The sequence below is a fragment of the Lepidochelys kempii genome, chromosome 10 (assembly GCF_965140285.1).
Source record: "Lepidochelys kempii isolate rLepKem1 chromosome 10, rLepKem1.hap1, whole genome shotgun sequence".
Lineage (NCBI taxonomy): Eukaryota > Metazoa > Chordata > Testudines > Cheloniidae > Lepidochelys > Lepidochelys kempii.
This window is the reverse complement of record NC_136389.1, coordinates 4,803,460-4,945,860: the sequence shown is the minus strand read 5'-3', so window position 1 is coordinate 4,945,860 and position 142,401 is coordinate 4,803,460. Positions and strand designations below refer to the sequence as shown.

The following is a 142,401-nucleotide window of genomic DNA, read 5'->3' as shown; positions in this document are numbered from 1 at the left end:
TACAAAGTGCATGCAAGGCTCTGAACTGTGCTGTATAGCACGTAATACAATTTATCATATAACAGTGTCGTCATGCCATAGGATTTGATGCTGCAGTTCTGCTCCCTGAGCCAGGCAAAACTCCCATTAGATTTTAAGCTCTTTGGAGCAGGAACCCTATCTTCACACATGTCTGTAAAGCACCCAGGTACTGCTGGCAGCTCTCTCTCTCTTCAGATGAAAGTCAGTGGGAGTTTTGCTTACCTAGGGACTGCAGTATCCAAGCTCTGAGCCAAAGGCATTGAAATTGGGATTTGTCTTTCCAGTGACCTTAATGGACTTTGATTCAGGTTCCAAGTGCACAGTGTGTGTCCTAAATTTACATCAAAGTTGTTGGCAAGCCAGTAACCGCACTGATTCATTCAGTTTTTCTTGTTTCATACATTGCTCCAAAGCTAAATGCTTCCACCTAGGGCCAAGATGCAGAGCTTTTAATCCGACACATTTATTTCTAGTTTGCAGCCCTGGATGTCCTCACAGCCAGCCAACTAGCACAACTCATGGTCATTCACAACGTGTTCTCCAACAGCTGCATGGCTGCAGGCACCGTCCATGTCCTCAGCACCAGTGATGTCCTCTACCTCGATGGCTACTTGACGGAGTTATCAACTTTAACCCTGACCCCTCCCCTCGATCACAAAGTGATGTATTCAGTGCTGGAGACTATTCTAAAAAAAGTCAACGAGAGCTTCCCAGATCTCTGTTCCTCCTCCTTGAAAGACTTGTTTCAGGTTAAACTGAAGATGCTGCTGCATGTTACTGATGCAAATATACTGAGTCTCTTCCCAACAAAAATAGGTTGTGCTGACTTCCAGGATATGTGAGTATATATGTCATCTATTGGGAGGTTCAAAACCGTCGGATTAATTTTTCATAAGTGAGTTTTTCACGTGCCTTTTCCCTTTCAAGTGTTGGCTGGGAAATAAAGTGGAAGTACCAAGAAAAGCGCTGTTCTTTCTGTGCCTGGTTCTCCTCTTATATGGGTGTAAACCAGGAGTAGCTCCATAGAAGTTAATGGAGTTTCAATGGTGTAAAATCGCCGTGAGTGAGAGCAGAATCTGTCTTTCTGAGCAGGCCAAAGCCAGAGAGCTGCAGACCAGTGAAGTTCAGATTAGCCTCCAGTCAGCAGTTTAGCTTCCTCCATCACTAACAGATCTTTGGGTCTTCCAGCCATCACTGGCAGACCAGAGGAAAATGATGAATAGTTAATTTCCAAGCCAACAGTTCACAAGCTCTCAACAACCTGATAAGTGGGCCATAAAAAGCTGAAACTCTCTTCGGTTTCAAGAATGATATTTCTGGTCCAGAGGGATTAACGGAGTGACTGAGAATGACTTCAACTTGAGACATCAAAAGCATGTTTCGTTTTGTTTACCTTCCAGCTACGAAGGATTGAATTCTGTCCACAGTAAGTTAGATCCCGACATGCAGAAGGCTGTATACCAAGCCCGACTGAACTTTCTCAATGGGCAGGTGGCAAAAGAAGGTAATTTTTTTGTTGTATTTAGCTGTCTTCTACCATGTTCTAAGTGTCTTAGTGCTAAAGTCATACCCTACAATTCTGGGATATCTTCTCCCCATACATTTGTCTGTTCCATAGCTGCCATCTATGGGAATTGGGCAAATGCAGGAGGCCCCTTAGAGTTAATAAGGTCCACCTGGACTGTCCAGTCCAGAGTGTGAAATGACATCCTTTAGCGAGAGAAAAGCTACACCAAACAGGGAAAATGCTCGTCATTCAAGAATCATGAAGCATTTCACAAACACTCGCTGATTAAGCTGCCCTAGCCTTTTGTGAGGTATCACAGGGAAAGTATTTTTTATAGCCAGTTCACAGATGGACCAACTGAAACAGAGGTGAAGACGACTTCTCCAACGGCATACAACCAGCCAGTGCCACAACTTGCAATGGAATGCCAGTTTCCTGACTCCCAGTCATCCGCTCTAACTACTAGTCTTTAATGCCACCCTGAACAGTATTGCAAAGTCCAGTGGACTAGGAGATTTCTAAGATCAATGGAGAGCAGCTGTGACTATGGAGCTGCCTCTAACTTCTGTCCTTTCGGAACAGAGCTACTTTTCCCACTTGGCTTTGGCTACCTGGCTGCCTGGCATAAATTATCACCTGGCTTATTACAAACTTCCCCCTTGTATTTTTCCTGCTGACTGACATTGATGTTACCCTCTGACTGTTCACTTTCCATGTCCCTTGCAGGAGTTGCTTGTACATTCACAGCTGATAACAGCAGAGACTGGTTGCAGGAAAACTTTGGGCTCTCCAGTGTCTACGCTGACTACAGTGATTTAATCCAGCTTGATCCTGGCTTTAATGAAGTAAGTACGACCCCAGGCAAAATTCTCACTGATGTTGGGATTTCATCTGTAAGATGAAATTCACCACGGTGCAAAGAGCCAGAACAAGCCCCACTGATGACCCACTCAGGCATAAGAGGGACTCAAGTAGTGCACAATAGGGTGAGGTAGGAAACCAGTTTCCATCCCATGAAAGTTTTCACAATAACAAAAAAATTTCCTGTTCTAAATAATCAAAATCTCAAAAATGTTCATGAACATAAAATCTGAAAAAATGGGTGCATGCCAATCAAAACATTTTATTTTGATAATTTCCAAAAATTTCATTTCAATTTTGACCATGGTTTCATCCCTCTCCTCCCCCCTAGAATTAGCTTAAATTTTGAAACAAAAAGTTGTCTCAAACCAGAAACCTGGAAATGTTCATGTTGGAAATGTCAAAACAAAATGCTTCAACAATATAGAAACTTTTCCAAAAAATTTTGAGTGGAAAAATTCCACCAAACTGACCCTTTACTGTGAAAAGTTTTGTTTTTGATGAATCAGCATTTTCCAACAAAAACATTGTATTGAAAAATTCTTGACCAGTTCTAGTGTCTAGCTCTTTTGTTGGCTCTCTGCACACTGGCTAATTTCACCCTTTTAAATGTTCATTCACATGTAACAGAGACCACAGCTGGTGAAGTTATTTGTTAGGAGAATAAAATTCATTCCAAATTTGGCCCCTTTCTGGTTCAGAAACCAACCCAGATTTCTTTCTAGCGTGTTCCTCATACATAGTTGGCAAACAACTGGGATGAATAATTTCTGGCTTTGTGTTATTCAGGAATTCTTCACTTCAGTTATTTACTATTTGTAATTTGTTGTGTGTGGATGGTCACTTAAGTCACGGGATTTCCCGTGTTTTTCAAAAATAATTTAAAAACCTTTAAATCTTCATGTTCTTTTTCTTCTTTGGGATATTATTTTGTACTTTGATTTGCTAGACTGATCTGGGAATTTACCTCTGCAGAAGAAGAATCACATAAAACTCTAATTAAATATAATTATATTAGAGGGAACTCACAAAATTATTCTTTTTTTAGTTGAAAAACTTAAATAAGAACGCCATTCCAAGAAGGTATTCATCCCAGGATTACATTATATTAAACAATTGTGGATTCCACATTAAAACACAGTTGTCTTCTTGCATTCTGCACCCCACATAGAAAAATCTCTCTCCTATATTTAAGTCTCATTTATTTTGCTTGAAGCAATCATTAGAGTAATTGCAAAAGCCAGAAGTGCTCCTTATCATATGTTGGCTCTGTTGTAGAAACATCTCATTGTCCTACCCAATCCCTGGATTCGTGACTTAGCCTTCGAAACTATATTCAAGTCGTTCCAATTCAGCACCTTCACAGCGGACCAGTACACCTTCTGGTTTGGCTCACAGCTCCAGCTATTCCTGCCGGCTATAAATGCCCAGTACCTACAGCTCCTCCCCTTGGATATCGACTGTCAGTCTCATCAAAATCTGTGAGTCTCTCTCTTCCCGAGTAATGACTCCTTTGCTCTCTAGAGAATGTGGATATTTCTATATCAGATGCTTGGCATCTGAGCACTTCACAATCTTTAATGTATTTATGCAGGAGATGTTTGTGCAGTGAATTTTGTGATGTAGTTTTCTGGCAGTAAAAGGTGCCTACTTAAACCCACTGAGCCATTCAGCGCCAGCTGTAGAAGAATGAGGGAGGATCATACAGTGGTTAGGATGCTAGCACGGGACTCAGGAAATGGTCGTTCAATGCTCTATTCCTCCACAGCCTTGCTGTGCTACCTGGGGCAAGCCCTTCTGTGCCTTATATACAATGGGGATGACAGCACTTCACGGGGGCGTTGTGAGGATAAATACAATAAAGCTTTTGAGGCATTCTGTTATCCTGGTAATGAGGGACATATAAGTACCTAACATTGATAGATAAGATGTGTGCTTTATAATTAAGAAGGGTTGATACAGAAGTGGGTGTCCCACATCAGACCAATGTATTTAGTGCTTGGAGATCCTGTCAGCCTGTTGGTATACAGGACATTAGGTGGCAGAGTTCACTGGTAAAAAAGGAGCTTCGTCGTTGGCCAATCAGCTTTGGCCGACGCTGCGATCTCACTCCGGAAAGCGTGACTTTTTAGTGCAAAACATCTGACAATGAACTTATGCAAAATGGAACATCCTGCCAAGAATGTCATCTGGAGACCTAAATGCCTGACTTGTCTCGGGGTTTAGAGATAGCTGCATTTTCCCCAAATATTTCAGCTTAAAAGTTCTCTATGCAGTTGTTTTGCTTTTTCTGCAGGGAAAGAATTCTGTGCTAATAATGTGGGGACCATATTCCACTTATGTTCTTCTTTGATGTGTCTGATTCAGGGTGCAAGCACTGGACAAGGTGTATAATCATTACACAGATGAGCAGAGAAAAGCCATCCATGGCAGGATATTCAGATTTCTAGAGTCTTACCGTAATGCCCAAGGTAAACACACAATAAGGTTTTATACCATAGGGTAAAATGCTCTCTCTTTCCCTCTACTGTAGAAATTCAAACTTTGTGCTTGGCACATACCTCTCAGAGTGCGTGATCTCCCCAGATCAAAAACCCTATCTCAAGCAAAGATTTTCCCCTGAGGGAGACATACCAGAGACTCCATGAAGTCCACTAAGAACTTTGCTATTCCAGTCAAGTTTACATGGAAGGTGCTCAGATGCTATGGTGATGGGCAGAAGCATAAACCCCTAAGACAGATAGAAACTGAGGCTCTGAAACTGCAGTCCTTACTCAGGCAAGCCTCCTAGTGCAATGAACTTCTGATGTTTGTCCTGAAAGATTCTGTTTCCAAGCTAACTGCCAGTTTGGTAAATTGCTGTGTGGAATTGCTGGACAAAGAGCTTTATCATGTTTTAGGTGGCACGTGTCCCCCAGATGCAGACAGCAGCCTATGGATAATCAGCAACTATGGACATTTCAGTGCCTATGCCAATATGGAGGAGTTTTCCTCACTCAATCCCAATTTTGATGAGGTAGGTCACATAGTTAATATTGCTGCCTCACAGTCTTGTTTGTCTCGATGGAAATATAACAGAGCTAGAAGCATATGTAAGTTCTTGTCAGAGCTTTAATACTTACTTATTAGGCCAAAACCAAAACTGGATTCAAAAAGAATTAGATAAGGTCATGGAAGATAGGTCCACCAGTGGCTATTTGACAAGATGGTCCGGGACGCAACCCCATGCTCTGGGTGCCCCTAGGCAGATGATGGGACTTGACAACAGGAGGTGGATCACTCTATCATTGCCCTGTTCTGTTCATTGCCTCTGAAGCACCTGGCGTTGGCCAGTGTCAGAAGACAGGACACTGGGCTAGATGGACCATAGGTCTGACCCAGCATAGCTGTTCTTATGTTCTTAAATATACAGGCATTTTCGTGTTTCTTTTTAGCTGTCGGCTGTGTCAGAGTTGTCACCGGAGCAGCTGGCCCAGTTAACAATGGCAACAGGAGCCCTGGCCGATGAGACTATTGTAATCAAGATCATGAACAATCTGAACACTTCGTCAGACCTTGCTAAATTCTTTGATGCATTGAATGCCATTGCTTCGGTAATTGTTCCTCATCGTACTCTGAAGCCCTTTCCACCTGGACATGGCTGCTGCTAGCCCTCACTTCCTCCACCCTTGCAGCATTACTGGAGAAGACCCTTCAGCACTGTTGAGAGTGTCTCTGATGTCAGAACAGGCAGCCCTGACTAGAGATCGGGGGGGCCCACCCTGATGTCCTCACTCAGCTAGCAATAGGAGATTTGTCCGAGTAAGGACAGCAAGGTTGATCCCTTGAGGGCTCTTCCTTCAAGTCTCAGTGTTGCAGCAATCTTTAGGAGTTCCTCCCAGCCAGTAACCTGTTCCTTCTCCTTGTTGGGTCTTGCGTTCAGCTGCACAAGGGTGCCAGTGGGAGAGAGTTCAGTATGGGTCAGGGAGAGCACATGCAAAATGTCTGCAAATAGAGCTTTTCATGGGCAAATATTGTGCACCATTTTCAAGCTCTCCTCCTCCTTCGTGTCCTTTATTTGATCCCAATTCCCATTTGCCCCCACCTTAGGCCTATTGTTTACTGCCCATGCCTGAGATGTGAGATATGAAACAATCCAGATTAATGTTTTAGTCCATGCAAGGATTAAGCTTCTGCCTCTAAACGAGAGCTGTAAGGCGTAAGTAATGAAAGGCATTCTTGTTTTGCAGGCAGAGCTTCAGAGCAGCATCCATGCACATCTCATTTTAAGCACCGCCTTCCAAAAAATTGCAGTTGGCTTTCCAAACTTCAAAGCCAGGAACTTTGCCTACTGATTCCAAGCTGCTTTGCAAAATGTGCTGCATACGGTGAATGAGACAGTCATTGCAGCGCTCCCAGTCTCTGTATCATGTGACTCTTACCAGCAACTGTGAGTCTTCCATCCCGCGTGCTTCTAGTCATAATTGTCCATTTCTATTTACTAATGATGAGCTTCTCCTCACGTGCCATGTAGAGTTTCCTTGGCTGCATTCTATGTGTTACGAGAGTTCCCATTTGTTCAATGTTCCCACTGAAAACAAAAACAACCACGGTGAAACTCCATCCTTTTCGGGTTTTGTTTCAAACTCAGACCAAGTTTGTGGGGAAATTCACTGAGGCCTCATTTAACCAGGGCTGATTTAATAATTCAATGCATCTTGCCTTAACCAAGCACTCCAGAAACAGACAAAAACCATATGCTTAATAGAGGTGGCCTTCTAATGAAGGTGGAGTAGAATGGTGATCTGTAAGGTTTTGAGATATCTTGGGACTATTTCTTAAGTCAAGAGGTTGCCTGATAAGGGTAGTCTCCTGTACAGGTTTCACAATAATAAGCAGAGTTGGTTGGCAATTTTCTGATGGAACAGTTTTCCCATCAGAAAATGCTGAGTCAACAAAATCAGAATTTTTGCATAATATATCCATTTTGTTAACATTTTTCATGGGCTATTACTGAAAACCTTTAGTTCTGATAAGGTCCAAACATTTCCTTTTGAGAAGGTTGAAAAATGTCATTGAGACTTTTATGTTAATTAATCGACTGCAATAAAGTCAAAACTCACTGTTTCAATAAAGACTGTTTCGATGATTCCAGAATTAAATATTTCAGATTTTCATCTCACAATAAATGTTGACGTTTCGTCTCAGTTCAGGAGGAAAGGAAATTTCCAAAGGCCAGAATTTCCCAGAGAATGGAAAATCCGTTTCCTGACCTGCTCTGCTAACAACGTACCAGAGAGAGGCACGAGCCAGTGGGCTAAATACTGAGCGTCCTGAGTTCTGATCTTAGGTTTGGTAATAATTCCTTCTGAGGTGGGATTCCCAGCTCACGTAGATGTACCAGCACTAGCCGTGCTTGAGCTAGAACCTACAAAAAGCAGTGATTCCCCAGGGGCATGGGCTAGCCGCCCCCAAGTACGTTGCAGCCTGACCCCCAGCTACGTGCTCTGGTGGCTAGACCCCCGCCGGGCACTGCTGTTTATAGGCACTAGCTTCAGTACAGCTAGTGCAGGAATGTCTCCGCGAGCTGGGAATCACACCCCACAGCTCAAATGTGGGCGTACCCTAAGAGGGAATATGTCCAGTGTTGAGTGCAGGAGCCTGGGGAGTCAAAACTCCTGGGTTCTATTCTTGATTCCATTGCTGCCTTCTTGTGATCCCTCCGTAACTTACAAAGGGGTCATGAGTCTTTAGAATTTGTGTTTATAAAATGCTTTGAATTCCTTGGATGAAAGGCGCTACAGAAAAGCAAGCACTGGAATTCTTCCAGGTGTCACATGAGAATCCACCTATCCATGGCCTCTGGATATTATTTTACATTTCCAGTGTATTTTTCCTTCTCCTCTCGTGCAGGTTGAAGGGTTTCAATAACATCTATGCCAGCATACCTGCAGGAAACGCCCCAAGTGTTTTTGGATTCTGTAGCACTTTCCTGGCCTCAAAAGTCAAGTCAGGTAATTGGCAATGATGAGAGCCTTAACTAGTGAAATGTGCTTTGAAAGCCGACCAGAACAGGGTGGGCTTGAGACACAGCAAAAGTGCTCATTATCCTTCTGGGTGACACTAAAGGAAACCGAAGCTTGTTTTGTACATTCTGATTATTACACAAATACTGTAACCTTTTTCTTCCACTGATGGACAGTTTGCAGTTTCTCCTGGGATTTACAGGCATGATGGCCCATTGATAGGCTTTAATCTCTGCCAGCAACAAAATGAGGCTGTTGTAGATTGCAACAGACATATGGGGCCAAATCCAGAGTGTAAGTTCTGTCTTTTACTATGTGTTCGTACAGCACCCTGCATGATGGGGCCCTGATCTGACCAAGACCTCTAGCTGCTGCAGCAATACAAATAAATACAACTACTACTTCAAGCGTTGGTTTCTGTGACAGTGTAAATGCAGAACTCTGTTGCCCACATTGGAGTCACTCTGGATTTGCATTAGTGAGAGAAGAATTGGGATCATAGTAATAGGGATTACACTTCTGCAACAATCAGGGTTCCTTTCTCTGTCTCTCCAGGTATTGCATGTGGGAGTCCAACCCAAAGTATTCAGAACTGGCTGGATGTAAATCTTGGAAACTTCAGCAAATATGCCAAGTATTGGGATTTACTCACTTGGAACCAACATTTTAATGGCGTGAGTATTATATTTTTGATATCCTAACAGCAGCTATGGAGTTATTTGTGTTTCAGCCTAAAATGCCTGTTACTTTTTCAGTATGAGCAGTGACCCATGTGCTCCGTGCACCATAGAAGACCAGGGGTCATTTCCTTTGAAGAGGATGGGGCTCTGGCTTCAATGCCTTGCCTACTAACGCCAATGGCAATTGCAGGGATAATCTGGAGAGGATGGAGGAACTTCCACCTAGGTCACATCTCCCCAACTTCTCCACTTTGGTCAAACTTTAAAAAACCCAGCAGGCCCATAGTCAAGCCACCCACAACCATGCATTTCCTTTTTCAAATAGCCAGATCCCAGTTTGGATAATTTCATTCTGCTCAACTAGCTGGTCCTTGAGTTTCATTCCAGTATGTTTTTTCACTTCCTGCTCTAAACAGTTGTATAGAGTTGCTGTGTGCTGTTAAACAGCTACTGCATCTCACCCCAGAAGTGACCCCAGGTCAGTGATGGGTAAAACAATCCCCTGTTTGTTTATAGCTAGATATTCCTTATGGACTTTGCAGGGGGGTTGCAAGGTTTAGTTACTTAAGGTTTGTATAGCATAGACTGGCCATATTTTCCACATCTATAATGATAATCATAGATAATAAAACACCCCATCTCACAACAACAACAGGGTAACCCCCCAGTATCCTAAGACCATAAGAACGGCCATACTGGGTCAGACCAAAGGTCCATCTAGCCCAGTATCCTGTTTTCTCACAATGATCCTCAAGCATAATCTTCCAGGATCAAATATGTATTCAGCAGCCTTCCCTTTATAAAACACAGATCATTCTTTTTCAATCAAGGACAAAATACACCACTATCTGACACAGGAGCTGATGGATGGTGACTCTGATTTTATTGTTCTGATTCCTGGAGGGGTCATTTTCAGTTACAGCTCAACAAAGATCAAGCGGAGTGTCAAGCAGAGTGCCCCAAGGGTCGGTCCTGGGGCCGGTTTTGTTCAATATCTTCATTAATGATCTGGAGGATGGTGTGAATTGCACTCTCAGCAAGTTTGCAGACGACACTAAACTGGGAGGAGTGGTAGATACGCTGGAGGGTAGGGATAGGATAGAAATTGGAGGATTGGGCCAAAAGAAATCTGATGAGGTTCAACAAGGACAAGTGCAGAGTCCTGCACTTAGGACAGAAGAATCCAATGCACCGCTACAGACTAGGGACCGAATGGCTAGGCAGCAGTTCTGCAGAAAAGGACCTAGGGGTGACAGTGGACGAGAAGCTGGCTATGAGTCAACAGTGTGCCCTTGTAGCCAAGAAGGCCAATGGCATTTTGGGCTGTATAAGTAGGGGCACTGCCAGCAGATCGAGGGTCGTGATCGTTCCCCTCTATTCGACATTGGTGAGGCCTCATCTGGAGTACTGTGTCCAGTTTTGGGCCCCATACTACAAGAAGGATGTGGAAAAATTGGAGAGAGTCCAGCGGAGGGCAACAAAAATGATTAGGGGACTGGAACACATGACTTACGAGGAGAGGCTAAGGGAACTGGAATTGTTTAGTCTACAGAAGAGAAGAATGAGGGGAGATTTGGTAGCTGCTTTCAACTACCTGAAAGGTGGTTCCAACAAGGATGGATCTAGACTATTCTCAGTGGTAGCAGATGACAGGACAAAGAGTAATGGTCTCAAGTTGCAGTGGGGGAGATTTAGGTTGGAAAAACTTTTTCACTAGGAGGGTGGTGAAACACTGGAATGTGTTACCTAGGGAGGTGGTGGAATCTCCTTCCTTAGAAGTTTTTAAGGTCAGGCTTGACAAAGCCCTGGCTGGGATGATTTAATTAGAGATTGGACCTGCTTTGAGCAGGGGGTTGGACTAGATGACCTCCTGAGGTCCCTTCCAACCCTGATATTCTATGATTCTATGAAAGATTTTCAAACACTACCGAGGGGAATTTGGATGCCATTATGTTTAATGGGATTGGGTGTCTAAATCCCTTGGGCCTTTTTGATTAACAGCCCATCCACAGATTCTTACAGCAAGCTTAGAAAAGCTACCACCTGATTTGTCTTCTTTTCCCCAGATGGCAGTGTTGGACAAGATGGCCTCACCACAACTTGCATCCTTTACTCTTGAATCAGATGCCATTAATGAGGAGGAGGTGATGTACCAGGTCCTCGCAAGATTACAGAACAAACCAGCTGACGAGATCTACCAGTATTTAGACCAACTCAACAAAGATGCCCGACGGGTATGAATTTGAACATTCATCATAGTGAGACCACAGAAATTAACATGTTCAAAAAGAACACTTCTGTGAATCCCAAGGCTCCATCAAGGTTGTTCTAAGGCCACCTACCCCTGGGGTGGCTGAGAGACTAGCTCAAAATATTAACAAAAAAGGCAGAATTTATGATTTTTCAGCATAGAAACATGGGCAAATATATTAAAATGTTGGTGTCTGAAGGTAGGCGCCTAAATCTATATTCACTTAAATAAACACAGGTATCTGAGCACCCACAAACTCCCACTGAAGTCAGCGAGAGCTGCAAATACTTTAAAAACGGTAAACCCCGGTGAGCGAACATCACCTGTCCGTCTGTCTGCCTAGGTATTTAACACTGTAGCATATGGATTATTAACTTTAAATTCTAACTACTAGAGGCACATTAGGCATCATTAATGGAAAGCAATGCATCCAGGAACGATGCAGTCTGAGGCTCTGCTGTCTTTCCTTTGTCAGTGGCCCCAGCCATACAACATACTTTGCCGTATAGGTCTACAGGGCATTTTTGGCTCCCTGAGACACATTCAGGTTCCTTTCACAGAACGTAGCTATGTGAGGCTTTGCAACCAGGGTGATGATCTTTATCGCCAACTTTTAATTCTACACGTTTGGTAATTTTTCTTTTCAGATGATGATACCCCCCATTAAAAATGAAGCAGTGAGGAAAAATATGCTCGCCCAGTTTGTGAATGAGATCAAGTCAGGCTATTCAGCTTTCAGCCCTGAAGACTGGACTCATTTATTCACAAGACTAGAGCTACTGCTGCCAAGTGCCGGCGAGATGGAGATTAAGCTATTCCTGACTCACATTCCTGGCTGCGATAGTTTCAGAGCTTTGTGAGTATACAGACAGAAGTGTACTCTTTGCCTGTACAAAGTAAGAAGCACTTTAAATGGCAGCACAGACGGAAACTGCAGGGCTATATTTCCCTGAACACAACTTGAACAATATAGTTTTATTTATAGAGTACTTTATCACACAAACATCCACAGACGGATCCTTGATTCTTACAGGTCAAACTTTAAATAAGATTATAATTGAACAACTGAAAACATAATCTGAGAATACAGTACAGATTAATTTATAAAATGCTATTAATCTTAACTGATTTCACCTTTTTATACAAAGGTGCAACTAGGAAAAAAGATAAGAAAAGAAGGATATCACGGGAAAATTTCTTTTTAATAAAATTAATTAGGCTGTGGAATAAACTCCAGAGGGCAAAGGTAGAAGGTCACTATAGAGACAGTTAAAATTAGATCGTCCAAAGCAATGGAGGACATGTTGCAGAGAACAATCCTGCGTTGACCCATAAGGATGGCCGGAAGAGAAACATTAGTGGTGGGGAGGTACAAGACACAAATTTCAGGTCTAGGTCTGAACTCCCCAGTTTTCGTGAGGGTTATAGCTGCAATTTTTGTTTGGGCTTGTCTCTGCTAAAAAATATATATAGCTCCTTCCTGTCTCTACATTCTCTAATTCTGCACTCATATTCAGAAGAAAAGTATGTTTCTGAGACACAGCTGCAGCCCCTGTGAAATTAGTCTTGGCAAAGGACAAAAGCACAAGATGGGGAACCAAGAGATCTGGGTTCTGTTCCTAGCTTTGTGTACTCTCGGGTTAGGGTGGCGTGCTGAAAAGCAGTCAAGCCCCTAACTGCCATTGATTTCAGTGGACATTTAGGAGCCCAGAGAGGAGTTCGGAGTTTGACTCCTTTTGAGCATTCCACCTCTCTGTGCTGAAGTTTCTCCATCTTTAAAGTGAGGATATTTACTTACTTCACTGGCTAGTGTGAGGCTTAATGAATGTTTGCAAAGTGCTTTGAGATCCTCAGATGAAGGAGGCTGTGTAGACACACAAAGTATCATTTTATTTTCAAAGCATGGTGTGGCTACCCTCCCTTTGTACCTCTGTCTATTTTTCCTGGACTTATTCTCCACCTAAGTTATGATCCATATCAGTGATAATACTGGCGCATATTCAAAGATGAAAATGAAATGTTTTCTCATGTAATTCCATTCCTCAGGGTATCCTCACTAAGTCAGGTGTATCCTTCTATGTCATCAGTGAATCAACAGGGTGTCTATAGTACTTTATTTACCTTTCTTGAAAATCAGCACAACACAACAGGTAATTTGCACATCAAACTAATTGCTTTCTAATGTACTAGCTTAATGATGTTGCTAAACAGGAAGTGGTTCATTAACTCTTTCTTGACGGAATGTTAGCATGCACTAGAGACCCCTCTACAAGAACAGTAGCATCTTCTTTAATTCTGCATATCGTGGGCACACTTTGTGACAAAAGGAAAAGAGAGTGTTAACTAGTGTTGTGTTAGCTGTGAGAAAACATCTGTGGAAGCACTGCTTCTTTCAGGATGGAGGAAAGGAATAGCAATGGGCCTGATTCTCCTCTCACAATGGTGTAAATCAGGAGTATCTCCACTGAGATCAGTGGAGGTGCAGTGGTTTTAAATGGTGTAAGTGATGGGAGAATCAGTCCCAGTATCCTGTAATTTTTGGGTCACTTTTTGGACATCATCGTTATCCTTTAAGCATCAGAGCCTGAGCTAAACTAAGCAAAAAAAAAAGAAGAAGAAGAAGAAGAAGGGCAGTGCGGGAATTCTATTTTAATGAATTGGCATCTCATGCATAGCTGGTAAATCCCAGACTAACTCCCAGTAAAGACAGACTCTGACACCCTTGCCATTGCAGGTTCTGCCTGTGCTTTGGGCAACGAGGAAAGCCTGGACTGGCTACAGAATAACTTTGGGGCATTCACAGCCAATGCTCGCTATGAAGATTTCACCAAACTTATAGCAAATTTCAATGGGGTAAGTCCAAACTTCATTCTGCTTGCTAAGGGGTGGATTCTGGCTCATGTTCAGTAGCTTACTCAGTGAGTGGTCCCATTGTAAAATACAGGACTGCTTATGGAGGAAAGTATTACTCAACATGAACGAGGGGAAATCTGTCCCTAAATTATCTTCTTCAGTAACACCCTGGAGCAACATGACTGGCCTGATGTTCACTAGCAATGCCGTTGCCTCGCCTGTAAATCTTTCCCCTTGTCTTTGCAGTTTGACGTGAGTGATAATCTCACTTCAACTCAACTGGCTCATGTCTTCTTTGGCACTGATGCCCTGGATGATATTGGAATGGCTGAGACCCTCCTGGTGTCCCTGCAGAGCAGGCCAGCTGGCGATGTCATTGCCTTTGTGACTGAGTTTGTGGCCATTGCTTCTCAGGTAATGAATTGATATGTCGATGTGAATGTGGTTCCTTATGGATTGATCATTTCCAGATAGCAAAGCACACGCTGCAGGGCAGAGCTCAGTGACAAATCAGCCTTCTCTTCTTTACTGGGATTGCTGGGACTAGCCCCCTAGGAGCTGCTAGTTTTGTGAGTACCTTCAAATAGCCTGGTTCCCTTCCTGGTCAACCCGCCCCCATAGGAGGGGCTGGCTGCCATTCCTAAATAGCAAAACCAGACAAGGAAAAGCAAGAGGGCCTTCCAGGTGGTAGCCAGACACCAGAGCATACCAGCTTTTGTGTGGCTTTTGCCAAGACTCAAACTAGTCCTCCGAGAGTGAATCTTCCCAGGGAGCAAGCAGAGCACCATTATCCGAGCCAGCAGTAGCTGTGTTACTAAACTCCAGTTACTGTCCAGCCTTGCAGGCAGGAGCTAAAAACAAGACCACACTCTGATTCTAGCTGAGCTGTATATTCCATTAGCACACTTTATTTCATGTAAGGTTTTGTCATGCTGCATCCAGGAAATGAGCTTCATTTGCATCTTTAACAGCCTTGTTCGTTCTGAGTAGCGGAAATTACATTTTGCTGCAGAAGACACTGTATTAGTCCCAGGGAGGATTTTAATGTGTATTGGATGCTCCTAATCTTCCATGAACACTTTTAGCTGGCATGCGTTTTATTACCCCCGGACACCCATGTATGTCACAGCAGGAGTCGGTCAGCAGCTCCTCCTGTCTGACTGTACATTGTAACAACCCTGCTTGTGTTTTGTTGGCTTTGTTTTGCAGCAGGGTATCATGTCCCTGGCAAACACACAAGTGTGAGATGCAATGTTCAGCGCCATCTTCTCCAAAGTCCGAGGCCAGTTCACCACTTTCAGCATCTTCCAATATAAGGACTGGTTCCAGAACAAGCTCGGGTTATGGCTTGCCAGCATAAATGCCTCTGCCCTGGCAACCATCCCACAGAAGATACCTTGCGGAGTTTACCAAATCATGTGAGCATTCCGCTGCCTAGATGAATTTTCCCCAGGATGCAGGGCACTGAAAGCTGTTAGGGAGACCTCTGGAATATCAGCTGCAGAAAATGCAGATAAGCCTTTTGCTTCAATGTTTGCCTCAGGAAGAGACCCTCTGCTTGTCTGTTTGCTCCTGCCTGAGCAGGGGAATTGGATCGCATGGCAATGCTGACAGAGGTGTATGGTCCTGGTTTGATCTGGGACAGAGACAAATGAGAAGTTAGTTCCATTTCTCTCTTCTTTCCCATTGTAGCAGCCCTTATTTATTTTTTTATTTCACAGCTGGAGGCTGTGGGAGGGGCTTTGTGACTCATCCGAGTGAACATTCAGCCTAGTGATGCGATGTGCAGCATCTCTCTAGAGCGGTGGTTTTCAAACTGGGGTATGTTACTCCTAGAGGTACACGAGCTCTTGTCAAGGGGCACGCAAGAAAAATCTGTAATGGCTGACTAGGCACTTTGTTTAGTAAGATTTAGCAATCTAATGGTAGGTATATTGTGACCCTATCTCAGATGGGGGTACCCAGTAGACTACGTTATTTGGAAAGGGGAACGCAGCCCAAAAAGTTTGAAAACCACTACTCTAGAGGAACAAATTCACCAAGGCCCCTGCAGAAAGGAGGGTTTTGCACAGACTGTAGAATGCAGGTAGCAGACTTCACATTGAATCACTGCAGACTCATCATCCTGCCGGGCCATTTCACAAAGCTATAGTGACTTTCATGGCTCATGGCAAAGAGCTGCTGCGAGGTTTTATCTAATAGACCAAACATCCACCCCCCACTTCTTTTCCCACAGAATGTCTGGCCTAGACAGCAGCTTCCAAGACATGTCACCAGCGAGCCAACAAGACGTTTACAACTTTGCAAAAGACTACCTTACCGCTAAGGCCTCTCAAGGGGGTACTGCAAACTTTTACATTCTGTTACTCGCCTACATTTGTATAAATCATAGGGAAAATGTCAGTTTGGGTGCCATGAATACCATGGAGAATTGCCTTATTTAAAAACCAACGGAGGTAAACTGACCTGGCTGTTGTGATCAGGCTACAGTGTCCTCGGAATCCCAGAGAACCGGGCTGGAAGAGACCCGTTTGCTGTTATTCCCACAGATGTCAGGGCAGACCCTCAGCTGGTGTAAACCAATGCACTTCCATTTGCAATGGAGCAATGCTCATTTACCAGCTGAGCTTCTGGCCCATCTACCTTAGGGGCTTGCAGGGCCCCTGTTACCATAGTATGTCAGCACCTCGCAATTGTTAGTGTGTTTATCCTCACAGCACTCCTGAGAAGCAGGGCAGTGTTTTTATCCCCATTCTACACAAGGGGCAACTAGTCTTCCAGGATCAGATTTTTCAAGGTATTTAGGTGCCTGGAGACGCAGAAAGGAGTCGAGTGGAATTTTCAAAAGTGCCTAAGTAGGTTAGTGTCTAACTCCCTTTGAAGAAATTGACTACAGACAAACTAAACCGTGAGTAATGTATTTACTGAATGTTATTTGATGCTCTCCAGGGCTGATCAAACAAAGGAACCATATTTAGTATAGTCCCATTTATCCAAAACCCTATTATGCGAACCTCTGTGTTATCCAAATTCCTTCCTTGTCCCCCAGGTAGTTTATGCTAGGGGACAAGGAAGGGATCTAGATAATGTGGAGGTCTGGATAATAGAGGAGAGACCCCTAGCCAGGACTGCGAGGAGGAACAGGACGATGAGTCCTGGACCATGGGGGAAGTCACCCCACTGCTGAATGGCCACATTAATCTCAGTAGAGCTATGCTGACTGAGACCGGCTGGGGCTCTGGCCCTTGGGCACACAGCATTTGCACAACCTGTGTTTTATTTAAAGGTGCTCCGTGCACTGAGAATACCCAGGGAAGCTTGGGCTGGCTACACGCGAACTTGGGCTCCTTCAGCACTTTGTCCACATATGGAGATCTGATTGGCATCAATGCAGACTTCAGTGCTGTAAGTATCCCTGGAACCAGAGGCACGGGGTAGAATCCTCTTGCCAGCGGCTTGGTTTTCTTTTTCGCTCCTGGCACATGTTTTGCTGCAAAAGAACCAGCCAATGGTTTTTGCGTTTGGTTTCCTAGGTCGATGCAGTAGCGGGTCTCAGCCCAGTGCAACTAGCTTCTTACGTGCTGGCAAGTGATGTTCTGTGGGACAGCGACAAAGCGGGCAAGGTCTTCGGCTCTCTGAACTCCCACACCACTGGGGAGTTCCTGGATGCGTTCAATGCTGCTGCACAGCAGGTAAATAGATCTCCTTCCATTCAACAGGTTGGAAAGCACAATGTGGTCCTCAGGCATGCACAATGGTGGCCTTGATCTGCTAAAAGTAAGGAGATTCCATTAACGTTTCGTCTGGGCTCCCACCATGGGAGATATACAAGTTCCATCCTTGCAAGCTTACTGCTCTGCCACAGCGTATTCTCACATGGATTTCAGCGTTGGCAGAAAGGTTAATAAATGTAAATCTACACACCTAGGAACAAAGAGCATGGGCCATATTTACAGGATGGGGCACGCTATCCTGGAAAGCAGGGACTCTGAAAAAGATTTGGAGGTTGTGGATAATCAGCTGAACGTGAGCTCCCAGTGTGTTACTGTGGCCAAAAGAGCTAATTCAATCCTTGAGTGCATAAACAGGAATCTCGAGGCAGAGCAGAGCGGTTATTTTACCTCTGTGTTTGGCACTGGTGTGACCCCTGCTGGATTCCTGGGTCCAGTTCTGGTGCCCACAAGTCAAGAAGGAGGCTGATAAACTGTAGAGGGTTTAGAAGAGAAGAGCCATGGGAATTATTAAAACATTAGAAAACCTGCCTTACAGTGATAGACTCAAGGAGCTCCATCTATTTAGCTTAACAAAGAGAAGATTAAGGGGTGACTTGATTACAGTCTATAAATATCTACCGGGGGAACAAATATTTGATAATGGGCTCTTCAGTCTAGCAGAGAAAAGTCTAACATGATCCAATGGCTGGAAGTTGAAGCTAGACAAATTCAGACTGGAAATAATGCATAAATGTTTAATGGTGAGACCTGCAGAATGAGGTGTACAGGGCCAGATTTTGAGTGCATTTGTACACATAAGAATGTGTGTGCTTTTGCACACACAATTTGCATCTTCAAGAACCACGATCTGGATGCACAACCATAGTAACCCCACATGCAGATGACCAGGTAATCGTCTACGTGGTTAAGCACGCAGTTACCAAATTTGCATGCCCAGCCGGAATCGCTGCACATGCAAATTAGATGACGAACTCTTGTCTGAATATCATGGCCCATGGTAAATCTCTTGGCTGGGTAATGCATTTCTGGGACCTGAATTTGACTCCTCGATGCCAGAGCAGCAGGTATCCTTTGATATTAAGCTACCACTCTCCAGTAGCCTGCAACAGTGCAAATTCCAATGATGCTCTCACTCTCTTTTGATTGCAGCGCCATCTCTCTCAGCTGCCTCATGCCAATGTGAGAAGATTCATCCTGGGCGAGATCTTTTGCCATTTAAGCACCGTGTTTAAGCTCTTCACCACTGAGGATTATGTCGTCTGGTTCAGGGAAAGACTCACTCTCTTCCTGAGCAGCCTCCATGCACAGAATCTTGGCTTTTTACCTACCGACATGTCTTGCGACTCCCTCGCAGCCATGTGTGCATTCCATCCATAGCTAGCTCAGTGCCATCCATCACGGAGGCCAGAAAAAATAACTTAGTCATACAGAGGCTCTCTGTTTCATTCTAGCTGGGGAACCCAATTGCTAAGCTATGGGAGCAGCCTCTTCGCCACTGATAGTCATAGGTGGGGTTGGGAAGGAATTTCCCCCCCAGGTCAGATTGGAAGAGACCTTGGGTTTTTTTTCACCTTCCTCTGTGGTTAGGGCATGGATCATCTACTGGGCTCATTTGGGCATAACATGACCAGATGTCCCGATTTTATAGGGACAGTCCAGATATTTGGGGCTTTGTTTTATATAGGTGCCTATAACCCCCACCCCGATTTTCCACTCTTGCTATCTGGTCTTCTCTACAGGCATAACCCACTAACCCACTCGCTGCCATTGCAGGAACCTTGAGCACTGGTGGCCCCTCAGTCTCTCCTGTTCTTTACCTGCGGCACACAATATTTAGTCTTTTGAGGACTGACATGCTTTAGTCCCACTAAAGTCACTGTGCTCAATACAAGGGTATCTGTACGGAGGTCAGACGAGGTGATCTGATGGGGCCCGAAACTCTATGACAGTAACACAAAGTCAGACCAGATATCAGACCTGAGTCTCTGGTACGGAGGTGCTGAGCACTGACCAATAGGCTTGTGCTATGCTGACATATCGGTGACCTGTAAGAGGCCATGAACTGAACTTTTCAGGGGCTCTGAAGCTAAGTGGGCCAGTGGACCTGTGAGGAGGGGGAATTAGATTGAGGCCTTCTATCCAAATGGGAGAATCTGAATGAATCGGGGCATGGCCCAGTTAACTCCTGTGGGGAAGGGAAAAGCTGCATTTGTCCTGTGACCCTTTCTGGGTCTGTTCCTAACTACTCTGTACTAGCAGGTCGAGCAGTGCTGTTCCTTCAGCTCACCTGGTAGAAGCCTTTGTACTTACAGGTAAAGGGTGTGGGCACTCTTCCCTGTCCTGTGGTTTAGCTGACAGTAATCTGGGCACTGATCTTTACGTTGTCCCAGGAACAAATGAAATCTCCATATTCTGCAGAGTGAAGATCCTGAGTGACCACACAGCTAATGGGACGTATGAGAACCCAGAGGACATCTTCTCATTTATAAAGAGAGTTCTTCACTTCCAGCTGCAAAATTCAGGTAACAAAGACCTATGTCCTTTGGATCGCTGCAGCTTAGGACAATGGAAAGATGGCAATATTCAGGCACTGCATGATCTACCACTGTTTAAGCAGACTCCCAGGTTTGTTCTGGTCTCTAGCAAAGGGCAACTGTCCATAGGTGACCAGTCTCCCTTTACTCCTTACCATCCACCAGCCTGCCCTCTGGGAGCATTGCATTGAGAGGGGCACACCCTGTCTATTTTGAAAACTAAAATCTTCTCCAGACTGTGCAGAAGGGTGAAGTGCAGAAGCACAGGATTTAAAACAGGAATAAGGCAAGAAATGCTTGATGGTAACTGATCACGCAGCACGTATGGGAGATTTGCAGCTCCCTAATTCATGCCTCTTGGAATCCCATTGAATTCAAGGAGATCTCAATGCATGTACATCAGACCAGAATTTGATCTCCCCCCCTCTACACCCTTAAGGTTTGAATGCCAAACTGGAAGCTCTGCAGCATGGTCCATGGTTGTGTTTTGTCACCAGTGGGGACAGTCCCTCACAGTGTTAATGGCCTCACCTATTCAATACAGAGAAGAATTATAGTTTTCCTGACTCTCTCCTTCCCTTCACGTAGGCTCGGCCTGTGCTCAGGGAATCACCGCAGACAGGCAATGGCTGCTGAAATATTTTGGGCTCTTCACTGCTTATGGCTTGTACTCTGACTTCATCACGTTAAAGAGCAGATTCCATGGGGTAAGGACTAGATTTGAAACTCTATGGCATTTTGTTCTCAGTAGTAAACCAATCTTACATGTAATGGGGCGGTGTCCAACCAGATTAGGTCAGTATTGCTTGGCTTGGAGGCGGGGGGGGAGGGAAATCAATGCCAAAAGTGCAGCATCCAAGAGGAAGCACACAATAACAAACCAGCAGAGGAGTTAAAATTAAACCTCGGGGGAGGGGGAGAAGAACCTCTTCTTGGGTTCTCTCAGTTTTTCTAAAATGGCTACATCTCCTAAAGCAGGGATCAGCTTGGGCCAAGGTGAGAGAAAGATATGAGAGGTTAATATGAGGAATATGAGAGGTTAAATTATCTTCCTTGCTGCTTGCCTCCAAACCTGTCTCTGATCAAAGATAAGAATGAGGGTCCTAAGTTATCAGAACATTTTCAGATACCCCAATGGCCACGCTTGCAACATATCTGTAACACAGATGTATGCTCTTTGTATAAAGACAGGAAGGCCTATTTTATGTATTAGAGATCCCCTTCAAATCAAGCTGGTTTCAAGGCTGTAGTATGTCTGACTCATCTGGACTTTGCCATTCCTATTTGCCTCACACAGTCTTCAAATTATAGCTTGCCTGTGAAAGCTACTAGCAGTTGGGTGCAGGAGCTTGGATGTACTGGAATAACAAACACACACACATTGCTCCAGTTGGTAAGATAATTGTCTTCAACTTTTATCCTAAGTTTAGTCTAATCAGTAGCAATGGGTTGTATAACATGAGCATTTACCACCTAATATGTTCCATGGAAAGTGATTGTTAAGATGCTGATCATACAATGCCAAAATTATCACTATGGCAAATGTGTGTTAAGAAATGATGTGACCAATAGTAACAGATGAGTCAACAGTAACTGCATCCTATCAAAATAATATTTGATGGGAGAATATACATACTTAAATGTAACCATGCAGTTGGTTCTAAAGACAGAAATTACACTAATGGAATACTTTAGAAGTATGACTTTAAATCCATAAATTCTGCTCATACTATCATGTGAAAAGCAAAGATTTTTTGTGACCTCTTCATATGATCCTTTTCAAAACTGTGCATAATTGTAACACACCTGAAATTATGTTTATCCTTGAATTTCACCGATGCTCTGTAAACCAGTGCTAACATTCATGGAAATGTTGATTTTGTTTCCAAACAATTTTATTCTGTGTGATTGTATCTGTCTACTCATCAATAAAAATGAATGTTAAAACAACTGATTTAGTATGTTTCATATTGTTTTAAAGCATTCTTAATATTCATTTTAAATTACTTTGAACTACCAGGTTTGTAGTGGTACAAAAACATAATGGCAAACTGGTTGCTACTGGTTGAACTAAACTGTAAATATTTCTGTTATTACCTCATAATACCAATCACAGTTTGCCAGTTTCTTAAAGAGATCGAGAAGTTACACCACATTATCGCATGCCATTTTATTAATAACAGAATACATGCTACATTCCGATATCTTTATATAAGGAGGATGTATTAGCCAATAAAACCTGGATTTGTGCAGGAAATGGCCCAACTTGATTATCATGCACATAGAATCATAGAATCATAGAATATCAGGGTTGGAAGGGACCCCAGAAGGTCATCTAGTCCAACCCCCTGCTCGAAGCAGGACCAATTCCCAGTTAAATCATCCCAGCCAGGGCTTTGTCAAGCCTGACCTTAAAAACCTCTAAGGAAGGAGATTCTACCACCTCCCTAGGTAACGCATTCCAGTGTTTCACCACCCTCTTAGTGAAAAAGTTTTTCCTAATATCCAATCTAAACCTCCCCCACTGCAACAGTACACTCCCCCACATTGTGTAGAGAGTTGTCACTTTGGATGGGCTATCACCAGCAGGAGAGTGAATTTGTGTGGGGGGGTGGAGGGTGAGAAAACCTGGATTTGTGCTGGAAATGGCCCAACTTGATGATCACTTTAGATAAGCTATTACCAGCAGGACAGTGGGGTGGGAGAAGGTATTGTTTCATATTCTCTGTGTGTATATAAAGTCTGCTGCAGTTTCTACGGTATGCATCCGATGAAGTGAGCTGTAGCTCACGAAAGCTCATGCTCAAATAAATTGGTTAGTCTCTAAGGTGCCACAAGTACTCCTTTTCTTTTTGCCAATAAAACTTTGCACTCTAATATTTTTAGCAAATTTTAAGCACCAACCATATTAGACCTTCACCATTTTGCATCAGTTTACCTCTCTCACGGAAGTTCAGTTAGAACTTCACAACACTGTTCTGTTCTATTCCATTCTCTATAGGTTCGTATACGACGCTCATCCCCACAGTGTCAGAACACTTTCCAGTAGTGCATTAAGCAGCATGACTAGCATGCCAGCTGCACCAGTGGATGAGCTGGATATCTCCACTGACATGCAGGCTATTAAGGCGTTACCTGTACGTGGATATGATGCTTCACAGTCTTTCATTTCCAGTGCAGTGGCATTAGGGCACTTCATTTGGATCACACACATTGGGCTGTCACTGCCATTGAGCGTTCACAGCTCTGAAATGGACGCTTTCATAGGTAACTCTTCTGTCAGCCATTAATCAAAAGAGTCGTCTGTCAAAACATTTTCGTACCAAGAACGTTCACTCGAAGAAACTGGCAAAGTGAGGTCTCTGCATGTTGCATTGATTCAGGGTCATTGCATATTTTTTGCATAATTATTTCTCTTGGAGATGGGCCTGGATTAGAACCCCAGATCAGAAGCCCATCAGACTTTGGGAAATTCCAGATTCTTTCTTGTCTCAAGTCTTTATCTTATTTATTAGTGATGATACATGAAAAGAAAACAACCCAGCTTGACTCTCAGATCCCAGACTAGTTTGCCAAGTCAGCAGTTAGAAAAAGACATATTGTTTTCCCTGGGAACCAAGCACGTTATGTATGGGAATAAAGGAGACACAATAATGTGACTCCACTGCCATTTTTAAAGAGGCACTCTTCAGAACAGAACTGCACTTTAATTGTTCTAACATGGGGAACCAATGAAAAAATAAGATGATAGGAACACAATCAAGCCTTTAACGCATTAGAGGAGAAATTGCTTCCTGCATCAGACACAGATCTGCAGCATCCATTTGCTGTGCTTCCTATTTATATTCCTATACAACTCACAATACGCTAATACAATACCTCCTGCCCCGGGAGGTTACAATCAGAGAAAACAAGGTCTATATGATGGTTGGGGAGAAAGGGACACAGTCAGAATATATACATTTATATACACTGGAGTACTTTTGGCTTTAGCAAATAATTACACATCACCTATATCTAAAGGCCCCTCAGCCTAGCCATAATTAGTTGGCCAATTTATTGTCAGTGTCATGCAAGTAGGTTTTGAAGGAGGATAGGGTGGTGTCCTTATGGAACATTTCTTTGAGAGCATCCATGCTTAAGATGGCAGTGTGGAAGAAGCAGCAGACAGGTGAGCAGTCAGAGCAGACCAGAGGGAGCTGGGAGGGGAGAGGTGATATGATGAATGACAAGGTGCAGAAGTAGGAAGGGTAGACTTAGATTTAGGGGGCAGTGCAGGGCTGGATTGCTGATAGGCAAGGACATCCCTTTGCTGGTGCCAAAATGTCACTTAGTGATATTGATACTGCGGTTTCTTTGAGGGAAATGACGATGAAGCTCCAACATGATGACAATTACCAGCCCTTAAGGATATTACTTTAGAACCGACTTTCCTTCAGACCTCCAGAAACAGAGAATAGAAAAAAAAATAAACTAACTAAATCAATTAGGAAAAAAGGAAGTTCCGCTGATGTGTAATAACCCATCTAGACATAAACGCAGCTTTTGAGATTCTCCCCTCAAAGTCTCTTGAAAAGAAACTCCCGGGATTTTATATCCCTTGTCGTCCCACCAAACCTTAGGACCAGACTATTCACTATTCTCTTCCACCCTTCAGACCAGGGTAATGAGGGATTCTGAATCCTCTGCCCTACACCACATCTGTCTTGCTGTCAAGGCCAGACTGTCCCTATGTCTAAGACAGAAAGGTCAGACTGGTGATCAGTGCCCAGCCAATGCTTTGTTTGCCTTAACTCGTTGATGCTACGATGACTGTCACCAACCTACACAGACAACAATGTCCCTTTACAATCTGATGGAGGACTCTGCTTTAAAGCCAGATCCCAAAACTAGTGTTTGCCCAAAATACACATTTTCTTCCCCAGGAGACCCAGCCCTGGAATAAGAGCAGGCATGGCCCTTGGAAGACTTTGCAAAGATCTTCTAGGTAGGGGACTCCATGTTGCCCTTTCAAGCCAGTTCCCCAGATGTGTTGACTTTGACTTCACTGGAACTGTGTCAGTTTACATCAGCTAAAGATCTGGCCCAAAGAGCTTGCATTGCGAAGTGGTGACCCTGTAGGGAAGTGTCACCTTCCGGAGGCTGTTTGGAAAGTTGTCATTGTTTCAGACATAAACTTACATTGATGGAATGAGGGAACCAAAAGATATAGGGATAGCGAGTGTGCCCAGTTGTTTTGAATTCCATGGGGACTGGCCCACCTGTTTTTTCTGCAGATCCCCAGGCTCCATGTGATTGGCAGGACCATGCTTCCTTCTCGTCCTGCACTAATGTGGGGGTCCTCCTTCTGGGACATCCCACCCACCAGCATGAATGCTCACTCTTATCGTGCATGTATGCTTGTTCCTAGCTTAAAGGGCTCGATTTAGTGACCCCGGAACAGATGGCGCAATTAACTGTGAATCTGACGTTGAACAGCCTGGTGGACACACTGCTAATCCTGGCAATTCTGGACCCGAGTTCATATTACGCTGTCTATAGATACATGAGGGAGTTTAATGTGTACGTGCACCAGGTAAGGATCTAAAGAATCCATCATGTTTTCAGACTTCTAGGTCATGTTAATTCTATTATTGTGGATGCGTTAGGTCCCATGTCTTGTTGGAACTGTCTTAAGCATAGTGCTTGTATTCCCCTTTGCTCTCCACACACAATGACATCCTCTACATACAATATAGCCCTACGGCAGGGAATAGCTATGGTTAAACTTCAGGAAAACTTGAATGGTTCAAGGCAATGGGTTGAAAGCTACCAAGTGAGGCAGCAAATTCCCAGTCATTGGAGTTACTCGTGGGTGAGGATAGGTGACCGACTAGCATAGCTGCTTTAGGAATAATTAAGTCAATCCTGCCACAGTGCAGGGGTATGAAACAGGTGATTCATTAACAATCTCTTCCAACTTCAATGGCTACACGATCTTGATATGCTTGTGCTTTTTTCATATTGCAGGCAAACCTGACTTCCCTGCCCAATGCTTCGGTTAGAGATGCAATACTAAGGACTGTGTTTATAAAGCTGAGATCCAAGTTCCACCTTTTCCAGACAGAAATCTGGGCAGACTGGTTCCAGAAGCAATTGCCCTTATTGCTTCCTGGTATAAATGAAACCTATCTGGCATGGCTGGGTACTAACTTCTCCTGTGACTCCTACCAGGCAGTGTGAGTATTACTATCCCCGGCTACGTCAGATGCTGCAGGAATTGCAAGTCAAAGCTAGTATTTCTGCTGAGATCGCTAAAAAGGAGGTTTTGCTTTTCTGAGACAGTGTTCAATGTCTTACTTTCTCTGTATTAGGCAAAAGCAAGCATGATTTATTAGACAGAATCAGCATATGGAGCTGTTTTCTCTTTTGATTTTGCAACAGTACTGCAGATTGGGAACGCTTCCAGGAAGAGTGGAGAATATGACAGTTATTCTGTAGCACCTACCATTAGAAACAGCATGCTTTGTCATCCTTTTCTTTATTTTTAATTCAGAATCTAAAGTCAAATTAAAGAGAGACGACAGCCTCCGATGATACCTACCAGGATGATGCAATGGGGAGACACCTGCCTTTAAAGCTAAGCCAGCCAGATTCCTCTCTCATCCGCTCCTCTTTTATCTCCTCAGAGTGAAAGGGTTTAACATCGCCTATGAATCTCTCTCGCCTTCCAGCAGAACTGATATATACAATGGTTACATGAAAACCTACCTGAGTCAACAATCACTTTCAACAGGTAACATCCGTACAGGAGTATACTGATAGACTTTTAAAGTCAAAAGGGACTTTTGACTTATTATGATCATGGAGTCTGAACTCCTGCATAACACAAGCCATAGAATTTCACCCAGTGATGCCTGCATTCAGACCAGTAACTTGGGATTGATCTAGAATATACCTTTGCGAGAGATGTCCAGTCTTGATTTAAAGACTCCAAGTGCTGGAGAAGACCCACCATATATGTGTAGATCAGCAGAGGGCATTTACAGCTTCCTAGAAAAGAACTTTCCGTCTGAATTTCTTGTGGCGTGTTTTTTTCCCCCCTTAAAACCATTATAAGGAAATCAATCACAATTTGGAAGCAATAAATGCATCAGTGGCTTAAGGTACGATATGCTCTGGAATTCTTCAGAAAGAAGTAATTCATCCTCGGCAACACATTCGTGGGCTCCAATTCTCCATTCCACCCAAGCAACACTTTGTGTAGCACCCAACTATACATATAAAATGATGGGGTCTAAATTAGCTGTTACCACGTGAGAGAGAGCTCTTGGAGTCATTGTGGAGAGTTCTCTGAAAACATCCACTCAATGTGCAGCGGCAGTCAAAAAAGTGAACACAATGTTGGGAATCATTAGGAAAGGGATAGTTAATAAGACAGAAAATATCAGATGTGGTCGTCCCATCTCAAAAAGATATATTGAAATTGGAAAAGGGCAACAAAAATGATTAGGGGTATGGAATGACTGCCGTATGAGGAAAGATTAATAAGACTGGGACTTTTCAGCTTGGGAAAGAGACGACTCAGGGGGGATATGATAGAGGTCTATAAAATCATGACTGGTGTGGAGAAAGTAAATAAGGAAGTGTTATTTACTCCTTCTCATAGCACAAGAACTAGGGGTCACCAAATGAAATTAATAGGCAGCAGGTTTAAAACAAAGGAAGTATTTTTTCACACAATGCACAGTCAGTCTGTGGAACTCCTTGCCAGAGGATGTTGTGAAGGCCAAGACTATAACAGGGCTCAAAAAAGAACTAGATAAATTCATGGAGGATAGGTCCATCAATGGCTACTAGCCAGGATGGGCAGGAATGGTGTCCCTAGCCTCTGTTTGCCAGAAGCTGGGAATGGGCGACAGGGGGTGGATCATTTGATGATTACCTGTTCTGTTCATTCCCTCTGGGGCACCTGGCATTGATCACTGTCAGAAGACAGGATACTGGGCTAGTTGGACCTTTGGTCTGACTCAGTACGGCCATTCTTATGTTCTTATGTTCACCAGGATATAGGACAGGAAGGAACAAGGTGACTAAAAGTTACTTATGAGCCTCCCCCCATTCTTGGCTAGATTGGGGCCCAGTTGATTGCTCATAGAAAGCTAGAGCAGCCTCAGGGTTCCTCTAACATACACTTGACTGCAACAGCTGCCTCAGGGCCATTTGATCAGCTGAGATTAGTGAGAGCACAGCACTCAGTCAGGCAGACTCACTCTCGCCCTGCTATTCTCCCTCTGCCTGGGGCTATAACAGATTGCAGTGCAGAGCTGTGCCCGAGGCTCTATTCTTCTTACACTGGCATTATTTGCCAGAGGCTGGATCTGGCTGGTTTATAGCCCCTTTACACTGCCATGAAGCATAAAATGGCGAATACCTAAAGAAGAATTGAGCCCTATGTCTATGCATTTTCTTAATATCCTTTTACTTACCATGGAAAAGTATGACCTTTGCGCCTCTTGTCCCATGATGTTTCTCTGTAACCATTATTGTGCATCATCTATACATGCAAATGTAAATCCTGGTTTCAAATACATGGGATTGATTTTATTTTGTCACTAATCCTGCATTTTTCCTCTTTGATTGGTCCAAAAATCTAGGAGTCGCTTGTGACAACCAAGCAGGGCTCATAAAGTGGGCTGACGTTAATCTTGGGAAATTCATTCAACGATCATCCGTGCAAGACCTTTTCAGTTTCAATGCAGAATTTAAGAAGGTAATGGTCTGGCACTGTAATTTTAAAGTTGTATAAAATGTTAAATGCTGACATGGTTCCCAGAATCCTCATTCATGGTCACTGTGTGTCATGTGAGGGTTGACAGCAACAAACCTCAATGCTACAGATGAAAAAGGGCCACCTTTAATGGACAAAGGGCCAATCCTGCAAGAAGCTGCTGTGAGGTGTCGAGCACCCTCTTCCCCCACTGCTCAGCACCTCACCGAATCAGGCCCACAGTATCCCAGGTTACATCCTGAACAGTGTGGGGAAAAATGGCTGCGGTAGTGTAAATTGCTCCCTGACCAATCCCTTTCAAACAAAGCGGCGTGAGAGTCAATCCTACATCAAACCTGGCCCATTTCATGGCTCTCCAAACATTTGTAACCTTCTACATTTTTAATGAAATTTGATTTTTTTTCACTTGCTTCAGGCCAATCTGACAGAGTCCCAAATTAACACAGTGAACATTATGATACTGACAGCGGTTTGGAACAAACTCAGTTCCAACTTCTCAACCTTTATGCCTCTGGATTGGAGACATTTGTTCCAAGAAAACTTGCATGCACTACTTCCCAACATGAATTCAACCTATCTTCATCTCCTCCCGGCCAACATCAGCTGCTCCTCTTACCAGGAAATGTGAGTATCTGCCTGCTCGCCATTTCAAGCATCATGCTGACATAGGAAGATTTCTAATAATGATTTTCCAGGGAGTTTTTTTTTTATCAACAAGGAAGATGAGATTTGCTAATCCTTGATAGCCCCAAGGAACATTCCATTTCACACTTTTCTTTACCTAACTGTAGCAGGATTTGGAGTCCTTTTTTGCTCTCATTGATGAGAACCTGAAGTTAATAATAGGGACAATTAAATAGTTGCCAAAGCGAACCACCTTCAGCTAAACAGGTTGAATGTATTTTCATAATAGCTTCTGCCTTATATTGCAGAGTGAAGGGATTTGACCTGGCCTATGAAGCTTTATCACCTTTGAGTAGAACTGACATTTCTAATAACTACATGAAGATTTACCTGACTCAGCAATCTCTTGCAAAAGGTGTGTTTAAAAGGGTTCACGTGTCAATCGTTACATTCTTTCCTGCTTTTCTTCAAAACAAAGAGCATTTCAAATGAGGGTTGCTTCTTTTGTCATCCAGGCTCTGCATGTGCTTTGAACACCACTGGAGCCAGCAACTGGCTTGAGAAGAATTTCGGCCAACTCTCCTTCAGTGTGCCCATCAGAGACCTTCGAGCACTATATCCAAACGTCACCATTGTAAGTGCCTGAGCTCAGAAATCTCTTATTTCATTCAAACAAATCTTCTGTCTCTAGCTACAGGAAATGATGACATCCGCTGTCATTCCCATGACATGATATTGTGCTATTTTCTTGCACCAATATTTTGTGTTTAGTCTGAAAAGAACTGAATGCAGATACATTTACTAACAGTTAATTGAATTATAGGATTTTAAAGCCAGAAGGGACCTTTATGACCATCAAGTTTGACTTTCTGGAGAGCGAAGGCCACAGTACCTCATTCTGTGCTTTTTGCCTCAAGCCTATAACTTCTGCTAGAGCTAGATCGTAGCTTTTGGAAAGACTTCCCGTCTTGATTGGAACAAATCAATCAGTGTGATCATAAGATTTCTTGACATGCTCTACGTACTTTAATGTATTATCTTGAACATAATGAAATAGAATCAATGCTATTTGTAAACACTGTAATATTATCTCCTATATCTGGCTTGCAAATATGTAGATTGACGTCATTGGTAATACAAATCTAAATGATGTGGCCGAGCTCTTGGCCAAACCAGAGGTCATCGCTAACAGCACCATGCTCAAGAAGGTCATCCTGTTAATTCCACCCAAGAACGTTACCAAGTTTCTGAATGTTGCCATGTCTGCTGCTAACAAGGTATTCATTGATTCAGAGGTTCACATTTTGGATTACATTTTTCCTCCATAGCATAAAACTACAGAATGGTTAATGCACAACAAATACTGGTCTTCTGGTTCTCTTATGGTCATGCAATATGTAACCATTACATTTGAATATATATTTGATATGTAAATAACACACACATGCACGCATAGTCTACTAAGGAGCATTCTGCCAGCCAGAGCGACCACGAGTGATGGTGTCACACCAGGAGGTGTGGAGTGAAGTTCTGGCTCAGTCCCAGAAATCCAGGAATCTCTGGGGTAGCCCCACAGTGCTGCCAGAGTGGGTCATGATATGTATGGAATGCAGGGAATTTAAATGATAGAAGACAAAATAATATGTATATATGGTGTATTGTGGGACTTTCTCAAAGGAATCTCATGAATCACATGCATTAGGACCTGGAGGTTTGGATTTCTGTTGGTTGTGATCGACTGACCCAGCTCTAAATTCTAAGATTCTAGGATTCATTTCAGGTGCTCAGACATAGTTTACAGACCTCTTGTGAAAATCTCACTCAGAGGCTGATCCGAGAGAGCCCTAAGCACCTTTCATGAGACGTTGGGAGTCCTCCTTGAGATGCATGGGATCAGCTTCACGGGACTGGGCCTTCTATGCTTCTCTTCAAATGTAATAAGAATTTCACCAAATTTTCCTGTGAATCAGCTTGCACTGGTTCCTGCTGAGAACAGGACACTGGCCTAGATGGACCACAGTTCTGGTCCAGGCTGGCTGGTCCTAAATCCTACCTCAAATTCAGCACATTTCAGGTAACAGCAATTCTCCTTACTCTCATCTTATTGGTAATCCTCCACATTTTCTGATGAAATTTTCTCCTCTTTCTCTTGCTTCAGGCCAGTCTGACAGATTCCCAAATTACCGCACTGAATGTGATGATACTGACAGCTGTTTGGAACAAACTGAGTTCCAGCTTCTCACACTTCATACCCCTGGACTGGAAACATTTGTTTCAAGATTTACGTGTGCTACTTCCCAGCATAAATTCAACTCATCTTCAGCTCATCCCAGCCAATATCAGCTGCTCCTCCTACCAGGAAATGTAAGTATCTGCCTGCTGCTGTTCTAAACACTCAAATCTGAGTTTGAAAAGCAGGATGGCTTCCGCCATCCCAGCTTCACTGAAAGACCTTCAAATAATTCCTCAATTGTCAAGAGAAAAATGTAAGCCTTACCCTACTACGAGCTGGGTGTTCAATCTGTTATACCTGTGCAAACTCACTGAAAGAAGCAGGATTATGGAGGCATCTTTAAAGACACGAGAGGAAGACAGTGGTGTTGCAAACTGAAAGCCTAATTTAACCTGAAAATACTTAATTGCTGGTGAAGATGCACAAAATGGAAAGATCCCAGCTTGACTGTCAGGTCCCAGGCTGAGTTTGCAGCCCTGGCAGTTAGAAAAAACACATCATGTAGCATGTAATCAGTGCAGGTTTGATATGGAATCACAGAGACATTAAACTTGGGACTCTCCCCAGCACAGGGTGCCAGGCTGGCTGAGAGAGTACGTCACTTCTCAAACTAGAATCACTAAGTCCTCAGTGCTGTCAGAACAGCTTCTTTCCCAAACTAACCAAACAACCCGTACAATGTAAATGACACTCAGTGGACACATCTAACATTGTCAATATTTGGTATTGTTTCCTCACAGAGCCACTGCTCTTAGCAATGCGTATACGGAGCTTACTGAATCAGCACAGGACTCCATATACAAGTATCTACTGGCTGTCCACAGAGGTAAATTATGTAGTTAAAATGACTTCTCTGTGAATGCGAGCAAAGAAAGTCTGCCTGCCTGGGACTAAACGCTCAACTGCCATAACTCCACTCAGTTACATCAGCAGATAATTTGGCCCATGGAATTTAAAACAAACCGTTGTTCCTCAGCTTACAAATCATATTGTGGCCCATTTGTTTTAAACGTGATTTAACGAGAGTTGGGAGAATTGGTTCAGAATCACATCATTTAAACAGAAATGACCTTTTTTCTATGTTGAGGTCAGAACAGGTTTGATGAACTCTAAGTATTTTAATTTTCTTACAATCCTTCCTTCCTGGTTTTGCGTGGAAGTGAAATTATTGAAAATGCCACCTGAAAGATGGTAGTCTGAATAAAAGCAGGAAGTACTAAAGATCTCACAGGCTCTTCAGGCAGAAAGTCCCCACCCCACGTGTGATCACAAAGCCCTCCCACCACCTACTGCCTTCTCCTTCCATCCCCACCACTCAAGATGCATGATCTTATTCTCCATCCCCCAAGCAAACAGCAAGTGGTAACAGCATCAACTCCACAATGAGGCCTTTGTCGTATTTAGAACCCTGATCCCCTAACCTCTGATAGATCCTTGTGCCAGCATGAACTAAACGATGTCAACAGAAAAAAAGAAAAAGAATGCATCAAATACACCTCTGATGTAAGCCTCCGTTAAAGAAAGTGGAGTTCCACCCACTTATTCCAGCAGGGAATTTGTCTCTATGGTTTTAATACACAGCAGCTTACAAGTATATGCATGTGCTTTCATCTGCTTAGAAAAGGGTGGATTGGAAGGGTGCAACTTTCTAAAAAGAAATAAAGAACTCCTCTCATCCAAAGAGGGAGAGCTCCGTTGTCATGCAGAAATAATTCACATTTGTCTGGCTATGTCTCTTGCTTTACTGTCTTTTTCCCCCTAAGATTCCACCCTCAAATGTTGCACTGGATCCAGTCTTACAGCTTTTCTGGATACCTACTTTGTCAAATTCTCCAGCAAGCTGACAGCTGAGGATTTAGTAGCCCTAATTCCTTCCAGCCAACTGTCACAGGTGAACACATTCATTATTCAAAATCACTTTCAAATGCTAGTTCGTCATTGATTTTGGGCCCAGTCCCGCAATCCTAACTCAGGTTAAACAGTCACTGAAGTTGATGGCCTGAGTTATCGTTGATAATAATATAACGAATCTATTTAGCTTAATAAAGAGAAGGTTAAGGGGTGAGTTGATTACAGTCTATAAGTATCTGCATGGGGTACAAATATTTAATAGCGGGCTCTTCAGTCTGGCAGGGAAAGGTATAACACAATCCAATGGCTGGCCGTTGAAGCTAGTCAAATTCAGAATGGAAATAAGGCATAAATTTTAACACTGGAAGTAATTAGCCAATGGAACAACTTACCTAGAGTTGTGGTAGATTCTCCATTGCTGACAATTTTTAAATAAAGATCAGATGTTTTCCTAAAAGATCTGCTCTAGGAATTATTTTGGGGTAGTTCTATGGCTTGTGTTATATAGGAGGTCAGACTAGATGATCACAATGGTCCCTTCTGGCCTAGGAACCTAGAAATAATGAACACAGAATCAGGGGTTTAATAAGCAGGTTGTAACAGCTGCTTCCTAGTGGCCATAAGGTGGGAATAGGGAAAACAGTGTGAAAATCACCCCTGTGCAGAGGGCTAGTACAAGCCCTAAGCACCAGTTAAATCTCACTTAAGATCTCAAAATGCAGCTTAGGTGAGACCTAAGCAGTGCATAGGCCGAGGGTAAAAGTGTCCTAAGGGCCAGGTTCGTGACGGTATCTAGGCATCTAAAACTGCAGATGGGCACTAAGGCATAAAACCAAACATTCGGCATAAATTGGTTTTCTGGACACATTTCACAGATGGCCCTAAAATATTTAAAGACTAATGACTTTAATATTGATTCATGGTCATCAGTGCGAGTTCATTCATTAAATAATGCTACAGCCAGGACAATGTATCTGTTTATTGTTTCCTGCAATGTTCAGACATTCTTTTCTGTTAACCCAATTTATATGGGTTAATTACAGAAAATTGGCTCGATGCAGCCCAGAGAGCTTCGAGACATACTGATAAAGCCAGGCTATCCCAGCAACTACACAGCTTTGGAAACCCTCCTCAGAAACTATGAGGACATCGATAAGATTGGTACAGTGCTGGATGGTCTTAATCAGCAGGTATAATGTGTATCTAAGAGCTTAGTGAGATTCCCAATATCTAGGTGAAAGACAATAGCAGCTGCTGTGCAAATAAAGGAGAGAAAAATCACAAAGTCATTCAACTCTCATGCTTCAGCACATAAGCTGATTGCCGGCTGGGAGGCTGGAAGAAAATTCTTCCAGAATGTACATTATTGAATAGTTAGGAATGTTACAAGAATTTATGCCTTCTTGGCCACTCTTGGAAATTGGAAAATAGATGCTTATGTTAAATATTAACAGACATCCTGCTTGCTCAGCAAAACGGGGAGCTGCCACCTACTTGTCAGTTGATATTTAGCTTTACGTAACCCTGTCTGCTCTAGAGCAGCGTTTCACAACCTTTTTGATACCAGGGACTGGCTTGTGCCTTCATAAACTGTGTCAGGCAGACCTCAGGGACCGGACCAGGTCTCCAGATTGGTCATCGAGAAACACGGCTGTAGGGACAATCGCTAAGTCTATCAGTGACGTGTAGCAATCCATTCACTGGCAGAAAATGATATTTGTCCAAGACCCACTTTCCTGCAGCCCACGTACCTTATGCTGTGATTGTGGGAGATCTCGAAAGCAAAGCAGCACTGAGTCTGGATAGGGACACCTGCAAAGAAGGTCCTGCAGGAATGAGGTCACTGAAGAAGTAAAGAGAGAAGCATTGAAATTGAGGGGGAAATTAAGCTCTTGTTAATATAATGACTTTAGTTAACACTAGCCAGAGAGGATCTATTAGCCAATTTCACATCACCCTTAATTACACAGTGCAATCCTGTATCTCTCAGGTAAATAGGACCAATGGGAGCCTGAAAGCTGTTCTGAATGGTGTCTGGCCCAGCTTTGTAACAGCTCTGAGCTCCTTTAACTCATCCAGTTTGGACCAATGGTTAAAGAAGCGGCTCCAGACCCATCTCCCTCTCATCACCCCGAGTCAGCTCAATACATCTGAGATTCTTACCACAAATTGCCTGGCATTCCGGCATCTGTAAGTATTTTGCCTTTTCCCTTTGAGAAAGCAGGTTCCTAAGGTGATGACAGCCTTCAGGGGCTGCACTCACCACCTCTGACTCTAACTAAAGCACTTCTCCAGCTAACGGAACAATTTCACTAGTCAAGAGCAGTAGCGGACTCTTCCAGGTGCTAGAGGGAGACAAAAGCTATACTATGTAATGTATAGCTTACATTGTAATGTATATTACAATGTAATAAGGGTTACACTGACAGATTGATATGTATTATCTCCTATGGCCTCAGTTTTAAAATGCTCTTAGGCTGTGTGGAGAAATTGTTGAACAGTTTGGAGGTTTCTCAAAGGGACATGAGACGGAAATCGAAGAGCATTCCATAATTTACCACAAATTGGTTGGATGCAGGAAAGGATCTCTTGCAAGCTCCCCACCCCTCTGTCCGATCACCTAGTCCATTCCCCATCTGCAGAATGCAACACCTTTTTGTTAATGCCTTAACATTTCCCTTTTCCCCTCGCACCAGAGTAAAGGCTTTAAACATCCACTACCATGATTACACAGTGGAGATGCAGAGAAGTATTTACATCATTCTCAAGAACTATCTTCTTCAGCCAGGTAAGCTCCTCACGTAATGTATAATTAACCTGTGGAACTCTGTACTGCAGGATATTTTTGAGGAAAGTAATCTTGTCATTTTTTTAATTAGACATTTACAGTAATAAAAATAGCAAGTGCAATTACACTAGCTAGGACCAAAATTGCAAGGAGTCATCATCACTAGGCCTCATGCTTGATTACCAGCTTGGATCTAGAAGAAATGTCTCCCCAGGGAGAGCATTCATCAGTTAAGTGTCTGACTGTTTTAAATCTTCCTCTGAAGCATCTGATGTTTGCAAGGGGAACCAGAACTAGCTGGATCATCATCAGTCTGTTCTGTGGTAGCAGCTGCAACATAGTTAATATTAGTGCCATTTATATCTATTGTTATGAAAGCTATAGGGGGGACTGGATTGCTTAGGAGACTGGCTTTCAGACGGAACTGAATTAACACAAGAATAGGTCTCACACTCTGTCCAACAGAGGGCACCAGTACAGAGATTCCTGAATTAATCTCTCAAAGCAACACATACTTTGGGCCTGCCAGCATTTTCACTCTGTGTCACGAGGCAACACTGTGGGACGAAGGCACAACAGCGACGGGAGCCGAGAGACACTGTTCCCCCCTCCTCCTCCTCCCCCCCGCTCTCTTGCTGGTAATAGCTCATCTTAAGTGATCACTCTCCTTACAGTATGGTAACACCCATTTTTTCATGTTCTGTATGTACATAAATCTCCTCACTGTATTTTCCACTGAATGCATCCGATGAAGTGAGCTGTAGCTCACGAAAGCTTATGCTCAAATAAATTGGTTAGTCTCTAAGGTGCCACAAGTACTCCTTTTCTTTTTGTCGATTTATAAACAACTGTTGAGAAATGATAACTCTCACCCCTGGCAGGTGACCAGCCAAAGGGCTATAACCAAAGCGATGAGGATCAGAACTCCACGGCTTGGTTTCTAGACCACCTGGGAAAGTATCTGACACACTGCACTGGTGAGGATCTCAGAGCCTTCAGTGACAGCCAGCAGTTGGTACGTACAGAGTTTGGGTTTCTTGAGGGGTTTCGTTCACTACATTTTACTGTCCGTCGACGTAGGAGTGCATTCATGCACATTAACACATCAGTGACCAGGCTCGTCATTATTATTATTTATTTATATTAGCATAGCGTCCAGGGGTCCTAGTCATGGACAGGGCCCCAGGCGCTGCACAAACATAGAACAAAAAGATGGTCCCTGCCCCCAAAGAGCTTCCAGTCAAAATATAAGACAAGAGACAACAGACGGATATAGACAGATGGGGGAATACAAGGAAATAATGAGACAATATTGGTCTCTGCACACCAGCAGCTAACTGTTGTCAAGATAGTTGTAGGCGTCATGACAAAGAGTTCTGGGGAGGGACTCAAAGGGGACACCTTTTTGTTTTTTTAACAGGCAGCAGGGGTCGAGCAGATTGACCGTGACACTCAGAACCCCTGCTCTGATTTGCTCTGGGATCTTGAGCCTCCTTTAAGTCTACTGCAGTCGTGGAAAGACTCTCATGGATTTCCACAGGCATTGTTCTGTGCTTCAGTTTCAGTCATCTGTAAAATGGGGATAAGAATATTTACCTACATCCTGGAGGACGATGGGCATCAGTTAGTTCATATCTGTAAAGAGGGAACATGCTGTAAAAGGGATGGGGGTTGTTTTTATTATCGCCATTAAGAAGCAGCTGAAAGGCAGCGCTGGCCAAGGCCTCAGGCTGGCTCATCTGCTTGCTGAGCAGCAGCCTGGGATCTAAAACTGAAGCAAACGCAGCAGTTCGATTAGAAGGATAAGAGGCTCAGAAGGCTGTGCTGTGCCAGTGTTTCTGAGTGTTTGTTTTATACTGTTGAGACCGTTGCAAGGACACAGCAATCTGGCTGAGCTGCAAGGCCCCGCAGAGACAGCAGCAAGGCTGTCTTGGATATGCGCTGCCAAGCACACTGCAGCTCCACCATGCACGGCCAGTCACAACACTCGATGGGCCGGTTCCCCTACTGGTGCAGATCCATGGACTTCGGTGGAGATTTGCCCATTTAGAAGAAGCAGATCATTTGGCTTTATATTTTTTAAACATATTCTCTGGGTTACATTTTATTATAGGTCCAAGCTTAAGTACCTGGGATGCTGGGAAATCAGGAGCACAGGAAAGCATCCATCTCAGTTTGGAAGGAGATTAGGGTTTCTCTGCCTCCTTATCTTGGAATTTTCCCCTTACAATTCAGCTTTCCTGCTATATAGCAGTGGCAATGGCTGACGACCGTATGGCTCCCTTCATACTGTTACTACCTCAGGGAGTTCAGTGGAGTTACGCATCCCCTAGGGCCAATCTCAATCTCGACCCTGGGGTAACCCCACTGATGCCAGGGGTGTGATACCAGAGGTGCACTTATACCCTTTCAGATCCAACAGAGAACCTTGCAAGACAAAGCCCCTCAGGCTGCCAGATGTAGTTGCACAGAGACCCCTTTGCATGGTGTTTGGCTGGGCTGATTGCTGCCTGAGTATCCCTGAATATGCCGTATTTTAAAGAGACAGGGTTAGGACCACTTGCAGCAGTCCAGGAGCGATCAGCACCCTGCACTGCCAATGTGACAAACTCCCCACTCTCCTCAACTGCTCTGCACATGTTTTCACTTGGCTGGTTCCCGTTGGGCCGTCAGCAGAGATTGGTCCCTAGTTGGTTGATTTCAGATCCGGACCTGCTGTTGAGTGGGGCGGGGGGCATGTTTCAATAACAAGGACAATGGTGACATTGAAACCTTTCGTCAGAACAGCTTCAAGACTTTGCGGTGGATCCTCGAAACCTGGCGCTGGTGCGGGAACTCACGCTTTCAGAAGACGTGAAGGAATACTACTCCACTCTGATCTCGATGCAGAATCCTTCCATTGGGCTGGGAAGGTAACGTGACTGGTCTGTGACTGCTGTGGGGACGGCATGTGTACCTTTAAGCCAACAAATCAGGCATCAACGTTAGTGTCACAGGGGTTTTAGGGCTGCCTGGCCACGGTGCATGATACCCACTGGGTTCGCTTGCCTGATTTCAAGGTGATTCTGTTGTTTTTTTTAGTTTTGGGTTCACACAAATCCAGCAAACTAAGACACCCTATTGAGTGTCATCCAAACCAGTTTAACTCAGTGGAATTTCCCTGTCTCGACATGGCCCCCCTTAGCTTGCTCATGGAGGGAGAACCCCAATGTTCTACATGGCCCCTCCCCTCTAGTCATGTGCAGAGAAAGTCCATCCCGACTCCTCCACTGTCTTCCTACTTTGTGGGGGCTGACAGGGTAGGACACTCCCCACACCAGGCCTCTGCCTGTCCCCCCACTGTGCAGCAGTGGGGCAGTAACAGCACCGAGCCGTGGCCTCGTTCCGGGGCTGATGCACCCCAGTCAGGTGCATTAAAGCCGGTGTGAGCGGTCAGTGCACTAACTAGCTCAGACACTCCTGTTGCCAGGAATCAGGGCCTGCAGCCGAGCGTGGGACCAGACAGTTGACTTATAGCTGAACCCCCTGATTGACCAGACCCCCTTGCTGGGCTGAGAGGCCACCACCAGGTCTGCGGCTGTTCAACACTTACGCCTGCAGCTGCGATCGCTCTTGGGCCAGCCTTGTTCCCAGCCGTGCTCCTGCCCTGCTCAGTTCCCGACTCTAACTCTGACTCTGCCGCTGTGACCACTAGGCCTGACCGCCCATGCCCCAGTCTGTGACACCAATGGTCCCCATCACTATGGTATGCAAGCATCTCACAATCTCTAACATATTCGTCATCAGCATCCCTGTGAGGTAGGAAAGTTTTACAGGCACTGAGAGACTTCCCCAAGCTCAGACAGTGAGTCTGTGGCAGAGCAGAGAATTAAACCCAGCTCTTCCGTATCCCAGAGTAGCACCCTAACCATTGGGCCAGCCTCTCTCTCCTGTTGCACTCAGAGCAGCAGCACCCAGGGAGTCTTTACGGCCCCATTGCCGAAGAATAGGGCAGACAGGCCTGTAAGCCTATCCTGGCTCTACCTGAAGAGACCATTGTTGCTTTTCTTCCCACAGCGTTCCAGATAATTTGATCTGCTACGTGGCTGGCAAGCGGAATATCAGCCAAATGACAGCGACTGAAGTCAGGGTGTCTCTGGCAGCCTTGCAGAGCTGTTTGAGACCTTCCCAGGAGCCAGCAGGAGAGGTGAGCCCTCAGGAGGGGAGCCGGGGGAGGTCTCATTTGGGGACACTAGGCTGCATGTTGCAGTTGTTTCACGGCAGCAGGAACCCTCCTTTGCCATCTTGCCAGGATTCCGCGACTGGGAATTAAGGTGACCCCACCTCTGCACTTTCATGGAGTGTGTAGCCGTCGTATTTTGCCTTGCAAATCAAGGGCATCACTGAAATCTTTCCAGTAACCCTCCCTCTTCTATTACATCGCGGAAGTGCACTCCAATACCTATGTGGACTACGGGGCCTTAGTCCTAAATCAATAACATATTGCCATATTAATAGAGAGCTTCAAAGAGCTTCACAAACTTTAATTCCCGAAACGTCATACCAACGCCGTCAGGCAGGTGATGTTACTCCCATTTTACAGTGAGGAAACTGAGGCACAGAGAGGAGGCGGCATCTTGAAATGCCCAGAGCCTGATTTTCAGAGGTGCTGAGCACCCAGAGCTCCCACTGGCTTCATCTGGAGTTGTGGGTGCTCCATGCCTCTGAAGCTCGCATCCTAAGTGTCTCCAGTTGGGTACCTACCAAGTCAGCTACTGAGAAGTAGTGACCGCTCTTGAAAACTTGACCCTCAGTGACTTGCCCCAGGTCACACAAAGAGCCAACAGCAGAGTCGGGTGAATGCAGGTAGCCTGTGTGTTAGCCCCTGGGACTTGCAAGTCACATAAAGAAGGGAGAAAAGAGCTAACAATTTACCGATGGCCCCCTAGTGTCTTACACAAATATGAATCAGTTGACACAGAACTGCAGACCTGTGACAGATGTCTGCTTTCTAAATGCCTCCTTGAGAAGCACCAACTATGTCTTTTAGGAGTAACCCCGGCACTCTCTTTCCTTTCACAGGTGACGGGTGCGCTGCCTGACACCACCGGCAACCTCTCTGTGGAGAGCTTTAAAAGACTCGGTCCCTTAGCCATCGGGTTAACTCCGTCTGTGCTCCTGGCTAAAGCGGATGGGCATAGCCTTCAGCAGGTGCTCCCGTTGCTCTCAGCCGCAGGGGGCTGGAGCCCAGCGCAGGCTTCCATCGTCATTAAAAAAGTCATCCAGAACGGATACCAGGTAAATAAATATATATAATCAAAGAAGGGAGGGCTTTGGTCTCCTTGGCCAGTATATTGTACCAAAGCCACACGCACAAGGACTTCTCAGCTGCCACTGTACGGCATGCTGCGGCCACTCAGAACTTCACAGAGACAGCTGGGCTAAAGCTCAGCTCCTCCTACTTAAAAAACACTAGCCCCTGCCACTTGGGCAAAAGAAGACTCTCCACTAGCAGTATAGGTCTATGACACACAGTTGAGCTGAAGAGGGTGGTGGTGACATATACACACTAGGTAGCCCATGACCACAGTCAGGGTTTTCATTCAGTTTAACCCTTTTATTGACGTCCCTCCACCTACCCACCCCACTCCCACTGCTCTGGTGTTGTATTGAAAAAAAAAATCAGCCATTGTGCACAGAGCAGACACAGGGAGACACACGCCTGATCATTTGCAAGTGTGAACACGCCCTTTGCATACACACCCCTGCACACTGATTGTTTAATCGCACGCATGCACTTTTTGACCTATCAGACCAAATAAGTTAGCCTGAAAGGTGATTAAAGAAACCTTGCATTACTCTCATTCAGTAACAGCGAGGGCACAGTTCAGCTAACTGAAAGGACAGAGGATGATTTATTTAGGCTTCCACGCAGTGTTGTGAATCTTTCACTAGATCAACAAAGCCAGCAGTGTTTTGATACTGGGGAAGATAGCTCTTGGCCTTCCCGTCAATGTGCTGGACAAACTGGACAACAAGGACACCCTCCTCCTGGCTGCAGATCAGAATTTCACAGAGAGCATGGAGCAAGCCCCTCTGCCTGTGAAACACAAGTTTGTGCAACGGGTGAGTCTCTGGATTGGCTAAAGTACAGCTCTTCACCTGATAACGCCCCGGCTGCTTTTCATCAGCACCCAGAACAGATACGGTCAAGGCTCCAGGTCACTGCCTTGAGACACAGTTAGTGTGAAGTTGATGTCTGTGCGGGCATCTCACCAAAACCCAGACCACTTCCTGGCCCTCTTGCTGGCAGGGTCAGCAAAGGGGACAAGAACTCAATGGGCCACCGAGCTCGAGTTCTCCTTCCATTCCTAGAGATGACCCTCCCGGGCAGGGCAGCTTGCACTGCACCTGCCCAGGCTGTACCCGATCTCTGCATAAACACTGGGCTCCAGTGCTGGCCATCCAGCAACTTCCATGCTACTTAGAACGAGCAGACAGAAGTATCCCTGAAGCAAAGGCTCAGTTCTGCCAGGTGCTGAGCCTTCTCCCTGCCCCTCCACTGGCTTCAGAGCCAATCATCAGCGCTTATCCCCTTGCAAGACACAGCCCAGAGTTTTATAAGCCCGGCAGCCCAGCACGTCCGTGTTTGTTTTCATTTTAGATCTTACAAAGCGTGACCGGAAGCACCTTCCTCAATATCCCAGATAAGCTGGCTGATCAGATCCCTCTGTCTAGACTGGCATTTCCCCAGATCAATGTCAATGAAATCAACCAGAAGAAATGGACAGCCTCTCAGGTAGCTCATTTTGTTGCTGTTTTGTATTTTCGTGGCCAGTTTCCTCCTCTTCTCCCGGCCTCTCCAGTTCCCTGTGAGAACCCTTGTGTCCTGCTTCCTACAGACAGTTGGTACTGCCACTGAATTCTACTCTTTCTGAAGGAACCAAAATAAGAACGGACCATCGCTCCCAGACTTCCGCCTCTTATTCGTTTGTTAGTGAAAAAGGAAACTGAAGTGATTTTCTGGCTTAGGTCCTTATTGTCTTAACAGAGCTACACAAGTTTAACCACCTAAAATGTAGTGTACCAGGGGAAAAGTAGCTGCCACACTCCACTCCAGAGTCAGCTGCATTTCAGGAATGAGTGACACATTCAGGGTTGAATTTTTATCTAAGGATGTGTAAATCCAGAGTCTCTCCATTGACAATAGCAGAGTTACTCTCGATTTACACTGTTGCAGCTGAATGCAGAATTTAGTGCTCCAGTGTCTGAATCACTTTGAGTGTCACTAGATAAATGATCCTATAGAAAGATAGTGCATGATTAATTATGATTATTAATTTCCCCTTAAAACGAGAAAAATAGTTCTCCAGCATAAACACGTTCTGATTTTGGGGGCCAAAGTATTTTTTCCCTCTTTGATTTTTTTTAAAAAGCAGCTTATGGAAGCTCTCTCTGCAGAACATACAGCCAGCCAGTGTGAGAGCTCAGTGTCTTTTCATTTTCCATGCCTCAGCTGCTTTTCATCTTCCTTCGGAAGGTGCTGTAGCTCAGGGGGGAATGAAGCATGTTTTTCAGTAGGATGCAGGAAGGTGGTGAAGAAGCAGGGACTAGAGTGAAGGGAATCCCACAGTAAGGGGCATATTTCACACTCATTTTGCGTGCAAAGCTTTCAGTGAGAAGAGTGCCCATGTCGAAAAATAAACGTAGAATGTACTCTTTTCCACAGCACATTAAGAGCTCTGCTTCTTTTTATAATCACAGGCCAGCGTGTTCTTCCAGGCGGTGCTGAAGTCCATGCAGCAATACTCCAGGTGAGTTAGCTGATATTTCCATCCCTGAGCAGGCAATAGGTATTACCTTTAAAGCATGAATGGTGCTACCTCCACAATGCATGGAAGAACGTGTGTGAGATGGTTTTCCTTGAAGGACAAGGCCCCTCTAGATTTAAACATCCTCCGATGCTCAAGGGCTCTGATCTTTGTGTATTGGGGAATCATTGGACTATACTGCAATGGGATACGTAGCTTTGCCATTGTCAATGTATACCATGGGCTCTATTGAGATGCCCTGATAGCTTTAGTCCTCAACTCCCCAGATTTGGCAAGGGCTTTTAATAGTTCAATAGGCAGCATGCTGAGATTGGGGGAGCACCTGTTGTATTGCTCTCGAGTGACCCCCGGGCCAGTCAATTTTAGGTGCATTGATGGCTACTAGAAAGAGCCACTTCCAGCCTCCGTAGGACTGCTGCATTGTGCGTGTGCACATGTATAAAGGATGATCCCAAGGAATAAGCCTCCCCGTCAATAAAAATAGTCTCCAAAAGTTTCTTTTTTATACTGAAGAAGAAGGCGGCAGAGGGACCAAAATGTTGACCAAATAATAAAGCCTCTTTTTCTCTCTTAGTTTATCTTCCACTGTCCTTCAAGGGTTCAACTGTGGAGCAGCAAACTTTTTAAACAACAGTCAGTTTGCTAGCCTGGCAAAAGCCATGAGGGACAAACGAACACGGCTGGAAGATAGGCAGGTGAGTCAGCACAGGGGACAATCCGTCCACAAGTCTATGGTGGAATGTCTGCAGAGAGCAAGATTGCACAGTGTGGCAACAAATCCACCCCGGTGCAGTTTGAATGGCACCAGGGAGAGATTAGGCCCATGATATGCATAAAACACACATTTGTGTTAATCAGAGTCATGCAGTTGTATAGAGCTAGAGGAAAGCATAGCTCCTAAATTTATAGACCTAGTAATTTACTGAGACCAAACATGTTTCAAACATTTTCAGGTCTCATCTGAGTCACAAAGCCAAGGCTCACAGTTATTAAAGAGCCTATGGCACTTAGCAGAAGATTAAGGGAGTTAGCCCTAGTGACCGACCTATATTGCAACATGGGCTAATATCCCACCTCCCTAAATTCCCTCTGAAGTTTCAACTCGATACAATATTCTTCTTCACTTCCAGTCCCAAACTATTGCATAGCACTGTGGATGCTGTGTTCCATTAGCCAGATGCTGTGTTCCATTTCAGAGGTGGCTTCATTTCAGCGGTCAGTGTCCCACTGGTATGCATAAGCCCCAGCCCTGCATTGTGTTCCTTGCAGATGGCCTGTTATACCTGGGCTGGGCTGCCCTGAAATCAGTATAGATCATAATGCAGGATCAGGGCCACTCTGGGTACGTCTATACTGGGGCGGGGGGAAAAAGCCCTACAGCAGCAAGTCTCAGAGTCTGGGTCTACAGACTCAGACTTGCACTACAGCGCTAACAAGAGCAGTGTAAACATTCCTGCTCGGGCTCTGAAAGTTGGCGAGGGGAGCGGGTCTTAGAATCTGAGCAGGAACATTTCCACTGGTAGGGTTAGCAGCAGAGCACAAGCACTGCAAGCCGAAGTGTAGACGCAGGCTCTGAGTCTCGCCGGGGCGGGAGGGGTGTTGCAATGTAGACGTACCAAATGTGTATAGCACTTTGGGCTTAGATCTAGTACCTCTTTAAATCAAGGGAAAGACTTTAATGGTCTTTGGAATAAAGCAGCATTATTATTTGTTGTTTTATTGTGGTCAGATGACTAATGAAACCCCGGTGGGAGAGTTATAAGTTGGGGAAGAAGGAGTCAATCCGTGATTTAAACCAGCATCCTTGCGTATTATTTTTGTAGCTCAGCTGCATGACAAAAAGACTGACAGGACAGATAACTCCATCAGATTTTGAAGAATATCCAGCTGAGATTCTTTTTTACATGGGGTAAGACACATGAGTGCATTTCTTCCCTCACTTTTGAAAGGACACTGTTCAAGATTTAAAAAAAAATAACAATATGAATTCAAGGTTGCCTACTCTCACAATTTTATCGCAAGTCTGACAATATGTGGTACATGCTTAAAGCACCCGCTCCTGGAGTCATGTTGAGGCTTCATTTTAAGTTTCTAGCCCCCTTGGTGCAGAGATGACCGAGGGTACCTTAAAGGCTCAAAAAACAAAAGACAAATGAAAAGGGCCCAGTATTATTTATTTTTAGAAATCTCATGATTTTGGGGGGCCTGGCTCATCATTTTTGATGCTTGAAGTTAGCAATACTGTATATTTGTTGAGATGTCTTTACCCATTTGATTATACCTGTGTTAATAAAGAAAAATTATTAAAACAAAAATAAATTTAAAAATCTAATCTACTTCTTATGATTTATGCTATTCATACACTTTCTGCTTTTCACTCAGCTTGGAACATAGGATATAGGACTGCAAGGGACCTCCTGGGTCACTGAGTACAGCTTCTTTCTACCACAGGCAACCCCCATCATATAGTTCTGCTTGTAAATGTATCAAGCTCAGCCTTAAAATTAGTTAGGTTGCATTCCCCCACTGCTCCTACAGGGAAGCTGATCCAGAACCTCATCCCTCTGATGGTTAGAAACCTTCTTCTAATTTCCACCCTAAATTCATTCATGGCCAGTTTATCCCCATTTGTTCTTCTGCCAATATAATCCTTCATCTTAATTAGCTCTTCTCCACCCCTGGTGGTTATCTTCTCCCACTCCCACTGTATTTATAGATGGAAATCAGCTTGGAGAATAACACTGCCCCGTTTCACTTTCTGCTTCTCCTGATCTACTCTAGTGCTGTTGCGTTTGGGTTCCTTGCTTTGTAGGGGACTATTCAAGTCACTGCTGTGGTTTATCCTGATAGCCACCTTACTATGGGATATACTTTTCCTTGCTACCATTCTGTAGATACGGTTTGAGTGTCAACAAACAGACCTGACCAAAACTATTGCTACCTGAAGTATTCAAAAATCATCAACCAGGCATCAAAAGTCAGAACACTTAAATAAAAGCAAAGAAAGAAAAACAAAATTCATATTTTTAAAAGGTTGGGTTCATTTTCACCTCTCTTCTGGAGTCTGAGCACTAGGATTCACATTTCAAGCTTTTCTCCGCAAGCATGAAGACTAAAGAAAAGAAAGCTGAGAATCTCATGAAATCCTGTGACTCTGGGAACCAGGACTTAGCAAATATTTTGAAATTTTGGATAAAATTGTGAGCTGCCAACACTGGATCAAATACTCTTCACTGAGTAAATTATTTCAAGACCAATACACCACCCACCTAAGTCAATAAAAGACTTTCCATTGACTTTATTGGAAGCTGAATCAAGCCTGTGATGATGAATATAGACATTTTTCACCGAACAGTATTTATTCTGAATGGCATCTGACCAGTGCTGCTAAGCAATTCAGTTTGCAATTCTATGAGTTTAAGATGGTTTGTTTTGTAGGAGGACAGATATGTCTGTTGTTTAATCTTTTCTAGACCAGAGAAATTTTCAAACACAGTAAACTGCCAGAAATATTTTCACCTTGTTGGACAAGCCAACGTTGACCTTTCGCCAAGAGTGTCTTCCAAAAGACAGTTGTTGCTGGAGAGTGCTAAGGCTTGCTTGGTAAGATGCTATTTTATTCACTGATTAGTTAATAGTCCAGAGATAACTGGGTGAGATTCTCTGTCTTGTGTTATATTGAAGGTCAAACTAGATGGTCTAATGGTCCCTTCTGGCTTTAAAATCGAAAAGTCTATGGGCCCAACTTTCAGCTCAACAGCTGCTATCAACTTGAGAATACAAGCTAACAAACAGTCCCTATATATATATATATATATATATATACACACTTAGGAGGGGTGGTGACCAAGCATGCTCATTGGCATGTTAGATCCAGAATTCACTTCCTTTCCTGACGTGGTGCAAGTTTGCTGATCCATAGAGCTCATTTCTTGTCACTGCCTTTTGCCTGAGGTGTCTTGTGGGGAGGGCTGGGTCAGTGAGTGCCACAGAATTTATCTACCAGGGAAGCTATTCCAGAATAAGGTAGGGTGTAAGTTTAAAGCACAATAGATATTCCAGAATAACTCCATGTGCAGATATTCCTCTTCCAGAATAAGCATGTCCACATGGGAAGCTATTCCAGAGCAGATAACTATTCTGGTGAATTTCCCCATGTAGACAAGCCTGGAAACTTGTTTCTTTATTTTATTTTTAAGGAAAAACCCAACTTTTATTAAAATTGACTTTATGTACCCCGGGAATTTTTATAGTTGGGTGGACCGAGTAAATGCATATATAAATGAGTCGCCATTAAGCAGGGGAGATCCTGGCTCCACTGAAATCAATGGCAAGGTTCCCACTGATTTCAGCAGGGCCAGGATTTCATGGGAGGTCTTTTCCCACTCCATACTCAGGAAAATTCAGGATATTTTGGAAAGGGAATTTCTTACTCCCTGAAAGTAACATGTACGACATGACTGATCACTCTTTTATACAAGAAGTAGTTCAAGCCCAAATCTTACAACTGTGGTTCAGGAAAAGCTTCGACGGAAGTACATGGCTTGATTACCCTCCTTGTATATGTTGCTAAGAGCAACTGATGTAGAAGCAGAAGCAGCTGAGGTGAGATATTCTTTGAAATGTCCACATAAATGCATTGTGGTACTATATCCAGCCAACTTTGGTTGCTCATGTCAATTTCTTTTGTTTTTTCATCTTCTCAGGGAACGTCTACCTTATCATTTTCAAAGGAAAACCTACAAATTTTAGGCAATCTTTCCTGTGCCCTCAATGGCTCCGACATTGCAAAATCTGACCCGTACATCCTAACAATATTGCAAAGCTGCATGTCGTTCACTCAAGACCAACTGACAGCCATAGAGCAGCAGCTAAAGAACAAATACAGGTACGTCATACATGGAGTCATGTTCTAAACTTCTTTAGTGATGTGTTATGGACTCATTCAGGCTGGATAGGATCTCCTCAGTGAACCATCTTCTCCAGTGGTTCTCAATCTTCTTCATCCCAGGAAACCTCTCTCATCTGGCATATTTGGTATTATGGGGAAGAGCAGGGTGGTCACAACCCCCTGGGACTGCAACCCCTAGGCTGAGAATCCGTGATCTAGTCCATACCCCTGCACTGGGGCAAGACTGATATCTAAGGCATTCCTAATGGATGGGTGTCAAGTCCATCTTTGGATGTCTCAAGTCAGGCTGATTCCAGCATCTCCACTGATATGGCAGCTTTCTCGGTTGCCTAACTGCTGTTATACTAAATAAGTTTTTCCAAACGGTGAACCTCAGATGTCCTTGCTACTGCAACTTCTCGTTCTGGCCTCAGTGCCCAGTGAGAAGAAGTGATCCCTTTCCTCTTGAGACCACACCATTGCCTATTTATACACCATTATAACAGCACCTCTCATTCTACTGTTCTCCTGCTTAAACATGCCCAGTTTTTCTCAAAGACTTGGTCCTCCTCTGAATTCGCTCATTTGTCTGTCCCAGACTGACTTCATAGTTTTCGTTGGGCGAGTTCTTTCATTCTTTACAATTGAAGGCAAAGACTCTAATAAACTGAAAGGAATAGTCTTCCCTTGTATAGTGCCTTTTGTCTGAGCTCTCCTGATTGACGTGCAGGCATCATCGGGTTTCTGTTATGTCTCTGCAGACGCGTTCCATCGGGCATGAGATGCATTTTAATTTCCCTTCCTGCACTGAGTGATCACATCATTAGCACGAGGATGTTTTGATAAGCTCAGGGCATATACAAAATACACCTCTTTCCTTCTCAGATCACCTTCAACATGGACAGTCAGCACCCTGACAGACATGGGTATTCTTGCCAGTGGTCTGACGAGCAGTACACTTCAAAGGATCTCAGAGGTACTGTACTGTTATGGAACATCAGCCCTATGTCTCGTGTATGTCAGGAGAAGCAGCATGACCTAATGGATTGAGCATGGGACCAGGCGACAGAAACTCCTGGGTTGTAACCCTGACTCTGACCATGATTTGCTGTAAGGCACTGGGCAAGTCACTTATCCTCTGCGTCTCTGCTCCGTGTGTTAACCTACAGGGATATTGTGAGACCCAGGTAGTTGAAATTTTAAATATATAGAGCCCATCCGTGCTAAGTATTGGTGCCATTATTAGTGATCTAATATAAGCTGGGAGCTTCATACATCTGTTTCTACAGTTTCTGCACAGTTCTGTGAAGTTACAGAGTAAAATGTAGGAATATTGTAATCAGTTTAAAAGAGGATGGATTAGGAAACTGAAAACCATTTCTCCAGATCTCCTAAAAACCCCAATATACCTATCCCAGCAGCTGCTTTTCTATAAAGTTCTTTTCTTCCTAACCAGACAGAGAAGACACAATTTTTCCCTGATTTCTTGAGCCAGTTGAAGACCTGGAATAGGAACCAATTCACCTATATTCTGAAACAGCTTGCAAACCCTCAGCGGCAAAAACGAGCTGCAAGTACATACTGTGTGTGATATGCCCTGTGTTGGCTAGGTCTCATTTCCTCTAGTCTAATCTCCCTTTCTCCTCTGCTCTCATGTACCACAGCTGCATCTTCTCAGGAAATGCCAGCTCCTGCTCGGTAGATACACAAGGTCTTAGAATGGAATCTGATGCTGCCAATTAACTTCCATCCAGTACGGTGGAAGGTCAGCACAGGTTACAGCTACGGGTCTCTCCTCCTTTGCTTCTCCTTCCTCTCTTCCCCCAATGCCTCCAAAAGGCTCCATGTGAATCCCTCTGGATGAAATGGCCACATCAGAAGCGATGTCACAACATATGCCGCTTCCCCCCCCACACAAGGGCTGAAGGTACTGCCTCAGCCATGATTCTAGCCCTAAGCTCTCCGAAATGTCATGCTGGGAGATATTTGCACAGAGTGGAATGAAGGCAAAAAATACACTAGATATTTTAATGGTATCTCTTTCTCCCAAGCAGACTGCACAAGAACTCCATTGACAACAGAAGTAGTGGTGAAGCAGAGAGACCTTCTAGCTTCCAAGTACACATCCAGCAGTGATCTGGATGCTTGCCTGCCTGATGATGTGCTGAGAAAAAACTTGGAAACTTTGGGGAAGATGGAATTTCAGGACCCTCTCCTTCAAGTGCTAAAATTGAAACTGGACAAGGTAGCGTAGAATCTGGAACAGATTGGGTGAGATATGCGGAGGACGACTTGTTGGGGCAAAAGGGTAACGTTGAAGGATGGCTTTTGAGGGTGTTGTTTGGGTTTTAACTTTTCAGTATTGTCAGTTCACTGACTCTAACAAGGACATTTTCCATATCTACAGCACCTTTCCAGCGAAGATCTTAATTCATTAATGTTTGCAATGTGCTCTAAGTCTCATAACACTCCTAGCTTCATTTTACAGATGGGGACACCAATGCTGAGTGTTTTAGGCCAAATTTCGTAAACAATAATTGGCCTGATTCTCAGGGGGCCTGAGCGCTTATAATTTCTTGAAAGTCTATGAGACCTGCGTGCTCTCGGCACCTCTGAAAAGTCAAGCCACCTATGTAGGTGCCGAACTTTGAACACCCATGTTTGAAAATTTTGGCCAAAAGTCACTCCCTGTATCAGGACCGGGAATAGAACCCAAAAGTCCTGATACCACATCCCCAGCTCTTACCACTCCCTTCCCCTTAAACACAGTTAGGATATTGCATCAGGATTCAGGAATCAGTTCATAAGAAGTTCAACAAAAAACATGAGCCATTAAAAATAAAAACACACGACTGTGACTACTGATGGTGGATTTGGAAACTTAGGAAGGTGTATCAAATCCACCTGTTTACCCACTGGATTTTGAATCAATGTCAGTGAATCCTGCACACTTCAGTAGATCTTCTTGTACACATTAGCTTCATATCCACTTGAGAAGTGTGTGCACTGAAACAACGCAGGCATATGCTGCCCGTCTGCTCACTGTATTTTGTGCTACAAACAGATCTTTGGCACGCTGCCTGAAGACTATCTTCCACTATTAGGAAACATAGCCAGGATGTATACCACAGCTGAAATTGCTAACTGGAATATCACTACAGCCGAGACTTTATCAGCCCTTTTGACAGGAACATCATGGCAACAGGATCTCCCAAAGGTAAGACACATGCGAGCAAAACATGACAAGTGCTGTTAGGACACTAATTAAAAAAATAAATCAGTGATTAAAAAATGGATACTGTTGCTGCCTAAACAATGTGACACCTCCACACACACACACACACACACACACACGGAGTATATTGTATGCAGTACTGGACACAGCATTCTACTGAACAGAGATTGCTATTGCCCTGGAAACAGTGATCTTGTTACTTGTCTGGCCCCATCCGGGGAACTGTTTGCAGAGCTAGGGAGCTTCCACTCGAAGGAGGTTATTACATTAGAAAAGGTGCAATGTAGGGAAACCAAAATGATATGGGGTCTCCAAGATTCTCGAACATGAGGTTAAAGGAAACAGTCTTATTCTGATTGGCAAAGAAGAGGCCACAAAAGGGAATGTTTCAAAACTATGAACAGATACCAATAAAGATGATAAAGAAAAGTACACTCTCCTGTTTTAAATGGAGACTTTAATCAGAGCATTAGGAAATTAAAAGCCACTGTGGATCTCAGACACAGATCTTTCAATCACAGGGTGATAAATACATGGAATCAGCTATACTGGAACGTGATGGTAGCAGTGAGTATAAATGGAGGTCAAGAGACACCTAGAGAAATCTGGGAAAAGGGGATTTAAAATACTGGCGGAAAAGCAGAATTGTGGGAATAAACTTGGGACCCAAGGCAGATTTTTCTTTGTCTTAAAATGTCTTGTTGATTTAGCACTTACTATAAAAGAAACGTTTTGATGTGGCAATGGGTTAGGTGATAGAGATGAACATTATCTTAAATTACTTGAATGGCTGTCACCAAATGCAATTTTAAAATTTAAATTAATGTACTTTTTTAACACTCATCGATTTACCCTAACTGTCATACCTGCAGGTTAAGTCTCTGGTCACTCGGCCTCTAGAAGCTAATGGCAATCAGTTTGATGGAACAATACTCACACTGCTGGCTCCACACATCTGTGCTTTGGAAGATACTCAGATAAAAGCAATCAGCAGTGAGGCCATCAGGTACCTTTGTGAATCTTTTAACCATGAGACACATTCGGGGTAAGTGGGTTCTGTTTCTTTCTTTCTTCTTTTAATAGCGGATCAAGAAATCTACACTTAGGACTTGCTTCTTTGTAGCTCGGACTGGGCAAGAGCTCAGGAGGATTCGTTGGTGTTGTACAAATTCTGATAGTCTCCTTCTGACAGTCACAAGCCCCAGGGGAGGGCTCACCAGCAGTTTGGGGAGAGGGAGAAAGGCAGGGCATTATGCAGCCTCTTTCCTATCTAGGACCCCAAGTTTCTTCTGCTGTGCCATTACAAGAGCCCTGTGAGGCAGGGCAATGCTGTTATCCACATTGTGCAGGGGCACCGACAGTCTGAGTGACTTGCCCAAGGTCATACAGGGGGTCTGTGGTAAAGCTGGGAATTGAACCTGGGCCTCCTAAATGCAGGTTAGTGCCCTAACCACTTCCTCTGCCAGGGTTTTGGTTTTGTCAGGGTGTATTTCACCCAGCTATGCACATGCTGATTGCTAAAACTGTTGACAAATACAAAAGGTACATCTCTAAAACACTGCCTCTCCAGAGAGACCAGCAGGCCCATGAATACCTCGCTGTGTTCTCAGCGCCAGAAGAACCTCCTCTATAGCCAGCTGAGAGCTGCTTACGAGGAGAACCAGAGCTCTCCAGACGCCTACTACCAGCTGCTGAAGCCTGCCATTGGTGAGTCCCACTGTTGATGCTGGCAGGGCTGAAAGAGGCAGGTCGGCAGTAGCTAATTGTGTCCCGTGTGGAGGGCTGAGAGACTCCAGCTCCGGCCTTTGCCAGTTGGGACAGTGCATTTGGCTTCTGCAGGTACGTCTACATAACAAAGAAAAACCCACGATGCTGAGTCTCAGAGCCCGGGGCAATTGACTTCAACTCACAGGGCTCTGCAGGGCTAAACATAGCAGCGGAGACGTTCCCGCTCAGGCTGCAGCCCAGGCTCCGAGACCCTCTCCCCTTGCTGGGTTTCAGAGTCCGGGCTCCAGCCCACGAATCTATGTCAGCTGACCTGGGCTCTGAGGCTCAGCACCACAGATGTTTCTTTGCAGTGTCAATGTATCCTGGGGGAGAAGGAAGGAGAGTCTAGCGGCTATGGTGACCTCTTCAGCCACCTTCAGAGCAGCACTTAGGGGAGGGATGAGATAGGTCAGGCCTTAACACATAAGGACCACTTGTGGAGTGGGTCAGTAAATAGAAGCTAGAGGAGGAATACCTGGTGGCTCTGAAAGGAACCACTCCCCCACCTCCTCCCACCTGTGCCTCGGGGGGGAAAAAGGTGATTAAGAATTGCAGTCAGCAATGTGACTGACTACTATCATCATCACAGGTAATTGCATCCGTCAGGAAATATAGACAATGTGTCACCTTGCATTTTCTTAGGAGATGGGCCACATTTTCAAAGTGACTGTGGGAGTTTGGGGCACATAGGCCTGTGTTCATTCACCATGGTGGTGTGTGCAAACTAGGCACTGGTGTGGGAAAATGGGTTTTTAAGTGCCCCTGCGGTGATTTTAATGCACAAGTGCCTGATTTAGAAGGACAAGAAATGACTAGAAGGTTAAGGGGTGTCTTGACATACTTGGGAAGAGAATCTCTGATACTAGAGGGCTCTTTAATCTAGCAGACAAAAGCATAATAAGTAGGGTGACCTGATAGCAACTGTGAAAAAATAGGACAGGGGGTGGAGGGATAATAGGCACCTACATAAGAAAAAGTCCCCAAAAATGGGAGTGTCCCTTTAAAAATGGGACATCTGATCACCCTAATAATGAGATTTAATGGCTGGAACCTGAAGCTAGACAAATTCAGACTAGAAATATGACATTTTGAACAGTGAGGGTAATTAACCACTGGCACGATTTACCCAGGTATGTGGTGAATTGTCCAGCCTTTGAAGATTTTTAATCAAGATTGGACGTTGTAGCAGATAGGAATAAGGTCATATCCCTTTAAATAGTTTGAGCCTTTTAGTGGTGCTGACCATGTTCGGTATCTGAGAAGCGCAGAACCCACCCCGAGCACTAGTGCGTATGTACAGCTAGGCCTTGCATGGATGTGCAGGGGGATACCAATGAACAGCACCGTTTTGTTGTGCACGTGCACACAAGCGAGCATCTACCATCTAAAATTTGGCCTCGCGTGCGGCTGGTCATGGCATCACTGACTGCATCTAATTTCCTGTTTCGTGGCAGTGGTGGGCTTTGCCTCTGCGGGTACCTGCAGAAGTGGGCAGGATCAAGGCGGCAGAGTTAGCATGAAAACATTCCAGAGGCACCAGCTTTTACACACACTTTTTAAGAAGAGGAAAACCTTGGCTCCAGACACATTCATACCGTGTCGTTGAGCCGCCTGAATTACTGGGCCACTTTATGATGTGACAGGGTACTGGCACCCCTCGCTCCCGCCCGTTGCACACAACAGTTTAGTCTCCTGAGGGCTGCTGGGCTAGGTGCAGAAGTGGCAGAGTGTTGTTTATTTGCCTGTAATATACAGGCGTAAGCCTAGATGATCTGGTGGGCCTGTCAGGCCTGAAACTGTACGACTCTATGGTTCAACGACACAAAATGGGATGGGAAGGTTTTGTGGGATCTTGGCAGCTAGACACAGCTTCTGCTTTTCTTCTTTAAAGGCGGAGCCCCAACCAAGGATCTGATCAAATTTGCTTCTGGTTACCCTGTCATGGACATAGCCACATTTACAGTCCTCAACCCAGATGAAGTCCAGGTGGGTGGCGTTTTCCATCGGGAATAGCAATTAATAATCCATCAGCACTGCCTGCTCTGCCAGAGCTTTTTCCTGAGAGAACAAAAATGTCACTCCTGATCCGGCAGTTTTTAGGCAAGACTCCCATTGACTGCAAGAGAAAAGCAGTGATTGAAATGAGAATCTTTCCTAGATTTCAGGATTGGGGACGAAGCAGGCCCCATTGTCACATGTGACTACATAGTAACTGCCAGTCTGGATCAGACCCAATGTCCATTTAGCCCAGTGTCCTGTCTCCAGCAGGGGTCAGCACCAGATGCTTCAGAGGAAGATGTAAGAACTCTGTAGCAGGAAGCTGTGGGGTAGCCTGCCCCCGACATTAGGTCTCATCCTGCTCTCTAATAGTCAGGGAGCCGCTTAAGCTCTGAAGCATGAAGTTTAACATCCCTTCCAAAATGTTTGTTCTCATTAATTATGACAATTCTGGATATTCTTAGCTATATTAATGTCTAACCCCTTTTTGAATCTTGCTCATTTCTTGGCCTCAAGGACATTCTTTGGCAATGAGCTACGCTGTCGAATTATACAGTGTGTGAAAAAGTATTTCCTTTTCTCTCTCTCTCTTCAGAAGAAAGGAGGGTTTTTTATGCCCTTAGTCATTCTCATCGTCCTTCTCTAAGCCTCCTCGGGGTAGCATGAACTCCTTGCACACTGACATTTTCCAGTCATCTATCTTTTTGCTTATCTGCATAGACTTTGCACATTGTGTGTATATTGCCATCGCCAGAGGATTAGACAAGAACTCCAGACAGATCTCTTATCTAAACCTGTTATCTGCCTTGAGCTGTAGGTACCTTCGTTTGGTTTTAAATTTTAAACCAACAAAATATTTGATCAGTTTTGCATTTAAGTGCAGAAATAATGTAAAACTGCAGTAGTCAAAAATCAGCCAAGGTATGCTGATGATTTAATTAACCCACTACATAGCTCAGCTGTTTTCTGCATATAGGAAGGCCAGAATTGTCTCAACGAAGGGTCGAGATTTTGGTTGCACAGGATTGAAGGACAAAACAGACTCTAAGTCAGAGTAGTCTCCCACACAGGGGATGCTGCAGGTGCTTTAGTAGTGAGGAGCACTGGAGTAGCAGGGGCTATTGTAGGGCAGAAGTGAGGTGCATTAGCAGATCTGTAGGTAGGGAGCCCAGAACTAGGTTAGTAGAGGGACATTGGCAGAGCTGAGCAAGAAACCTTAGCTGATGTTGTCAGTCTGCCATTATGTAACTTTTCTGTAAGCAGCTTGGAATTATTTCACATTAATGTACCTATTTTTATTTCTTTTCTGCTGTAGAAATTAAGCGCTCAAAATCTGAAAGATTTGCTAGGAGCTAATCTCCCAGAGTTGAACAATTTAGCTGATGACCCTGTGGTGAAAGCTTGGACCCAGGCACACAACCAATCAGAGGTGAATTCTTTAGGACTCCTTCTTGTAGCTGGACTTCCAGACAAGCCACCTAACGGTTTTATAGATATTCCATCAGGTAAGCAAATTCACAACAAAAGAGCCAAGGGTACTCGTGAAATATATGCCTCAAAAAGCTATTCACTGAGCTGTACCTAATGCTGATAAATAAAAGTGCACCTGTGATGCAGATGCATATGACAGGCTTAACTTTCATATATTTTGTACAGTAGAACTATAAGATTACCCTTAATTGGTACATAACACGTGGGGGGGGGGGGTTTAAATGAATTCACCGAAGGTAGATTCTCTCATACATTCAGTTCAGTTTGTGGGGCAGAGTACTAGGTTATGATATGAGAGAGATGTTAGGTCCTGATCTTGCAGTGGGGTCTGCTCATTGTAGGATCAGGACTTTAAATATTAGTTTGTTGAAAATATTGCAGGAATCAGAGATTGAAAAGCCCTATCAGATTAGATCTAGTCTGTCACACAGTCAGGATTGTCCCATACCATATTCTCCAGTGGTTTGCAGGTCTAGTTTTAAAATGACTCAGGAGATGGTTTTCACCCCCTTCCTTGGAAATCTATTTTACATCTCAATAGATCTATATTAGAATGTTTTTCAAATGGTGATTATGGGACATATATTAGGAGGTATGGCAGTTAAAGCCTTGAATTGAAGGGATTTATTGCCTGCAGAGATGCAACAGAACTGATGTGATTTTTAAAATTTTTCTTTCAGCACCTCACATACCCGGAAGAGCAACAACATATGCAAAAGACCACATGTTCCAGCTTTTCTACTGCATGCTCTTCCCCTTGGTGTTAAATGCTTTCTTGTAGGCTGTATCAATATTTGCCAAATATTAAATAGTAATATTCTGGGGGGACGGTGAATTACAATGATTTATCTAATTGGCATGGTTACATTCAATGTATATATGTCTCATTGTTCTTAAATGAATGAAATGTAAAAAAGTGGAGCATTTAATTTCTGTTTGATAATACATTATTCCATTATCCTACCATCATCACACTCAGCACTGCCGTTGGTAAGGTGCTTAAATAAATGCAAAATATATGCGTAATCCTGCAAACTTCATTAGGACTATTGACAGTTAGAAGCACTACCCACGACAGTGTTTTCAGAATCAGGTCCTAAATAATTATAATTAAGTGTTGTTATTCTTTGCATGCTAATGATCATTAGTAATACATGTCATTTTTCAGCCATCTGTGTTTATCACTAATATTTAGCACATTTTATCAAAGCATTTTCAAAACCATTACTTTTAAAAAAATGTAATTAATGTTAAGTCAATGCAAATGGAGGAACATCTGAACAAATACAAGTTCTCTATCATTATCCCTATGGGGCCCCATCTGTCTTTCTACACACAAGGCTTAAAACAGCGTGATTTGAAGGTCTTCTAATCAAAAAGACCCAAGTTCTCAACCTGGTTCTATCATGGACTCAATGTGTGGCCTTGGGAAGTTGTTTCACCTGGTGCTCCTACTGACTCATTGTGTTGCCTTGGAAGTTATTTCACCTTTCTGAGCCGTGCTTTCCCCACAATGGAAATAATCCCTACTTCATGGGAATACTGTGGGGGTTATCTTTTGTACAGAGCTTTGAACACAGAAGGGGTCATAAATGCTGAGGTTTATGAAGCCAAGAGGAGGCCCCACCCACGCCTGGAGCACTCGCAGAATTGCAGCCATTGTCCATTTTATGCCCGTGAAACATTTCAGTAGGAAACGTAGTGACCATTGTTTATCGAGCATTGAGCGTTCCGGCTGCAGAGCAGCATTCCCTCGGGACGGATCACGGGGGAGAGTTGAACTTTTGTTTTAATCCCAGCGACTGTGAGGGAAGGCTTTCTAGGAGAGCAGGGGTGGAGCAAGATAAATATGCTCCGAACAAAAGGGGCTCACTCCGGGCCCACGGCCCCTTTTTACAATGCGAAGCGTGGCGTGGCAGCCTGCGTGCGGTCTCTCTGGGTATCCAGGCGACCAGCTCTGACCTGCGCCCTGTAACTCACTAAGTGTGGGACGGGCAACCAAACGGATGGGTGCCCCCTCAGTGCCCTGCAGGCAGCAGCAGGAGAAAGCCCATGCCCCAGGCTGCCTGCAGGCTGCTTAGCACCTCTCTGCACCACCCCAGTGCTCCTGAATAACCCTGGCGAGGCAGGAGTTAAATGCCCCAATCCGGCCAGGGCCCCACCCATCCGCCCCGAGTAGGTGCTGCGCCCCTCTGCCTGGGCTCCAGGGCTCAGACTGCAGAGAGGCGGCCCGCGCATGCGCACTACCTCTTTTGAAGTGTGACTTAAGACGCCAACGCATGCGCACATCTACTCCTTTTGCGCCATTGAGGCTGCCCTCCGGCGGCCGTCGCGGTTTCCGGCAGCGTGGCTTCTCGCCGTTATCTCCCACGCCGCCGCCGCGCGCTTTCCGGCAGCGTGGCTGGAATGGCGTCTCACTTCAGCGGGGTGCTGCAGCTGGCCGACCTGGATGATTATATCGGGCCCTCGCAGGTGCGCGCGGGGGCGAGCGGCGCAGGCGGGGAGCGCGCTGGTTGGCTGCCTGCCAAGGGGCGCGAGGGCGGGGGGAGGCTCTGCACGGCACGGGGCTGCCTGGAGGGGGGGCTGGGCTGGGCTGGGCTCTGCACGACCCTGGGAGCAGGCACTTAGGGGGGTCCCCCCGGGGGCCGGACATGGGGGATGATAGGGGATTGGGGGGTCCCCCCCGGGGGCCGGACATGGGGGATGATAGGGGATTGGGGGGTCCCCCCCGGGGGACGGGGATGGGGGGTTGCCTAGGGGATTGGGGGGTCCCCCCGGGGGACGGGGATGGGGGGGTTGCCTAGGGGATTGGAGGGGTCCCCCCCGGGGGATGGGGGGGTTGCCTAGGGGACTGGGGGGTCCCCCCTGGGGGACGGGGATGGGGGGGTGCCTAGGGGATTGGGGGGTCCCCGGGAGCTGGGAAGGGGGGGTCTGTGTGGGTATGTGGGTGATTGCAGGTTTGTCTGGCAAGGGGGGGTTATTCAGGGGCCCGTGCAGGGGAGCTGCAGGTCTTGAGGAGGGACCGGTAAGGGGGGGGTGCTCTGCAGAGTGTGGGAGTGGAGGGGGATGAATGGTGTTGCCCCCTCTTCTCAGCCCCTCCTGTCAGGTGAACGCTGGGGTAGATCCCTCTGGGGAGCCCTTGGGGGAGAGCCTCTGTCCCTTCTCCATGCTCCCAGCCCAGGCCAGGGCGCCTGGGCTGGGTATCTCCAGGTGGGGGGAGTTCTAGTGGCGAGAGTCAGGCTGAGCACAATGTCTTCCCCCGCCTGGTTGCCACTGAGTCTTTGCCTTGCCTTGCCTTGCCCTGCAACTCCGCCCCCAAGAGGTGGGGACCCAGGCTGACTGCTCACAATTGGCCCTACGACAATTGTTTTCTGGTAGATTTGAAATAAGTTTTCTGCTTCAAGGGGCTGTGGATGCCCCTGTGTCTCTCTCTGTTCTTGCTCTGAGCACCTAGGGTGGAAGGCGCTATTGATGTGCACTGTAGTTATTGTTATGTTTCTCATCTAACGTCTCTAGAAAGGGGATTGCTTCCTTTACAAATGAAGTGCAGCCACCTATGGAATAGAGCACAGAGGCTGATTAACCGTTCGTAACACCACCATGCAATCGGTGGAAATGTTCTCGTAGTGAAAAAGCTGCTTCTGCACTTCTAGGACAGCTGGATAACAAGTTGAGATAAAAGAAAAGGAGTACTTATGGCACCTTAGAGACTAACCAATTTATTTGAGCATAAGCTTTTGTGAGCTACATGCTCAAATAAATTGGTTAGTCTCTAAGGTGCCACAAGTACTCCTTTTCTTTTTGCGAATACAGACTAACACGGCTGCTACTCTGAAAGTTGAGATAAAATCTTCCAATTTTTTTTTAAATTCTTACAAGGGTTCCTATAATATTACTCTTAAAGTGTAAATTATGGACGAGAATAGACTATCATTTTGTAAATAGTATACTCCAAACAGATGGAATCAATAAAAGGAGAGCTGATCTAGAAGAGCAGAAAAGACATCAGTCAGCACAAAGTAGTTGCAGTATGGAGGGAATGGAAAGTGGCAGGAACACAGGTGAGCTTTGCTGTCATTTGTAAATCAGAGCAAATAGGAAAGCAAGACTGGAGAGAGTTGCTAACGGAACAGCACAAGCAAGAGTGAGCCACAAGTGAGGAGCAGTATAGGGAGAGGACATAGGAGCGCAGGGCTAGAAGTGGGGAGTAAGTCCATGGAGAGGTTTGATTGATTGATTTAGATTCAATGACCATAACTGGGGCATCAGAGTGATTTGGTCCTCCCTGCAGTGGGAGCGTTCTGAACCCCCCTAAATTCAGAGCAAAGATTTTTAGAAGCAGGATTTACAGTAGTCAAGATGGAAAAAGGATTTTGGTAAAGTAAGGATGATTTAAGGTCAGGATGAATTCTGGTGAGGCTGCTAGCCAGACTTCTAGACAAGGGAGGTCTGAGTGCACAAACAGTGCAACTCTTGGAAAGTATAAAAACACCCTCAAGGCTTCGGTCACCGAACTCTAACACACTAAACCGGAAACAATCCATATAAAGTCATCTGCTTGCCTTCAACATCAAATGAAATTTCATTGGCAATAGCCACATGTTGAATGTAATCCCTACACCTCCTGTCTGCTAAAACTCACAATGAAGAATGCCTGATCCCCCTTAGCGATTCTGGAAAGGACAGAACTTTGCAGTCATCTGTTTTGAGCAAGACTTCTTTAAATCTGAGCGTTTCACACTGGCAGCAAAATTATACTATAGTTTTGATTATGATGTTGGGAAAATGTTCATTCTGTAAAAATGGGGTAAGTAGGTTTTGTATGTTTGATTTTTGCTTGTCTCCTTGGTGGTTACAGGAACTGTAAGATTGCATGCTAAACAAAGAATCCAATGCAGCTTAAACCAGAGATAAGAAGTTTCCACTCTGAAACTGATCTTTGTTTACACTCTGTCCAGTTTCAATCAGTCTTTTCCTCTCCTGCCTCTTTCATATTTAAAGGTTCCTCTCCTTAATTTTTGACTTTATTTCTGTTTTAGGATTGTGTAAAGCCAATAAAAGTTGAAAAGAAACCTGGAAAAACAGCAGCTAAGATCCGAATTGAAGATGATGGGAGCTATTTTCAAATCAATCAGGTAAGACTGTTTTCCCCCCTTGTAATCATTGTGTAGAATGCCCATAAATTACCTTATTATTCTGTACATAAGTATGTTACAACTAGTAAATATCTGATATCACTTTGGCAATTATTGGGTAACAATCTAGATCACTCAGTCTGAGATGATGCCTGTTGTCCCTGTTACTCATTTGAAAGAGTGGGGGTGGGGTAAATCAAAATAGATGCGACTAGCTGCTGGTAATTTCTTTTACTTTTGGTTCTAATTTTTTAAAGATCTTTGTAAAGTGGCTTGTCATGTAATTACATAACCTTTGGAACTAGCTGATAGAATCAAAACCAACAGAATTGTAATGAACTATTTTCATGGTTGCAAAAGTAGAGTTACAGGACTTTGGAGGTTACCTGAGCTGGGAGCGTTGTAGAAATGGTGCGCTCAGCTTCAGGGGTTAGGGTGTACTTCCTACACAAACTCGGGATGCTCCTTTTTCAAGAGAGCTTGACGTCTGTGCTGAGTTGAAGATGGAGGCTGCTGCATTACTGGTGTCTGTTAAGGAAGGTGCGCAGAGGTCCGATTGTGCCCTAGAGCAGCCATCATTTAGTGGGTGAAAGCAATGTTTGACATGCGATTAAGGCTAGCAGTACCCTGCTGTTCAGGCTATGATTCTGGTTTCTGACTTTCAGTTTGGTCTGACTGAAGTTGGGTGAAGGGGGCCACCCCAAAACAAAGTCATTTGAAAACTGACTTACTCAGTTTGCCTATTTTGGCAAAATTCTCTTAGTACTATGTAGCAGGTTGTCTTTGACATGGTCTGCATATGGATTTCTGATTGTTATGGCTAGGACTGGATCTAATCTGTTTCTTTCTAGGATGGAGGAGCACAAAAGCTTGAAAAGGCTAAAATTACCCTGAATGATTGTTTAGCTTGTAGTGGCTGCATCACATCCGCAGAAAGCGTGTTAATCACTCAGCAGAGCCACGAAGAGCTCAACAAAGTGTTACGTTCCAATAAGGTAGGCGATACTCAACTGATGCAGTAGCCAGCAGGTAGGCTCGAGAATTTGAAAATCATACTGTTTGATTGCTGAAGCGCAGGTAAAATAATGGGTAAGAAGATCTTCTGTATCCAGATTAGTCTTCAAGAACCAAAAGCTATTGCAGCCCATCCACAGCTGAACACACTTATCTATTCCTCTGAATTTAAAAAGTGGTCAGAATAACTTTGTGAAAGGATCATAATATTTCATATAGTAATCTCTTGATTTGGAAATGCAACGTCTTCCCCCACTGGATCATACTTTAAAAAGAAAACATTGCGACCATGGACAAGTATCTTCTAAATGACTAATTTAACAAAGATGCTCAGGAAATGTTAATATTCCACTTCTTGTTTTTCAGACTGCAGCTCCTAATCAACAGAAGCTAGTTATAGTTTCCGTTTCACCACAATCCAGAGCATCACTAGCTGCAAGATTTAAGATGACACTTCTAGAAACAGCCAAGAAATTGACAGCATTCTTAAAAAATTTAGGCAAGCTTGTTACCTTTTGGTAATCACCGATGAAATTTTTTGGTATAGCTTACTAACCTTCCTAGTGCAGCTTCTGTTAAAATCTGTAGAAGTTGCAAGAATAAAATTCCAAGTGCCTGTTTCAAAAATCATAATATGAATGGGAATTCAGACCTCTTACTTTGATGGCATATTAAACTCAATGTGGGGGAAGGGATCCTAAAACACTCCATCAATTCATTTTTCTCATCCAGTTTTTCTATTAGACTGTCTTATTATGTACTAGGAAACTGTTCTGTTTCTAATTACAGCAGTCTATAAATATGTAAAAATACCAGGATTTAACCTAACTGGGCTGGATTTTTGTGTTGTAGTTTGTGGCATTTGTCAATTTTTTGGTGGCTTTAATATCTCTGTGCTATCTAGGTGTGCACTATGTGTTTGATACAACTTTCTCAAGAAACTTCAGCTTGCTGGAGAGCCAACGAGAGTTTGTACAACGCTTTCAAAGGCAAACTGAAGATAAAAAGGCTTTGCCCATGCTAGCCTCTGCCTGTCCAGGTATATTGTAAAATAGTTAAAAATGGCTATAGAAGTGGTCAGATAATGTGGCAGACTAACTGCACACTAGAGAAGTGTAGTAAACGGCTGAAAAAGTTAATGGCTAAAACCACGCATAAGTGAGACTTGCTCTTGGTGCCATGAAGTTCTCTTTTAATGTCTTTTCACTTTCCACTTAGACAGGGACTACTGTGCTGTGAGGATATTATAAATGTCTTTAATGGTTTCATAAAGAAAGACACTTGTTCCCAAATATGATTACATGAAATGTGGAAGTTCTTACCCATAGTGGTACAGATGTTTAAGTGCATCATTACTTTGCGAAGCTAGTCTTGTCCCAGAATCTGGTTGGTAAGAGCTATTCTTACACTGTGTGCAGAAGAGAGGCTGAAAATGGTAGTTATTGGCTGGTAGTAAGGCTGATTCTGAAGCCACTGAAAGTCTGTGCATTGATTAATTATACTTCATCTTTTCGCAGGTTGGATCTGTTATGCGGAGAAAACTCATGGAAGTTTTGTTATTCCTTACATTAGTACCACTAAGTCCCCACAGCAGGTCATGGGCTCCTTGATCAAGGGTCACTTTGCAAAACAGCAGGTAAAGCTTTACATTGACCATGCTTAACAGGAAACTGTAGAAATTAGATCTTGAGCTGTGTTTAAAACATTGTTAAAGACAGCATATTAAATAGGACTGATTTACGGATATGAAAATCTTGTAGAGCACTAGCAGGTCAGCCTGTCTATCATCTCCATTTTATTTCCTGAGAAGCGTAGAGTTGGAGAGAGAGTGTTAAAATCAGACTCATGCCACCAGGTGTCTCCTTCGCCTCCCTTCTGGTACTTGATCTTAGAGCAGTCCGTGTCGTTCCCCCGCCCCCACACACACACACCTTTAGCTGCCCGGCTCTTTCCCTGCAAGTGCCTATTGGGAGCAGAGTTTCAGGTTTGGCATTGAAAAGGTCAGTTAAAACTTCTGTCTGTTGTTCAACAAATCCAGAAGAATTGGAATTGTCAGATCCCTACCACCATCCTATTTGCTTTTCTGGTGGTTTTTTCTCCCCTATCTAAAAGCAAATGTCTACCATGATCTTACACAGAGCTTGAATTCATGTTTACGTGCAGATAGTCTCCCCAGCTTAATGTTTCTATTTCAGTTTGATTTAATTCTGTTCTGTTGTTGCCTCTGGAATTCCTCTAAATATCACTTTGATGTCTAAGGACTGGGGTTGCTCTTTTGGCCAAAAGTTGAGTCTACCAAAAAACTTGAGCATTGTTGCCATGTTTTATTATCCATAAAGGAACATTGGTTTTAACACTTTTGTTGAATAAACTCAGACATCTGGCAACTACCCAGAGCATTTGACAAGAGATACTGAAACAATGGCCTTGAGTCAACAACTTGTTTCCTTGGTCCCTGGGAGCTTCTTGGATCGTGATGAACTTTTGTACCTGTTTTCAGCTAATTTCCTGGAGTTGCTGTTGCAGAATATAAATTGTCGTGGGTTTGAGTCTGGCCTGTGGCAACTGATTTGAAACACATCTGACTACTCATGTAATCATGGACTCTTAACTGACTGAATCTGCCAGGATTGTCTGGTTTAGTAGAGAAAACACGCTCTCCCCACACCAAAAAAAAAAAAAAGCTATTCAAGCTTGCTAAAGGGATTGTTACTCTATTATTATTTCCTGCACAATTGGGAAGGAACAGAAAGTATTAATTCAGTTACTGAAATTGTTAGCAGCAAAGGAGATTTCTAGCAGCATAATTGGCTCTTAGCTGCTTCACTCCTACCTGTACCTAATTAATTAGTGCAACTGTACAATTTTTTTTGCAGCATTTTTCACCTGACCAGACCTACCACGTGACAGTAATGCCCTGTTATGACAAAAAACTAGAAGCTTCAAGACCAGACTTTTTCAGCCAAGAGTACCAAACTCGTGAGGTTGACTGTGTAATTACTACGGGTAAGGGAACCAGAGGTGCTCCATTGGTTGTTATGATATAAGGTAGTAGCTGCTGATCCTAAAAGAATGCTCTGAAATGCCATGTAGACTATGCTATCTAGCTTCACCTCACTTGTCCTCTAACCCACAGATATGCACTAGACTAGAGTGCTTTGTAAAATATGCTTTCATGACCTCTTACCAGTTCTGTTAGTAATTTTGTATTTTAACACTTGGTTTTCTAGGACATTAGCCAATGAAGACTTGTCAACTTGGAACGTTTTTTGCATTTACCTTTGAGCCATCATTGAGCAGTTCAGACTGCTTTCCTGCAAAGCATCTCCCATTGCCACACAATAGAAGTGAAATAAGTTATGAAGAAATAGTCACTTGGGACAGTTGGCCCTAATTACATTTGTGGATTTAGGCTTTCATACTGATGAACATTTTTCTGTTCCCTAATAGAGAACCCTTACACTTGTGGTTCTGTTTCAGGAGAAGTTCTACAATTGTTGGAACAAAAGGGAGTGTCTCTGTCAGATGTGGACTCTGCTCCTTTGGATATCATGTAAGAACAAATGATCCCCCTTAAACATTTACTGAAATACTCGCACAGCCGGGTTCTACAGCAGAATTTGCCCCTTCCACAAATTATTTAATACTACAAAAGTTACAGAAAAGATGCAAGTATCTGCATCTTACTCAAATTTTTGCTGTTGTCTTCTGGATTTTGAATCTGTTAAGAACAATAGTGCATCATAAACTGCTCTGTGCAATCTGCAAGATCAGGTTAGTAAGCATTTTAGGAGACTGTGAAGTTAACTGTCTGCTGTAGACTTATTTTCATAGCCCAACCAGTAATAGCTGTTTTTCTCCAAAGCATCAGGAGTGGATGAATTCACTTAATAAGATTGTTAGTGACATAATTGTTCTGCTACCGACACTTTTCCGTCCAGTCTTTATTACTTTAGATAGCTAACATTCGCACTGTATCTGTGTTTTTAGAGACATTACACCAAGCATAAATTTAGAAACTAATGATCAAGTGGAAAAATGAAATAGTCTAGAATGGAGAATATAATGATACAGAAATTTACAGGTCTGCTGTATTTAATTTTTTGGTACTGTATGTATTCCAGTGCTAAAGAACAAATGAGAAAATATCAAGGTAATTTCAACTAGTCTCTAGGTGTTCTCTTAGTCAATAAAAGCACATTGAACATGTGCAAAGCAGATGAGACTGTTTAATTGCTTTAACTGAAAAGTAACTGCAGGCTAAATGCCAACTGTATGGAAAGCTAAGTGACTAAAAGAATTTGGAGGATTTAGAAATCCGATGTTTTATTCATCTAAATTAGCATTAGCTGCAGTATTCCACAGCACATTAAACTAAAAGGATGTGTTTTCATCAGTGCGTGGAAAGTGACTTTGTAGTACTTTGATACATTAATAAAACTGAAGTGTTACAAATTCAGTATTTCCCTAGAAGCTGTAAGAGGAGAAAATAGATGTACATGGCCCAGTAGGCTAGTGTACAAGATTTTGCCTCATGGTTCGAGCATGTCAGTATAATAATGCCTGCATCTGTAATTTTTACTCCATGCATCTGAAGAAGTAGGTTTTTTGCCCACGAAAGCTTATGCCCAAATAAATCTGGTAGTCTTTAAGGTGCCACTAGACTCTTTGTTCATTAACATTTCCATAGCACCAAACAAAATCTCTAACTCTTTGATAAAATCCTTGGCTAACTTATTAGAAGTGCTTGTTTAATATTATGTTTCATGCTTAGTGATGATAATGCTCCTCTCTAACCTTTTGCTATCCTTAACCTACTTAGTAAATTGACTGGTCATAAACAGAACATATTCCACAGAATTTGGAGGATTAACATAAGCAGTCAGATGGCTCTTAATCCATTTATTCCTTTGACATGTGGAAAAGGCCAGTAAGAGGTTATTAAATTTGGCAGCAAGAATGATACAAGAGCCAAAAATCCTTGAGCCTTTGCTGGTATAACTGCTTGCCTTAGCCAGCGATGGGGCTTACTGTCAGACTCCTTTTCATAGAGCTGTAGTACGTAAGGCTGGACACACTGAATCGCAGTTCCTGTAAACAAGGGTTGAGTTAATAATAGCCTCTGAAGCTGATTACTGGGTGAAATGTTGTCTTTCCAAGTTCTAAGTCTGAGATTTTTATCTGCAAGTGCAACATCTTAGATCTGACTGAAATCCCAGGTGTTTTCCCTTCTGCAGCTCTGAGGAGCAGAATGCAAGTGTCGCTGTTTGGTGTGGGTCATTACACATATTGAATCTCTTTCCCCATGTTAAGTATCCTCACACCTTCTTGTCAACTGTCTAAATGGGCCATCTAGATTATCACTACAAAAGCTTTTTTTTCTCCTGCTGATAACTCATCTTAATGAATTAGCCTCTTACACACACACAAATACAGAGAACATGAAAAGGGCGGGTATGTATGTGTATATAGATATAATCTCTCTCTTCTTACTGTATGTTCCATTTTATGCATCTGATGAAGTGGGCTGTAGCCCATGAGAACTTATGCTCAGATAAATTTGTTAGTCTCTAAGGTGCCACAAGTACTCCTGTTCTTTTTGTGGATACAGACTAACATGGCTGCTGCTCTGAAACCTGTTTGATGAGTGGGTATAAGCACATAGCTCCTCTGATTACCCTCTCATAACAGAAGCCATTGTTGTGGCTTACATGTGGTTTGTTGTTCTCAAGAAGCATTACAGTGACCTTCCAAGTAGATAGCTGTGCTTTGACAGATTACTGGAATGGAATTGTTTGAGGTGTTTGACCTATGGCTTTTCTTGGCATTATTTAGGCCGTATAAACATGAGTGTTCCCCTTTAGCTTGAAGGCTTCTAGGAGAGACTGAGCCAAAGTTCAAAGGTTTGGCCTCATTCATTTTGGTCTTTCTGGTTTCCTAGAAGTTCTGTGGTTAAGGGTATGGAAACCAGTTGGCCAGAATTGATAACTGAGGCCATTTCCCCTCCCAGTTGTACTGGAACATCCGCTATATAAATGCTTTTGGCATAAGTCCCAATTTCTGGGTCTGAAGTGGATTCATGGAGGTTGTTCTATTGGCATTTCCCCATTGTTGGAGAGAAGTGCATAAGTAGCAAAACAACTTTCAATGAAAAGCAAAATTCAGCAATAGGGTTGCTGCTTATTCTGCAGAGTGGCTTTAACGCTCATCAATGGCATTATCATCAAAAAAATAGTTGGGATCCTTCAGAAATGGAAATGAATGAGATATGAAGTGGAAGACCAGTTTAAATTCCCAGGTGTGATCAGTGCTCCAGAAATTCCTAAGGTAGACCTGTTCGAAGGCAGTTTCTATTGGATAGGCTCTCTGGATAGGCTCTCTAAGACTGTACGGTCATGTAAAGCTAGACACTGCAACCAGTCTCTCTTTTTTTTTTTTAAATTGGAAGCTTCAGTTATAGAAGCGGAAAAGTAACAAGTCTGAGCAAAGTTCCTTAGATGTTCAAATAGACACTTGTAGTAGGGATTAGCAAAGATGATAGAGTTTAAGGCTTAAACACTCTGATAACAGTGACACAGTGAAAGTTACCTGGAGATTGTATGTTTAACTTGGAACAAATTTTCCTTTTTAAAAGTTTTCAGAGGGCTTTGGATCAGCGTAGGGTTAAATTTACATAGCCATGGAATGATCACTAGTCAATACTGGGCAATTCAGAACTATCAGACGGGAAGTTGGTCTCAAGAAAAACTAAATTATAGCTGGCAACATATTACTTTCGAATTCCACAAGCCCTTGTTGTGCATGGTGCAGTAATTCTGTTTCAAGAGGGGAAAAGGGACAGGGTTAACATAGTGACTCTTTTACTAGTGGTCTGAAACTACTTCACCAGAGTTGAATGGATTCTCAGTGCCAATGGACTTAGCACTGGGTATCCTATTTTATAAACAGTTGCAAAGAGGGGCCTTCTTTTCTTCCTTTTTCCCTAGGTTTAGCAGTGTTTTAGAAGAGGAGCTCCTTGGCCATGCTGGTAGCGGTTCTGGTGGCTATTTGGAGCACATATACAAGTATGCAGCAAAAGAACTGTTTGGGATTCAAGTGGATGAAGTTCAATACAAACCTTTAAAGTAAGGAATTGAAATATGTTGCAAAGTGCTGTATTTCAGTGCAGTTCTGTTTATACTCCTCTCCTGGTGGTAATTAAAGAGCAATGTTCAGTGTTAAACATTTTACAGCAAGCCATTGGCACTTGACTCCCTACCCCCCACAGTTAACTTAGCAATGAATCAGCCTGCAGTCTGTGCAGCCTTTTCCCTTGGTGCCTTCTTGACTCCTTCCCCATCACCCACATAGTGTTCTGCAGTGTAGATTTCCCCACTATTAAGCTACAGAAAAAATGTAGAGCAACCTGGCAGCTGAAGCTCTCATGGAAATGAGGGAGCTCTTTGCCTGTCATCAGACACTAAAACACGTGTGTTGGGATTTTAATTCCTCCTCCCTAATTGTGTTAACTAGTAGTTTGATTAGAAGACTAGGTGTCAGGACTCCTGGGTTGTATTTCCAACTTTGCGACCCAATTGCTGGGAGACCTTGAGAAAGTCACTTAAATCTCTCTGGACCTCATTTTACCTGTATGTAAAATGAGACTCCTGCCTGCCTCCCAGGTGTGTGTTTAATGTATCATTTGTAGGGCTCTGTAGAAGTACATACTAACATGGGGATTTTTATATCCAGACACTGATGCTCTTCAGCAGATCAAAGCAGCAAGGTGGTCATCTAGGGTGAGTGCACCTGAGGTCCAGGGATGCTAAGAGGAATCCATGCACAAGTTGTTCTCATATTTCCCAGGCACCCTGTGCAGTGCATGGCTATTTCGCCAGGGGGCAGCATCGCTGGCCTGACTTGAGCTGCCGAGTGTGCCAATTGTCTGACTGAGCGAGACTGGGGAGAGTTCAAAGCTCGAAATTAAGACGTGTCCAAGCATCAGTTTGGGGAAAATGGTTTCCATAGCACACTGTGTTTCTAGTTTTGTAGTTACTTGCGTTATAACTGTTCTGTTACTACTAAAGACGCCAACAATTGATCTTTTTATACACACAAACCATGAAAAAATGAGTGTTTACCACTACAAAAGGTTTTCTCTCCTCCCCACCCCACTCTCCTGCTGGTAATAGCTTATCTAAAGTGATCACTCTCCTTACAATGTGTATGATAATCAAGGTGGGCCATTTCCAGTGGGGTGAGGGGAGAGAAAACCTTTTGTAGTGGTAAACACCCATTTTTTCATGGTTTGTGTGTATAAAAAGATCTTCTATACTTTCCACAGTATGCATCCGATGAAGTGAGCTGTAGCTCACGAAAGCTTATGCTCAAATAAATTGGTTAGTCTCTAAGGTGCCACAAGTACTCCTTTTCTTTTTGCGAATACAGACTAACACGGTTGTTACTCTGAAACCAATAATTGATGTTGTCTAGAGTTACATCTGCATTATGCGGATATAAAAATGTTCATCTTTATGTGCTTTTCCTTTTGTATTTGAAGTAGAATTGGGGGTTATTTCCCTAATTTAACTAGATTTATGGAGGCTAGTTTCTTCCCCAAGAACTCTCTTGTACTCTGCCACCTCAAAGAAGGACACAGTTTCTTTATTTGAATAAGCTTCTGCATAAAACTTAAACTTGTTCTCTAGTATTTAGTCAAATGCCAAACAGAGAATTAATTTAGACCAGTGATTCTCAAACTTTTGTATTACTTTACAATAGTAAAGAATAAAATTGTCAGACACATAGAGAAACATAAATTGTTGCACAAAAGTCAGCATGGTTTCTGTAAAGGGAGATCATGTCTTACTAATCTCTTAGAGTTCTTTGAAGGGGTCAAACAAACATGTGGACAAGGGGGATCCAGTGGACATAATATACTTAGATTTCCAGAAAGCCTTCAACAAGGTCTCTCACCAAAGGCTCTTACGTAAATTAAGTTGTCATGGGATAAGAGGGAAGATCCTTTCATGGATTGAGAACTGGTTAAAAGACAGGGAACAAAGGATAGGAATAAATGGTAAATTTTCAGAATGGAGAGGGGTAATTAGTGGTGTTCCCCAAGGGTCAGTCCTAGGACCAATCTTATTCATAAATGATATGGAGAAAGGGGTAAACAGTGAGGTGGCAAAGTTTGCAGATGATACTAAACTGATCAAGATAGTTAAGACCAAAGCAGGCTGTGAAGAACTTCAAAAAGATCTCACAAAACTAAGTGATTGGGCAACAAAATGGCAAATGAAATTTAATGTGGATAAATATAAAATAATGCACATTGGAAAAATAACCCCAACTATACATACAATATGATGGGGGCTAATTTAGCTACAACTAATCAGGAGAAAGATCTTGGAGTCATCGTGGATAGTTCTTTGAAGACGTCCACGCAGTGTGCAGCGGCAGTCAAAAAAGCAAACAGTATGTTAGGAATCCTCAAAAAAGGGATCGAGACTAAGACGGAGAATATCTTTTTGCCCTTATATAAATCCATGGTACGCCCACATCTTGAATACTGCGTACAGGTGTGGTCCCCTCATCTCAAAAAAGATATACTGGCATTAGAAAAGATTCAGAAAAGGGCAACTAAAATGATTAGGGGTTAGGAACAGGTCCCATATGAGGAGAGATTAGAGGCTAGGACTTTTCAGCTTGGAAAAGAGGAGACTAAGGGGGGATATGATAGCGGTATATAAAATCACAAGTGGTGTGGAGAAAGTGAATAAGGGAAAGTTATTTACTTGTTCCCATAATATAAGAACTAGGGGTCACCAAACGAAATTAATGGGCAGCAAGTTGAAAACAAATAAAAGGAAGTTCTTCTTCACTCAGCATGCAGTCTACCTGTGGAACTCCTTGCCTGAGGAGGTTGTGAAGGCTAGGACTATAACAGGGTTTAAAAGAGAACTGGATAAATCCATGGAGGTTAAGTCCATTAATGGCTATTAGCCAGGCTGGGTAAGGAATGGTGTCCCGAGCCTCTGTTAGAGGATGGAGATAGATGGCAGGAGAGAGATCACTTGATCATTCTCTGTTAGGTTCACTCCCTCTGGGGCACCTGGCATTGGCCACTGTTGGTAGACTGGCTACTGGGCCGGATGGACCTTTGATCTGACCCAGTATGGCCATTCTTATGACCCCTTTCACATAGCAAGCCTCTGAGTGTGATTCCCCCCTTATAAATTAAAAACTCTTTTTTATATAATTAACACCATTATAAATGCTGGAGGCAAAGTGGGGCTAGGGGTGGAGGGTGACAGCTCGCGACCCCCCACATAATAACCTCATGACCTCCTGAGGGGTCCCGACCCCCAGTTTGATAACCCCTGATTTAGACGAATGATTTTGCCTGCTTTTATTCCCTAGAAACAAGGATTTCCAGGAAGTGACACTGGAAAAGGATGGCACAGTCCTGCTGCAGTTTGCCTTGGCTTATGGATTTCGAAACATACAGAATTTAGTGCAAAAACTGAAACGAGGAAAATCACCTTATCACTATGTTGAAGTCATGGCTTGCCCATCAGGTAAGGCTACACAGGAACTTTCACTGGTACGTTACTGGACGTCAAGGTTTGCTGTAAGACTTCTTAGGGTTTCTGAAGTTCTGAGAGCTGGATTGAAGCCTTCATGTCTGTGTGTCTGAAAGCTAGAGGCCTTGTGTTAGTGTTTTGTTAAGTCAGGTGTGCTGGTTTTGTTTTTTTAAGTGTAGCAGTCAACAATTCTTTAGCAATTACTTTATAGTCATGATTGAAACTCTGCATATGAAAACAGGGTGCAATTCTTAATGAACAATTCAGCTTTTAAAAACCTGCTCACTGCCTGCCCCTAGCTTTGTAAACCCAAGTGCTTCCTAAGCCATGCAAAAATGAAAGTTCTGCTCTTCAACTAGCTTAGAGACAAGTGGTGCTCCGTTCCAGTGTGCTAGAAACAGCTTTACCACTTCGCCCAATCTTTCTCCCTTCAACTCAGTCAGTGATGTTCAATTACCATCTCTGCGTTCACAATGCCCAACTCCTTCCATTTGGCTGATGGGAAAAGAGCCATATTCTCAGCTCAAGAGTTACACTGTCACCTCGTGAGGACTGCAGGGTGTGAGAAATGAAGGAGTCACATGTAGAAAAAATTCTTAGACTTCTTAGAAAATGTTAAATAGATTCTCTTACCTTTCTGGTGTAGGAAGTGCTGCAGCCTCCTCTGGTTGGATACATGGGCAGTTTAATTTAGCCAGTCAGCTAAATTAGGAAAACTCAATCCCTCTGGGGTAAATAAGTCCAAAGCAAGCACTGGCTCTGACCAGCCATTCTTCACCCTCTCTGGGCCTCAATTCCTCCTCTAGGGTTCATATAATTTTCACCTAGTAGCAGTGTTCCCCAGCACTGCAGAATTGGTTGCATGGTCCAAACTAAGCATTATGCCGCTGACTCTGATAGCTCTGGTTTCAGGCACACTGCTCCCCTGCATTTGCAATCCCTGGCTTCTTCCCATGACCCCTTCCAGCTGCTTTCTTCAGTCATCCACCACGCTTGCGTACTCCCCCTCCCAGTGTTCTGTTTATGGAGAGGGCAGGATTTTCCAATCTCCTTCCTTCAGTTGAGACTCAAAGGCTATTCCTGACTTGGTCTAAGCATGGTCCTTTTCCAGGCTGTCTGAAGGAGAGCCACAAGTTCCTGCTCCCTCTCCAACTTCCCCTCCCTCTCTCTCTCTCTCTCTCTCTCTCTGAGGAACAGGAAGTCCTAGCTCCCTGTCCTTTTATCAGCATGCATTGCTGTCCATTCTGAACTAGGATTGGACCATGACTAACCAATAGGCTCCTTTGTAGGGCTTGTGTCCCCCAACTGTTACAGTATTTGATTTCATTCCCCACTCAGCTGTGTTTTAATTTATGAAGTCTTACGTTGCTACTGTCAATTGCAGATTGAGATCATTGTTTTGTATTAGTTGCTTTTAATTGCTCTTAAAGTTTTATTAAAGCATTTCCACACCCACAGGCATGTTCTCTTGTTGCACCTAGGCTGTTTAAATGGAGGTGGTCAGATCAGAGCAGAAGGTGAATCCAGCAAGGATTTGCTTCAGCAAGTTGAGAAGTTGTATGAATCTGTTAAGATGGAAATTCCAGAGAGGAACCTCACTGTAAAAGAACTGTATGAACAATGGCTGGGTGGTACAGACTCAGAAAAAGCTGGAAAAATATTGCACACGGAGTACCATGCAGTGGAGAAGATGAACTCTGGATTTAATATCAAATGGTGAAGATGTATAATGCACTTGTATTTCTACAGGGACTGTAAATCTGTGAGACCAAGAGGTACACTTACTCAGTGCCCTTTTAAGTTGTCTGTCATTTTAAGGTCCTCAAAAGTCAACATGTGCACTGAAATTCTAGGATACTGTGACTGGAAGGACACAATCTATACATAGAAAATGTCTTGCAGCTAGAAGATAATGTGTGTACACCCTGGTACTGCTAATTAGTTCCTACAGCTTCTAAGGCTATTTAAATAAAAACAAATGCTGACTTTAGATGTGAAATACGTCTCTTTAAAAGAAGCAGTGCATATTAGCCACCACACTATGGCCCCAACCTTGCATTCCTTTTTCACACCCCCAGTCACACTGGAGTCAATCAATGCATTTAAGGTACACAGAGAATCCAGGACTGACCCATGTCAACTGTGACATTATTTGGATCTTCTTAAGTCAAAATTTTACCAGTCCTGTACCTGAGCAACACATCTGCTATATTTTCACAGCATGAAGTTTTAGGGCTGTGACTCTTAGACATCATGTTCCAGTTAGAGTTGGGTTAATTGGCCCCTGGTACTCTATTTCCTGCTCCTGGAGTCTAGCTGTGATATCATTTCCTGTATTTCAGGTAAGCTGAAAGTTGCATAGGCATGGATGGAGGCAGCCTACAAGCGAGTGAGTTTGTTTAAAACTTTTATTACCAGTTGAACTCTGACTTGAATGAATGGGCAGAAAAACTTGTCACCAGTTTTTTCATTGAAATAATCTACAACTGCCGATGTGAATTAGAGGGATTAACAGAACAGCAGAGTCTACCTAATATCTCAGAAGCAGAGTTCACTAGTGGATTTTACCTGACACTCAGATCAAGCAAGTGATCTTCATACAGTATGCTTCACAGAAGGGTTAAACAGGCACTTTTCATTTCAGAATGACACACAGCACTCGGCATAACTGTGCTCAGTTCTGAATGGGGCCTCTAGCTGCTACTCTACGACAAATACTAGGACCAGAATATTAAGCCTGTGAGACCAGAAAAGAATCAAGGGTAGTTGCTTACTAGAAGGAATATCATGGTAGTGAGTATAAAGTCACTCCATATTTAACGCAAAGCACCAACACACCTTAAGCAAAACAATGGTCTGCTTGCATTGGAACACATGATCTCCGGATTGTTTGATAGAAACATGTACCTTAAACGTGCTGATCTTGCAACATATTTGAAGTTTGCTTATGGGCAATTTGAGAACTGTTCATATTAAACAGGGTAAAGACCTTTTTATTTCATTTGAGCTCACTGTGAATTTCTAATTTCCTACTAAATTTCTTTATGTAGTATGGTCTAAGAATTCTTAGACCGTCACTTGACAATGGATTAAGGGATACTGTCAGGTTTGAAAAATTAAAATACTTCCAGATACTGGACCTGCTACTCTTCTTTGTGGCAGGTTACAGAGCGGTAGCCATGTTAATCTGTCTCAGCAAAAACACCAAGGCGTCCTGGTGGCACCAGGACTCCTCCTTGTGGGTTTATAATCACATGTTCCTATATTTAAAAATGCTTCTCTTCCCTACCCTGCTGTGTGAGACCCACAGAGTGAAATGAAGGTAACAGACTACAGAGAAAGCTGTGAAGGGCGCACAATGTAGAAATTCTCTTCCAGTGAATCATTTTACATGTTACTTTCAGCAATAATATATATGATTTTAAGCTATTGTCCTTTTAAGTCCTACACAAAACACAGCAGACCTTACAGTCGCTTTTTGGTTAAACTGTGCCCAACAAATTGGTTTCTTTTGATATCTTGTAAGCAGCAAACTACACTCCAATCTAAGCCATGCCTTGACAAGCTGTTAGAAATCCTCATTCAGGGAGTTTAGGCTCTGAGCCTACAAATGCTTTATGCACATGGTTAATTTCATGTATCCAAGTAGTCCCCTTGAAGTCAATGGGAGAACTCAAGTGCTTAAATGTTAAGCACGCACAGCTGGAGGACAGGAGCTTTACATTTTTTTAAAAAGAACAAATGCGAGATGCAACTCAGATTTTGTTCACTTACAATGCTTTGACGAAGCCAGTATCTCTCTTGCATGCCTGGGTTCCTGCCTTTCAAATAAGATTACATGGGCCTAATGCAGAATGGGGAAAATTAGGTAGCCGGAGCAAAAGATGCCATTTCACTTAACTTCTGCTTTGCTAGAAGACGACTGGCCTGTTGGTGGGACTCAATATTTGAAAATCTTAAACTCCACCACATTTCAGATCACTGAAGTATTCATGCAAAAGCTGAGCTGTTTCTATTTTGGAACAGTCTGCTGTGTATCTTAGGTATTTGTTGGTTTTGGTTCTAAACAGAGCATCTGATCAAACTGGAGCAACAGATCTACCTCCATCTTGTCAAAAGCAAAGTTGTGAAAGACAATGGTTGCCTTTTATACCTGTAAAGGAAAGTCTTGTTTTCTCTTGGTACCTCACTTTTTTAAGTCATCAAATGTTTACCAAAAATAAACCATCAGTAACATGCACATGTCAAAGTTTAAAAAAAAAATCAAAGCTTTATTTAAAGCTGTCATTACAATCTAGTAGCAGGTACACTCTGCTCATCTGGCAAGACTCTTGCATTGCTTTTCTCTCCTGTTTTGCAAGGAGGGGGCTAGTTTCAGTGAATACCTTCTCATGCATAGTTTTACATATGGTATTGCATTAAACCTGTAGGTTTTAACTGCAGCAAGCCCCATGAATTCTAGCGTTAAGTGATGCAATTCTAAGTTTAGTACACAAGCGCTAGGACTTTGAACTAAAGTGCAAAAGACCTAAGTTCAGTTTATTTAAAATGTGCAGTCTTCATTAGGCATATACAAATAAAATGCTAATTAGCTATTGCACTGTAAAATTAATCCATTAGTAATCTGCATTTTGTTTTGCTACCCCTTTACGAGAGCTATATTCTACACATCAGTAAAATAATCTCAAGAGTTGTACATCAGTGGTGGTTAGCATCAAAGTGTTACACCATAGTCAGGTCTACACACAAGTTGTACGGTGCAAACCTAGTATGGAGACAATTATATTGGTTTATTTAAAAAAAAACGCTCACTGTACATAAAAGAAAAATCAGGTCAACTATCATCCAGTGCTAAGAACTTATCAAGTTTAATCAAAGCTGTGTGAACAGTTTTAGAGTAAGACGTTTTAGGGGGCCCAATCTGCCTTCCTTGGTGTTCTCATTCACCTGTGTGAAGTAGGTGTAAAATCACTGCCCTTTTAACGGAGTAGTGTTTAACCAGCTTTTTCACTTTGGTGTAAACAGTAACTCAAGGTAGTGGAGAATGAGGCCTGCTATTTAATAGTAAAAGCTATGGAATCCTGAAACAGAGCAACTTGCTCCCTAGAACTGCTCCCTCTAATCAAGGCATGCCGATTTTCACAGCTGTTTACAGAGCTACTCTAGATTTTCTTTCAGAGGAGACAACACTTAATTCTAAATATTGTAATAAACTGCTCCAGTGCCTTGCAAACTTTAAGTACTACACACAGTTTTCAGATTGTTAAACTAAAATTGGAAGGCTGACAATTTTTTTAAAAAGCAGATGTTAATTTTTACTTCTATAAAAAAAATTAACAGTGATACAAACACAAGTCCTTCCCCTTTCCACTCTGCTAAACGTACACGTGGGAGGGGAAGAATCTTTCACGTTCTATAGTGGGAGAAAAGCAGCAGAACAGATGCTGCTTACTGACCCAAGGCCCTGCTGCTGCAGACATGGATGTGCTTAATTTCATGGGTGTGAGTAATCCCCTCGTCAATTGCATAGAGTTAAATGTGCGTAAATCTGCACAGGCTTTTAACTGTGGTTCCTTAATCTGCCTCTGCTGGTAAAGGGAGCATATAAGCATATTTTCAAACTAGGAGCCTAAGGGACGTGATCCATCAGGCCTTCTGCACAAGCAACTCCCAGCAAAGTCTTGCTTTGAAGGACCACAAGCCTGGGCTCCAATTTAAAGCATTTTGCGGGGTTAATCTGTTCAGAAGCCCATGCTATGTCCCTAGTAATTGTTTTTCAAATCCTGCTATCACATTTTGATTTGGGAATATTAAAAAACAGGGTGTGGTTTTTTTTAATGCTGCTTTTGACAAAGATATTCCTGATTATTAAGCAAAAAGACAATTCCCCTCCAATTACCCTGCTGCTAGTTTCAGCTTGCTGTGATTAAGCGTGGTAAATTTTTGCCTTACATACTATAATTCTATTACATGAAACCTTTCCAACCTGTCAAGGTTGCAGGGGGCCAGTGTCGGCTCCTTGAAAAGATGCACTGCTTTATATACTCAATATGCATGCATCACCACATCACGCTACAAGGGGCCCATTGACTGCCCGTTTTGATTTTCTGGAGACAGTTAACAACTGAAGACAAGGGGAGTTTGGCACAGAAATCAGCACTTTCAAGTTTCTCAGTTATCGTTTGTGAGAGTCACTGTTGACAAGGCCAGCCCTGGCTTCGTGCAAAATAAAAGTGTTTTTTCTAATGCTACATTGGTACACAGCATAGTTTCGTTCCATTCAGCGAGCAGCCCCTCCCCCAGTAATTACTAGAAGAATTGGAAGTTTTAGATGTCCCCAAAATATCTTGTTTTGGGGAGCAACAAAACAGTCTTTTAAAAACAGGAATTGTTCTGGGCAGAACTGTTCCACTTCGAAGCCTTACGTTCAGATTTCCCCGTTTTCCAGAAGCCCATAGTTTACTTCCAGGTACAAAAACGAACCTGGTTCTTACATCACCCCTTTTAAGAGGCAGGGCTCAGAAAATCAGACCATTCACAGAGGGGTGTAAGGAGAGAGAGGAATTGCTTAGGGTAGTTCAAACACGTACAGCTAGAAGTGAGGGGATCAAAAGGAGAAAAGAAACAAGGCTGAATTACATCCCCAGTTCCCAGCTGCGGGGCCTATGCAATAAGGGAAGCTTCAGTGGCCGAATCATTTAAAGCCAGACAGGACAGAGCCCTACACAATGTGCTACGGGGAACAATCCTTGCCCAGCGGGGAGACAGACTGGCCCTCACTGTGGCCTTGGTTGCATTTATATATTGGCACAAAATAAACGATCCGACAAACCCGGCTGCATTTCACTTCTTCTCCATGAAGGGGCTGAAGAGACCCCACTCGAACGCCAGCATGGCCTGAGGGGTCAGCCTCTCTTTGGGCTTCTTGAAGTTATCTTTCTCTGTGCGGAGAGCTCGCAGCACGTCCACCGGATCCGTCTTGCCCGTGAATTTCTGCACTGATTCTTCCCTGCAAGTTCAAGCGACACCCGTTGTGTGCCCCGTACGTAGCAGCAAAGGGAATCAAGACTCAAGGCCAGGTTTGGTTTTCTGGGACTCCGGTGGCCATCTGGAGTCTTGTTTTTAGAGACTCCCTTTGGCTTTACACCAGAGTAACAGAGCAGAATCTGGCTGTAGTCTGTCTCCTCCCACCACCCTCACTGGTGGGGAGCAGGCTGGTGGAGGGGTGGAAGCCAATGGGGAGGGTATCTTCTTCTGTCATATCCCTGTAGAAGGCTGGCTAGGAATGAGTTATCCTGGATGGGGAGCTAGGGGGAGATGAGACCCCCCCCCGCCCCATCACGTACCTGATGCTTCTCATACTGGTGGGAAGGCAAAATTCCCCTTCCCCTGTGAGTCACCAAGTGAAAGGTCTGTTGCTGGAAGGCAGGAAAAGCAGCCGCATTCCTCGGCCTGGTGCAGGACGGGGCAATGCTATGGGGCATCTCCGTTCCCGCAGAGCCCGCTGTCCCCTCACACTCAACTGGGCCTGCCAGTGAGGCACTTGGTGCCCAGGGGGCTGCGGGAGGCGCTGAACTCTACTCACGAGACCCGCAGGAAGGGGTTGTAGTGGAACTCCTCCTGCAGAGTGGAGGGCACCGTGGGCAAGTCCTCGTCGTCTCGGAGCTGGGGAGAAACCACAGACTCGTTCAGCATATGGAGACGGTCCCCATCACTGAGCTCATGGAGAATATCAGAGGCAGATGCTTAGAAGCTCCTAGACATGGGGACAAGCACCTTAAACACACAGACCAATTAGAGGGGAAACAAATCTAGCGTTCGCAGAACTCAACGTTCGTTCCAGCCTCCCCCTCCCGCTGGGACTCTCCGCTTCGGAAGGGGAAACACCTACTTTTGCCCAAGCGAGTTTCTTTTTCACAATCTCGTTCTCCGGTTCCACTTTCAAAGCAAACTTGAGGTTCCTCACGGTGTACTCGTGCCCACAGAACACTTTCTGCAAGGCAAACGAGACAATGCACCTTTACGGCCTGCATGTCGCCCTGGGCTTGGTACCTCCCCACCCAGGATAGCACGTCTTGAGACGGCGTCCCAGCGGCGGAGACCCCAGGTGAGCTCCAGGGGACGAGCGTTCCCGCCTGTGGAGGAGCCTGGATGTGGAACTCCCTCAGCCAGAGCCACGGGCTGCTGGTCTTCAGAGTGCACCGCAGAGCTCCGCTGCTTAGCCAAGCAGCTGCTTGACCTTGGGCGGAGATTCTGGAGGGCTCTTCTCTCTAGCGGGCTGGGGCGTCCTACCAAGGGAGGATGCATTTAATGCACGTGGTTTGCCCACTGCAATTAATCCAGGGGGAAGCAGCTGCCTGGGGAGAGCTCTGGGCCTGATTCCCCATAGTCACAGTGTCTAGGAATGATTTGGGGGGAGCTCTCTGGCCCGTGTCATGCAGGAGGTCAGACTAGATTATCACCAGGGTCCCTCTGACCTAGGAATCCGACACATGCTGAGGGGACGGTGGGAAGTAGACGCTGGTGGAGCGTTCTGGGCCCAGTCCCCACACTCATGGAGCAGCCACGGCCATTCCGGTCAAAGAGTGGCATTTGGCCAACGTGTCAAATGGCAAGAGGCTGGTGCCAGCCAGAGAGAATCCAGGCAGCGCACGTTGCTCAAGAAGATGGAGAAGCACGTTGGCACCAACGTGCTGCGGGCATAAAGCTCTGCCCGGCCTGCTCCGAGACACAGAGAGGAAGATGAAGGGAAATAGGGGAGAGGGCCCGGACACCCCCTGAAATAGGCGCGACACTCACAGTGTCCTTTGGCAAAGCACCCAGGATTTCAGTCAGGTTCCTGTACATCTGCTCGGCCGTCCCTTCAAAGAACTTCCCACAGCCACCAATGAACAAGGTGTCACCTGGGCGGGGAAACACGTCACCTTATTGCGGGGAGGGCAAGGAGCTTCTGCCTGCAGGGCAGGCGGGAAGCCTGTGGCCAGGGGCTGATGCCTGGGGGAAGCCCACCCTGCTGTTGTATCTGTGCCAAGGCTGAACCAGACTTTACTCCCTGGGGTTGGCAGTCAGGCATGTTTTGCTGGTCTAGTGGGCAGGGCACTATTCCTAGCTCTGCCACAGGCTTCCTCTGTGCCCTTGGGCAAGTCACTTAGGCATATAAATACTTAAGAGGATCTGGACCTCTGGGCTTCAGTTCCCCATCCACACAATGGGAATAACAGCTCCGCCCTGCCAGGTCAGGGGCCAGAGAAGGGCCTAGACAGATATCACTTTAAAGGAAAACAAAGCCCATCTTGCTCAGGCTTACCCTTACAATGAGGCAGTTCCCATGCAGATCGCAGCTAAAGGAGGATGGAATCTGAATGATTCTGGGTGGAATTCTAGTCTAATGATCGGTCCCCCCACATAGCTCACTCAAAGGGATCTCAATCGGAGACTGTCTGAGACTTTTCAGCTCCGGCTGGCTTCTCAAGAAGGTGCTGAATACCTGAAAAGACGGCTGGAGCATCTGGGGAGTTCTCTTCCCACATGAAATAACACACGTGGCCTGACGTATGGCACGGCGTGAACAGGCACCTCACGTTAATATCCCCGAACTGCAGAGACAAAGGAGCAATCCGGGTTGGTATTATCACCACACCTAGGGACCGTAGTCAAGGACCGGGACCGCACTGCTCTAGGCGCTGCATAAACACAGAACAAAGAGATGGTCCCTGCCCCAGAGAGCTTCCAAACCAAGCAATACGGACTTCCCTTCTTCACGACAGGATGCTACAGCAGATCAGCTTACTTCCATCCCAGCCGAGATCTGCTAGCCGACATTTTTCAGAAGTCACCTGCTTACTCTTCGGTACAACTGAAATCACCAGAAAGGCCTGGCTTTGCAACCATTTTAGAAGCAACGCCTCACCGTGGAGAAGAGAAGTATCTTCTTGTTTGGAACAAAGGTGAGTGACTTGGCACATCAGCGTGATGATGACCCCTCCCCAGGAACGTCAGAAGCTTCCTAAAAGCGCGGCAGGTCACCAGTGGCCCTAACCATGGCCCCACTCCCATGCTACCCCTTACCCCCCCAAGGCCCTGCCCACATGCCACCCCTCAGGCCCCACCCCCCACTCACTCCTCTCCATCCCTGCCCTGTCACTTGCCCTTACTACCGATACAAAGTGGGGGGCCATGGCCCCGGCCCCCCTATGTTCTGGCAGCCCTGCCCCTCCCTTACCTCAATAACTAGATGACTCAAGATGGAAATGGGGCAACCAAAAGATAAAATTCTCAAAGACAGACATGCAAGAATATTTTCCATGTTCCCCACCTGCTAATGCCAAAGACGATGCAGGACAACAAGTGACAATTATGCTTAGTATTTATAAGGCATTTTTCCCTCTTCCTGGCATTTCACCAACAGGACAAATAGCAAATTAAGATTCACAACAGGCAGATGTTATCCCTGTGTTACGCGTGGGGAAATTTAGATTGGGGATTGGCAGTTTCTGGCTCACAGGCCTGTGCTCACATCCACCCCAGAGTATATAAAGCCGGCTATGAAGTTCGTCCACAGGATCTATTTGAACAAAGACGGGCTGCAAAATTTCTGGCACTGTGTTGACTGGCAGTGTTCAGATCTAGGATTTGGTTCAATGCGTTCTAAAGAAAAGGGTCATTTGTAAAATTCAGATGCACATTTGGATTTCAAAGAGTCCCCGAGCAGAGGCGATCTATCACATGTGGATTTATAACCTTGGGAAAATGCTACCATCTACTGGCTATTTGTTCCACATGAGAATCTGCCACAGAGAAACCTGGCAGCAGTAAACCAGGGAAGGTTATTGACGCTGGATCCTAGCACCGACCCCCGCGCGGCGATCCCATAGATTCCCACGCACGCTAAAGCAGAGACAGACCGAAATGAATTAGTAGTTGGAGCAACTGACAGGCAGCAGCTTTCTCGCGCTTCCCCCCTCTCCCCTGGTCACAGCAGTGGGTTACACAGCAGGAAAAACCAAAGACAGTAAGAGTGTGTGTAGTGGGAGCATGGACCGAATCCTTCCTTCGGTTACGCCCCTACAATCTCATGCACATTCATCCCCGGGCAAGCAAAGGACTCTCTCGCTCTGGTCCCCGTTCTCACATTGACTCCCTGTGGGTCTTTGGGCACATCACTTCCCAGCTCTGTCCTTCGCCATCACCCTCAGTAAAACAGGGATCCTGACACCGACCTCCCTGCCAGGGCTCAGGAGGTGTCATTCAATCGTGTGTAAAGAGCTTTGAGATCCTGAGGGGGGCGCTAAGTGAGACAAGAGGAACAACAATGTTAATAATAAACCTCCAGTCTCGTACCTTTAACTCCTCGTTGTGAGTCACCTTGTGTGTCAAGGCTCCAATCCGCTCATCTGCTCCATACACCTGCAGCTCTGGATACACCTTGGCCAGTTCTTCATTTCCTCGGGCGTGGTCCCTTCACAGACAGGGAGTGAGATTAGCGTCTCCACGATACACTTGGCATTTACTGATACCCCAGAGGAAGGGGGAGGGCTAAAACGAGTCTCAGGCTCCTGCATCAACGTAACCCTAGCGTTACAGTATTGCGGGGACAGCCCTGGTGTGTGCTGTGACACGAAAAATACCGCCACTCAAGATTTCAGAGCATGGAAAAGGTCCACCTGACATTCTGGAACAGGACACAATTTATCCATATGTGAGCACAGCAGCCCAATAGACCTGTTCTGCATTCAGGACCCAATCCTGGGGAGCACGGAGAGCACTCTGCTTCCACCTCACAGGATCGGGTCCCTTGATATCTCTCAGATCACAGAGTGTTGCTGTCATGTCATGAGCAGGGATTTCTGCATAGATCTCCCCCCAAGCCTCATGCACTCTGATGAGAGCATACTATGAACATAAGAACGGCCATACTGGCTCAGACCAAAAGTCCATCTATCTAGCCCAGTGTCTCGTCTCCCGACATTGGCCAATGCCTGGTGCTTCACAGGGAATGAACAGAACAGGGCAATTATCAAATGATCCATCCCATTGTCCAGTCCTAGCTTTTGGCAGTTAAGAGGTTTAGGGCACCCGGAGTATGGGGTTGTGTCCCTGACCATCTTGGCTAATAGCCATTGACAGACCTATCCCTCACAATACAGGTTGACTGTGTGTTGTGTAAAGAAGTACTTCACCGAGTGTGTTTTAAACCTGCTGCCTGTTAACTTCATCGGGTGACCTCTAGTCCTCTAGTCTGGTTTAACTTGGATTTAAACTTGAAGAGTGGTCAGTTTGGATGAGCTATTACCAGCCGGAGAGTGAGTTTGTGTGTGTATGGGGGTGGGGGGGATGTGAGAAAACCTGGATTTGTGCTGGAAATAGCCCAACTTGATTGTCATGCACATTGTGTAAAGAGTTGTCACTTTGGATGGGCTATCACCAGCAGGAGAGTGAATTTGTGTGTGGGGGTGGAGGGTGAGAAAACCTGGATTTGTGCTGGAAATGGCCCACCTGATGATCACTTTAGATAAGCTATTACCAGCAGGACAGTGGGGTGGGAGGAGGTATTGGTTCATATTCTCTCTGTATATATAAAGTCTGCTGCAGTTTCCACGATATGCATCTGATGAAGTGAGCTGTAGCTCACGAAAGCTTATGCTCTAATAAATTGGTTAGTCTCTAAGGTGCCACAAGTACTCCTTTTCTTTTTGCGAATACAGACTAACACGGCTGTTACTCTGAAATCTAGTCCTTGTGTTACGCAAAGGGGTAAATAACACGTCCTTAGTCACTTTCTCCCATCATTCGCGATTTTATAGACCTCTAGCATATCCCCCCCCTTAGGCATCTCTTTTCTAAGATGAACAGTTCCAGGCTTTTTAATCTCTCCTCCTATGGAAGCTGTTCCATCCCCCTAATCGTATTTCTTGCCCTTCTCTGCACCTTTTCCATTTCTAACATACAGTACTGTACCCCTTTCCTCTCCACAGCACTTACCAATGGTGATGGGTGGTAAGAATTGCTTTAAGTGCAACGCCTTCTTTTCTGACAATTTCTAGTAACTAAAATGGGGGGGAAAAAGAGTCATGTCAAAGAGCATAGATTTTAATAAGATCCTGTGTCGGAAAGTTAATCATTAAAGACCCTAAAGACAATCTTGAAAGCCTTGCTGCTTCCTGAAACACGACTCTGCAAAACTAGCATCCTGCAGGGTCTCCCAGTGACTTCAGATTATGTGTGAACAGATCACATTTGAGGAGGCAGTGATTCTAACTACCAGCCCTGAAAATTCACCCTGCGATCAGCATAATACTTGGCGCTGGAAAGGCAGCGTAAAAAACAGCTGGCACACAAAAAGCCACAGGTACAAGAAACAAGGCGCAGCCTCTTGGGATGGTTTTTCATGCAACATAGTATTAAATGTTGTCAAATGCGATTTCATTTATAAATCAGAACCCAGCATCAGTGAGAGAGTTAAGTGATGGATATTTTGGTTAGAAGAAAGAGGTAACCAGAACAGTGGGTCTCTGCCTGGCAGTTTGAACGTGAGCAAATAATACTACACACAGCTCCTGACCGCCCCTCTCCTGGGAATCAAAAGAAGTGCTTAGTACATCATGTATCTTCCTAACACTGTGAGCTTCCATAAACTCTTTCAAGATGTCTTATCGCAAATGTCACAAACTCAGCCCGTTTCTGGTAGGATCTTTAAGCATGATGCCTTCGGGAGCTCCCTAGAACACTGGGGGAATCCACTCTGTGATCACAGACAGATCAGATCGGGGTAACTCACACTACACCACTGGAAATCCAACTGCAAATACGCCCCTAATTCGAATCCCCCTCCCAAATATTCGCAGCATTGATATTGACAGGGATTCCTACCAATCGGGAGATTGTGATATTGGCTTCCACTTGTGCAACAGCGCTTTTTGGCCCAATTTGCATAAGCGTGTGCACAAAACTGTATGCATGTCATTTGCACATGCAATCACCACAACTGCACATGCACTCACAGCACCTCCAGGTACAAATTATGTGCATGCCTTTCACATCTCCCCTCTTGGTCAATTGCATTGATTTTTCATATCAATATGAAAGTCTGGCCTTGGGCATTTGCATCATTTTGGTCTGATTAAGGGTCAAACTGTGATCAGAAATGATACTGGGCACAAGAAGGGTGCAAAGGGCAACCCACCTGCAGGAGAGAAAGGGCTGCCCAGAGGCAGCCATGCTATCAGCATGACCACTCCCAAGGGGACGAGAAGGTGAAGCATAGCCCCACTGTCTCCCACCCCAGCCGGCCAGCCCTGGAGAGGAATGCACCCTGCACTCCTTTTAGGGATATAGCAGCAGCCATACTCCCCCATGCTCCTGGAGGCATCATGCTTCCAGAGCCTATCGGAAATGGAGACAGATCCTCTCTCCCCGACGGGCCCCCTGCCCAGACAGTGACTGTATTTGATGGCCAGGTTGGCAGTGGATGAATTCTGTCAGATACAAGCTGTGTTGCTATGAGAGATGCTTTTTCCACGCTGCTAAGCCCAGTAGCTCCAACCTGCTGCACCATGATTGGCTCAGCTGCCAGTCTCAAGGCCAGCTAAAGCAGGGAGAGTTGAGCGCAAGACTAAACACCTAGCCTCATAACAAAAAACCCCCAAATTCTTCACTGGTTATAGAAACAGAGCCAGGCTGCCATTCTGGTGAAAAGGAACACTACCAACCCTCTGTGCTGCATGAAGCCTCCTGGGGGAAGGCAGTCTCTGGAAGCCAGGGCCCCAGGAAGTTTGATGCTGTTAGCAAGAAAAGACTTCAGAGTTGGCTAGTGGAATGCAATCGCACAGATCATGAGGGAGATGGACAACTATAGACTTGAAATCCTGGGCATCGGTGAGAGGGGAGTGTTAGGTGTGGATAAGAAGTACTTCGAGCAAGAGGACACCACCACACAGGGAGCAGCGCCCCATACAACAGATTCTGTGGGGGAAAAAGTCATTCATCAACTGCAATCAATGAACCAATGCAACGTAGATGCCGAACTCCAAACCAGAGGCCTAAAGATGTCAATCAGTGCTCTGCTCCAACAGAGGAGCACAGCGATGACGACAAGGAGGACTTCTATAATTGCCTCTGAAGTGTGATTGACAGACTACCTAAACGTGACTTACTCCTTGTCTTGGGCAACTTTAATGCTGAAGTAGAATGTGATAACCAAGGAATGGAAAGAGCAACAGGGAAGCATGAGCTGGGAACCATCACCCAAAATGGCAAGAGACTCATTGAATTGTGTTTGGTCACCAACCTAGTTCTTGCAAGTAGCCTGGTCCCTCACAAAGACACGTGGAATTTGTCAGATGGCAAAACAAAAAATCAGATCGACCACAACTGCATTCGCCGAAGATGCAGGTAATTTGTCCAAGATCTAAGGGAATACTGAGCAGCAGATGTTCACAGCAACCACAATCTTTGCATTGCTAAACCGAAATTAAAACAAGAGGAAGATCAACTTTAAACAGAAAGTGGTAAAGAAAATCGACAGTACAAAACTGAAACCAGAGAGTCCTGTGAGAAATTCCAGCGTGAACTAAGGAACAGATTGCAGGCACTGACAGAGGCAGAGAAAGGTGACACAGAATGGGCCTGAAGAAAAAGGGCAGCACTCAGAGACAATGTGAATCAAGCTGTACCAGTCACAGTCAAATATCAACACAGACAGAGCAAGAACTGGATAGGCCAAGAGACGTGGCGTCTCAGCAAGGAAAGAAAAATTACCAAAGGAAAACTCCTGAATTCTAAGACCAACAAACTATTGGAAAATGTACAGGAGGAATACAAGAAAGCAGACAAAGCAGTGAAAAGCAGCTCAATGAAAGATAAACGGAGATATGTTGAAGACTGAGCAGCAGAAGCTGCTGCTAGCATAGGAAACCACAGAGCCACTTACCAAGTGACTAAAACCCTGTGTGGAAACTTCAAAACAGGACATGGGCCAATAAAAAGCAAAGAGAGAAGAAAGAAAGATCACAACTGAGGTAGAACTGAAAAGCAGATAGGCAAAGCATTTCAAAGAAATCCTCAATAGACCCAGCTCCACTTCAGCATCTGATGTTGGTGAAATACATGGACCTGATCAACTTGACTAACATCGGTCACTAGAGAAATATCAGAAGTGAAGGCTGCAATCAAAAAGCTGAAAAGTAACAAAGCAGCAAGAGATGATCCAATTCCAGCAGAAATGCTAAACGTGGTTGATACCATAATCTTAACGAAACGGACAGAGCTGTTCAACCAAGTTCGGGGAAAAAAGACCCCTCCTGACCAGTGGAAACATGGAATCATTGTCAGAATACCCAAAAAGGGTTGATCTTACTGACTGTAGCAACTGGAGAGGAGTTGTAGGGAAAGCCTTCTGCCGTGATACTACACAGGATGAAAGGCAGTTGACACAAAGATTAGGGAAGGCCAGGCTGGATTCAAGCCCAAGAGATCCTGTGTGGATCAGATGTTCACACTAAGGTCCATCATAGAAGAATGTGTAGAATGGCAATCTCCCCTCTTGGTCAATTGCATTGATTTTTCAAAAGCCTGCACAAGACCGTGGAATATTCCTCAGTCCTACGGCATCCCAGCTGAAGTTATCAAGATCATCAAGGAAGTTCTGTGTAAGGGTGAACACCCAGAAAACAGAGCGCTTTAATATGGACACTGGCGTGAAACAGGGCTGCATTTTATCTCCACTGTTCTTTAGCACTGCCATAGACTGGATAACGAAGAAGTGTATTAGCAACACAAACATCAGTATAGGATGGGTAGATGGCAAATGCCTAGAAGACCCAGGCTTTGCTGATGATATTGCGCTACTAAGTGACACCCTGGAAAAGTTACAAACAAAGACAGACAACCCAGCAACAACAGCATGCCAAGTAGGGCTCAAAATTAGTTATGCTAAAACAAACATCCTTGAAACCAAGACGTCAAGCAGTAACATCACATTAGAAGGCAAAAATATCAAGAAAGAACAACAGTTCACCTACCTGGGCAGCACCATTTTAGCCAACGGAGACCCCAAGAAAGAAGTGACACCAAGGGATAGGAAAGGCATCCACAGCATTTACAAAACTCATCAACGTATGGAATCAAGGCTACACAGCACCAGAACAAAACTGAGAATTTTCAATTCAGACGCAATCTCGGTGCTAAGATATGGCTGCAAGAACCGGAGATCTACTAAAAAGTCAGACAGAAAATGAGACACCATTGAAAATAAGTGCCTATGAAAGATTCTGGGCACTGGCTGGAGAGAGCATCACCAATGAAGAGATCTGAGAATTCACCAACCCACAGCTCGTTTCTGCCATACATAGGGCATGTACTTCGGATGACGATGCACACGGCTACCTGCATGTAGCAGTCCAGTGGAAACGAACTCGTGGGAGGAAACAAGGACGCCCAAGAGAAACCTTAAGAACCCCCATTACCAGGGAGGGCACAACTGTCTATCTCAACACCATAGAGCAAATGGAAGCAGGAGCAAATGACAGAGAGGAATGGAGAAGACTGGTTTCCACCCTGTGTGCTCACACGGGATGTAATAATGTCCTAATAAAGCCCAGGGCTTTAGAGGCGGTTTTTTTAAATTGACATAAAATACAGTTTTAGTACCATATTCTTAAGGCTGCTCCAGATCAGGCCTTAAGCTATTAATTAATTGTTTGAATCAGCAAAGCAACAGTCACTAACAGTCAGATTTCCCTTGGTACTTACAGTATTTATCCCTTTAGTGTAAGGAACGCAGCACACAATGTGGAGATATATCAGAGACTCAGACTCTCCAATGAACTCGGCCTGGGTGGAACTCTGTACTACTGGGGTTCTGCACTGGAACAAGGATCAGCCCATCTGGAGCTCAATGCAGGATGGAGGCTTCTGTTATCAGAGGGTACATCTGCACGGCTATAAAAGACCCGTAGCACAGCTGCCCTGACTCAGCTGACTTGGGCTAGCAGGGCTCTGGCTGCGGGGCTAAAAAGGGCAATGTAGATGTCCAGACGTGGCTTGGAGCCCAGGCTCGGAGACCCCACAAAGGGGGAGGGTCCCAGAGCCCGGGCTCCAGCCTGAGCCCAAACACCTACACTGCAATTTTAGTTCCACAGGCCAATTGACCCAGGCTCTGGCACTTGGTGCCATAGGTTTTTTATTGCCATGTCGATGTACCCTAAGACAACAGGCAAGTGCTTAAGAATGGATCCCCATCATTTCCATCTCACCATTAATGCTGCTTGTTTGTTTTTGTGCCTCAAAAGCTCAAAAATCACAAGTCAGGCCTCTAAAATCAGGAGGTTATTTTTAAAAACTCTGATCATGTTTAAGCCAATTAAATAATTTTAATAAAATAATTAACAAACAAATAATAATTTAAAAACTAATTTGGGTTTTATCTCTTTGCCTTCTGGTTTGTGAGACTTGAGGATCAGATTTTCAGGCTCTTCCCCAAACCATGAAGAGGACTAGAAACTTTCATTTAAAAAACAATTAAGCTGAGATTCTCACAGAACGATAGGACTTTAGCAGCATCACTCCAAAAACCTAGTATTGCCAGGCCCATGATAAAAATCACCAGAGTTGGCAACACTGCATTTTGGATAATGAAACAACCGAGGCCAGTTTCACCTTTGTTTCTAGTCAGTTTCATTTTCCATCCTCTCCACTAGCACAAGACAGTTCTTGTGTTTGGGTGTCCAGCACTGCAGGCCAAAGTGTGAATCAAGAAAAACAAAACAAAAACATTTTTACTTCAATTTTTAAAAAAACGTTTAAGGCTCTTCTGTTTGTTTTAGGCTGTATAACATCTTTTTTGACCTTTCCCCCTAAAACAATGTACATTTTGGGCCTAAGTCATAGTCAAGTGTCATTTTACAACACACAGTTGCAATCCCAGGGTCCATCCTACAGACCCACACTGAGTAACCTTTAAATCCTGCAAACAGAGAAGCATTTACAAGATTGGGCCTCATTTGTACAGCACCTGGCACAACAGGACCCATTGGGACTGGGAACTTCAGGCACCATCACAATACACAGGTTTAATAAATACAATGGCTTCTTGTTTTTCCTGATTGTAACTTTTCACTGAGCTCAGACCTGCTGCAGGCATCCACCCTGGACTAACTAACCCCATAGCCCGTATTTGATAGGTCCCTATGTGCTCTTAGTGGAAGCCAAGCTAACCCAATGCTCTAGATTCCTTCCTGTGGTGTCTACAAACAAGCCAGCCTGCTCTGAATAAACGTCCTGAACCAGGACCAGATGTCCCTCAACTTCAAGGCTTTAAGTAGCAAAATTCCTAGTTACCCTCTTGGGAACAGCCGCATCCACTGCAACAGCTTCCTTGGTATTTTCCTCAATGACCAAGTACATGTAGTTATCTTCCAAGACTGAAATAACTTTGACCTTCATAGTCCCAGGGTTGTGAAGCTCCCCCTGAGCTGTAAGGGCAATTCCATTATTTTAGAACTATCCCACACAAATCACAAGAAATAATCTTCCCAGAACACACTGTGGGGGAATTAATGAGAGACACGGAAGCCCCCAGCCCACGCGCAAAGCATCCTCCAGCCCCGGGTGAACCCCCCGCACCCAGGTGCCCATCACCCCCCGCCAATGTGGAAAAAGCCCACACGCGGTGTGAAAATCCCCGCACGCCGATCACCTCCTCCACCCCGGTGCAAATTAATCAGCTGTCTGCTAGTGTCACCCCCCCCCATGCCCTCGTGCACCCCCTTTCACACGCGTGTGCAACAACCCCCGTGCACACCCAGCCCGGCTCGCGGGTGATCGCGGCAGCCCCGGGGTTCGGTACCTGCTTCCGCGGGGACCGGGCAGGCTGCGGGGACCGGGAGGCCCCGGCCGGCGGATCGGAGCGTAGCCCTGTCACTGTGCGCCAGGGCCCGCCCCCAGGGCCCGGAGCCAGCCGCCTCCATCCCCGGCCCCCGCCGGGGCCCGCCTCCCGGCTCTCCCCAGCAGCTGCGCTCAGCCCCGGGCGGCCGCCGCCCGTTCTCCTGCGCTGCCCCGGGACAATCTGCGCGACCCCAGCAGCGGCTGCCCGCTTCTGGGGCTGCGGGCGCTGGGTGTGCGACCGTGCAGGGGTCGTGCAAGGCCAGCTGCTGCGGGGGGAAAGGGGGCGCAATCCCCCCCCGCTTAACCCTCCTCTTCCTCTCTCGACCCCCCCGTCCCCTGCCCAGCAGCCCAAAACACCTGGCCCAGGAGGAGCCCCCCCCCATTCCTCTCCTTACCTTCCCCCTCCCTGGTGGCAAGTCTTGCCCTCAGGTGACAGGTGTGTCCCACCAGCACCCAGGGGAGCCACTGTAGGGTCCCGCTGGCAAGCCTGTGTCCCCGTACCTGCTTAAAAGCCATGGCCTGGGGGGGGGCCCACATGACTCTGCAGCCTATGCGGTCCTGGTAAGGTCAAGGGGAAAAGCTCTTTGACCTCAGACTGGGCAGACGGGTGGCCGATTCTTCCAGGCCTCACCTGTCAGGACAGCTGTGTCATCTCGCCTCATCATTCCCTCCCGGCAGTACCCATCCGTAAAAGGCAGAAATGTTAAATCCTCCACCATGTACCTGAGCCCCTTAGCCCAATCCCTTCCCGCTTCACTGGGAGGGCCTAGCAGTGGGCAGCAAAGAAATTGTGTGGGAGGAGGAGAGGGAAGGTCTTAAATTATTTCCAGTCCACTGTGGGCCGTGGGAGAAGAAGAAACCTCAGCCTTCTCCCCTTGACATTCTGGATCTTTTACAAACTTATTCCCCCTCCTGCCCCCGCCCGCCACTTATCAACATAACCAGCGTGAAGGAGCAACGGGGGTCCTGGCACCTTGCCGAAGCACACGCGAAGGTTTTCTATTTCTTTGCACCTGGAAAGGGCTTTCAATTCCAGGCTCGCAACGTGTTATACAGCCCCATTTTACAGTTGGGGAAACTGAGGCAGGAGCTGAGTGCACAGGCTGTCTTTTTACTTCACGTTTGTACAGCAGGGCCAAGCCAAGAACTCAGATCTCCTGAGGCCAGGGCGGTATTAAGGTATAAGATAACGAAGCTACCGTTTAGGGCCTTGTAACATGAGGGACCTCTAAAAAAGAAAAAACTGACTCCATGTCAAATTTTATCAAAATCAGCTGATAAGTAAAGGAGATATGGAGAAAAAGAAAAGATTCACTCTAAATACAGACCTTTTCATTCAAATATGACAAAAATATACACATCTGGTTATACAAATACCCTTACCCTTCACTAATTGTTCATTATTGACAGGGGAGAGGCCAGGTCTGAGAAAAAAAAATGATAAAAGCACTTGTAAAATTAGTATTTCTATGAGTAAGTCTGCTATCAGTCTCCTAAGGCAGCGTTTTGTTGGCCAGTTGCTACTGGTAAAATTCTGACCATGCCTTCATAATTTATTTAAACAAATAAATAATCGCACTGCCGATAAAATCGGGAAAATGATGAGTTCGGAGACAGTGGTATCGTGAAGCCATCCTGCCAACCTCATACTCCTGTTCTTTCTTCTTTTGATCCATACATATGTACACCTGTGTATTTTAGTGCATACGCGGCTTTCTGCTTCATGCACTATCCATGCTTCACGTGATTGTGTTTGCGGGTGATCGTCTTATGGTCTTGGATCGAGTGGATCTTGAGGAGGATAAATTTGTGTTCGCTTCCCTCTGTCAGTTTCGGGAACTTTCACAGTAAATATCAGAGAATGCTGACCAAAGGATACAAAGAGGGTTTTGAGAGACATGAAGGGAGATATACATATATATAAAAATATTCTGAGTACTTGATGAGCAAGTTATTTCAGACTATGTGCATATAGAAAAGGAGGACTTGTGGCACCTTAGAGACTAACAAATTTATTTGAGCATAAGCTTTTGTGAGCTACAGCCCACTTCATCACATGCATTCAGTGGAAAATACAGTGGGAAGATTTATATGATTTATAGGCTATTAAGGCCTATAATATTCATTATATTTGCCTGAATATAGGCTAGTTTTTCCTCACTTTCTCAATGCCTGCCTGGAGATTACCAGTCTTTTCTCTGGTAAATTCTCTCTCTCTTTCGCGCATATAGCTTGTTGTTCCTCTGTGTGTCCGAGGTGTTTACTCGAGATTGATTAGTGGTCCTGGGGGAGACAGAGGATAGAGAAGTGAACACAAAGAGAGATGTCTGCCTAGATTTTCTGCTCGGGGGGTTTCGCGCATGCAAGATACTATTTTATTATAGGTAGTATGCTCTGTACAAATTCTTATATAAACTTATAACTCACACATCATATGCACAATACATTGTATTTTTATAGTATGAAAAAGAAAGCAAAAGAAAAATCCCAACAATTCATTGTTTCATAGCAAAAATTAAATCTGAATGAACATTTGTAAATATATTTTACATATAGTCTGGATAATCTTTGTATTTCCCTAACAAAAGTAATCAAACGCTTTTCATATGAAAAGAATAATTTTCCTTATTCATGGTGTCAACAAAATTATATATCCTCTCTTGTTTTCCTGTGAGAACATAGACAAAATAGCACTAACTTTCACAAAAATAGCCTGGTAAAACAACACAGGCTTTTGGCATATAATTTTTTGTTGTATAGATATATAAATCTCAATATTTATAATATAAAATTCATTTTTTTACTGCTTTCAATAAATATTTTCTGCTACCAATTTTAGTACCAATATTAGGTAATTCAGCACAACCCTCTATAAAAACAAAACAAATCTATTTATTGAAAAAACACAACGCACATGCAATTTTCCGATGGTTTGCTTATTACCTGGGTGTAATTCATATCAATATAACTAACAGTTGAGCTTTAAGCTTGTGGGTTATCCGCATCCTATATCCTCTAAGAGTCTCATTGCGTATTCAGGCCAGGAATACCACAATTTAGATGCCCCAACAGAGAAGAAAAAAATTTCTGAGAAGTCTTCTAATAAATTGTATTATTTAAGTCTACCCTACTTACATATGCAATTAGTTCAAAGAATTAGTCTAAAATGTATTTCTGTCATGATGTCATCGTTAGAGAGGTTTCAGAGTAGCAGCCGTGTTAGTCTGTATCCGCAAAAAGAAAAGGAGGACTTGTGGCACCTTAGAGACTAACCAATTTATTTGAGCATAAGCTTTCGTTATGCTCAGATAAATTTGTTAGCCTCTAGGGTGCCACAAGTACTCCTTATCCACAGACATCAAGGTCAGAAGGGACCATTATGATCATCTAGTCCAACCTCCTGCACAACGCAGGCCACAGAATCTCACCCACCCACTCCTGCGAAAAACCTCTCACCTATGTCTGAGCGATTGAAGTCCTCAAATCGTGGTTTAAAGACTTCAAGGTGCAGAGAATCCTCCAGCAAGTGACCCGTGCCCCATGCTACAGAGGAAGGCGAAAAACCTCCGGGGCCTCTTGCAATCCTCCCTGGAGGAAAATTCCTTCCCGACCCCAAATATGGCAATCAGCTAAACCCTGAGCATGTGGGCAAGATGCACCAGCCAGATACCCAGGAAAGAATTCTCTATAGTAACTCAGATCCCACCCCATCTAACATCCCATCACAGGCCTAATTATCAAAATCATGTTATACCATCATACCATCTCCTCTATAAACTTATCAAGTCTAATCTTAAAGCCAGATATGTCTTTTGCCCCCACTGCTTCCCATGGAAGGCTATTCCAAAACTTCACTCCTCTGATGGTTAGAAACCTTTGTCTAATTTCAAGTCTAAACTTCCCGATGACCAGCTTATATCCATTAGTTCTTGTGTCCACATTGGTACTGAGCTTAAATAATTCCTCTCCCTCTCTGGTATTTATCCCTCTGGTATATTTATAGAGAGCAATCGTATCTCCCTTCAACCTTCTTTTAGTTAGGCTAAACAAGCCAAGCTCCTTGAGTCTCCTTTCATAAGACAGGTTTTCCATTCCTCGGATCATCCTAGCAGCCCTTCTCTGTACCTGTTCCAGTTTGAATTCATCCTTCTTAAACATGGGAGACCAGAACTGCACAGAGTATTCCAGGTGCGGCCTCACCAGTGCCTTGTATAACGGTACTAAAACCTCCTTATCTCGACTGGAAATACCGCACCTGACCTCCCAAGACCGCATTAGCTTTCTTCACAGCCACATCACATTGGCAGCTCATAGTCATCCTATGATCAACCAATACTCCAAGGTCCTTCTCCTCCTCCGTTACTTCTAATCAATGCGTCCCCAGCTTATAACTAAAATTCTTGTTATTAATCCCTAAATGCATGACCTTACACTTCTCATATTAAATTTTATCCTATTACTATTACTCCAGTTTACAAGGTCATCCAAATCTTCCAAATCTTATCGTTAGAGTGTGTTGCTGAAAATGAAGATTATTCTATTTTTACAACTTTGCCTTTATATTTATGCAAATATAAAGCTTTTGTGTTTATATATTCAACATCCTTTCTGTGAAAATAATAAAAAAAAATTTTAATGGTATGGAGCCGCTTACACTTGACATCATTTATGGCCTCAGAATGTCATAATCCGGCCCTGCCTGAGGCCCAGTAAAGCAGCTGTCATGTAACAATCATTGTACTTTAAAGAGATTGTTTCTTTTCATTAGATTTTTAAAAATTGCTTCCTTTGCTACTATAAACAAACTGAGGGCTGATTATGAATTTTAAGTTCATACTCACATCTCTGGGTCTTTCTGTTTATTATAGCAGGGAACTGAATTCTTCTTGGACTTTTTGATGTCCTGATTGTGTATTAACCTCACGTCTGGGAAACAGCAAATAAACGATAAGTCATACTGTGTGAGGGAGGGGGTAGATGCCAGCACTCCCAAATTCTAATCTCACTTGTGCCAATGATTTACTGTGTGATTGTAGACAGGTCACCAACTGTTCTGGACCCCATGCAGTCCTTATAAGCGGGTGGAGTCTCCTTTAGGTGCAGTGGAGATCTGACGCTTCTCCCAGGGCTAAATTTAAACCTCTGTGCCTCCATTTCCCCCCGAGGACACTGCAGACAACAGCAAACTGCTCTCTGCAAGGATGTTATGAAGTTTAATTTGTAAGTGGCGAGCCAGGGCAGACCCGTGGAAAGAACGTTTGACTAAGTGCATCTGCTGCATTGCCAACCCCAAGGATTCAAAAATCATGAGACACCCCCCCCCAAATCATGCAGTCTTTTGTTTATTGAATCCCCCTCATGTCTGTTTAGTGTTGCAATTTTTCCAACAGTATTGAATAAGGTGGTCTGGATCTTGCTTGCTAGCTGATGGGGCAGAACTTCCAGCTTCTCTCCAGCCCCCAAACTTGTAATCAATTGTGTGCTCTTCCCCCCCAGCAGAGAAATTAATTATGCCCTCTCCACCCCCAAATTGGTTCCTTCCCCACCACAACAGTCCTCCATGTTAAAGAGAGACAGACTCTTCCTCTAACAGAAATGCCAAACCAAAGGCTCAAAGGGCATAGTGTGTTTCAGGTCTGTCTTTTGATTTCCATTTTAAAGGAACATTTTTAAAGACAATCCAGACCTACTTTTGAAAGTGTTACCCAGGCCCCACTGACTTTCCATGAAACTTAAGTACTTTTGAACATTTTACTCCTTAACCATTAGTAACAAGTAAAATACATTTACATTCTTTCCCTTTAGATTACTGCCCTGATTTATGCTCTGTTTACATGTCTTTCCACTTTGCAGTAATAACGTTCAAACTGTTTTTCTTTTCTAATTGAAACTGTACAGGTTTTAGAGACAGTTGGGAAATCTGTGTTTCAGAAACTGCAGTATTTGGACATTTATATTTCACTTTTTAGAGTGTGTAAAAAACCCACCCACCCCTAAATTTAAGTCATGTCCCTTTAAAATACTTTCATCATGTGACTGCACTGGCTGGCAAGCAAAAAATTAACTCGAATTCAAGAGGAGACAAAGTCCACCATGCCCACTTTACTTATCAGGCAATAAACAGAAGAGGAGGAACTAGATTCAGAGGCTTGAAATGACTCAGCATTACTCAGTTTCAGCTGAGAATCATTTATTGAAAAACATACATTTAGTTTGTAACTGCGCAATCGGAAGAGACACAGGAGGAGAACGTAATTAGGAGCCCAGTTCATTAAGATATGGGTGTCAGAATTTTCCAAGTGTGTATTCTACCACTTTGTGCTCATATCATGTCCCCCGAGCAAGACGAAAACACTGCACGGTCAGCTCCTACATAAACTGTCTCTGCAGACTTCTCCCCCCCAGGCCCCGCTCCTAAGCTGCATGCACCATAAGAGTGACAGGTGTTAGAAGTGAAAGTATTAATCGCAACGTGCATCTTTGCTGCATTTGAGCAGTAACCACTTCAGAGCTTAAAATAGATACTACAGTAGCCACGTGTTGGATAGTGTTCACCCTCCAGGCTTTGTGGGCACTATTACATGGCTTATGGTTCTTTAAAAAAAAAAAAAAAATGGAGAAGGAGAGTGAAAGAGGTTTATAGCGATATCCCTGGATGAAAGCCAGAGTCTCTGAGCACTTTACAAACCTACACACAGTAGCCCTAGCCTCCTGAAAAGTACATGCATTGTTTAACCATGCAGAAATTGAGGGACAGAGAAGGTAAGGGGCCTGTCCAAGGTCAGAAAGACTCCAGAAAGGGGAGCCAGGACTCCTCTGCCCTAGCCACTTGGGGTGGGAGGGAAGTTACTTTTGAAATCTATCCTCCTTAAAGCGCAGTTCTCTGAAGACTCTAGTGACACCAGCTCTGGCTCAGAGATGCAGATGTGGAAGTTGCTCCAAGTAGGACAGAATGAGCAGCTTGTGTTAATAGGGTGCTTTTGGCCATATATTTAAAAGAAGCCTTTTTAATGAGGGAGCGGAAACGAACCCTGATTCATGGCACAGATGGTAAGGGGGCACGGACACCATGCTAGGTCCCTCTCCCGCCCCACCAGCTCACTTGAAGCCTATCTTCCAACACGGACACTGAAAACTCTCGGCAGCAGTTCTGTGACATGGCAAAATTCTGCCTATTTTCCTCCACCCCAGCAGTTACTGAGAGATCTGGAAGACCGTCCTTTGCTCTAAAAGAGACCAAGTGGTCCCTTTTTGTCCAGAGTACCAACCCACAAGCAGCATGAAAACAAAGACCCAGAGAACGGGTGGGGAAAGTCAGGCTTAATTCACCCCCTCTGTGCCATGCACAGTCTCTGCCAGGGAGGCAGGGTTTCCATGCTCTCGATCTGCTTTCGTAAAATTGTGCTCTGTTCACCAGGATTAACAGACTGTTTAAATGAACACAGCAGCCTGGGGAGGAAGTTGCCATCATGTCTGTTTCAGGCTGGCTGCCTAGTCCGATCATCTAGATGTGCTTGCAGTTCATACCAGGGAGGGCTCTTTGAGCCACAAGGGCAAGGAAAGGAAAGTTTAAGGAACAAAAGTTGTGTTGGAAGACACCCTGGATCTGCCTAGAAACCAGGCTTTAGTGCAGCTGAGTGACCAGGGCAAGCTTTGATTTCTTTACATTTAACAGCACTCTAGAAGAAGCTTCTGCTGGAAGACTAAGAGATTGCAGGAGCTAAGGGGTTAAACCCGGCAACTCTAGTTTCTGCTCCTATTGAAGCAGGCCCTGAAGGGTAGCCATTGTTTCAAACCAGCTGGTACCTTGATGATCTTGGGCACAACAGTAACCAGAACTCTTGAATCTTTTTGCCAGAGAGGTCAGTTGGGCTAATCCTGCTATGTTAAAGTAGCATTTACAGCATAAAGAAGCTATCCTGATGGCACAATGGTAGGAAAGGTTATATCTACGGTCTAACTTAATAGCTACTCAAACTTGTAGGACATGCATTTACTCACTAAACCAAGTTAGTTCTCTTTAGGATCAGACTGGTCTATCGGCCGAGTCCCTGCCTAAGGCTCGGTGTTGTTACAGGCACTATTCATAGTTATACTTCGGAGGGGAGTCAGTGGGTACATGCAAGCTGCTTTTTAAGCCGTTAATATGCAGCTGTTCATACTTGAAGGGTATAAGCAACATCATGGCCCATCAGTCTGAAAAACATGCTGTCTTTAGAAATTATTGATCTCTAAGATGCAGAAGGAAAGGGGTGGGTAGAAGGCGTGGGAGGGGGAACTACACTCTAATGCAAGCTTGGACAGTCTTATTTCTACAGCCAGATGTATCCAGATACCAAGCAAGCTGGGCAGCATATTTAATGAATTAGACCCTTAATTGCTGGTGACAAAGTGAGCACTGCACTATGACAAGTGAATGTAGCAGATCTTAAAGTGACAGAATCAGAAAGGTTAATTTCATAAGTTGCAAAAGGATTCGTTAGACAGCCATTTGTTTACGTGCATTCCACACAATTTACTTTAATTGTGGAAGTCTCCTGGCCCAATCCTGCAGTCCATATGCAGGCAGATCTCCTATAAAGCTAACTGAGTTTTGCCCTGGTAAGGACGAAGCCCTCGAATGTGCCTTCCCCTCCCACCACCACATAATGAACATTTGTAAGGATTCATGCAAAACCTCACTGCATCTGACAGTTTGAAAGCCAGGAATAAATATTCTTTAACATCTTATAAATAAGCCATAGAACATCTTAACGAGAGCAAAGTGCTTTTTATCCCCACCCCACTTAAGACAGTTAAAAAAACCTAACTGTGAATGTGTCTCCACCACAACAGAACAATGAAACTTCTAGTTCCTAAAACACGATAAAACTGACAGGTAAGTGTTTCAGACAAAGTACTCAGTCTTTTGGTACCCTGAAGTTATCCTTCTCTTTTCTGATGGCTCCCATTGTTCGAATGGGATCAGTTTCCCCAGCATGCTGCTGGACTGTCTTCTCTCTAGCAGAAGTAAAATAGACAAGCCAATTTTATTTCACTGCAATAAGACTGTGTATATTAATCATATTTTAACTCAAACCAGAAATATTATAACTCAGACCTGATTTCACATTTAAGTTACAATCACACAAACTTCTAGGCAGTATTTCTTGCCAAGCGCCTGCTCACAGGATACTTATCGACCCATGAAGATGTGAGGGCAGAGCATGGTTTCTCTGGGCTGACCAGCACAATCCAGAACTGAACCCTGTCATAGTGTTCACAGCGATCTTAAGAATTTTTAAAGATGCAGTCGTCAGCCAGAACAGATTGCAAGTGATAAAATCAACATGCTGAGAGGAGGTGCTTACATCTCCAGATTTGCACTCTCAGAATATACAGCATGAACGAGGAACACGTCACTCAGCCAAGAAACAGATCTTCGCTCGGGTCAAATTGTATAGCATTCTTAAGACTTAGCCAGTCACTACACCTTCATCTGTTGGCACAAATCTCTCCCAGGATAAATAGTTACGCATGTGAGAAGAGGTCACAGAATGGAACAATTTAAACGCAAGTAATGCCACAGAAGCACCAGCTCCCTTGCTCCTCATAATTGTTTTAAGTGACACCGGTCTCCATCGAAACTGAAATTTGCTGATGAAAGGCAGAGCAACAAGCTGCGATTGCTGCTTTCTTTAGAGGTCATGGCCTCCCCCATTTCCTTATAACCCAGGATAATATCAGGATCAGCCATGCATACACAGGTACCTCACTCGCATGAAGGGGTTGTATGTAAACTCCTCTGCAATAGTAGACGGGATAGTTGGTTCGCCACTGTCATATTTTGCCTGTAAAAAAGGGAAAGATTTCTGCTTTATGATGGGTACAGATGTGAAAAGCAATGGTCTTCAGTATCGTGCAGTAAAGCTAAGAGACAGAGTCAGTGCTGTGTTTCATTGCGACATTCAGAGCAGCTAGAGGCAATGCATACAGGCCATCCACAGGCCAGACTGCTCTCACCAGGGGAAAAATGGCATAATCCTTCCCCAAATGGACACATAGGTGCAACATTCAAACAGATGCAGGACACAGACAGACGCTGAGCGGCCCCATTCACAACCCTCTAGAAGCAGGAATAGCACATGGGGAGGTGGGACTGGGAAGGGCAGAGGGAAGCTGGATGTAGGGCCAGTGCTGGCTCACAGGGTCTTCGGCCGTCTGGAACTGCCCCTTTGGCTTTGCTCCGCACGTTCGGGGTGCGGGTGGGGAGAGGGGGGGTACCCTCCTGCTGCTCCCACCAGTGAGGCTACAGCTACGGCCTCTTTGGGATAAAGACAGTGTGTGAGCTCCGCCCATCTGCTTCGCTCCCGCCGCCAGCCCCAAACCCCTTCGTGCTGCTGGGTTTAACCAAACTCAGGACACGACCTGCCTCAGCCTCCTGATCCCGGTCATTGCCCTCACCTCATCCCTGCTCTCCATTCCTCTCAGCATCCCTGCCGTCCCACCAACCACACTCTCCTCCTGCCTCCTCACCTCCTAGCACCACGGCTCCACCCACAAACCTTGCACGACTTTGATGGAGGTGTACAGGTCTCCTCCGCCACCACATCACATCAGTGCCAGTGCCCTGCTTCTCCCTCTTATTTGTTAGACTCACTTGTTGCATCGTGTCCCACCCTTGACTAAGATCTGAGGCAGCGGCCATGTCTAGATGCACTTGTACAATGCCTCCCCCTTACAGGGCCCTGATCCCAAAAGAGGCTCTGGGGTGCTACCCCCACTATAAAAATAATTCTAATAACCCACTAAGCCGAATGCCAAGATCCCACTTACCTTAGCCCAGGCTAGTTTTTGCTGGATGGCAGCATTATTGGGTTCAACATGACGGGCAAATTTTAGGTTGTTGATCGTGTATTCGTGACCACAGTAAACTCTCTAAGAGAAGGGGAAAAAATGTTACACTCACACCGCTTCATATCCCAGGATCTCAAAGCACCATTACAGATGTTAGGGCTGCAAACCTGGCTCCACTGGAGTTCATGGCAAGGGCTCATAATCCTCTAGGACATGGATATATATTCTATCCACCATACGGAGGCACAGAGGAAATGGGGAAGAGATCTGCCTGATGTTACATGGCAGAGCTGGGAAGAGAACCCAGAAGTCCTGGCTCCTAAGTCCTCTGCCCTAGCCTGCATTCCCTCTTTATGAGCAGAGGAGGGATCAGTGGACCAGTGCTCCCTTCTCCACGGACCCCTGGCTGTTCTACATGCAAGACAGTCCCTGGATATAGCCCTTGTTCATTCTGAAAGATCACTTCCCCCATTTTGAATACCAATTCCTTCTTAAGTCTGCAATAGGTTCAGCTTGGTGAATTTGCTAACATGAGATGAGGGATCGATACCGTTTCAGGGTCCAGGCGGCCTAAAATCTCTATCAGTGCTTTGTACATTTCCTCTGGGGTTCCCTCAAAGAACTTCCCACAGCCAGCCACGAACAGTGTGTCACCTGGGAGAGAGGACAGGACACAGTGTCACGACCAGACAACACACTGGAGCAGACAATCCCAGGGGAAAAAAAAAAAATCGGTACTGTGGCTGGTCATAAATCATCATTACACGCAAGCTTCCCACACACACAGTTTTGCCACCTTAAGCAAGGGACATGGCTAGAAGGCCATGCTATAGATCCAATGGACGTTGGTCTGTAAAGAGATACGTGAGGGTGCCTAACTCTTGGTTGTTTGGGTACGCTGACGAGAGCCTGTTAAGGAGCAGGTACACATGATCAAGTTCAAAGCATCAGACCTACTTCACTTGAGGCAGGATCACCACCCAGGTTTCCAGAGACCAAAAGTGAATGCACTACCCACTAGTATAGTCGCCCACCTAGTCTCTCCTCCAGTTAGCTACACAACTAACAAAGTTGTAAGAAAATATAGGAAAGCAAACATGGGCCAAATTAGCGATTGCTAATAAAATTCCAAGCCTCGCTAGTTGGACAAGTTTAGGGAAATTTCCATTTAGTGAGCTGTGGGGGGCAAGGATCAGCATTCATGTCGCACTCCTCATCAACACTCGGCCAGGGCAAGCTAGTGATCCAACCGGCGGACCAAATTCAATGATGAATCCTGGTCACGTGCCACCCGAGGCAAGTTGCACATAGGCTAAGAAGAAGTGAGCTGTGATTGTAACAAGGAACAGGGAAAGAACCTAAATCTGGATAATCAGGAGAACATAAGCAGAGGAAAGACCTGCATTTCTCAGCAACACAGATCAGAGGCAAAATAAACCACCCAATTCCTCACCTGTAAAGACAGCGGGAGGCTCAGAACTATTTGGTTTAGTCACATAATAACAGATGTGTCCAGAAGTGTGACATGGCGTATAGAGGCATTTCACATGAAGAGATCCCACCTGAGGAGAAGGCCAAAGAATGAAGTTAGGCCACCGTGCACTGGTGGCAAGGGAGATTAACTCACTGTTTTTCTAGTCGTACGATTCAGGCAAGTTCTCAGAGCTGCAGAGTAAAATCTCAAGTCAGGTTGCCACGGGAGCTCAGCAAAGGTAAGGAGGGGTGAGCTTACCAGAGAATGGAGAGTATTACTTAAAAGCAGGTGCTGAGTCACTCTCACTTACATGCAGAGTAACTCAGTCCTTGGCAGTGAATGAGGCCATGACAAGAGCAAACAGATTGAGAGACATACAAATCCCAAACAAGTTAATCAAGTGTAAACAGCTACTGCCAAGAGCTGTGTTAAAGGGGACATGAGCTATACCCAGAGACACATACTAAAACAGCCTGCTCACCAGGCTAAGGGGCCATTTATCACAGACATGAGTTAAATTTTAGTGCCCCCCCACACACACACACACGCTTCCCAGTGTCTCCTTGTGCTTCCTTTTTTGCTAAATACATCCCTAAATGTATATTTCTGGGACAAGCAGAATTCCTGTGCGTCAGCAACATTGCCGCACGTTTTACTGCGTAGGCGCCAAACGTAGCTGGCAGATACCTCCACTGCAGTTAAACCAAAGCTTTGTCGAATAACCTTCGTTTGTTCAGCTTAGGAAGAGCAGCACCAGTCCTGAACCACTCACTTCCCCCTGCCAAATGCTGCAGTCCAGCCAGAGCAAGGAGGAGAGAGTCTCCACTCTGCGTTTGCAGATCTACAGGAGCTGATTTTTAAACCTTAGTCTTAAGTACCTCTCTGGCCTCCATCGCCACAGTGTCTAAGCACCTCAAAATCTCTAAATGCATTTATCCTCACAGCACCCCTGTGAGGCAGGACAGTGGTATTATCCCCATTGTACAGATGGGGAACAAAGGCAGTGACTTATCCAAGGTCACACAGGGACTCTGGCAGAGCAGGGAACTGAACAGGTTGTGACCCATGAACCCTTAGTGGCATCCTTAGTGGAACCCTATGTAGAGACCTGTGGCATCTGTCCAGCTCTAGACAGGCTTCTCAAGTGGAAGGCACATTCTGGATTGGGGTTTTTTTTGTTTTTTTTTTGTTTTTACCTGAAATGATGTAGAGTGAGACACTTTCTGTGTCAAGGCTCCCACTCGGTTGTCTCCTCCATACACTCTTAACCCAGACTCCATCTTCACAAGCTTCTCGTTACCCCCGGCATGGTCCCTAGAAGGTCAAAAGGTCACGTTTTGGGAGACCACAAGATGCATTTCTTACAACTCTGGCCCTCCTCTAGCTACACTGCAAAGTCTGGCTCGTTACCAGGCATTGAATTTTACCACCTTTTGTAACGTAAGCAGCTACTTGTTTCTGTTTCCCTGCACTTCACCTCCACACACAGTTTCAGAAGATTCATGGTCACCATCGCCTCCCTGAGGCTAGGCCCCACCAAAGCTATTGCTTGACTTCATTGTTCAGTTATGTTTTAAGAGGAAGACCGGGACAATTTCTGCCGTGGGTCTCCCCACTGCACCTGTGCTGAAGTTTACGGGGTATGTGTTCATTACAAAAAAAGAAAAGATGCAAAGACCAAGGCACATTATTGACAAGATGTGAGGATTTTCAGGAGAGCTGGAGGAAGATTTCAGATCTCAATTCACAATGTAACAGCATTTTCTAGTCTTCAACATGAGATTTTAGAATTGGATACGGTCTTTTCTGCAGAGCAAGAAGAGGGGCTAATGGGACATGGGCCCACGTTCTTAGAGGTATTTAGGCACTTAAGTGCCACTGAAATCAATGGAAGACAGGTGCCTAAATACTACAGAGGATCTGTGCTTTGGACACTGTCATGATGGGTGCTCTACAAGTACACAGCTAGGTCAGTTAAACAGAAGTGAGCCATCATGAGTCATTCTTTTTCATTGCCATGAGAAAGCTGGTAGTGTCACCAGCTCCAGTTCCATCGCCTAAGCCTGTATTAAAAGAGCTTCCTTAGAGCTTTCATTCCCACCAGACTTTAAATTAGATGGGTGTTAAGTAAATCTATCTAAACAAGATGCCAAGTGAGGGGAAGCCAGAGCAACTGTCAAACCAGTTTCCTCACTCCACTTTCCCTGAGGCTTGATTCAGCTCTCAGTTACACACACGCAGCATCCAGCAGTGATAAATGCATGCACATACCCAAGGACCAAACTCTGCCGCCGGTAATCTGCTTTATTGAAGTGGGTCTTCCTGTCTCTAAATTGGATTCCAAGCCCAGTGAAGCCAGTGGGCAGACTGCCATCGACTTCGATGGGCTCTGGATCAGGCCCACTAAGCCTAACAGGGAATCTCCTTGTAAAGGTTAGTACATTTCCACTGAGCCCTGGCTCCTCTGAGCAGGAACTCATGTGTGGGGACCAATAATATCTGGAAGAACCACCCCTTGAATTGTGCTTTGGATGAACAACTGCCTCCAGAGGCAATTCTACCCTACCCTAAGATTATAACATCGCAGAACATAAGTGTTACCAATGGTGATGGGTAGTTAGAACGGTAGTCAACTTCACGCCATGCTTTCTGACCACTTCCACAACCTACAAACAGAGCATCATAGAAACATTAGACCTCATATAACCTGGCTTAGGCATGGCCTCAACCATGAGTAGGGGCTTTTGTGCCTCTATTACGGTTTGTAAGGAGCTGAGCCAGAACCTGCATCCCAGAACTCGGGCAAGGCTCCCATTAACTATGCTGGGAATGACACCGGAGTAAGGACTGCAGATCAGGTCATTAGGGCTTGCCAGACTGGATCAGAACATCAGTCCAATGTTCCACCTCCGGCAAATACTCGTTACTTCATAGGAAGCCAAGAAAAACCTCCATACTGCACCCAGGGCAGATAAAGGGGAAAAAAATATCCCTCCTGTTCACATCCCAATAAATACAATTTGATTACCCTTATCTGAGCAGCTGTATCGACCAGTAAGCATGACTTCATCCAGCCTTTCTACCCCTAACCCAGAGCAAGGTTCATGGCTTAATCATTTCCTGCATTTAAAATGCAGGGCTAGCATAGGCAGCAGCCAGCCAAACCCAGCTCCCCTTTCACCAGGCAGAGCGCTTTAGCCAGAGCACCATGGAGCGTCACCTTCTGGGGTTGCACAGGGTCAACAATCGCTGCCTCTTTGGTTTCCTCATCGATGATGAGATACATGTAGTTGTCCGTGAGGGCTGGAAGCAGCTCCACCTTCATGTTGATCTGTGTGACTATCTTAGACTTTCTCAGATCAGAGTCGGCGTGGAGGAAGCCAGCTCCTGGCCGTGTTGCACCTGGAGATGCAGAGGATATTTGAAAATATGGTTGGTGCAGCAGCAAAACTGGCAGTGGGGAAAGAGTATAGGGGATCCTGTGGCTCTGAACGCCAAGGCTCTGAAGGGCCCCGGAGAAAAGGAGCACATGGCTTAGTGCGGTCTCCTGCTAGAGCCGATATAGGCTACCACATCTAGGAGAAAAATCAAGGGCACAGGAGGGGTGAATTCTCCCAGGCAGGATGCCACCTGCCACAACGAGGAGTGAAATGGCTAGCACGTGGCAGTACGGCCCTGCTTCCTCAGCAACACCCAGGAGAAAACCTGGCAAGTCACCACAGAGATGAGAGACAGGCCCTGGCCCAGGGCGCTTACAGTCATCAATGAACCTGTTTGCATGAGCAAAGTTACACAAGGTCTGTGTGATTGCAGGACTGGGCCTAATTTAAGACCTGACAGAGGGGTAATAGAGCAGGCAGAGGGGGGTGGAGGAGGGCTGACAGCTGTCACAGCAGTAGGACTACGGGGTTATCAGCAAAGGCCAGTGTACAGCACAGTGGAGCCAAAAATAAAAACCCCCCATGTTTTACAGCCGTGTTTCTCAACGGCCAGTCCAAGGAGCAGTGCCAGTCCCTGAGATCTCCCTCACACAGGTTAGAAAGGCAGCATGCCAGTCCCTGGTATCAAAAAGGTTGAGAAATGCTGTTTTAGAGCATAGACAGACACCTTTGGCTTATTCCTTGTAGACACCATAGCAGCAAGGTAAGCAAAGGGGGAGAGAATGCTGGATTCTCTGCGGAGAATGCTGGACTCCCCTCGGTATACAGGTTATTAACCAACATACACTCTGGAGGAAAGGTTTGGGTTAGTGGGCTACAGCCACTCAGATGTGACAAAAAGAGGTGTTCTGCTGTTTGCTTCGGGTGAAGTGTTGAAGCAGATCCAGGACATTTTACACGAAAACAGCCCAAAGTAAAAAAGAAGCCTATTTAACTCCACAGGGAATCGGTATGTAAAACAACAGCCAATGGGCAAAAGGCTCAGCCATTTAAATGGTGGAGATGAGCAAGAGAGGACAGCCCACTTGGCCTCCTGTTTCTAGAGCCTCTAGTCACCTACTCACCAATTTCAGGGCTCTTAAGTATAGTTGTTAAAAGTTTAAAAAAAAAACCCAACAACAACAACAAATGTTCCACTCAGGGAGGATCACTGTCGCCTGTAAAATCTTGCTCAGTGTAAGCCAGTTGTCTGGGATGAAATTCACCTCTTATGGCCAGCACAACATGAGCCAGCACAACATGAGCATTACAGAATCACTGAGAGGTGCAAGACCAGGGCCCCGTTGCACTGGGTGCTGTACAGACACACACACAGAGACAGTCACCGCCCTAAGGCACGTTCAGTCTAAATTGACAAGGTGGCAGCCCAGAGAGGGAAAGTGACTTGCCTGAGGTCACACAGTAGCTCAGTGGCACAGGTAGGAATAGAACCCAGTGCTGCCACTGGACTGTTCCGCTTCCCCACAATATGGCTTGTGCTGGCTTCTGTCTGTGGGATAATAGATAGAAGAAGAGGAAAGAAGAAATATCTACGTTTCTGGAAGAGGTTTCTAAACAGGCTTTGGGATGCACAGTACACAAGCATCACAACAGTGGAGACACACCAGACCTAGAGCTACAATCCAGCTTCATCGGTGTTACGAGCATTTGGCACACGAAAAAGCCTATGAACCACAGTCTCGCCCGCCCTCTCCCCCCGGGACATTTAAAGTATTTCTAAATTTATATTTAACAACACACACACAGCCCTAGAATGGCAGGAGACATTAGGACTTTAGAGACACAATGCACCAACAGGAAGCGTAGGGAAACAGACTCCCTAAGTCACTTCATAGCCAGCTCTTACGAGTTCAATGAAAGACCTTCTCTCCCCGCACCTGCTCCTTTGCCAAGGATCTTCCACACCCCCCATCTTTCCTCACCTGGCTTGGAAGCCTCTAAAGGGACGCGGCAGGACCATGCAGTACCTCAGCAGAGACTAACAACAGCTACAAGAGTCAATAGGGATTTAAGCAACAAGAAAACTTCAGCGAGGGAGCAGTTCTACTATGTCGCCTGGAGGTCTGTTCACATGGTCCTCGTTAAGTAGGTCACTGCGTCTCAAGAAGGTACCGTCTCCCACTCTGTTAGCGTGACAAAAACTGAAGCCAAATTGGAGTTCCTTATGGCAACTGCTGACCCATTTAGTCCAAAGTGTCTCTCACCCTGCTGACAGCAGCAGCTCTTTGTCTAAGCAGCAGAACCCGTTTCTGTCCCAACCCTGTGAGACTTTTCCAGTAGTTTCTCCCTTGCAGAGCTGCCAACTGTTGCAATTTTACACTAGTTGGCATTTTTCTTAAAGCCCCAGCTCCTGGAGTTAGGGGATTGTGTGAGAATCTCAGTCTGCATTTTGAAAGTATGATTCTAGCCCCCGTATTGCAGGCAAAAACCTGATGACCCACATGCACCCTAAAGGCTCAGAACTCAAATAAAAAGAACCCCCAAATATTTAGCCTTTTTTTTTTTTTTTTTTTTTTTTTATAAAGTCTCATGATTTTCTGAGGCCTGACATGGTTTTTGTCTGTTCACAACTGGCAATGTTGTGCTTGCCAAGATGAAATGCCCTTCTCTCCCAACACAGCGTCTGCCCATGGCTACAGCAAATGCTCCAGGTGAATGTGCTTTCCATCTGATCTCACTCCTGATGAAGCCGGGGTAGAACTGCCCTAGCAAGACTGGAACCCGCTCGCCCGATCAAATAGCCTCCTATGGGAATTCAGCCATCCATCTCCCCGGAACAGAAACCGGCTGTCTTAATGCCGGAGAGAATTGATGCGCAGCAAAGAAGACAACCGTGTTGCTTTGAAGTGTGGGGACACAAGGGGCTGGTGTTTCATTTTACTCCCAGGACTCCAGCCCAGTTTTTTCTGAGATTTGGCAATTCGCAATTTTCCTAGAGTGCCACAGGCACAGCAGGAAACCGAAATTGCAACTGAGGCAGCTTCTGAGCGAGCCTCTCAGATGGCTCAGGAATGTCCATGTTTGAGGAGAGACGTTTTTAAAAGGCCTTGTAGTCTTGCTATAGCTTATAAAAAACAAGGCCCGTAGAACTTTAGAATATATGATGTTAAATCTACTGCGGAGCTTCACTTTGCAACCATCTGAATCTCTGCAACCATCTCAGTACTGGCAAGCGTAATAACCCGTTGGAAAACTTAAGAGGCAGACAGTTGTTGCTGTAGGTCCCCTTTGGCTTATTTATCTGGCCCAGAGTCCTTGGTTTTCCACTCCACACCTGCCTTCCGCCTCATATTAAACTAGAGCTGTAAGATCAGTAAAGGAAGAGAGTGTAAGAATCTAAAATGCAATACTGCAAAGAAAATCCCCAACTCTGAAGCATAACAGAGCATACACATAAGAGGCATTTGACAGAGAAGACACTTTAGCATCCATACCTGCCAATTGGTGTTATGGAGCAGGGAAATCCCTTTTATAAAAATAAAGCTATCATTCCTCGGCAGGAGAAACACCAAAAACAAACCAATCCTTCTTCCCCGACCCAAATCTGGCATACTTCAATAGGGTAAAACCATTTCCTCATCTCCCCCAACCTCTCCAACCCTGTTTACAGTTAAATTAGGCTCTGACCCTGCAAACACTTATGCACATGCTTAAATTTTAAGTAAGGAAATAGTCCCATTGACTTAAAGGTAATCATATTAGTATTTAGAGGTTCTGGCCACAAATTATTTATCAGATCCTTGAGAGGGGGTTTTCATGCAAGCACTTGCCTTTAAAATACCAAAGTGTGATCGGAATAAAATAAATAAATAAAAATAAGCGTGCACACACTTTGAAATGCCCTCCGAATTTCCAGCTGTAACTCAGACCTAGTTTTCAGAGCTGTTCTCATCTGGTCTACAGGTGCATAATTTCCTATCTGTGCACACTGATGCTATCAGAACTGGTTCTGTTTAAGATGTCATTCAGCCTCATAACATTACGTAACTGGTCCCACTATTCAGGACCATATCACAGCATTTATTTCAATGTCACTATATGAGCCTTAATAAAACGTACCCTAAAACATTAAGGCCTAATGGTTTTATTTTCATATTGTTCCTTAATATGTTATCATACTTGGGGTCTGATCCAAAGCCCCTTGAAGTCAACAGAAAGATTTCCATTGACTTCAGCAAGTTTGGGATCAAGTTCTTTGGTCATATCTTCTGGTACCACTCTTCAGTGTACAGGTGTGATTCTGCACTTGAAGAAGGGCGTGTTTGCAGATAGGAAACTGTTCACATTATCCAGCATATGGATGTACGCTGAGGAGACGAAGCAGAGTTTAATGCAAGACTTCTGTATGAGAGGCGTTATGAATTAATTCCTTCTACACTATTAGGGATCAGATAGGAAATTTATATTTATTTAATTTCTGAATCTGGTACCTGCATGTCTTGTGTTCTACATTCGCAGCTTCTTCTCCAGATAGAATGGACTACAACAAACTACTTCTTATATCAGTTGTGAGACTTTATCTTTTTGGTCATACTGCTTGTATGGTTCTCAGAATTTTGATATGACTTATGCTCCTGTTTGTGTTGCTACCACCTGAGTGATTAATGCAATTTGCAATAGCAGCTCCCAGAAATACATCTGGGAAGGGCCAATCACATCATTATGCTTTTATAATAAGCATATAATTACCCTAATACTACTTAGCACTTATGTCGTGCTTTACATGTTCAAAGCACTGTACAAACATTCAAGTTCTGGCAAACTGTGGGGTCCCTAATAATCCAAAGGGATGACAGAGTTGCTTATAAAATACTGTACACTTTTCAAGTTTGACAGCAAATGAAGTCAATAATAGATGGTTTAGGGTCATTCCTACAACTGGATCCATGTAAAATCCTCTGCTCCTTACTTCACTAGGACTCAGGGTGATAAATTCACATTAAAATCAGAGTTTCAAAGAAGTTCTGTCGCTGTTTAAGTTTGTTCGGGTTTCTAAAAGTTACTAATACAACCCCTCACCCACAAAATATTTATAGTTTATCAATAAAACCAGCTTGGGCTGGGTTTTCAAAATATACTCCAGGAGAACTTCCCACCCAATCATCCTGCTGCAGGAAGGCCAGAAATGAAACGGACTACAGGAAAAAGGGGAATGTCACCTATCTGCGCTCGACCTGTGGAGTTAACTCCCAAAAAATCCCTCAGCGAAAACAGCAGCGTTAAAGCTGTAACCTCCTGAAGGGTCACAACCAGGGTTACAGCCCAAGAGGAAGGGAAGCGTTTGGGGTGCCGATTTTTTAACCTGACGGCTCATTTTTAACTAGGAGATGGTTCCCCCCACCCACCCACCGGACTGTCCTTGTTCAGTCGCCTTCAAGGTTATTTCAAGCCCTGAAGTGGTTATAACCGCCCAGCCAGAGGCAGATACCCCCCCCCCGGCCCAGACCCACTAGACAGGGCTGGTGAAGCACCCCAAAACGGATCCCTCCTCCGGCCCAGAGCAGACACACGGGGCGGGGGGGAGCCATTCCCCACCCCGAGGCGGCTCTCTGCCCCCTGGCAGGCGTTACAGCCCCGACGCAGACGCGCTTCTTGCGCGTTTCCTTCCCTGCAGCTGGCGATGAAGCCACGGCTGGGGGGGGGGGGGGGGCGTAGTGCAGCCGCAGCGCACGGCGCTGGGCACGGCCAGGGGGTCCCCCCCAGAGCCCCTCTGCAGGGGACGCTCCACCCAGCGCGGCCCGCTCCGGCAGGCGGTGCCCGCAAGAAGCCGCCCCCGCCGCCGCCGCCGCCGCCACGTACCCGCTCGGAAGCCCGCCGCCGCCCCCAGCCAAGCCAGCGCGCTGCCGAGCCTCCGGCGGCTCCCGCGGACCATGGTCTCCAGGGCGGCGCGGCAGCCCCCGCTCGCCCGCCCGCCCGCCGGCGGGGTTACATAAGAGCCAGCGCCGCACGCTCGGCCGGGTCCGGCCCCTTCCCCTTCCCCTTCCCCTTCCCCGGCCCGCCGCCAGCCAATCGCGCCGCCGCTGGCCGGCCCAGCCCTCCCCAGCGGGGCGGCGTGCCCGGGGCTCCGGCGGGCGACTCCCAGGGCCGCGGTGGGAGGCGCCGCCGCCGCCTGCCCCCCGGTCTCCTGCGCTCGGGTCTGCGCTGCCCCGGGCCCCCGCGCTTGCAGCCTCGCCGACCGCAGCGCGGCCCGCGACGGGCGGGGGTGGCACGGACAGACAGACACCCCCCCGATCGCTGCCTCGGGCTTTTCCCTCCGCTCCCGTGTCCCACCCAGACTTGCCTTGCACGCCCGCGGATTGCATCACGGGGACGCTGCCGCCCTCGGCCGGGTGACCCGAGGCATCTGAAGGGATCGCCCCGACCCAGCAGCATAAGGACCGGGGGGGGGGGGAGGGGGTTTGGTTTTGGTTTTTGGGTCTCCTCTCCACTGTGCTCACGCTTTCTGCCTATTGCCTGAGGGACCAGGTGGCCTGGGGAATTTGCCCTGGTGCGTTTTATTCCGTCAAACGGTTGGTAAGCGATAAAGCACACACTGGCACCGCATTTGAACGCCATCCCTGCTCCTCACCGTCATGGGCTGATGAGGAGCAGGGAGGGTGGCTGGCAGGCCATGCATTTAAATACCCTGATTGCAGAAGCAGCTTCGCCCGGGCGGGGGAAAAACCCAGGGGCGGAACCGTGTGTGCCTAGACAACTCTATGGTTTCCAGCTGCGAGCAATTGGATTGGTGCAGGGGAAAATGTGTCTCCTCTGGCCGGCCGTAGCTGTCGGGTGATTGTTCTGCCCTGCTCACAGCTCATCGTCTGACACAGAGGGAAGTTTGCAGCGACGATGGCCTCTTCCAAGCCTTTGGCTAAGTTCTGGGAATGGGGCAGAAACATCATCTGCGTGGGGAGGAATTACGCAGAGCACGCCAAGGAGATGAAAAATGCTCTCCCCAGCGAGCCCCTTTTTTTCCTGAAGCCTTCCTCAGCCTATGTCCGGGAAGGAGACCCCATTATCAAGCCTTATTACTGCAACAATCTGCACCATGAGGTGGAGCTGGGAGTGGTGATTGGGAAGAAAGCCCATGCTGTCTCCCAGAAGGCTGCTATGGACTACGTGGCAGGTTATGCCCTGTGCTTGGACATGACAGCCAGGGACACCCAAGCTGAGTGCAAGAAAAAGGGCCTTCCCTGGACCTTAGCCAAGGGCTTCAATACCTCGTGTCCCGTTAGTGATTTTGTGCCCAAGGAAAAGATACCAGACCCACACAAGCTGCAGATCTGGCTCAAGGTAAATGGCGAGCTGAGGCAAGAAGGGGAAACCTCTTCTATGATCTTCTCTATCCCCTACATCATCAGCTATATCAGTGAAATAATCACACTGGAAGAAGGGGATCTGATTTTGACAGGTAGTCCCAAAGGTGTTTCTGCTGTACAGGAGCATGACGAGATACAAGCTGGGATAAACGGCATCCTCAGTATGCAATTTAAGGTGGCACAGCAATCACGCTGATCTTGATGAGGGAATCTGTCATTTCTTTTTGGGGAGCACTCTACAGATGCCTTTTAAAACAGCCAAAGAATGAAGAAATACCTAGCTGTCTGTTCCCCAGCAGCCTAAAAGAATGTATCGCCCAACCCTCTTGGAAACAATGAAGAATCAAATGTACTGAGCTAAAATATTAGGTTTTGTGAGCCTTCTTATAAAGGCCCCAGATAAGGACTACCACTCTTGTGAAGGTCAAGCTTTTCACATTACTGAATGGCACACAGATCCAGCTAAAAATATGTATATGGTAGAGAGGCGCTCACGCAATCTGGTTAATGTGTTATATTTGAAGGAAGCAGCTTTAAAAAGGAGAGCTGGGAGCGTGTGAGAGAAAGGGATTGTTGTAGTGAAACGCTAGTTTAGGAAGTACTCTAATTAAATTGGTTTAAATTAAATGTTCTGTCATATTGTTTGCCCGAATCCTAAAACTAATTTAGTGCTTCAGGCATATTGTCTTTAAAATAAACATCGATTTTTGCTAAGGCATGCAGAGGCCTTTGGAAATAAGTGTCTACAAATTTTAAATGGTTCAAGAAAATTAGCGTTATCCTCACCACTTTTTCCTCTCTGTTAATTTTTTGGTGGGGCAAGGTGACATTATGGGCACATGAAATTTGGTCTTGTTAAAGGAAAAATTCACTGTGGTATACTTCACCACAGATACATGTTTGCTTCTTTTATATGACTGTCATTAAATACAAATTGTTTTTCAAAGGAGGTTAAAAAATTAAAGGATAGCTGGCATACACAATATACAGTATATTTACAGCTGGTCTGGTAATTAGCTTGGAATTACATGTCATCGAAATCATGCACGTGATTGCCAGGAGGCCTCGTTAATGGCATAAACCTTCTGGTGGCTGATTAACAGAAGTTTGGGGAGAAAGCTGGGTGCTCCAAATTCAGAGGTGAGTGCTGTGTCAGTGGGCAGCCAGAAGGGGAAAGGCATTTTATAAAACACAGCCAACTGTAAAATGGGGATAAACAAGGCTCTCTCACCTGTGCTAAGTGCTTTCAATTAATATTTATTAAAATTAGCAAAATTTAAAATATACCATTACTTCTAACAAACTGGCTTTCAAGAGAATTACTTCATCCAACTATTAGTTAAAAGAAAAATACAGTTTTAAGGAAATTTTCAGCAGTTGGGATCCAGTTGCCACATAAGGAGGGACTATTTTAAGGTTTAAGACCCAATTCTGCAAACGCTTTCTACACACGATAGTATTTAAAGGGCCACTTTCATTTTTTAAACTTTTTAATTACATTTGTGACAGTCCTTAAATGGGTAATTTTTTTTTTTAATTCTTTAAAGCAATTTAAAAAATTCTTTCCTGCTGATGTTTAAGGATCTTCTCAGTAAGAGATTGTTTCTCCAAACAGTTAAACAGGAATAATCTCATACATGAGCAATTTAGTCAGTCGAGTAATCCTATGGCGTTTATGTTCCTTGGACGACACCCTGACCATAGAGGGGAAACGGTGAAACTCAGTATGGTACAAAGTACTATCAAATGCACAAAAAGAATAAATTGAAAGCTTTTTGTCCTCCACTAGCTTCTTTAAATTATACTAATCTTAGGCCACAATCCTGCAAAAATTTGGGCATATGCTTAATTATTATAAGCATGAAAATCATCTCAATAAGAAAACTCGTATACTTAAAGTTAAGCACATGCTGAAGTGTTTGCAGGATGAGAGCCCTAGTTGTTACTTATGAAACTGTAGCCGGTACAGCACTTTTGGACTGAAATACAATTTTCATGTATATCATTTATTTAATACTGCTACTGAGCCCGCTATTGTGAAACAAGGATCTGAATTAACCTAGCAAAGTGTCTTGTCCAACAGAAAATCCCCTTGATACTCTCACTGTTGAAAGTTCACAGCTTCTGCAGAAGGCCAGCTTAGTGAGAGGAAAGGTCAGCCTGTTCCGGAAGCCCAAAACCCCACAAACAGCTTTCCACTTAACACTGTGCATAATGGCAGAATTTCTGTTAGTTTATGGCTGGTCACCTGGTACTGGCTCTCGTTGTTTCCAGGTGCTTGGTAACATCAAAATACAGCAAAAAATATTATATTTTCATATCTATACTTTCCCATGTAAACAATTCCTGTTATAACAGCAACATTACAAGTTCATGAGCGGGGGGAAAAGGTGCCCAGTACACTCATGTATGCAGAAAGATATAGTCCACAGACGTTTTAAGATGTGGTATATACTGTGAAAAATGTTTGAGATTCCCTAATTGAAAAAATCCCTTTTCCTCCTCAAATATAGCTGTGCAGCAAATAGATGAACCTAGAATAGGAGTCATTCATAACCAAAAGGAAAGGGGACATGTGGGCTTAGCAGTGGGTTAGCAGCTGGTAAAGCTTTTTGGACATAGAACTTTTCAGTGCAAAGGTATTCTAATCACATTTTTTATGTCTGGCATATGCATCTTGGGCCTTCTGTTATTCTTCCCTCACAGATTTACATTCCTGAAGAAAGTCAGGGAGAGCCGTTCATAGCGTGCTTTGGGATCTATCTTCCCATACGTTGTAGGATCTCATCTATACTACAAATAGAATTGTAGTGAGGACCTGCTTACAACCACAGTTATCCTCTAATACAGTTAAACTATGGTTCCATTTTAAAGCAGACAGCCATGTTTGGAATCAACAGCTCATTTTGTCAGCTTTGGAGTGAGCTGTAGCTCATGAAAGCTTATGCTCAAATAAATTTGTTAGTCTCTAAGGTGCCACAAGTCCTCCTTTTCTTTCTAAGTTCATGTCAAGCAGACTAATTTCTGTAGGAAAAAACACCTCCACGTCAGAACCACCCCCCTTCTGAGGGAATCTGCGGACAAGCTCAGTGCAGTTTCATTCTTAAGAAGTCTGATTGCCATATGTAGACGTTGAGCTGGGGCCTCTACACGAATCCGTTGTGGAGAAGCAGGAAGCACAGAAGGTCTATTGTGACATCTCTTTACCTTTCCAGAGCTCTGTAACTCTTTCAGGAGTCTGAATTGTCTTGTTCCCGCAAAGTGTCACCTCACTTAAAAACTACATGCTTACAAAATCAGACATAAAAATACAAAAATGTCATAGCACACCATTTCTGAAAAATTGCTGACTTTCTCATTTTTACCATTGTGACAGGGTCAGGCCAGATGGCTACAGGAGAGTAATTTTTTTTTTGGAAGCAAAAACGGTATTTTTTTATTTGCATAACACACAAAACAAAAGAACAGCATATGCAATGTGTAACACAGCAACCAATCACAATTGTTTTCTCATTAGCTTCAGGGGAGGGAAGTGTTCAAACTTGCCTGGGCCCAGAGCAGGGGGCTTCCTCGACTCTCGTGGTCTTCCACCCTTCCGAGTTACCTGGTGGCCCAGAGCGAGGGGGCTTCCTCGACTCTCAAGGTCTGCCACCCTCTCGAGTTACCTGGCGCCACGCCCGAGTGTCACCAACAATTCCCTCCTCTGAAAGCACCCAATAAAAGGGCAGGCTATGGGGTGGATAACCGGGGGGGGGCACGTGCACCCACATATGAAAGGACGGTGACTAGGTCTGGGCCGAGGACGTCCCAAAACATGCGGTAGAATTCCACGGTCAGCCCGTCCATGCCTGGAGACTTATTAGTGGGCATACGATGGAGGGCTTCCGAGAACTCGGCCAGAGTGAGAGGCAATTCTAGCCGGTCTCGGTCGCTCGCGCTGACCTTAGGGAGCTCCTCCCAGAGCACTCTGCAAAGGCCAGGGTCGGTCGGATCCGGGGAGAAAAGACTTGAGTAGAAGGCTCGGGCCCTCCCGCACATCTCCACTGGTTCCGTGAGGGGGGTGCCATCTTCTGCCAGGAGGCAGGTGACGTGTTTCTTGGCCCCCTCGTTTTCTCCAGGGCATAGAAGAAGCGGGAGGCGTGATCCATCTCCCGAAGGAGGCAGATGTGGGATCGAACAAAGGTACCCCGGGCCCGATGGTCCTCGAGGGCCCGGAGCTCCTCCTGCTTCTCCTGGCACGCTCCGCAGAGGAGCAGGTCCTCGGGGATGGCGGCCAGACACCTCTCCAGCTCTAAGACCTCCCGGTCCAACTGCTCTATCGCCGCATTTCTCCATCGGCCGGTGCCCCGGGTGTAGTCGCGGCAGAAAAGCCTGGCACGCACCTTCCCCAGGTCCCACCATCGCTGCGCCAAGGGAAAGGCATGCCGCTGCCCTCGCCAGGCCAGCCAGAATTCCCGGAAGGACGTCACGAAGCCCTCATCCTCCAACAGGCTGTTGTTAAAATGCCAGTAGGCCGGCCCCGGCCTCTCTGCATAGAGGGAGGCTGTCACAGTGGCTAGATGACGGTCAGAAAATGGGGCCAGCCGAATGCTGGAGGAGTGAGCTCGTGAGAGATGGAAACATGATAAATAAATGCGGTCCAATCGGGAGTGGCTCGACCGATGGGCTTCCACCCGGACAAAGGTGAATGTGGAAGTGTCATCCGGGTGGTGGTCACGCCAGATGTCCACTAGGGAGTGATGTTCGACTATCTCCCGGAGGGTGTCGGCGGCGGCCGGGCTCTGCTCGGTCCCCGAGCGGTCCTGTTCCTTGAGGGTGGTATTAAAATCCCCTCCCAGGACCAGGCACTCGTGAGAATCTAAGGTGCCGAGGAAGGCGGACACCCAGTGGTAGAATTGCAGCCGCTACGGGCCTGATGTCGGGGCATAGACGTTAACGAGGTTAACCATGAGCTTCTCCATACGGACCTGGAGATGCAGCAGGCGACCCGGCACGGCCTCTGCGACCCCTAGCACCTCAGGCCATAGGTCAGGGGAGAACAAGGTCACCACTCCAGCCTGTCGAACCATGGCATGGCTAAAGTAGACCCTGTTCCCCCACTCCAGCCGTCAACTGTCTTTGGCGGTTGGGTCCGTATGGGTCTCCTGCAGGAAAACCACAGAGTACCCTCCCTCCTGAAGGAAGGAGAGCACCTGGGACCTGCGGAGAGCCATCCTACAACCCCGGGAGTTCAACGTTGCGATGGTGAGAGGTGTCATGGGGAGGGGTTGGGGGGGATCCTCACTGGCAGGGATGCTCGCATCTCCCAGCGGGCCACGCAGCAGTCCGTGACCCATCTCGTAGGTGAGTAATTGTTCACAGAAGATGCGGACCCGCCAGTAGGCCACAGCATCCTGCTTCCCTGTCCCTTTACCTTCCCCCATGAGTGCCCTTGTGGCCCGGAGGATTTGAGAAAAGTCCCCCCATCGCTGGAGTGCAAGTTGTACCTTTTTGCGGGAGCCACGGACATCCTCTAAAAACTTCCGCAGCTCTCCTCGCAGCTCATGGGGGGGTGGGGTTACGGTTTCCTGGTTGTTCCCCGGCGGGGCCCTTGGTGCAGCCCTGTAGTCCACTAAAACGGACAAGCAGGGTGCGGACCCCCGACAGGGTGCCTGATGGGCTGGAGCTTCTAGGCCCGCCTCAAGCTCTGGGGCGAGAGGGGGCGGTGGAGGGAAAATAGCAGCTCCTAATGGGTCAGGGCAGGAGAACACAAAGGCCGCTCCCTGGGGGGTCATCAGTTGGGAAAGGGAAGGAAACAGCCCCGGGGGCGGCAATGACATTGCAGGAGGTAAACTGGATAGGGGCAGGGGCAGGGGCAGAGGCGAGGTTCTGGGTTTCAGGAGGCAGGCAGCTGGATGGTGGCGCCTCCCGATCAGGCTCAAGGGTTAAGGGGGTGGGGCGGGAGCTCTCAGTGACACTGGGTGCGCGCTCTGTGGTGGATTTAGCGGCCACAGCATCAGGAGGTGGATTGTCTTCTATAGGGCCCCCACACGGGAAGGAAGTCGATTGCTCCACACCAACGGGGGGTGCCCCTGGTGACTCGTGTCCCGGCCGCGTGGTGCCGGCTGTCACCTGAGCAGGCTTGGTGGTCATCAGTGGGGTGCCATCAGCAGCTGGGTCAGTGGAGGAGTCCAGGGGCTCCTTCGAGGTGGGAGCGGAAGCAGCAATTAAGGGGAGGGAGCATGGGGAAAAGAGGGGTGGAGTGAGGTCGCCCAGATCAAGATTTGCTGGCAAGAGGTCGTCCTCCCCCTGGGCGACGGGTCAGATCTAAGGCCTCGATCTCCTTGAACATGGAGGAGAGGACACTTTCTGCTGCCCCGGAGTTCTCCTCGCCGGCACCCGCCACGACGGTTGCCTCAGGATTCACGGGGGCTTCGGGTAGCGTCAGGACAGAAGGGGCTTCCTCGAGGTGTCTCATAGGGGAGGGTCTCCCGTGGAGGGGAGACACTACCCTCTGGTGCTGCCACGTCTTTCTGGGCTGACGCTGGTGGATGGGACGCACTCGTGGGCAAAGTGGAAGGTTCGGCATCGGTGCCCCCCTTCCTGGTCTTCCAGGGGGCCTCCACCTCGGGTGGATGAGGCGGAGCTCGAGCCTTCCGCTTGCCTCGCTTCCCCTGGACTATGGCCCAGCCCTCCATGACATCATCTGGGGGCTGGTTAGCAGGGGTCGTGGCAGGGGGTAAAGGCGATGGCTCAGGGACTTGGGAGGGGAACGGTGGGGCAGCATAAGGGAGGGAGGATTCTCCCTGGGGCAGGCTCTCTCCCATGCCTGGTGGTATCTCTGCCACACCCTCCTCCATAGGCCCCGCTAGATTGTCAGCAGCGAGGGCGGGGCTCTCCCGCTCGTCTGGGCGTTGTAGGGGAGGTGCCCCTTGGGCCTGAGCAGGAGTAGCGGTGGTCCGAAGAGGAGGGGAGGCGGGTTTGGGTACCGGGCGGCCAGGGTGTCGGCAGTGACAGAGCCGATGTCCTGCCGGGTCTTGGGTATCCCAGGTGCCCCTCCTTGCCAGGCTAAGGGGCAGTCCCTCTGGACATGCCCCGCCGCCCGGCAGAGGTAGCACCGGGCTTACCCCGTGGAAAAGTACACCCAGTAACGGGCCCCCTGGTGGGGGACTAGGAAGGGCCCTTCGAGCGCCACTCCGTCATGCGCCGCCAATGGCAGTAAAAGTTGCACTTGCCGGCGGAAGGAAAAATTGTGACGGAGGGTGGGGTCCTTGCAGCCCAACAGGAGAGGGCTGATAACAGAAACAGGTTTCCCCAGGGTTGAAAGGGTGGGTAGCAGGGCAGCATTGGGGAGAAAAGGAGGGACAGAGGTCAGGACCAGGCGGACGCTCATGCTCAAATAAATTGGTTAGTCTCTAAGGTGCCACAAGTCCTCCTTTTCTCTTCAGGTCCTCTAGCGGCTCTAGGGAGACAAACACCCCCCCCCCCACTGCCAGGCCCCTTTCCACCGCTTCCTGGGCAGCAGCCTCCGATGCTAAGAAAACGACCTTCCCTTACATTTTGGAGGCCGCCACAATGGCCGAGGGCCCCACCACCCTCGCCAACGCCCGCACGTAGGTCTCCATGTGGGGCGAGGCGGGCACCAGAAGGCATCGGACACCGTGCTTCCTTGTCATGGTGGGAAAGGGGCCCCTGCCGCTATTGATAGTGGCGGAGGCAGTGGGTGGGAGAGATGACGAGGCGGCAGGCGGGGGGGCTGCCGCCACCTGGGCATACATCCTGGGGGCTGAGGGAGGGACATCCGCAGAGCTGGTGGAGGGGGCAGCGGGGGAGGATGCCGTGTTTGGTGGCGGGGCCGCAGCAGAGGGGGTGGCCCCTGCCATGGAGGGCCCAGTGGTTTTAGCGGGGCCCTTCCCCTTCTTCTTGCCCTGGCCTTTCCCGCCAGCTGGGGGGGCTTCCCTAGAGTCTGGGGAGGCGATGGGCATGGCAGCGGCGGAGGTCACCCCGGTGCCCTCCATTGCCAATGCCCCAGTGGGGGCGGTGGCAGGTGATTAACAGGAGTTGGGGTCAGGTAGAAAAGGACAAGCTGTGGGGTGGACAATTCGGGGGGGGGGGCACATGAACCACCGTATGCTTGTCCAGAGAGTCCTGTTTGGTTGGCTGGTGCTTCTGGCCCACGCAGTGGAATCAGGGCGAACAGCTGATTCCAGAGGCAGATGTTAGACAGCCAGCAAAGATGGTAGAGTGGGGGAGGGGGTGAAGATCGTAGTGTGGGGGTTGGGAGGACACAGATGGATCGGGGGGCAGCTCCGTGCCACACCCCCTGTGTCCCTACAAACACAGTAAAGACACAGTCAAGGCCTCCCCACACACGAGAGCACAGTTCGAAAGTTACTCAGTCTTAGGCCCCCTCCACGGAGATTTGTAGATTCCCCGGGTGGTGTTCCTCCGGTGGATGGCTTTTTCTCTGTCTGTTCCGAGCTTTCTTTTTTGCATTCCAGAAATGCCAGAGCAAGTGGTAAGAGTCCTCTTGACCGGAGACGGGTCCGCAGACAAACAGCAAGCAGCTGGGTCTGGGGGCTGGGTCCTTCCACTCCCCGGCTCTGGGGAAGCGGGCCGGCAGGCCCCCCCTCTCTCGGGGGAGGAGGGGTTCAGCTGGAGCGGCAGCAGCGTCCGAGGGCGGGCTGGGGGGGGCTAACAGCCAGCCGGCAGCCAGCCAGCACTCTAGCAACAGCAGAGAAAGAAAGAAAAAACAACAAAAAGAAAAGAAAGGGGGGAGAGCGTCTGGCCTGGTCGGGGGGGAAGCCGAAAGCAGGGACAAAAAGCAAGGAAAGCCCAGGCCAGAGTGTAGCAGCAGGAGAGCAGGCTAAGTAGGTCCCTTTTCCCTGGGTAAGGTAACAAGGAAGGTTTTTTGCCACAGCAGCTGAAATTTTATTATGATTTTAAATTGCCTTTTACCGTTGAACACAATTTTGGTTATATAACATCTCTTCTCCTCTGGTAATGACCAAACCCTCCTACAGAGAGAAAATTATATATTGTGAAAGGGTTGGGCCAGATGGCTATAGGAGAGTAATAGAAGGCAGATATATTAGCCCCAGGTTAAGTAGGTCCCTTTTCCCTGGGTAAGGTAACAAGGAAGGTTTTTTGCCACAGCAGCTGAAATTTTATTATGATTTTAAATTGCCTTTTACCGTTGAACACAATTTTGGTTATATAACATCTCTTCTCCTCTGGTAATGACCAAACCCTCCTACAGAGAGAAAATTATATATTGTGAAAGGGTTGGGCCAGATGGCTATAGGAGAGTAATAGAAGGCAGATATATTAGCCCCAGGTTAAGTAGGTCCCTTTTCCCTGGGTAAGGTAACAAGGAAGGTTTTTTGCCACAGCAGCTGAAATTTTATTATGATTTTAAATTGCCTTTTACCGTTGAACACAATTTTGGTTATATAACATCTCTTCTCCTCTGGTAATGACCAAACCCTCCTACAGAGAGAAAATTATATATTGTGAAAGGGTTGGGCCAGATGGCTATAGGAGAGTAATAGAAGGCAGATACATTAGCCCCAGGTTAAGTAGGTCCCTTTTCCCTGGGTAAGGTAACAAGGAAGGTTTTTTGCCACAGCAGCTGAAATTTTATTATGATTTTAAATTGCCTTTTACCGTTGAACACAATTTTGGTTATATAACATCTCTTCTCCTCTGGTAATGACCAAACCCTCCTACAGAGAGAAAAGTATATATTGTGAAAGGGTTGGGCCAGATGGCTATAGGAGAGTAATAGAAGGCAGATATATTAGCCCCAGGTTAAGTAGGTCCCTTTTCCCTGGGTAAGGTAACAAGGAAGGTTTTTTGCCACAGCAGCTGAAATTTTATTATGATTTTAAATTGCCTTTTACCGTTGAACACAATTTTGGTTATATAACATCTCTTCTCCTCTGGTAATGACCAAACCCTCCTACAGAGAGAAAAGTATATATTGTGAAAGGGTTGGGCCAGATGGCTATAGGAGAGTAATAGAAGGCAGATATATTAGCCCCAGGTTAAGTAGGTCCCTTTTCCCTGGGTAAGGTAACAAGGAAGGTTTTTTGCCACAGCAGCTGAAATTTTATTATGATTTTAAATTGCCTTTTACCGTTGAACACAATTTTGGTTATATAACATCTCTTCTCCTCTGGTAATGACCAAACCCTCGTACAGAGAGAAAATTATATATTGTGAAAGGGTTGGGCCAGATGGCTATAGGAGAGTAATAGAAGGCAGATATATTAGCCCCAGGTTAAGTAGGTCCCTTTTCCCTGGGTAAGGTAACAAGGAAGGTTTTTTGCCACAGCAGCTGAAATTTTATTATGATTTTAAATTGCCTTTTACCGTTGAACACAATTTTGGTTATATAACATCTCTTCTCCTCTGGTAATGACCAAACCCTCCTACAGAGAGAAAATTATATATTGTGAAAGGGTTGGGCCAGATGGCTATAGGAGAGTAATAGAAGGCAGATATATTAGCCCCAGGTTAAGTAGGTCCCTTTTCCCTGGGTAAGGTAACAAGGAAGGTTTTTTGCCACAGCAGCTGAAATTTTATTATGATTTTAAATTGCCTTTTACCGTTGAACACAATTTTGGTTATATAACATCTCTTCTCCTCTGGTAATGACCAAACCCTCCTACAGAGAGAAAATTATATATTGTGAAAGGGTTGGGCCAGATGGCTATAGGAGAGTAATAGAAGGCAGATATATTAGCCCCAGGTTAAGTAGGTCCCTTTTCCCTGGGTAAGGTAACAAGGAAGGTTTTTTGCCACAGCAGCTGAAATTTTATTATGATTTTAAATTGCCTTTTACCGTTGAACACAATTTTGGTTATATAACATCTCTTCTCCTCTGGTAATGACCAAACCCTCCTACAGAGAGAAAATTATATATTGTGAAAGGGTTGGGCCAGATGGCTATAGGAGAGTAATAGAAGGCAGATATATTAGCCCCAGGTTAAGTAGGTCCCTTTTCCCTGGGTAAGGTAACAAGGAAGGTTTTTTGCCACAGCAGCTGAAATTTTATTATGATTTTAAATTGCCTTTTACCGTTGAACACAATTTTGGTTATATAACATCTCTTCTCCTCTGGTAATGACCAAACCCTCCTACAGAGAGAAAATTATATATTGTGAAAGGGTTGGGCCAGATGGCTATAGGAGAGTAATAGAAGGCAGATATATTAGCCCCAGGTTAAGTAGGTCCCTTTTCCCTGGGTAAGGTAACAAGGAAGGTTTTTTGCCACAGCAGCTGAAATTTTATTATGATTTTAAATTGCCTTTTACCGTTGAACACAATTTTGGTTATATAACATCTCTTCTCCTCTGGTAATGACCAAACCCTCCTACAGAGAGAAAATTATATATTGTGAAAGGGTTGGGCCAGATGGCTATAGGAGAGTAATAGAAGGCAGATATATTAGCCCCAGGTTAAGTAGGTCCCTTTTCCCTGGGTAAGGTAACAAGGAAGGTTCCAGAACTATCAGGAACCTTCTGGAGACAATTAAGACAGGCTGATTAGAACCCCTGCAGCCAATCAAGAAGCTGCTAGAATCAATTAAGGCAGGCTAATCAGGGCACCTGGGTTTTAAAAAGGAGCTCACTTCAGTTTGTGGTGCGTGCGAGGAGCTGGGAGCAAGAGGCACGAGGAGCTGAGAGTGTGGACTGTTGGAGGACTGAGGTGTACAAGCATTATCAGACACCAGGAGGAAGGTCCTGTGGTGAGGATAAAGAAGGTGTTGGGAGGAGGCCATGGGGAAGTAGCCCAGGGAGTTGTAGCTTTCGCACAGCTGTTCCAGGAGGCACACTAGATAGCTGCATTCCACAGGGCCCTGGGCTGGAACCCGGAGGAGAGGGCGGGCCTGGGTTCCCCCGCAAACCTCCCAACTCCTGGTCAGACACAGGAGTCGTCGACCTGGACTGTGAATTCAGAAAAACAGCCAAGCTGAGGGCTGCTGTGAAGCTCCAAGGTGAGCAAATCTGCCAATAAGCGCAAGACCCACCAAGGCAGAGCAGGAACTTTGTCACACCATGTAATTATAAAATAAATCAATTGGAATATAAATATTGTCCTTACACTTCAGTGTATAGTCTATAGAGCAGTATAAACAAGTCATCGTATGAAATTTGTTTGTACTGACTTCGCTAGTGCTTTTTATGTAGACTATTATAAAACTAGGCAAATATCTAGATGAGTTCATGTACCCCCTGGAAGACCTCTATATGTACCCCTAGTTGAGAACCACTGGTCTATTGTGTTTTATAGTTTAGAATTACAGGGATTTTTCCCAAAAAGGAGTGATTATCCTCTTTGGCTAGAAAAAACAGAACTTCAGTGGGCCATCAGTCACAGAAGATCATTTTTGGCTAGACAGAATTCTGTTTTTACTGCATTGTGATCACTACTCTCCCATGCTATACAAGATCACAGATCATATCTACTGCAATAAATCAAGAATTATGGTTTTAGAATTTCTTTCCTATGGGGTATATTGTAATAAAAACATGTTTGCAGCTTAGATTAAACAACTGTTTATTATTCCTTTGAGCATTTTTCAAAATGTATTATAAACTGAATGAAAATGGTTTCCCTCTCTACTTAAGGGGCTTAATTCAACAGAAAGTGCATCTAGATGGCAGACAGATTTTTCCTAAAATGACCCCTAAATCAGCTTTTTTAAGTAGAATAATATAAAACAGAAATATCAAGATGATATAGGCCCATTTGTAAAGTTCAGTAGTAAACCTGTTTCTCTTTTACCAATCTAAATACATTTAACAAAATACAAGTATTGATTCAAACATCTTTTTTTATAATAATGTCGTTTCAACGCAGTACAACCTTTTTAGATCCTTCCAGCTGTTAAAAAGCCAAACAATGTTGTTTTCTTCCTTTTCCTGACAAGCTCTGACTAGCCTCTACAGGATCTGCTAGTTTGCATGAAAGCAAGTTCACTCTCAATCCGGTTCTCAAACTGGGTGACAAAACCAACTGTAAAAATAAAGAATTGTATTTTTTCTGCAAAACATTTCAAAACTTCTTGTTTTCAAAGTTATATACAATATCTCACGGCTAAATGAAGCATCTTGCTTATATGCCTATGAATGTCAAAGATAAATGCTTCCGTTTTATGGGAACCAGAGACTGCGTGGGCTAAGGAGGGGTATATGTTATAAAGAGTTGTGTTTAAGGAATGTTAAAGAAAAGTTTGAAGCCAGATTACAGTAGCTCTATAAGAGGCGATTTTATAAAAAAGGGAGTACTGTACAGTGCACAGTAAAGTGTATGATTTAAAAAAAATCAGGAATGTTGCATCAAAGCAGAAAATGTTTTAACAATTCACTTCTCCGGCCGCGTGGGTCTGTATTACTGTTGCCATTCCCAAGATAGCTAGAGACTCTAGATCATATTCCCTTCCCCAAAGGCAAAGCCATATTGTTGTTTTAAAAAACGTTTTAATTTACATAATTAAATATGAAAGGTAATATTTACGCAATCCTGGACACTGTACGATATAATCAAATATGTAACTTGGTCCCTGATCCTACAAACATACACATGCTTGAGCTTATGCACATGAGTAGTCCTAATTAAGTCAATGGTACTAATATGTTTACAGTTAAGCACATGCATAACTCTTTACAAGACCAGGGCCCTAGTCAGTAATGGCCAGATTCTGCAGGCCTCACTCAGATTTTGCCTGAGTAAGGCCTACAGAAATAGCCATCCTGCTGTCAAAACCCAATAGTGAGGACATTTATTTTCTAGTAATAATTAAAACAAATATTTGTATATAAATTCATACACTGTTTAACGGTCAACAAGTATACCAGGTGACTGTCTTATAACTGTTTTTCATCATTTTATTTTAATTAAAAAAATCCTCTCTCTAACTGACACTAACAATTGGTTTACTTGTTTAGTGAAAACACTACATACTTACTTTAAAATAAATTTTGCTTCGTTCCAGAAGAAGGTGCCATTTTAATGCTGTCTTCTGCTCTTCTGTCAGAGTGAGGAACTCATGGACCTATTGAAATGATCAAACAACACACTTATTTCTGAAACACATAAAAATATACATGTGAGTGAAAATCACTTTCAGAAGATATTAGAATGACCACAAACCTAATGTCCTCAAAGGAAAATGTAAAACTCATTTCTTCAGTCTAATGTTCCAACAATTGTACCTCACCAAAAAAAATGAGCAAACAAACGCTTCCCACCAACTGGTGGATGGAAAGAGAGATAAGTTGTTCATTTTAATAAACCTGTAAAGCTATCAAATATCACAGAGATGCATGTTTTATAAATACGTACACATATTGACTAGAATAAACCGCTTAGTGTTCAGGGAGGCAGATTAATGGAAATATCAATTATGTCTCCAGGAAAGTGTAATTTTTAAAATGAAAAAATAGGGATTTTCTGTTGAATCTCTTTTAATCAAAGTAAGGTTTTAAGAGAATGGGCACCGTTATAAATTCTTAAATAAATTTAAACATGATTCCTTCTTTCTAGGCACTTGTTAGTTCCTAGTCTTTGACAGGTGCAGTAGCTATACAGTAGAATCTCAGAGTTATGAACCAGAGCTAAAACTGACCATTCAACCACACACATTATTTGGAATCAGAAGTACACAATCAGACAGCAGAGATTTAAAAAAAAAAAAACAAAAAAAAACCTAATACAGTACAGCACTGTGTTACATGTAAACTACTAAAAAATAAAGGGAAAACAGCATTTTTCTTCTGCATAGTAAAGTTTCAAAGCTGTTTAAGTTAATGTTCAGTTATAAATGTTTGAAAGAACCATCATAACGTTTTGTTCAGTTACAAACCTTTCCTGAGGTGTTCGTAACTCCGAGGTTCTACTGGGTAAGGAGTACAAACATAATATAGCAACAGTAGTAATTTTTGGCTTGCTTCACACAGCTGGAACTTCACACTATTAGATCAGATCAAGCAGGGGAAACTGATTTCTATTATTTACCGTGCAGCTTAATGTTTCCTCAGCTACAACATCTGAGAGGTAACATGAACGTAGAGTGCCTGTATGATCTGTAAGATCAACTAGTAAATCAAAACTGGTAAAAACAGACTTAGCATCTGAAGAGATGTCACTGCAGAAAGTGCATGTGTTTGACATTTCATTGACCACATAGTGGCACCCTGAACTGCAAGGAACAGGAAAAGACAAAGTATCAACTACAACAGGTATACAGTTATTTATTGTCAATCTGAAATTGTTCCCTAGACCCCCTGACCTTCCTCCAAGCCCACCCCTCCAATGGACTCTTCCTTCCAGCCAGAGTCCTTCATCTTTTACACTCATATAGAGTGAAACTGGCCCTTACTCTCCTCTCTCCCCTCAAAGGCTAGAGAGGGCAGGCCCTATCTCTAATAATCTCTGACAAACTACTACATCTGAAACCCTCCATTCTAACGAGACCCGATTCCCCCCCCCCCGTCCCCCGCAGAGCAGTTTCATTTTACTTTCCTGAAACTAGGCTAAACATTGTTTGATCTCAGTTGTGCTGGGGTAAAGGAGAGGAGGGCAAAGGTCTTTTTATATAAATTTAAAATATAAACAGTTGCTTACCACCTGTTTCGTATAATTTTAGATGAATCTGTGTCAATGTTCAATGTAGAAATATAAGCGTAAATAATACCATAGACTGGTTCAGGCTTTCCCTCATTCTGCAAAGCTTTTACCTTTAACTGCTCCACAGTATAAATGTCAACTATAGTCTGCACTAAAGTTGAAAGAAAAATGTTAAATATGTCCAAGAAAACACCACTAAATAATAATAATAAAAAAAGGATTAAGTTCAAAAAGGAATATTGGGCCTGATCTAAAGCACATTTGAAATCAACAGAGACTTCCATTGACCTTAAGGGTTTTGGATCAAGCTCATAATTAATATATAAAAAAGTTAGGTATTTTCTTTATTGAATGTCTCAGAAGTAAGAGCTCCAACCCAGAGAAGATAAGTTTTACTCTAAAACATTTTCAAATAAAAATTTGTCCTGTTTTAATTTATTGTGAGCTTCCTTTTCTAAATAAATTAATAAATAGGTATTTTATATGCAATAGTTTGCCCTTTCTTTTTCTTATTTATTCCGTTTAGGTCTCTTGCCGCAAGGCCAGTGCATTTCCAAGAATAGTACCGTCAAACTGTTTGCAAGTAAGCATAGCCAACCACATTTGAGGTACACAACATTGTCAGACAATTTGTAAAACAGCTCAGTAATGGTCAGGTCCTGAAAGTCTTAAACAGGTGAAATTTTCCATTGAAGTCAGTAAGTTTTACCGCTATAAAAAAGCTTCAGGAACAGGCCCAAAAAGCAAATGACAGTACTACACAACCGAGTTACATTAAATCAAAGGAATATCTGGAGGAATGCTTACAATTTATGGATTCTTTTAACTGAGCCTCAGTTATATCATCCAAAGCTCCCGTTGCTGCACTTTCTTTTATGAAGTTGAAAAGAATATTCGCTTCTGGTGTGTCTTGAAAATATAAAATAAAAATTAGCTATGAATAAATGTTCCCTGCAAAAAATGACAAGCACAATGTCTGAATTCTGAAATTATTGCTATTTTTATTCTGGTAGCAGCAAGGCCACATCAGTCTGCAGTGAGCAAAACAATGCTTCTCTCTTTCATTCTCCAACCATTAATACATATATGGGATGCACAAAGGAAGCGTAGATGGAGGTGCAGCAGAGAAACCAGAAATTATTGTTCACTCGGCACCTGATTGCCCCTTCCTGCAAGAGGGGAAAAATACTCTTAAAAATACGAGCACAATGCTGCAGTACCAATGCCATATTATCTCACTAACACAAGGACAAAGGCCTAGGAGGAGTGGGAGGACCACTTAGGCCAGGGAGTCAAAGTAAAACAGGCCCAACCCTTCCACGCAGATCTGCCCAACAGAGATTCCCCTGTGCACCATCCAGGCACCCCACTTTTCCCTGGCATCAGGAGCAGCTCCAAGGTTGTACTGCCATTCTCTCTCCTGCCATAGCTACACCTCTTTATGGAGTTCCTGTCACAGTGAAGGAACTAAGCATCTATATATGTGCCAAATGTCCAGAGACTGTGGGGCACATTCAATAGGAAGTAAACTGTGTTTAGCAGCTCTTGTCTGACTTTGTCCTCTCTCCACTCCCCAAAATCTAGAGTCCCCAACATATGATGTTCACACAAGGGTCTTCCACAGACTCGAGTGAACTAACTGGGAGCCCTGCTGCTGATCTGACGTTCTCCTGCACAGACACTGACTCAGCTCAGATCTTCACACGTTCACTCCTTCCACCCTACTCACACAATGGAATGAGAACATCTGGCCCTCAGAAACGATGCAACTGTTAATTTTACAAAACAAGTGCAATGTTATTTACAGGAGATACAAAGCCTTAGAGAATGCTTCCAACTGGTGAAGATGACTCACTGTGTGGGCAGCTAGTGTTAGATCAGGCCATTCTTTTCTTAGTTAAAATTAAATTTTCATATGTAATATGAAAACAGATAAATTATGAATACACTGGGCCAAATTCTGCACTCATATGCTCACATTCATTGCTCACTGAAATCAGAGATGCATGTGAGAATCTGAGGGCTGAATTTGACCCATGAACTCTACCTATTATCCTAAAAGTTATTTTTACTGGGTTTGCATTTCGTACCCAATAAAGGAAGAAAAAAATATTCATGTCACAATGCTTAATAGGAGACTCAGCTAAGTTTTAACTACTGATTGGACAGTTGTGCTAAATACTACAATACTAGGTGTTCTAGAAAAACCATCAATAGGTGAGAGAGACAGAAATTAGCGATTGTATGTGGTGACATTTTTCTTCAGCTAAACCTTCAAAATTTGTTTTAAATTCTCATGCAAGCTAAATTTGAACCAAAAAGTTAACACTTTCACTTGAAGTATTTATCTACAATATGTGGGCTTTAAAAATCTCTTACCTGGATTAGTTGTAAAAATGGTTTTTGATATAACAGTTGCAGTCATGCAGTTCCTAAATTTGTCAAAATTTATTCTCAGCTCTGATGCAAATATTACTGTGCACAAAAACATAATTCTTTGTTATTTTAAATAAGTATCACACTAAAGATAAAAAACAGCAGCAGAAATCTTTCACAAAAACATAGAAAAGGGATACCTGTTTCTCGTGGCATCCAACTTTGTGCAAGCTGGATAGATTCATTATCCCAACTAAATAAAAAAAATCTCTGTTTATTTAATAGCGAAAGCATTGGGAACATGGGTGACAAAACATGAAAAATAGTAGGTGTAAGCCTTTATGCCATTAAGGAGCATTAATTCCCCTCATCCTTCCCCAAAATATTAAACAAAGATCTAATTATAGGTTAAAATGGTCAGAATGACCCCAATCCAGCCTTTAATTGTACATGAACACTTCTGTGTGCATACCATTATTTGTATATGCAAACTACTGGGTTTATACAACCTGTATTTGTATGCCATGTGCACAAGCACAAATGCTTTTGGGTGTACAAATTATATCACCTGTACACCCAAATGGTTATGCAAACACAATTATGGGCACATTTTGAAAATGTAGCCCACCAAGGAACTACAAAACTTTCCTATGTTATCTCTAAGTGCTTGTTTTCATTTTAATCCCATTTTACCCTAACTCTACTTCCCATTATTAACTCTGCTTTAGTCTTTTATCATCTTTTATATTCCCTTTTTAACTGTTTGGTTTGTGGAGGGAATGCACTGCACTTACAGCTATTTTTAAATGGCAAGTGCTGTATAAATGCATATCTAATAGTATGTTTACTTGATATTTGCTAGGAGATTTAATTATAAAACAGTTTACCTGTGAATGTGATGATAGGCACGTATAAGTACATTCATGCAAAGGTAGACCTATGTTTGGGGGCAAACAGTACATCTCTTTGCATAAATAAAATGTCTATTGGTCTGATTGGCAACAGTTTCTTTATTATTCCATACCACTGATGACCTTTCATAATTTATTTGTAGCTCAGCTTCACTCTGACACTCTTGAGCTGTAAGTTTGTCAATAACTCCTAGAAATTGATAACCTATCCAAGGTCACGATCAGATATCCTTTATATGTAATATTGTTTAATGGATACTGCTGCCATGTAATAAATACTGCTGCCTCATCAGAGTGGCCACCCAATTAATAATGTATTTCAATTAACTAACTACAAGATTATGGCAGTATTTGCTACATTCAATTTATTCTCTCTGTATCTACCCAGGCTTTAATTTGTGCATTTGAATAATGATTTAGTACATAATTTACCAGATCATTGCAAAGGACAACTCTGTTTCATCATACAGCTTTACTTCACACCTCTGACCTTTCCTTTTGTCTGAAGTGGTAAAGTACTTTGGCTCCCCAACCTTGAAAAGAAAAATATTACTATTCACCTAAAATATATAGAAGAATTAAAAAGAATCAAGCTAGAAAGGAAGAGTCAAAATGATTAAAATATATAAAAAATAACAGGCAAGAATACAGAATGAGTTTGCATCCCTGACTGTCTTAGCTAATAGCCACTGATAGCCTACCCTCCATGAACTTATCTAATTCTTTTTTGAACCCAGTTATAGTTTGGCCTTCACAACATCCCCTGGCAACAAGTTTCACAGGTTGACTGTGTGTTCTGTGAAGAAGCAGAGTTTGACAGTGTTGTCTTTAACCCCCAGAGAAAACCCCCAGTTTTATTTCATAAAAACTGAATGAGTTATATATGTGAAGGTATCCATGAACACTCTGGTTTACTTTGAAAGAAATGTTGATTTCCAGATATGCATATTTTCTATGCATGTGCTGAGATGATCCCAAAAAAGTGTGTGATTTGGAAGGTTTCCATTCTCATAAATCTTCACTGAAATCACCTATACAAAACCTACTTACTGAAAGTACCAGGATTTGGCCTAGCATATACACTTGAATGTATTTCAGAAAAGCAGGATTGGTGTTCATAGACAGACCATCAGTACAGTAGTTGCAATAAATTCCTGAACATATCTGGGGCGCTTTTGTGATCTCAAATATGCAGGTATACCTTGTGTTCTCAAACCTCTTGATATTATATTTGCAACGTAGATCTTTTAAGCGACAGTATGTGCTGGTGTGTGCCTGCAATTAGAGCTTTACACAACCCAAAGAAGTCCTAGCATCCCAAAACTTAAATATTACATTTATTAACTAATTTTACAATCTAATTTTTACTTTATAAAAGTGGACTTGTATGTATGATATGAACACTGAAATAAGTTATCCCCTTGTATTTTTGTATCAGATAAAGCAACATATTATATACATCAATCCTTGTTTCATTTTCTTATGAATATTAAAAAATAATGTCACTTGTTACCCTTACTTTGTATTAACTCAATCCATATGATTGCAGACCAAGACAAAAGAAAATAATTGCTTCAGGCAGCCATGACCCTGTAAATCTAAATCTACACTGACATCAATCAGGGCTTCAGCAGAAAAAAAAAAAAACCCTCTTCATTTTATTGTAGCACTTCTAACTTACCGACTTCACTGCGGCAAGCACATTAATGATTCTTCCATCAAGGCTTTGCCCATTTGCAACAATGTCACCCAGAGAATAGTAATCGTGAGGATCCTTTACAGGTAGATGCAACAGGGAAAGCAGCTTGGTGTCCACTTCATAGCAGCAACAAATTTTGACCACTGAATGGGTCTCACTGAGCAATAATTTGTAGCAGCTAAATTGAATACATAAAAAGTGTTTCACACATCACCAGTACACTATCCTGTGAAAAGTTACATCAGTTCATAGCGAACTATGTCAGCTGATTTTTTTTTGATAGGATTATTACTGAGGATGATAAAAGGTTAGGAAATGCAAATTGTTACATCTTGATAACAACATGTCAGTTCTTCGTCCTCAGGAAAAATGACATGATTATGTTACGCTTCATAGATATTTACTACCAAGAAGTCAACATGCATTATTAACAGTGTAAAACATAAATCCAGCACTCTTTCAGCACTTCACAAGTAGTTTTTATTTTGTGATATATATACTCCATGTAATGAAACATTTAAAAAGTGCTTTACAAAGTGTTAAATTACATACTGTTAGGGTAGCAGCTCAGTGACAATGTCTATAGTACTTAGATTGTAAACTTTTTGGGACAAATACCAGTAATACAACTACTACTAAAACACACACACACACACACACACACACACACACGCCAGGATAAAGGAGTTCCCTCTCCACAGATTCAAATGCCTGAAGAATATATGAGAAAAGGAAAAGATCCTTGCTTTTCCTTCTCAAACAAACAACCCTCAATCGATATCCCATGCTGGAATTTGGGTAGATAAGGTTTGATTCAGTTGTTCAACATCTGTGACAAACTCAGGTCTGAGTGAGGACTTACAGGGCTAGTTAATCTCATTGTGCCATCCCAAAATTTCAGATACCTTTCACAAAGTTAACTGAAACCAAAATAATGGTGACACCATGTAAACTATTTTTAAAAAATAATGCTATATTGTACTAAACTGTCTTCCAGCTAAAGACATGCAAATGGATTTTGACAGGATTAAACATCTTTCCATAAAATTATTCAGTGTTTAATTAAACACAATGAGGCACAGTCATCCTTGGAATAAATTCAATTAACTTCAACATACTTTACTGCAGACATAATGTAAGTCAGGCTTAGCTACTGAGGATCTTTACTATATTACTACAAAAGCCAAAGGTCCACATCATGACTAAATATATTTTTCTTGTAAGTCTGTTTGGCAGACTATATGACTATATATTGTTCAGGACACACAAGTGAATGAGGACAGACACATGGATACATTTTAAACAGCAGGCCACAACTTTATTAAAATGTAACATCACTATCTGCCCCGTTTCCCCATAACAGGCATGTGAAGTGGGTCCAGTGTGGGTTTTATAGGGCAATTACCATAAAGCTCACAACTCTCAGGGTATACTTTTCACTGCCTACCCCAAGGATTCAACTTGCTCTTCTGAATCCTCTCACCTTTCCCCCTGCAAAGAGGATAGAGGGTCCCAAAGAGGGACCCCATTCTGCAGGGACTTCAGGTCTCCCTTTTTTCCCCACAGATCTAGGATCCACCAGCAAAATCCTACATCTCTGATATTCTGGTTGCTGGCTGTTTGGTCTTTTATCCACATTGGACACTGGCCATAAATTGTGATGATGAACATTCATAAAGTTCCTCACATGAAATTCCTAAATTCTATACCTATTTAACATAATTGTGTCTCCTGGACAATATGAGGAAGGAAGGGACCAAAAAAAAACAAAAAACAAAAACCAGGCCACAGCCAATGTGTCCCTGATGGAAAAAATTCCTTCCTGATCACTTAAACAGTGATCGGTTAGACCCAGAGCAACCTAAAAACATAGTTCCTATATAACATGACAACAGGGAGAGGGGGTGGGTTCAGCTAAAAATAGACAAGAGGCTTGTAAAGCACCTAGGCCATGGTTTAAGTAAATGACTGGGGGAAGCAATAGCCAATCTCTCTAGCTGGCCAATGGGCAGCAGAGCACTCAGTACCCCAGTACACACCCACTTTTAACAAAGTTGTCCAGCTCCTTACAGGTCCAATCAAGTATCCCAGCCATTAAATCGGTGGTGGTAGGGTATGGAGGAAAGCATGGATGCATGAAATTAATCTTGCAATTTTCCAAGGGAAAATTGCCTTATAATAACTGTGTAGTCTGACAATTATAGACAATATTAATCATGATCATTCCACAAAAGAAGCTGGAAGTCTACTTTAAATTTACCTAGGAGTTGTGGGATTGAATTTTTCTTCCTTTTCTAGCTCCTTTGTTTGTACTAAAGGATTTTCAATTGTCACTGAAATGAAATATAACATTGAAAAGTAATATTAAATTATTTTAAAAGGAAGAGTACAGATATGTACAGATAAATGTATCTGGGCAATTATTTATTTGTTCTAGGTTAGATTGCAAAAATTGACAGTTATTACAAATAATTTAAAAGTGCTTTAAGAGTGAAATTCTCACCTGTGCAGAGGGGTCACACAAGGACAATATACTATGTCTCACTTAAGCCCTCAAAATATAGCTTATGTGGAACTAAAGTGGTGCACAGTCCTTGTGCAGGCTTTTTTTCACCCTGTAGGCCTGATCCAAAGACCACTGAACACAATGGGACTCTTTCTACTGATTTCAAGAGACGTTGGCACAGGACAAATAAATCAACAGCTGTAGGGATTTTTTTAGCGGATTGTGTTGGGGATTTTTTTGGTGGAGGGGAGGGGTTGTGTCTAGTCATTTAAAAAATTATAACTGTCATAAAGAAGTAAGCAAAAATGCTAAATTTATCTTAACACACAATTCACTTTTAATGATTAATAATAATTGAGCACAATATTAAAATGTGGATCCATTAACTATGGATGGGTTCTGAGTGGCAATATTCAGTGTTTATATCTGTGGGAGGGGCGCTGTTGACAACTGTTGTAGCTTTGACTTTAAATTCTAAAAGGTTTACTCCCTCTTCCTCTATACTTATATAACTGAACAATTTGTTTCCAATTAAATTGTTCTCATAATCATCAGAGGAAAATATAGTAAAACCGCAAATGCATAACACTGATTTACAGGAAAAAAAATATTCAAACAGAAATATGTTAGGAGTAAACTCCAACTCACCACAGTCACCTACTCTAAAACTTTCTGAAAGTGACCTAACATACTCCTCTCTGCCCCAAGAATTTACATTTATAAAGTAAGCTGGTGAATCTCGAATGGTAAAACTGAAAGTGTATCTCTCAGATCCAATGTCTAAAAAGAGAAACAATGCTTTTAATGTCAAATATGCATCAAAACATGTCAATTTAATCTGATATTAGTATTATTATACTTGACCAGATTTTGCCATAACTTTTATTTAAAGTGTTAAATAAGTTAGTGTACAGAAATTTGGTAAATACCACTAGAGGTCAGCAGATTTTTTAATTATGAAATTTGGTGTTCATGAATGGGAGCTGTCTGGCACCAATAAATACTATGGTTCAAACAGATGCTGTGCAAGTCTCCCCACACTACTTTGGCAAAGCACTTGTCATCCAACTTTTAATGGAGTATTATATTCTGTAACATCACATTTAGGAGTGTAATTCAGTAGATATGCACCAAAAATGTAATGTGTACATCAGAGAAAGATTTAAGATCAGTCAACTATAAAAATATATAGCAGTGCAAAATGATAAAGCAACACTAAACAGAGAACATATTGAGCTAACTTCTCTTTGGTATAGCTCCACAGCAGCCAACAGATAAGAGAATTTGGCTTACAGCAACCTCCCCAGGAATAAAACTGGCATGAAGAAGTGTAGCTATGAGGCAAAAAAAGCTCATGGGTTGAGATCCTCACCTCTGCTCCAACCCCTTTACACTGCTCAAATGGGCTGGAGCACTGATTCCCCCAGGGCAGGCAAACAGCCTTAAGGCTGCCTCTGGAGGACCTGTTCGCAAACCCTTGCAAAGACCCACATGCCTGGGGACAGAAGGGACTCATTGCAGGGCAGGGTCAAAGCTCTGCAGAGATTCCAGGCAGCAATGCAGCCAATAGGGTAGTCTGGAGAAGCCACCGTAACTTAGTTATACCAGGGGCCTCTCCAGCGCTTGGAACAGTCAAGTATCAGGAGGGAGCAAAGATGACAAAAAGCCACCTTCACTCCCTCCTCCTGCCGGGCTGCAATTTCTTTGCTGAATACAGAATCCCATCCATGAAGCTGTCTTTGG

General features: G+C 44.5%; 6 protein-coding genes across 15 annotated transcripts in view; 3 read left to right on the top strand and 3 right to left on the bottom strand.

Moving 5' to 3' along the window:
• The first annotated feature begins 54,228 nt into the window (after positions 1–54,228).
• Positions 54,229–59,062, top strand: LOC140917850 (mesothelin-like protein). Its single transcript, XM_073361372.2, has 4 exons — positions 54,229–54,356; positions 56,308–56,402; positions 57,730–57,919; positions 58,586–59,062. The coding sequence occupies exons 1-4, from the start codon at positions 54,236–54,238 to the stop codon at positions 58,684–58,686; spliced, it is 507 nt and encodes a 168-aa protein (XP_073217473.1). The 5' UTR covers positions 54,229–54,235; the 3' UTR covers positions 58,687–59,062.
• A 1,188-nt stretch (positions 59,063–60,250) lies between these two features.
• On the top strand, positions 60,251–76,609 carry CIAO3 (cytosolic iron-sulfur assembly component 3). The gene is made up of 11 exons (XM_073361734.2): positions 60,251–60,377; positions 62,945–63,040; positions 63,892–64,035; positions 64,421–64,553; positions 64,959–65,093; positions 65,572–65,690; positions 66,931–67,060; positions 67,535–67,607; positions 71,041–71,178; positions 74,456–74,613; positions 76,101–76,609. The coding sequence occupies exons 1-11, from the start codon at positions 60,312–60,314 to the stop codon at positions 76,337–76,339; spliced, it is 1,431 nt and encodes a 476-aa protein (XP_073217835.2). The 5' UTR covers positions 60,251–60,311; the 3' UTR covers positions 76,340–76,609.
• A 2,254-nt stretch (positions 76,610–78,863) lies between these two features.
• LOC140918089 (hydroxyacylglutathione hydrolase-like protein) lies at positions 78,864–94,552 on the bottom strand. 3 transcript variants are annotated; one of them, XM_073361741.1, is made up of 9 exons: positions 94,467–94,552; positions 93,955–94,088; positions 87,601–87,665; positions 85,960–86,077; positions 84,107–84,215; positions 83,419–83,522; positions 82,511–82,612; positions 82,205–82,284; positions 78,864–81,628 (listed from the first exon to the last, which is right to left on the bottom strand). In XM_073361741.1, exons 2-9 carry the CDS (start codon positions 94,057–94,059, stop codon positions 81,463–81,465), a joined length of 849 nt encoding a protein of 282 aa, XP_073217842.1. In that variant the 5' UTR covers positions 94,060–94,088; positions 94,467–94,552; the 3' UTR covers positions 78,864–81,462. The 3 variants fall into 3 exon arrangements, with proteins under 3 accessions (XP_073217842.1, XP_073217841.1, XP_073217843.1); XM_073361740.1 differs by having other exon boundaries at positions 94,463–94,546; XM_073361742.2 differs by lacking the exons at positions 87,601–87,665; positions 94,467–94,552 and having other exon boundaries at positions 93,955–94,071.
• A 1,109-nt stretch (positions 94,553–95,661) lies between these two features.
• On the bottom strand, positions 95,662–116,820 carry HAGH (hydroxyacylglutathione hydrolase). 8 transcript variants are annotated; one of them, XR_012161074.2, is made up of 11 exons: positions 111,639–111,739; positions 110,031–110,212; positions 109,412–109,476; positions 108,007–108,124; positions 106,790–106,898; positions 105,887–105,990; positions 105,316–105,417; positions 104,251–104,330; positions 103,311–103,500; positions 99,342–99,426; positions 95,662–96,364 (listed from the first exon to the last, which is right to left on the bottom strand). XR_012161074.2 is itself a non-coding variant. In XM_073361738.2 (10 exons), exons 1-10 carry the CDS (start codon positions 116,803–116,805, stop codon positions 103,401–103,403), a joined length of 1,236 nt encoding a protein of 411 aa, XP_073217839.1. In that variant the 5' UTR covers positions 116,806–116,820; the 3' UTR covers positions 100,674–103,400. The 8 variants fall into 8 exon arrangements, 4 of the variants coding, with proteins under 4 accessions (XP_073217839.1, XP_073217838.1, XP_073217837.1 ...); XR_012161075.1 differs by lacking the exon at positions 95,662–96,364 and adding an exon at positions 96,662–96,783; XR_013636382.1 differs by lacking the exon at positions 99,342–99,426 and having other exon boundaries at positions 95,667–96,364.
• Positions 116,343–121,070, top strand: FAHD1 (fumarylacetoacetate hydrolase domain containing 1). Its single transcript, XM_073361743.2, has one exon. It carries the CDS (start codon positions 117,082–117,084, stop codon positions 117,745–117,747), a length of 666 nt encoding a protein of 221 aa, XP_073217844.1. The 5' UTR covers positions 116,343–117,081; the 3' UTR covers positions 117,748–121,070.
• Positions 121,071–130,388: 9,318 nt separating this feature from the next.
• The window catches only part of MEIOB (meiosis specific with OB-fold), a 15,969-nt gene continuing 3,956 nt past the window's right edge, over positions 130,389–142,401 (bottom strand). The window contains exons 3-13 of the mRNA XM_073361371.2: positions 141,307–141,438; positions 140,413–140,485; positions 138,135–138,330; positions 136,886–136,986; positions 135,743–135,795; positions 135,546–135,641; positions 133,974–134,075; positions 133,164–133,317; positions 132,555–132,738; positions 131,506–131,592; positions 130,389–130,553 (exon numbers count right to left, since the gene is read on the bottom strand). Coding sequence (XP_073217472.1) covers positions 130,425–130,553; positions 131,506–131,592; positions 132,555–132,738; positions 133,164–133,317; positions 133,974–134,075; positions 135,546–135,641; positions 135,743–135,795; positions 136,886–136,986; positions 138,135–138,330; positions 140,413–140,485; positions 141,307–141,438 — 1,307 coding nt within the window. The 3' untranslated portion in view covers positions 130,389–130,424. The remainder of the gene's footprint in view (positions 130,554–131,505; positions 131,593–132,554; positions 132,739–133,163; positions 133,318–133,973; positions 134,076–135,545; positions 135,642–135,742; positions 135,796–136,885; positions 136,987–138,134; positions 138,331–140,412; positions 140,486–141,306; positions 141,439–142,401) is intronic.

What these genes read in the sequence shown, in the direction of transcription:
- LOC140917850 (XM_073361372.2), top strand. Translation starts at nt 54,236, where the DNA reads ATGAATACCTCGCTGTGTTCTCAGCGCCAGAAGAACCTCCTCTATAGC. An exon ending in GCTGCTGAAGCCTGCCATTG is followed by an intron (nt 54,357 to 56,307) that starts GTGAGTCCCACT and finishes TCTTCTTTAAAG; the next exon opens with GCGGAGCCCCAACCAAGGAT. An exon ending in TCAACCCAGATGAAGTCCAG is followed by an intron (nt 56,403 to 57,729) that starts GTGGGTGGCGTT and finishes TTTCTGCTGTAG; the next exon opens with AAATTAAGCGCTCAAAATCT.
- CIAO3 (XM_073361734.2), top strand. Translation starts at nt 60,312, where the DNA reads ATGGCGTCTCACTTCAGCGGGGTGCTGCAGCTGGCCGACCTGGATGAT. An exon ending in GTCACTTTGCAAAACAGCAG is followed by an intron (nt 65,691 to 66,930) that starts GTAAAGCTTTAC and finishes TTTTTTTTGCAG; the next exon opens with CATTTTTCACCTGACCAGAC. An exon ending in TCTGCTCCTTTGGATATCAT is followed by an intron (nt 67,608 to 71,040) that starts GTAAGAACAAAT and finishes CTTTTTCCCTAG; the next exon opens with GTTTAGCAGTGTTTTAGAAG.
- LOC140918089 (XM_073361741.1), bottom strand. Translation starts at nt 94,059, where the DNA reads ATGAAGGTCAAAGTTATTTCAGTCTTGGAAGATAACTACATGTACTTG. An exon ending in GTGCTTTGCCAAAGGACACT is followed by an intron (nt 82,613 to 83,418) that starts GTGAGTGTCGCG and finishes TTTGCCTTGCAG; the next exon opens with AAAGTGTTCTGTGGGCACGA. An exon ending in AGAAACTCGCTTGGGCAAAA is followed by an intron (nt 82,285 to 82,510) that starts GTAGGTGTTTCC and finishes GTTTCTCCCCAG; the next exon opens with CTCCGAGACGACGAGGACTT.
- HAGH (XM_073361738.2), bottom strand. Translation starts at nt 116,805, where the DNA reads ATGGCGTTCAAATGCGGTGCCAGTGTGTGCTTTATCGCTTACCAACCG. An exon ending in GCCTCCCGCTGTCTTTACAG is followed by an intron (nt 105,991 to 106,789) that starts GTGAGGAATTGG and finishes CCTCTCTCCCAG; the next exon opens with GTGACACACTGTTCGTGGCT. An exon ending in AACCCCTTCATGCGAGTGAG is followed by an intron (nt 103,501 to 104,250) that starts GTACCTGTGTAT and finishes TACTTCTGCTAG; the next exon opens with AGAGAAGACAGTCCAGCAGC.
- FAHD1 (XM_073361743.2), top strand. Translation starts at nt 117,082, where the DNA reads ATGGCCTCTTCCAAGCCTTTGGCTAAGTTCTGGGAATGGGGCAGAAAC.